The 114,567-nt window shown below is 40.8% G+C and overlaps 1 protein-coding gene across 4 annotated transcripts; it reads left to right on the forward strand.

Annotated features, from left to right (window-relative positions):
• Positions 1 to 3,379: 3,379 nt before the first annotated feature.
• Positions 3,380 to 64,572, forward strand: LOC136878893 (phospholipase A2 inhibitor beta). 4 transcript variants are annotated; one of them, XM_067152480.2, is made up of 4 exons: positions 44,141 to 44,264; positions 51,001 to 51,144; positions 52,542 to 52,640; positions 63,152 to 64,572. In XM_067152480.2, the coding sequence occupies exon 4, from the start codon at positions 63,153 to 63,155 to the stop codon at positions 64,524 to 64,526; it is 1,374 nt and encodes a 457-aa protein (XP_067008581.2). In that variant the 5' UTR covers positions 44,141 to 44,264; positions 51,001 to 51,144; positions 52,542 to 52,640; position 63,152; the 3' UTR covers positions 64,527 to 64,572. The 4 variants fall into 4 exon arrangements, with proteins under 4 accessions (XP_068084953.1, XP_067008581.2, XP_067008582.2 ...); XM_068228852.1 differs by lacking the exons at positions 44,141 to 44,264; positions 51,001 to 51,144 and adding an exon at positions 3,380 to 3,437; XM_067152481.2 differs by lacking the exon at positions 51,001 to 51,144.
• Positions 64,573 to 114,567: the final 49,995 nt, after the last annotated feature.

The raw sequence follows: 114,567 nt of genomic DNA on the forward strand, positions 1-114,567 counted from the left end.
TCTGCAAGCCTCTGTGAATTTACTAAATATCTCCACAATCCTCTATTTGTAACTAGTGCTGTTGCCTCATTTAGTTCTATACCTCTTATCTTTAAATCGTTAGAAACTGAGCCTCATATGACCCTCCCCCCCACCACCGAAGCCGGTTTATGCGTAGAGCTTCATCCATCGAGTTCATTCCTAACTTAGCCTTTATCTCTTCATTCCGATTACCCTCCTGCCATTGTTCCCACCTGTTTGTACCACCAAACATTCTCGCTATATCCATGTCTGTTACTTCTAACTTATGAATAAGATATCCTGAGTCCACCCAGCTTTCGCTCTCGTAAAGCAAAGTTGGTCTGACATCAGACCGATGTAAAGATAGTTTCGTCCGGGAGCTGACTTCCTTCTTACAGAATACTGTTGATCGCAACTGCGAGCTCACTGCATTAGCTTTACTGCACCTTGATTCAATCTCACTTACTTCTCTAAATTCTCTAAATTAAAACGACAAAAAACTTTTCTTCGTGTTATGTAAAGCAGGATGGTGCAATCAGATTGGCGTAGAACATTTTCCCTTTCGAGAAAGTGAGGCTACTCTGTTACTTCCGGACGCGCGATTCAAATCGACAAACTCGCAGTATTTGCTGTGCATTCGCGTGGAGCATTGTCACTCCACTTCCCCTCCCTTCCCTAAAGCACAGCAGTGGGGAGCGGTACGCGCTCTGGCATACCAAATACGGTGAATTCGTCAATTTGAATCGCGCGCCCAGAAGTAACAAACACGAAGAGCATCCCGGATTATTTTGTAGATGTTAGAATAATTCAGAACAGCACACACTTCTCACACTCCAGGCTGGTGATCGATCTCCTAAATCCTATCTTTTTTTTTTCTATTTTGCTTTATGTCGCACTGACACATATAGGTCTTATGGCGACGATGGGATAGGAAAGGCCTAGGAATGGGAAGGAAGCGGCCGTGGCCTCAATTAAGGTACAGCCTCAGCATTTTCCTGGTGTGAAAATGGGAAACCATGGAAAACCATCTTCAGGGCTGCCGACAGTGGGGTTCGAACCCACTATTTCCCGGGTTCAAGCTCACAGCTGCGCGCTCCTAACTGCACGGCCAACTCGCCCGGTGGAATCCTATCTTAATGTGCAAGAGCTGTTGAATGGTGGTGTGAGTGTGGATTATTGTTCCTTTAAGGAGCTTTGCACGGTGAAGAAAGAAGACGTGTGCTACAGTTATTTATGTGAAATGTCTCTTGTGTACTGCAATTAGACATAATAAATATACTGAAATTTTCACATCGTTTTATTTATTCATTTAAAGGTATATTTGCAAAATTTTGTAATAACTGTCAACTTTTTTATTGAACAATGTTGAATAATAATAATGGCCTATGGCCTCCGGAGAGGCCTGGTGAGGGTCTTTTCCTTGTAGACGGCCTATTAGGCGACCTGCATGTCTGTGAAGATAAGGGCCCTACCTAGGATGATTTCTAATGCTGAATACACTACACACACCCAGCTCCCGAGTCATTGGAATTAAGCAATTAAGGTTAAAATCCACGACCCGGACGGGAATCGAAACGGGGACCCTCTGAAGCGGAGGCCAGTACGCTGACCATTCAGCCAACGAGTCGGACACAATGTTGAACGGTGTGAGAAATAAGAGATGTATGATTTTCAAAGTCATTTGTTTTTACTGCAAGCTCAAGTTTGTGACGTCCTATAGTTATCTCTTCCGTTTCACAGATGTAGCTGTTGTCTTATTCGATCTATTATTGAGTCTAGTTTCCTCCCGCAAACATTTTCTATAAGCTTTTACCAGTTATTATACAGATGTTTGGACATTTGTTGTAAAATATGCCAAAACTCATCAATTTTGAAAAAAACGTCAATGTTCTTTTAAATTTCCTGTCACATTTTAATTTTCTGTTTTTTCTGATTAATTTTGTCAAGATAAATCAAAATACGCCTAAATCGTCTCTGCATGATATCTACATGCCAAGCTATACCGCGCGGTAACTGACTTCCGACCGCCGAAACTTGGCGGCCACATGTGATGACACCTTATGCCTTACGGCAGCTACCCTGGTCATGTCTTGTGTAATAATCATTCTTCTTTAAAATAGTATATAAAATTCCTGTACATGTAATAGTTTTTGAGCTATAATAATTGTATATGTTACATAAAAGGCTACACATCGATTACTTTTGCCGGAGACTCCCGATCCTAATAGAGTGACATTTCACATCAAAATATCTTCACTTTTTGCTTCCTTAGGTTCATATGATAGACTACAACTTACTTCGTCTCTGTAGCCATTTTCACACAAAAATTCCCAGTAATTTGTTTTAGATATTTGCATTTTAGTGAAGAGGTGTATGCTCCAGACAGGATAGTGACGTAGCATGTAAGCGCACAACACTGTTCTGTACGCTACACGACATCTGTTGTTGATTTGCATTATTTACTCTATCAGTCAAAGAATAAACAAAGAATCAAGGTACTCCTTTACCTCATATTACACAACATAATTGGATGATTCACTTGTAATTTTTCAAAAATCATCTTATGAAGTTTCCTCGAGGATGAACCGAAATGGTCTCACTTAAATAAAGATTGAATGGCTTAAAGACGAAGAATCACAAAAAAATGCTATAATTTAAAAATTAATTTTTTTTAATCTCAGACGTAAATCTCTACTTTCAAGAGGAATGAAGAAAAACCATTTCGGATTAACTTCCAAGGACACTGCGCTCTATTTTAAAACATATACGAACACCTAAGCAGTCACATCACAATTTATTTTACATCGTACAAAACTATTAATAACAATTAATAGATATCACTCAAGAATCACCTACATGAAGCAACGTACCCATGTAACTGTTTCTCAACCATTTAAAAATGTCCCTGATGGTATGCTTTTATATTGGTGGAAGCTGAACGCCGTAAGTAATTACAGTATCCTGAAGTGTCATTTTCAGGAACGTAAACGAATGGAATCTGGCGTAGTGTGAAATACAATCTAGTTATATTTCAACTAAAATAATTCATTTCGCCACTACTAGATATAAGCATTTTTCTTTCTCCTCAAACGTGCATAAAATTGACTTATTTGTTGTCCCAATTCTTAATTTTGATATCTGGTCTCCTGTTAAGGACCAAACTAAAAACACACATCATTCATGGCCGGGAAGATAGTAGGTCGTTGGACTGAAGTGTTTTTAATAGGGTGTTATAAAAAAAGTTGCTAAGAAGGGTTGTGCTTTCTGCAGATTACTGCGTGTATATCTAAATGGAAGAAACAAGTATTATCAATGAGAACTTGTTGATCTATCACGTTGAGCAATGTTCATCCAGCGACGTCATGGACAGCCACGAGGCGGTCCGTTCAGTCAGTTTCTAGCCGCAGACTTGGACTGGTCACACGTTCAGCATCACGGTAAGTCTGTCATTAAACACCAATTTTGAATGTAATCCTAACGAAAGACTACTTATCCTTCCAGAACTCCGAGGGTAAATTTTTTAAACAAAAATATGAACTGTATATTTTTACAGAAATTACAGAAAAGAATATCGAAAAACAAACTTGAATACACAAGTATTTCGGAACCGTACTTGTTGGGCCGATGAGCGGTACAGAAACATGAACGCTGTAATATCGAAATAATTTCTAGGCAACATGAGTGACGACAGTGTTCAATATCTTATTGTAAAGAGGAAGGATCATCATATCGGTATTACGTCATCAAGAAGATTTCATTTTCATTTTTATTTACTGTTATTTTATTTATAGATTTCGCCCAGGTGGGATTTCATATCAAGTGTTTGCCTAGTATTCTCTTTAAAAATTGAAACGACTTGGAAATGTATCGATCTTTTTACAGCTTGCTGTACTTCGCACCAACTCAGATATGTCTTGTGGCGATGATAGTATGGGAAAGAGCTAGGAGTGGGAAGGAAGTAGCCATGGCGTTAATTAAGGCACAGACCAGCATTTGCGTGGTGTGGAAATGGGAAACCACCGAAAACCATCTTCAGGGCTGCCGACAGTGGGATTTGAACCCACTATCTCCCGATTGCAAGCTCACAGTTCCGCGCCCCTAACCGGACGGCCACTTGCTCGGTGGAAATTTATCGAATATCTCTGTTGATAAATTATTGAAAATCCTCAGCCTGTTTCCACTCATTAGACGGGTCAGGAATGAAATAAATGAAGTCCTCATCTAGAGGCGAGGATAGGAATTGTGCCCACTGACGAAACCTGTCGCATTCCTCCGGGGCAATGATAACTGACAAATGAAATGAAATTATATTGGAGAATGTTACTGGAATGGAAGATGACAGGGAAAACCGGAGTAACCTGAGAAAAACCTACCCCGCCTCCGCTTTGTCCAGCACGAATCTCCCATGGAGTCATCGGGATTTGAATTCCGGTACCCAGCGGTTCGAGGCCACTGCGCTGCCGCCTGAGCTACGGAGGCTCCTCGTAAATTATTCCAATCCCTAATACCTTTCCCTATGAATGAATACTTGCCTTAATTAGTCCTCTTGAATTCCAAATTTGTCTTCCTATTATAATTATTCCTACTTTTAAAAACTCCACTCAAGTTTATTCGTCAACTAATGTTATTCCACACCATCTCTCCACTGACAGTCCCGAATATTCCACTTAGACGAACGGCTGATCTTATGCTCAAATCTTCCCAGCCCAAACATTGTAAACATTTTCATAGCACTACTCGTTTGTCTGAAATTACCTAGAACAAATCTTGCTGCCTTCCTTTGAACCTTTTCCAGTCTCGAATCAAGTAATCCTGGTCTGGGTCTCATACACTGGAGCCATACTCTAATTGGGGTCGTACTGGTAACTTGTACACCCTCTCCATAACACCCTTACTACAACTAAATGCCCTCAAAACCATATGAAGAGATATGTAACCTTTATTTAAAACCTCATGAATTTGATACCTCAGTGAAGAACTTTCCTTATTAACACCTAGGTACTTACAGCAGTCTCCATGAGATACTTTCACACCATCAACACAGGAACTTTTCCTCTTGTTGAAATTTACAACCTGAATTTTCACTCCGTTTATCAGAATACCATTGTCTTCCGTCCATCTTACAACTTCGTCGAGGTCTTTTCGGACTTTCTCACAATCCTGTGACTTATTTACTACTCTATACAGTATGACATCATCCGCAAAAACCTTACCTGTGATTGCAGGTGGTGCAATAGAGCCGTCATATTGAGGTGCAATAAAAAAGGTTTACAATATAGCTGGACTCTGGCTTTATTTTCTACACGTACGGTGAAAATTAATCAAATAATGAACATGCGAGAAAAATGTGGTGCGAAGAAGGGAGAGAAATGTATTTCTTTCGCAAGATGTTGCTGTGACGCATGGGACAATACATGGCTTTAAAATGATCGAAAACGCATTCAAGAGGGCAGAGAGGATCGTGAGAATGTAAAAAAAAATCCAAAACTACAAACACCAAAAGTCGTATCGGGACCGTCTAGTAGTTACGGCGTCCCAGCGTCGTGATGCGAGTTCCACTCTACTGAAGACAAAGTCGAGCGTATATACTGTCCCAACGGTGGAAGATGATATGAAACTCGTGGATGTGAAAACTGATGACCCTGATGATGATAATGATGAGATATGCAATTTTAACATTTCAAACCCATAACAGCTTTATTTTACAGCATTTTACTGTACTTTATCACCCGGTACATGTTCTAAGTTATATCAAAATTTGCGGCAGTTGTTTCGTACAAGGGATTTGTAATCACACAACAGCACGTACAACTCCAGTCGCCCTTAAGTAGAGAGAACTGTTTCGGTTCTTCGATACGTTGTGTGGATATGGCTGCTGTATAATATCATGGACTAATCTATATTCTGTATTATTGCAATATTCTACTTGTTAAATTTGGTCTATGTTTTTAAAAAAACCTGTCGTATCCGTTGTTGCATATACATGTACATAAATATATATTTGCCGACATCTGAACCTTCTATCCACTCTTTAGTAAGGACACCGCGTACTCTTGCATGATGAAAAAAATAGATTTTTTATTTTGCACCATAAAATTCTTCATTATTTTCTGAATCTAAATATATACAGTTCGTTGGGGGTTTAGATGTCTACAAGTACTTTAAATTCGTTTTTTAAAATGAGTGTCCCATGTGTCACGCCCACTTTAAATGTCATCAGTGTACTGTTGGTTATCATTAGGCATAACACAGAAGGTCCCTTGTTTATCTGAAGTATCTGAAGCCTCAATGAAACAAGCAATTGAGGAAGCAGTGATTTTGAATTAATCATCCAGAGATATTCCTGTGGCCATTGATGGGACATGACAGCGTAGAGGTCATCGTTCGCTCACTCGTTCGTTGTCACTGCCAACTCTGTAGATAATGGTAAAGTAATAGACGTGGAATGTTTATCTAAGTATTGTCATATTTGTCATTGTAATAAAGAAACAAATAGTAATCATAAGTGTGCTAAAAACTGTGATGGGTACAGTGGGGGAATGGAAACTGAGGGTGCTTTGAGAATTTTTCAAAGGTCAGTGGCACGAGGCAATGTTAGATATGTCAAATATCTAAGTGATGGGGACTCCAAAGTCTTCAACAAGGTAAATGAGGCTAAAGTGTATGGTGACACTGCTGACACTAAGCTAGAGTGCTGTGGTCTTGTTCAGAAGAGGATGGGTACGAAGCTCAGGAAGCTGCGGAACGACATGAAAGGGAAAGAACTTTCAAATGAGAAGCCATTGTCAGACGAGGTAGATTAACTGATGGAGAAATACTCGTAGATCAACTTCAATTTATTATGGTCTAGCTATCAGGAGAACTGCATCATCGAATGATGTACAGGTAATGAGAAGGACAGTGTGGGCCACATTCTTTTATAAGTGCTCCACAGATGATCCACCAATTCACGAGCTCTGTCCAAAGGGTGGTGATTATTGGTGTGGTTATCATAGAGCACTGGTATCTGGTGAGCCCTACACTCATAAAAATTCTCTTCCTGCAGCGGTAATGGCTGCCATTAAACCAATTTACAGAGATCAGAGTGACACAGAACTCCTCGCCAAGTGCTTACATGGTGGCACTCAGAAACCTAATAAAAGTTTGAATCATTGTATTTGGGAAAGAGTACCAAAATATTTTCTCGTTGCGCATAATACAGTACTCTCAATATGAGTGTTTTAGATACAGTAATCTGTTTCAATGGAGGTGTAATAGCTAGAATGAATGTCTTAAAGAACTTGGGTATAAAATGTGGACATAACATGAAAAATAGTCTCTTCACTGTTGACAAGGTGAGAGTACGGGATGCCGAAAACTATGCTGAAGAGATGATCAAAGAGGCCAGGATGAGAAATAGGAATATATAGAGGAAGAGGGAAGAATCAGAACTGGAGAAAGATGATGATTATGCATTTAGGATGTTCTAAAATACAGGTAACTCTCTGAAAAATATACTTTTAACTTTGCCAGCTGTTTCCCGTTAATACTCATTTTTCATGTTTAGGTACCAATAACTAAGAAACCATTTAAGATAGAGGGCTAATTTTTTGTACATCAACTTGACTAATGGAGTATTTGAATGTTAACCTATTTTCATTTCCAAAATATAGTAAGCCTAGATTGGGAAGAGAAAAATTGATACATATTTTTGAAAAATTTTAAAAGAAAGAGTTCGGATTTTTTTCTTGCATTCTGTCCTAGTAATAATGAAACAAACTGGTTATTCATCTGCCATGATCCATTCCCAGTATGTGAACAAAATTTGAGAGTATTTCATTGAAAAACAACTGAGAAATGTGTACCTGAAATAACTTCTACAACATTTTTTTGAAAATGTATCTGTCCAAATTTGTATTCATTTCACACATCCTATAAAAGCAAAGTGGTACTACATGGTCATAAACAGCTCAGAATATACTGCTTTTTATATTTATATTAGCTGTAACTTTAGCATAAACCCAGAAAATGGCACAGACCCTTTTTATTAATTCTTTCAAGGATCTATACATTTTTGTGGGTATATTTAGTTAAAATAAATTTACTCACTTCGAACAATTTTTCGGCGAGGTGTTTATGTTGTCATCGCCAAAAGGAAATATAATATAGAGCGGCACAATAAAAATAAAAATTCTGCTACGGATGATTTAATCGAAGGAGAGGATCGTGCAAAACTGGTTGAGGACATGGAAAACATTAATAAGAATTTAATCTATAACGATATGTGATACCTATTATACGTGATACAAATTTGGATATGGGTAGATCGAATCACGAGATACTTAGTCGAATTGGTGAGAGGAGAACGATTTGGCGAAATTTGACCAGAAAAAGAGATAGAATGATAGGGCGTAATTATCTTAAGACATCCAGGTCTTGTTCAGTTGGTTTCTTGAGGGAAGTGTAGTGGTAAAAACGGCACGGGTAGACCAAGTTATGAATATGACAAACATATTAGAGTAGATGTAGGATGTAGTAGTTAGGTAGAAATGAACAAGTTAGCACAGGATAGGGTGGTATGGTGGGCTGCAACAAACCAGTCTATGGACTGATGAACCAGTGGTGGTGGTGGTGGTGGTGGTGGTGGTGGTTATTGTTTTAAGAGGAAGTACAACTAGGCAACCATACTCTATATAACACTAATCAGAGAGAGAAAACAATAGAAGAAATCCGACACTTCGGTAAATGAAGGTATCGGCCAAAAACAAGACTAGAGCCACGAAGGGCGTGAAAATGAAAGTCCCCAGGCCTCGAATGTTCTAATACCACCGAGGTCGGAAAAGAACAATAGTTGACCAAGGGAGGTCGGATAGGATAGATGAAAGTGAGGAGCCTCGCACAAGTCACTGGAAGAAATGTCAGGACTCGGCTAAAGGCCCCGTGATCACCAAACCACGCTCCCAAGTTGAGAGCCCCTGGCCAATGTTAGTCGTCTCTTACGGCAGGGAGAGTATACCGAGGGTTTTATTCTACCACTCCCACCCACAGAAGGTGCCTGATGACCCAAACAACAACAACAACAACAGCAACAACAACAAAGAAAACCATAAGAAAACAACATTTAGTTAAAAGCAAGACTTTTTTTTATTTATGTAATACTGTACCTTCATAATAAGAAAGCGGAAGCGGGACAGGTTTTCTCCGGGTAGGTACTCCGGTTTTCCCTGTCATCTTTCATTCCAGCGACACTCTCCAATATCATTTCATCAGTCATTCATTAATCATTGCCCCAGAGGAGTGCGACAGGCTTCGGCAGCCGGTACAATTCTTATCCTCGCCGCTAGATAGGTCTTCATTCATTTCATTCCTGACCCTGTCGAATGACTGGAAACAGGCTTTAGATTTTCAGTAATAAGTGATATTCAATGAATCCGTGACTAGATCCATCCACGTTGCACTTTGTACCATACCCTATCTTCGCGTCCATGCCCTTAGCCAAGCTGCGGAGCAACTCCCGGTGACAACTGACCCTTACAGCCACATTTCATACAATTTATCACTATGGGGACTGGATGCTTAAGGAATGTTATTATTAGAATTGTTCATACCACGGTTGCTTTTATACTGTCAAAGCCAAAAATCAGATCGGGACAGACATACAAAAGTAACAAAGTTGTTCTGACCCAAATCAGAAGACAGGGCACAGTGGCTTTATATTATGTAACCAGAGATGCATCTTGCGCCTGCTGCTACTTCTTCTTCGGTGAAGTATTTTAGCATCTATCTTTTGTCCTAGGCCGGAGTGAAGTGTAGCTTCCACCGAGCTTTCGTTCCATTTATGGCTATGGCAGTTTTGAAGCTGGTGAGGTACGGGTGGTGCTGCGTATTTATATTCGCAACATGATCAGTACGTCCGGATGTTATGAACGGTGCTAGTCGTAGGGTTAGTCTTAGAATAGAATATTCCCATCCACTAGTTTCGGATCGCCTGGAACTGAGGATAGAGTAATAATTTATTGCAATTCATATTATTCTGATACATGAATGCTTTTCTTATTACATTTAAGTTTATCTACTACTACCTTACCAAAATTACACTTGCGTCTAATTACTATTTACAGATAATCTCTAAATTGTAGTTTTAAAATATATTTGTTTTTGTCGTAGACATTAACAGTGTTTTATAGTCTAGGACAACATGTATCTTATCGTTATTAATTAGTGCGAGTATTTGTTTTGCGCGAGTTCATACAGATTTTTCCTTAGCTTACAATAGACATTGTGAATTAACAGAGTGACTGTACGAATGAATGAATGAATGAATGAATGAATGAATGAATGAATGAATGAATGAATGAATGAGCTACGCATGCATGCATGAATGGATGGACACTTCTCTTCCCCAGTCGCGAATAGCCCCCAACTGGAGAGAGAGCATTTATAATTAAATGAGTAATTGGGTGAATTGAATGTTCTCAGCCTGTATCTACGGAGCCCCAGCTGATAAGGTTAGAACGCTCCAGTGTGGATGGATGAATGACTGAATAAATGATTGAGCTGAATTTAAAACTCTCTCTCCCAGACACGGGTAACCACCAACTGAAGAGAGAGTCCTTATTATGGGATGAATGAATGGGTCAATGGATAGATGAATGAATGAATGAATGAATGGATGCATCAGTGAATGCCATAGGGCTACAGAGATGAGTTATTTATAAGGTTCAACCTATGCAATACTAATTACGTGTTGTATAGATGTTATTAACAACATTTATTCAACATGGGACCGGTTTCGACATTTAAATGTCATCATCAGCCATAAAACAAATCACAAACAAAGGAGCAAGGACGTATTAATTAAAACTGGTGTAGTGACACATTGAAATATAAATATAAATAACTCATCTCTGTGATCTCAGTTCAATGCGGAAACAAGAATGGAACTCATATCCTTGAATGCCATAGGGCTAGTCATGCTGCAATAGCAATTTCTGACCCATTGAGGAAAGCAATGGCAAACTACTGCACTCGTCTTATTATGGCTCTGTCATCGGTTTCTCGTTAACCGCATATGGTGCTGCCAGAGAATCCAGCCTGCCTCCGGGATGATGACTTAACAGTGGATCCGGGCTGAGTAAAGAGCAACATAACCCTCTATTAAGACTGAGGGTGACATGATATGATATTTCCCTGTGGGTGGAGGCGGTACAATTACGTCCACGACACCCTCTGCCTGTCTTAAGAAATAGTTAAAAGAACTCAGAGGCAACTTGGATTGATGATCACGACAGATGAATCTGGATTGATTCAATTTACTTGTGCCAGTCTCCTCACTTGAATCTTTCTTATACGACCTCCCTTGATCGATACTCCGGAGGTATTATGTTTGCGAGGCCTAGGAATTTTTCTTTTTCAACGCCCTTCGTGGCCCTCCCCATTCTTTTCCTAATATCTCCATTTTTCGAAGGATTGGAACTCTTCCTCTGACCCCTCTGATTAATGTTAAGAGAGGACGGTTGTTCAGTTGCATTTCCTCTTAGAACTATAATCACCATTACCACACATCGATACGACAGCCTTCAAATCCATTCAAGAAGTCAAGGTTGTAATTATTTATTTCTTCAGAAAATGAATACGTAAGATCTAATTAGGTCGAGTCTTAGCATTATAATCACTGACACGTTTAAAAAATCAGCTGATTCTTCGAAAGCAAGTTATTCTTCCGTCTGCCATGTGATAAGAGAGCACAAGGCCACTATCTCATATCTAAGGCGCATAAGGAGGAATAACTTCGTTGGCAAATTTTCTGCATTGATTGCGGAGGAAATGCGAAAACATGACGTTATTTAGAGCCAGAGGAATTAAACTATATCTAGTTAAAATCTCCCGCCCAGATAAGTTAATCGTACGGCCTCAGCTACCGTGTGGAGGTATTCTGATATAACACCATTCGAAGTGCCTGTTTTCCAATTTCTCTATTATGTTTTACTCAATCAGATGCACAGAAACGGATTTCTCTTGGGCGAACTATGGCCAAGTTTTAATTTAAATTTGTCGGGTTAACATCATATGTATCATTAAAGATCTTCAGCGAGCCGACTTCCGCCCTTCAAAAATCCGACTACCTATATCCGGTTTGAACCCATGATCTACCACTGATTAGTGTTAAGAGAGGACGGTTGTTCAGCTGCACTTCCTCTTAGAACAATAATCACCATTACCACACATCGATACGACAGCCTTCAAACCTTCATGTCTTTTACAGACACCATAAAATAGCATGTCTTGCAGTGTACCAGTTCCAACACTTCTTCTTCTATCGCTTTTAAAACCTGGTGGGATCGTGGGTGCGAACTGTGTTGCAATGTAGAGTTGGCCCTGTTTCATTGTCAGATGCCCTTCCTGACGCCAAGCCCATGTCGAGGGTTGTATTAATTATTTCGTATTTCTATGCTGGTATCAATTTATTTATTTATTTATTTAGTATATCATTGTTGCACCTGCGAAAACCGCTATGTGAAATATTTCAGCTTAAAAGTTTCCCCGGTAAGGTTCTGTCACTTAAGAGCACATGCCTGTGAAGACCATAGTAAAGTAGTAGAAAATCACTACTTTTGTCATCATTATTTGGACAGAAATACTTATTCCAGGTGGACAAAAGTTGTCATGTGCAATGAGTGAACATTATAAATTGTTATTAGTTTATTAGTTACTAGTTATACTTCGTGGTTAATTTTTTATGATAGTTTTTCCTTGCAATGTTTTTAAGGCTTCAAGTTCACACCAAGCTGTCGGAAGGGTAAACTCGGAAACTACTCATGTGATATGATTATATTTCTACAGCTACTACCAAAAGCATATAGGGACAAAGTAGGCTTTCATCTCTGTGGCTAAGTGAATATTTTTCATTGTATTTGTCAAGAAAAGTCCAAATATTGTTATTCAACTTTTTATAAATGTTATCGGAAAAGTTATTGCCTTATTTTCATAAATGAAGAGGTACACTCATGATTACAGTCCATTTTTAACACAATTGCCACTAAAACAGTATATCGAATTTCATTTGTATGTGATTAATGGTTACAGAGGGTGTAAAATTAATATTCTAAAAGATTCGCTTTTACAGGAGAGCAATACAAAGTAAACCCATTATCTTAACTGTTAATGATAGACCAATGTAATTTGTCACACTGTTTTAGTGTGCAATTGTATTAATTGTGAACTACAATCATGAATGTAGCTCTTTATTTATGAAATGTAGGCCATAAAATATTCGAAAATATTTGAGAAAATTTGAATAACAATATCTGAACGTTTCCTCCAAAAATCTATTTTACCAAATATCATGATTGTGGTCTTCTTGTACCTACATGCTGTGGGTAATAGCTGTAAAAATATCATTCATGTCACATGAGTAGTTACCGAGTTTACCATTCCGACAGCTTGGAGTGATTTTGCAGCTTTATAAAACATCACAAGGAATAAAAAATAAGCATGAAGTATGACCAGGAACTAATAAGCTAATAACAATTTACATTGTTCATTAATTGCAAATGATAATGTTTCTCTACCTGGAATAAGCATTTCTGCCCAAATTATGATGAAGAAAAATAGTGATTATCTACTACTTTACTATGGTCATCAAAGACTTGTGCCCTCAAGGTTCAGCGAGTAATTTCAAAGAATTCTTGCTCTTGATGAGTTATGTGCTGCGGGTCAGTATTTGTCCCACAATATTATCACACAGTAGTTTTCGTAAGAGCCTCCGTGGCTCAGGCGGCAGCGCGCCGGCCTCTCACGGCTGGGTTCCGTGGTTCAAATCCCAGTCACTCCATGTGAGATTTGTGCTGGACAAAGCGGAGGCGGGACGGGTTTTCCCCTGTCATATTTCATTCCAGCAACACTCTCCAATATCATTTCATTCCATCTGTCTTTCATTAATCATCGCCCCAGAGGAGTGCGACAGGCCTCAGCAGCCGGCACAATTCCAATCCTCGCCGCTAGATAGAGGCTTCATTCATTCCATTCCTGACCCGGCTGTGGATTTTCAGTAGTTTTCGCAGGCGCAACGACGATACGACTTTTGGTGCATGTCTGGGTATGAGATGGTGGGAGGGTTGGTAGTATGGTGTGCTGTGTGAATATGAAGAGGAGTGTTTTGGGACAAAGACAAACACCCAGTCCTCGAGTCAAATGAATTAACTGGACGCAATTAAAATCCCCGATCCAACACGGTCCGTTAAAATGATCTAACGCCTAAAATATTAAATCGTTGACCACATGACCGTTTTCTTAATGCAAGGAGATTAATTAAGTAATTCGATTGAAAGTAATACATTACAAACACTAAAGTATGACATAAATGAAACTTGGCCTTGTTGAACATCAGAGATTTTGATAACTTCGGCCGGGTCAAGTTATATGACTTGGCAATGTTTCATATCTACTAGCTGAACTTTCCTTGTAGACCCATCACCGAGATATTTAAAACTATTAGCTGATTAACTTCGAAGTGAAGTGAAGTGACGTGAAGTGAAGTGTTTGTGTGTGCGCTCTGCTCTAAAATACATTACTGTAATCCAAGGTCTTTAACTTCAAGTTACGGGTGGTGTACCTCGAGCAACTTCAGCAAGCGCTGAGCTAGTGTTTAGAGGTCTGGTATAAGTAACAGGGACAATACGTCACGATAATGTACAGTATGTAGTTGAACAGTTCGCCTCTGTGGTGTAACTGTTAGTGTGATTGTAACCCCCGGAGGCCCGGTTTCGATTCCCGGCTCTGCAACGAAATTTAAAAAGTGGTACAAGAGCTGGAATGGGGTTCACTCAGCATCAAGGGGTCAGCTGAATAGAGGGGGGGGGGGACTTCGATTCCCACCTCAGCCATCCTCGAAGCGGTTTTCCGTGGTTTTCCACTTCTCCTCCAAGCAAATGCCGGGATGCTACTAAAGGCCACGGCCGCTTCCTTCCCTCTTCCTTGTATATCCCTTCCGATCTTCCCATCTCCCATAAGGTCCCTGTTCAGCAAAGTAGGTGAGGCAATCTGAGCGAGGTACTGGTCCTCCCTGCCAGTTGTATCCCTCGACCCAAAGTCTGACATTCCAGGACACTGCCCTTGAGGTGGTAGAGGTGAGATCCCTCGCTGAATCCGAGGAAAAATCCAACCCTGGAGGGTAAACATGTTTACAACAAGTTTTAATACAATTTAAATTCCTCCATTGTTTTGCACGCGTTCCACTTCAAATACTTTGATAAAAAGGGTCAGTTTTTAGTATCCATTTAGTTCGAGTTGCTCGTGTTAATCTATTTGAAGGTACGATTTTTATAATTGTGCATTTAATTGCCCCAAAAATACATGCAGTTTATCAACAAAGTAAACTCCCGGTTATTCGGGCTAATGAATGGGAGAACACTCACGAAAAACCGAAATACACGGATAATCCGATTCAATGAATATTCGTGAAATGACTTGACTTTCTCTGTAAACATTGTAACTGTGATGAAGACTTCTTTCTCCCCACCCCTTTCCTTTTTTTTTTGGGACCATACTTGTAGTAGTGCGATATTTATTTCTTAATATGTAAGCTTTCTTAAACTTTTACGTTTTGAAGGTCCACCACTATCATTATTCCGTACAAAATCCTCCAAAAATTCGCGGGAAGTTTTTGCAGTACCTACTCCTATCCCATAACTTGCCTTCAACTTAGCAGGCGTCTCTCCCTCCTCTAATTTATAATTTTTGTTTGCTTTATTGTTGAAACGGTATTCTAAAGTTTTTCAGCCATGATAAGACAAAACGGAAGGCCATGCAGGCTAAAGAACAACAGAAATTCTCAGGGATTCTCGACCGACAGCAAGGGATATGGTTCTCTGTTGTCATCTGGTCCGAAATTTATTGCTGTCACAGAAGGTAGATTTCTTAACCACTTAACTTCGAGAAAGCCTGGTTCAAACGCAGAAAAATTAACGTACACTACCGTATATTTATTTATGTGTTTTTTATTTTTAATACATATTTTACAATGCACTGAAAACCCGAAAACCGGATAATCAACAGACGAATAATCGGAAGTTCAGTGCGCTACTGTATATTTATGAATTCGTGGCTATTCATGGTAATCAACGTAGGATTCCTTTTGACGACGTTATATACGTAATATTCACATGATATAAGTACGGAGGATTATTTATACAAGGGACGATCAAAAAGTTACCGTTCGACGGCCGTACCGTCCTGAATCGGAATGCCGATCAGGTAAAATCGCCGTGAGCACTGAGGCACTCATCCCACCGACGCAACAGGTTGAAGAGGCCCGTGTGGTAAAACACTGTGTCCTGCTGCGTGAAGAAGTGCGTAACCGCCTGCTGCACAACCCCGTCCGTCAGGAAGCGTCGACCCTTCAAGATATTTTTGAGGGGATCGAAGGCGTGATAATTGCATTGAGGAGAGATCAGGACTATAGGGCGGGTGCCCGAGTGTCTCCCACTTTAGTTGGCTGGTCTCCAAGATCGACTGGCGTCTTGTGTCGAAACACGACCCGCACGGAACTTGGTGCACTATTCCACAACGGTGGTTTCCGACAGACATGCTTCCCCATACACAGTCTTCATTCTCCGATGGATTCCACCGGAGTTTGTCCTTTGCCAGCCTGTTTGGATGCATTTGGTAATAACGACGCCATAGTTCACGTGGCCGCATTTAACGCACTCACTTCGGCACGACACGACTGCCACACATGTCCGTACTTATGTAGCCGCATCGGAGTCGCACTACGTTGTATCTCCGCTGTAGTACCGCCCTCAAACGGAAACTTTTTGATCACAACTTTTAATAGGATTCCTTTGAGAATCCGTGAATTTTGTTCAAGTCTAAAGGGCTCTGCATTCAAAAAAGGTTTGGGAACCACTGCCCTGCCATATTAAGATACAATATCCTATTCCTAGTAGATGTCACCAACCCTCTTCGGAGGGTCTGTTTTACAAGGGCAGCACAAGGCTAGCAATAGTCACAGAAAATTCTCTCACCATCTTCTTCCTGGCATTGTTCTCGTCGATATGCGGGGTTCATCTTTCAACATATCGCCTTCCACTTTGTCCCGGTCTGGGGACATGGTAGCCGATTGTCATTGTGACTGTCTTCTCACCAAAGAGGCTACCGTTCGAAATCCAATCAGTGCATGTGGGATTTTTGAAATGAAAAGTCAAGTTACTGAGGTTCAAATTCTACGTAAAACTGGAGGTCTCACGGCTATGATCATTGTATCAGATGCCACGTAAAACTACAAGCTGGCTTTACTTTGGCCGGCCAGCATCATCAACACAACACTAGCACATAGCTCGCATTTCTCTCTTTTCCCTTGGGCTCTTGCATTTGAGTTGACCACGAGTGCCCGTGTCAACAGTTTATTCTTCTGTTCTGACCGCCTGACCATACCGCCGCAGCCTCGTTTCCTTCATCTTGTCTCACACGGATGCAGGTCCGAAGTGCTCTGTGTGGTTTCATTTCTGATATGATAAACCTGTTTGACTTCCATGGACAATCTGAGCATCCACTTCCCCACTGCGCGAAGCATCTGCTTTTGTATCTTAGTCGTTGGCTAATGTTTGGTCCCACAGAATGCAGTGGCATATTCTGGTCACGGAGGATATCCGTTACTTCGTGTCATTTCATACAGGCAGCATTCAAACGAGGTCGAGCATTTAGGAGAGTATTGCCATGAGCTGTTAAGGAGGAGCCTAAGTGATGGACGTCAAACACGGTACCATTTGCAAGAATCTGTCTGAATATCTATTGTGAAACCAAACCATTCGCATAAATTCCGCAATGGTCTGCACGGACAAATACGTGTTTAGATCGCTTCAATTATTTCTATAGCATTTTTTGTGCCACATTTATGAAGGCGTTGCCCACAACGTTCAAGTATTTCTTTGAACCGTAGCCCTGTTTGTGGATAACTTACTTTATGATCATCCAAACGGAGGAGTCTTGATGTGTTGAGGTCTGGGCTTCATGGTGACCATGGCAAGGTGAAAGAATGTCATGGGCCAATCCATTTCTTTGTTAAGTTTGGATTAAGACGCAGTTCCACATTTGTGGCAAAAAGTGTTCAAAACACAGTGCATCATCTATGACTTCCATCTGGCTTGTTTAAAATACAACTATGACTTCCATTTTGCGTTCAGAAAGCAATCATTAATTTATCACACGAATATATGTATTGATATCGCGAGCCATCGAAAAGTAATTTGAATGGGGTTGTGGCGGCTCACGTAGCTGCCAGCTTGCATTCGGGAGATAGCGAGTTCGAACCCCACTGTCGACAGCCCTGAATATAGTTTTCCGTGCTTTCTCATTTTCATACCAGACAAATTCTGGGGCTGAATCTTAATCAATGTCACGGTCGCTTCCTTCCCACTCCTAGACCCTTTCTACCCCTCGTTGTCGTTAGACCTAGCTGTGTCGGGGCGACGTATTGCACAGTATATGTCACTGCATAAGTGTTAAGCTACTCGAGTCATTTTCGGGAGAAAATTTCAAATATGTTTCGCTCAAAGGAACGAAAGTATCTTTTCACTTCACTGCCAGCTGTATTCATAGCTTCAGTAAACTCAGCGGTGACTTCGGATGTTCAACTGGAAAAAATCCAGAGAAGAGTAGCTCGATTTGTACTGGGTGATTTCAGACAAAAGAGTAGCGTTACAAAAATGTTGCAAAGTTTGGGCTGGGAAGACTTGGGAGAAAGGAAAAGAGCTGCTCGAATAAGTGGTATGTTCCGAGCTGTCAGAGGAGAGATGGCGTGGAATGTCATCAGTAGACGAATAAGTTTGAGTGGTGTCTTTAAAAGTAGGAAAGATCACAATGTGAAGATAAAGCTAGAATTCAAGAGGACAAATTGGGGCAAATATTCGTTTATGGGAAGGGGAATTTGGGATTGGAATAACTTACCAAGGGAAATGTTCAATAAATTTCCAATTTCTGTGCAATCCGGCTCCGTGGCTAAATGGTTAGAGTGCTGGCCTTTGGCTACAGGGGACCCGGGTTCGATTCCCGGTAGGGTCGGGAATTTTAACCATCATTGGTTAATTTCGCTGCCAGGAGGGCTGGGTGTATGTATCGTCTTCATCATCATTTCATCTTCATCACGACGCGCAGGTCACCTACGGGTGTCAAATCAAAAGACCTGCACCTGGCGAGCCGAACATGTCCTCGGACACTCCCGGCACTAAAAGCCATACACCATTTCATTTTTTTCCTGTGCAATCATTTAAGAAAAGGCTAGGAAAACAGATAGGGAATCTACCACATGGGCAGCTGCCCTAAATGCAGATCAGTAGTAATTGATTGATGGACAAAACGTTCTACAATATTCAAGATGGTTAACGTTTCCTGGCGGCTAGGTAGAATTACATCGTCCTCCCGATCACTACCGGTACCTCAATCACAACTGCGTTCTTTCTTTATACATTTAATGTGCGCATCATTGAAATGTGTTTGCAGGGTAAGAATACAAACTGATTGTTGACTCAGTACGGTTCACGATTGTCGATCTAATTGCACCAAGAGACGTCAATGTTAACCCACTTACTCGTAGCTTGTCTTCCAAATCAACTATGATTTGACAGTGTTTTACTTTCAATTACGCGCGTTTATTGCATTCCTAGCAACTTAAACTATAATCGCGAGTTTCAAGCATGGTGCGATTATCCACAAAAAAAGAAGAGGCATTGAAATGTTTCCTCACGTTTCGTCGGCTAAGTGATGGGTAATACAAATGTCGTTTTAACTAGTTCTGAATGGAGAGAGATACTGAAGATAACAGCAATGGTACCACTAGTGGGCACTCTACCGGGATGCTCCACCAGCCAGGCCACTGCGGACAATGCAGTGAGTACGAAAAATTACATGTGTTGGAAAGTTGTCCTTAGGGTGAACTACTTCGAATCGAGTGACATAATACAATCAGAGCAGTGATTTCTAACGCCCTTCTTATAATTAATCTAGGGGTATACGAAGAGGTGCACTGTGTTGCCGACGAATGTAGCAATTCAAGAATCGATATAATTACTACTGCACAAACAGGCAGAAGAACGCAGCTGAAATTATTGATCCTTCCATCGGATACGAATATTTCGGTATCTCAAGCAGCAGACGTTGAACCGGAGAAGACAACGATGTAGGAGCCAATCGTCCCTTTTTATCCTTTCTTTTCCTGTAGTATAGAACTCAAACACATTATTGTGACCAATCTCTCATTGGGCGCAAAGGGGAACCATTCTTAGGTCGTGCCCGTTCCCTCCGGACCCCACGATAGCGGGTTCAAACTCTGTAGAGGTATTTGAACTTTTGAAGGGTGGTAAAATTCCATTCAACACTCTATGCCGTGCGATGTCGGCGTGTGAAAGATCCCTGTTGACACATCTGGCATTCACTGGACATAATTAATTAAAATTGAGCCATAGATCGCCCAATGGAAATTCGTTTCTCTGTCATCTGGTAGAAGGAAACGGAAAGTCGAAATGTACACACGGGTATCCTAGATGGTGTGAAATCAAAAGGCTTGCACTCGGTGTCGAAGATTGACCGACTTCTCCATTTATTTATTCCCGACCTCTCCTACGTTACGGTGATGCTGTTACTCTCGTTCATCGCTAGATAATCGTCATGGCGTTTCTTCCGTGAATATGGAAAATATACTTTTTATGAATTCCCGGCAATCGACATGACATTGACAAAGCTGAACGATTCTTGATTTCAGTCGTGACGTGTGTTCACCCCCCCTTCCCCCCTTCCGCGTTTCAGCATTAGGATGTTGTGCTTAGCTTTTTTTTATTTCTTTTTTTTTTTTTGCTAGTTGCTTTACGTCGCACCGACACAGATAGGTCTTATGGCGACGATGGGACAGGGAAGGGCTAGGAGTGGGAAGGAAACGGCCGTGGCCTTAATTAAGGTACAGCCCCAGCATTTGCCTGGTGTGAAAGTGGGAAACCACGGAAAACCATCTTCAGGGCTGCCGACAGTGGGGTTCGAACCTGCTATTTCCGGAATAATGGATACTGGTCGCACTTAAGCGACTGCAGCTATCGAGCTCGGTGTGTTGTGCTTTGAGGATGGAATGTAAATAAAACTCACACACCACCGGCAGTCGTCTTAATCCCCACTTTTTTCGTGTGTTCAAGGAGCTACATCAGAGTGAAGAGTGGCGAAAGTAAGTTCACGGAAAAAGACAATTTGGAAAGGTCGGAAGCTAACACTTGGAGACTTCGGTCGGTCCTCTACACATGGTAGCTGAGGTCAGATGGTGGTTGTGGTGGTGATTATTGTTTTATGAGGAAGTATAACTGGGCAACCATTCCCTGTCAACGCTAATCAGAGGAAAAACTCGAAGGGATTCGACACTTTGAAAAATGAAGGTATCGACTAAAGAAAGTGCCACGACGGGTGTGAAAATAAAAAAATCCCCAGACATCGGAAACCTAATACCGTTGGGGTCGGAAAAGAACGCTGAGGCCAGATGATGATGATGATGATGATGATGATGACGATGATGATGATGATGATGATGATGATGATGATGATGATGATGATGATGATGATAGCTGCCCTTTCAAGACAATGTAGACGATACCTCACCACCCTTTTGATTCCAGCTATTCAATGTTCTCTTAGTTGAACTGTAAGTACTGTATTTATCACATACATAAACATTTATTGCCAGCTTGACGCTGATAAGTATTGGGTCTTAGGTCAAAGTTTGTGTCATGGACTCTTAAATGATAAAACTGTTTTATATTAAATTAACCAGGCATTTGACAGAAATCACTACCACATTACATTCTACTCTCACAGCTTTCTGCACCTTGCATAACGATCCTCATATGAGCACAATTCTGCCTGAAGAATGGAATTCCATTGGCACTAATAATCAAGATGCAAAAGAAATTCTCACTGTGGGTTGATACATCTATATACAAGAAAATTGCCTCTACACTTCAAATTTTTGTCTCATGCTTCGTTTGTATCTCGCGTTAGGTGTACAAAGAGGAATGTGTTTTCTATTTTTATTATTTACTTTCCATCTCACCCACACAGATAGGTATTATGGCGACGATGGGAAAGGAAAGGGCTAGGAGTTGGAAGAATGCGGCCGCAGCCTTAATTAAGGTACAGCCCCAGCATTTGCGTGGTGCGAAAATAGGAAACCACGGAAAACCATCTTCAGGGCTGCTGACAGAGGGGTTCAAACTCACTATCTCCCGAATGCAAGCTCACAGCTGCGCGCCCATAGCAGCAAGGCCATCCCGCTCCATGCTCTCAGTTTTATGGCAGCTGGATTGCTGATATTTTGCCGTGTAAAGTAGTTTTAGCGTGTCACTAACGCTTCTTTCTAGTTCTCTAGAACTCCCAGTGGACTATATCGATTTCTGAACCCCTTGCCGTGAACGTAGAAAGCAAGTACCTACTAGCTTCAGTACGCAGCCTGTTGGCAATCAAAACAATGCCGCTGAATCTATTTTCACTTTACTATGTCTGATATCTATTTCTTGGTTAAAACCTGAACCGCTCCATGAAAAGTTTAGAGAATAATTTTTGTGCAATAATTTATCTGTCTGGAAAAGTAACTTGTGGAGTTCTTCAAGGTTCTGTGCTGGGCCCATCGATAATTTTGATTTTCATCATTGATGCTGGCCCCGTGGTGTAGGGGTTGCGTGCCTGCCTCTTGCCCGGAGGCGTCGGGTTCGATTCCCGGCCAGGTCAGGGATTTTTATCTGGACCTGAGAGCTGGTTCGAGGTCCACTCAGCCTACGTGATTAGAATTGAGGAGCTATCTGACGGTGAGATAGCGGCCCCGGTCTAGAAAGCCAAGAATAACGGCCGAGAGGATTCGTCATGCTGACCACACGACACCTCGTAATCTGCAGGCCTTCGGGCTGAGCAGCGGTCGCTTGGTATGCCAAGGCCCTTCAAGGGCTGTCGTGCCATGGGGTTTGGTTTGGTTTATCATTGATATTTCTAAGTCTTTAACAATATCTATTTACCACATTTGTGCTGATGATCTTCAGGTTTTTAAACTCTATGAAATATATCGGAACCATTCTTCTTCTTCTTATTCTTAGTCGCATAACTCATGTCTGATGATCGTGATCTACTGAATTGGGGACTATTATAGCTTTGTAATTGGGCTAAACAAAATTGACTTAAAAATCAACCGTAAAATGAAGATCATCTCGTAATGATATAGTTCATACAATTGCCTCACAGTTGGGCGTTAATTATTCTTTACTAATTCTAGCTGAAATAATAATAATAATAATTGTTCCGGGAATACCGTGGCTCACAGAGGGATAAGACGCGCGCGGATTGAATATCTGGACAAGGAAATAACTAGAGCAGAACTTAATACAACAAATTCTGAAATTTTATTTCTTTCCCGCTTTTTCTTTACTTTAAAATTGATAGATAAAGAATTTGAAATAATAACAAGCCAATAGAAAATATTAGTGAGCTCGTCCGCTCTAACAATAACATGGACTTAGAAGTCCGAAAATCAGGTACCGTACATAACTTTTGATAATTTACAGTTTGGATGGTTTACATAGAAAAGAGCGTTATTGCTCTTGACTGGTACAGAATTTACAAGAGCACTATTTGCTCCGATCATTACACTACATGGGAGTCTGTGCTCCAAAAGTACCATAGTCCAGCCTCGCAGAGGCATCAATTTCTTATGGTGCACCTAAGTTCCACCTGACAACCTATCGGTTGTCCTTAGTTAGAGTATTTACACATAGTTCCCCCGATGTGAGCTTATCTATTGCTCAACAGTTATAGGGTTCGTTCCCAAAGAGAACTAACACCAGAAAAACTTTACGCACAGAAATAAGTGTACAGGGGTATAATTGCTCATACTAAGCGGCCTTAGTTTAAAAATAAATGTTTGCACATGATCGGCCATAAAAAGGCTAGGAGGCGAATCACTTGCCCTCCTTATAGAAATAGTTAAAACCCTAAGTGGGCTTATTCCCAAAGGTATAGAGGCTAAACAAATACTACACCGGGATGACTAAATGAGAAACATTAATGCCAAACAAATGTAAGAAATTTAGAGGTTTTCAAAACTTAGCTACCCCATGTAAGGTTGATTGGTAACCAACAGAGGGTCATCACTGTCTGTTCCCTTACATGGCCTATTTTCTAGTAGGGAACAGAACAGAGTCCTCAGACTTGCCGAAATTCTGCACTTAAACCACCAAATTTAGACATTTATTACATTAAATAAAAGAGGTTGAAATCTTCCCCTCAAGCTATCCGCAGGAGCTATCACATGTCTAAGAAAATTCTGCCATTACCTTGAGTCTCTGGAGCTTCCTAACGCAGGTCGCGCCCCTGCCTCGCTTCGGACACGCCGCACTCACAATCACTGGAGCTATTCAGACCATACGGCCCTAAAGCGCCCTACTTGGATTCCAATACACACCCCCTGTTTTAATTGGCGAGAGAAAATATTTCCAATTTTTTGATAAGTTGATTACAATCGAGGAGGAACCAGCTGTAGTGTTGACAACTTCGGAACATTAAAAAAACAAGCCTCAGAACAAGGTTTATGAACATCGAAAATAAATATTTCTTTATGAAATAATTCGAGATTAGCCCGTTAGAGGGAGCAAATAAACTGATGGTACAGACATCTAACAGTTGAAGACCAAAGTTTTTTGTAGTTCACAAGTTCAAGTTTGTTTACATAGACAGCCTTAGAAAAGACGCGCAGTTTAACTGGCCGGGGAAAGTGTACCCCTGGTACAATAATAATAAAGTCCGTTAATGGGCGCCGGAATTTACCAAAGTAGATTCCTGCAATTTAAATAAGTGATTGGTCATGATGAATTTCTCTTCTCTCAGGACATGTGCATGATGCTGTGTTTTGGTACATATGATGTGGACCTTACCTAACCCTCTGAAAAGGACTAAAAGGGTAAGTACTGCACTTAGGTTAACTACCTTTAAATACTTCTCCACACTGACTATAAAACTAGCTGTGTACTGTAATAAATCACGCAGTCGCGTTTCATCTATACGCGCATAAACTGAACCCTAATATAAAACAAACTTGGACGGTTCTCTTTATTATTAATACAAGAAATATAACCTGAAATAAATACACGAGAAAATATACACAAGTTGATACATGGTTTTGTTTCACTGTACACATCTTATAAATTATTCACTGATTTGAACCCTTGTTGAAAATATACCGTTCAGTTTTTCAAACACATACTATAATTTTGACGAGTTTATCTGTTCCTTTGAACCAGATCACAGACGAATAGCAAATGCTGTCAACTGTTAACAGCTAGTATGCAAGAGCTTCGGCTTTACTGTGAAATCAGGTCACAGACAAATAATGAATGTTGTCAACTATTAACAACTAGTATACAAGAGTATCACAGCCAGCCAGATGTCGCACTCTCAGATACGCCGTCACACAGACAACTGTCGCGAGAAAAAATATGCTCTAGCCAGTCTGAGCTCCACTTACATACAGCCATTTTTTCCCCACAGGTGGAGTTTGACAGTCGAGTGGCAAAGCACTGAACTACAGAAAATAAACGAACACCACCAAAGAACGTTGCCAAGAATAAGCGGTGCCACGCCCCTCTCATGGAGTCGCGTAGTTTTGAAAGTCGTGATTCATTCTCTAAAGATGTATTAGTTTTATAATACTAAAGTACACACAATAACACGAAAAGAAAAACACCTTTAGGTTTAAGGCGAGAAAATATCCAGTTATAAGTTCAAATATATTTCGTTACGTAGAAAATGCAAATCACAAAATCACGACGAGAATATTTGACGCGGAACTCAATAACAATTACTATAAATGAACAGTGTCCCTAAATGAAAGAAACACAACAGTTACTTTCCCATCTGGCCGCTGATGCTATCAGTGGGGAGGGGTTCGATTCCTTCCTAGTCCACGTTACTACCTCTCCCCTCCTTACTGGAATTGGAGTTTGTGGAGTCACCAGGCGATATTATTAGATAACATACCGTAGTCTCTGTGATCCTCTCTAGTACTCGCGCTTGAGTGATTGTTGGGTATGACCTACCACTTTTCCCCAACCGTTCTATATATATCTTAAAGAGTCATGATGTTCGCCTCTGTGGTGTAGTGGTTAATGTGATTAGCTGCCACTCCCGGAGGCCCGGGTTCGATTCCCGGCTCTGTCACGAAATTTGAAAAGTGGTACGAGGGCTGGAACGGGGTCCACTCAGCCTCGGGAGGTCAACTGAGTAGAGGTGGGTTCGATTCCTACCTCAGCTATCCTGGAAGTGGTTTTCCGTGGTTTCCCACTTCTCCTCCAGGAAAATGCCGGGATGGTACCTAACTTAAGCCCACGGTCGCTTCCTTCCCTCTTCCTTCTCTGTCTCTTCTAATCTTCCCTCCCCGACCAAGGCCCCTGTTCAGCATAGCAGGCGAGGCCGCCTGGGCGAGGCACTGGTCATCCTCCCCAGTTGTATCCCCCGACCCAGAGTCTCAAGCTCCAGGACATTGCCCTTGAGGCGGTAGAGGTGGGATCCCTCGCTGAGTCCGAGGGAAAAACCGACCCTGGAGGGTAAACAGATTACGATACGATACGAAAGAGTCATGATTCACGTCTCACGGAGTGAGATAGATGTACTATCACAATCATAACAGCCGATATAAATAATAAATATAATCACGAAATGAGCGGTTTGCTCTGATTGAAGCTCAGACAATCTTGAAGCAACCCCTGCGGATGGGTGGGTAAAATACACCCACCATATCCCTTGCCTGCTCTAAGAGGTGACTAAAACAGGCCGCAGGGGCTTACAACGTCGGAACGTGGTTGGCAACAACGGGTGCCTAGCTGAGTCTGGCATTGTTTCCAGTTGTGCCAGTTTCCTCACTTTAAGCTTTCCTATCCGACCTCTCTTGGTCAACTCTTGTTCTCTTCCAACCTTGACAGTATTAGGTTCGCGAGCTCTAGGGAGTCTTTCATCTTCATGACCTTCGTGGCCATTACCTTTCTTCATTTTTCGAAGGATTGGGCCTCTTTCTATATCCTCTCTGATTAGTATTAATAGAAGATGGTTGCCCAGCTTTATTTCCTCTTAAAACAATCACCACCATCACCAGTCTTGGAGCAGTATAAAAGGATGAAATGGGAAGATAATCCTCAAGCATTATGTGACGCGCTTTCCCCAAAAGACATTTACTGGGCGAGTTGGCCTTGCGGTTAGGGGCGCGCAGCTGTGTGCTCGCATCCGGAAGATAGTGGGCTCGAATCCCACTGTCGGCAGCCTTGAAGATGGTTTTTCGTGGTTTCCCATTTTCACACCAGGCAAATGCTGGGACTATACCTCAATTAAGGCCACGGCCGTTTCCTTCCCACTCCTATCCCTTTCCTATCCCATCGTCGCCATAAGGCCTATCTTTGTCGGTGCGACGTAAAGCCAATAGCAGGAAAAAAAAAAATCCATAATGTTTCCCTCAATAAGAAGTGAAAAATAAGTAAATGGGCTTATAGATAAGATTTTTCTTTTATTTATACACACGCAATAGGAAACCTTAAGAAACTATGGTTTAATAAGTAGATCTCGCAAAAATGAATTAAAAAACCGAAAGTTAAATGAACTTTTCCTTTGCATATATTGTAATCGTATTCATTTTTGGTTTCGAATGTTTTGACTGCAATTGATTTAAAAATATTTGGTTGTATTTTGATTTAAACGCAGACATCATAATATGCGTCCTTCTTGCCCCACCTTTCGCTGCGTTGTGCTGAGTACTGGAGAACTGTCAATCAAACCAGCTACGGCAGAACAGTCTGGCCAGGTCTGTGGCCATTGCCATCTACAACATGCATTGCAAACAGAGCCATAGAGAGTATAAGAAGTAATAATGTACTTATATTATTCTTGCCAGTTCGATTTCGAACGTTGTGACCCTTCACGCAATCCTGTGAACATTACTCCTCCATATAGCGCCGTCTTCTCTTGTGTGTATTGTACTGTACTTTCAAGCAGATTCGTCAAACGCTTGATCCGGTCAAAGTATCAGTTCGAGACACGTCCTCTCAGCTGTTTCCATCAAATTTACCCTGGAGGACGTGCTTCTCAATGCCATCTCGCCTCATCACATAAAAAGCAAAGTCACCTCCGTACAGGCCATGAAGGCCCTTGGAGGAGTGGAAGGTAAAGGCTTCCACCATTGTTAACCTCGGCACGTAATGGGGTAGAGTGGTTAGCTCTACGCCCGGCCGTCTTTGCCCCCCGAAATTAACCTGGTACTCATTTTTGGTGTAGGCTGAGTAAACCTCAGGCCCATATGCACCTCCGGAAGTGGAAATCTCGTTTCTTAAATTTTACGACTTCCTTCCGGGCGAACCGAGCACGCCTTTACCGCCTCGGCCAGGCAGCCCCTCGCCTCATCACATGGCCGAATATTTTCAATATTCGCCTTGGCGATCGTTTAATTCACAGTTACACAGTGTTGCACTCATGTACATAATCGACTGTGTTTAGAGTGGTTCAGGCTGTGTGTCTGTTAGTTCGAATTCGGAAGCCTGTGGATTTGAACCTTACCGTCGGCAACTCTTAAATGGTTTTCCGTCCTTTCCCATTTTGCTACCAGGAAAATGCTGGGGCCGTACATTAATTAAGGCCACTTTTCTTACAATTGGCTTTACGTCGCACCGACACAAATAGGTCTGAAGGTGACGATGGGATAGGAAAGGGCTAGGAGTGGGAAGGAAGCGGTCGTGGCCTTAATTGAGGTACAGTCCGAGCATTTGTCTGGTGTGATAATGGGAAACCACGGAAAACCATCTTCAGGGCTGCCGACAGTGGGTTTCGAACCCATTATCTCCCGAATACTAGATACTAGCCGCACTTAAGCGACTGCAGCTATCGAACTCGATAACGCCACGGCAGCTTCCTTCCCAGTCCTACTAGACCTACTAGTAGTCCTGTTGCTAGTGGCTTTACGTCGCACCGATACAGATAGGTCTTATGGCGACGATGGGATAGGAAAGGTCTAGGAGTTGGAAGGAAGTGGCCGTGACCTTAATTAAGGTACAGCCCCAGCATTTGCCTGGTGTGAAAATGGGAAACCACGGAAAACCATCTTCAGGGCTGCCGACAGTGGGATTCGAACCCACTATCTCCCGGATGCAAGCTCACAGCCGCGCGCTCCTAACCGCACGGCCTGCTCGCCCGGTCTACTAGTAGTCCTGGATGCTCAAATAATACACGGTATCTTAAGTTCCCGATATATGTTTTCGCCGGAATAATTGCAGACGTGCTATTATGAACCCAACAAAATTTAGACCACATGTTTCCTGATCTTTGAAGTGGTCGACAAGAACTGTAACTCGAATTCGGAAGACTGTGGATTTGAAATTCACCGTCGACAACTCTGAAATGGTTTTCCATCGTTTCCCATTTCACTACGAGTAAAATGCTGGTACCGTACATTAATTAAGACTATGGTTGCTTCCTTCTTGGTCCTACTAGTTCTACCAGTAGTCCTGTCCCACCCCATCGTCGCAATAAGACCTGTCTGAGTCGGTGCGAAGTAAAACCAATAGAAAATAAGACTGTGTTTAACCGCTCTCTCTTACAGACAAATGTACAGACTTCTTCTTCTTCCTCCTCCTTTTCTTAATCTTCTTCGCCGCCTTTTCCCAATATTAGGGATCGGTTGCCTTGAAGAGCTTCCTTCACCTCTCTCCTCTTTCAGTCCTTTTCTTCAATCAGGCCCTTCTCAACTCTATCTCTCCACCTTAGCCCCTGCGTTCCTCTAGATCTATTCTCTGTATCCTCCTGTGGGCGGGGGAGGTAGAATAACACCCACGGTATCCCCTGCCTGTCGTAAGAGGCCACTAAAAGGGGCCCCATGGGCTCTGAACTTCGGAGCGTGGGTTAGCGACCACGGGGCCCTCAGCTGAGTCCTGGCATTGCTTCCACTTACTTGTGTCAGGTTCCTTACTTTCATCTATCCTATCCAACCTCTCTTGGTCAACTCTTGTTCTTTTCCGACCCCGACGCTATTAGGTTTGCGAGGGCTAGGGAGTCTTTCATTTTCACGCCCTTCGTGACCCTGTCTTCCTTTGGCCGATATCTTCATTTTTCGAAGTGTCCAATCCCTTCCATTTTCCGTCTGATTAGTGTTATATAGAGGATGGTTGCCTAGTTGTACTTCCTCTTAAAACAATAATCATCACCACCACCACCACCACTATTCTCTGTAACGGGAAACATATTTGCAATTTTAATAAATCATTTCTTGCGTCTTCGCATCACATGACCGTACCATCCTAATCTTGCTTCCCTTACAATTTCACCAACCAAAACTTGCATACATAGTTTTAATTAACATTTACCGAGCTCGATAGCTGCAGTCGCTTAAGTGCGGCCAGTATCCAGTATTCGGGAGATAGTAGGTTCGAACCCCACTGTCGGCAGCCCTGAAAATGGTTTTCCGTGGTTTCCCATTTTCACACCAGGCAAATGCTGGGGCTGTACCTTAATTAAGGCCACGGCCGCTTCCTTCCCACTCCTAGCCCTCCCCTGTCCCATCGTCGCCATAAGACCTATCTGTGTCGGTGCGACGTAAAGCAACTAGCAAAAAAAAAAAAAAAAAAAAAATTAACATTTCAGTGTCACATTCTAGCGTGCCTGAACGTGACCCCAGTTCTTGTTACGTCAATTTGAGTGATTCATTTAGTTTTAATCTAAAGCATAATTCTAGTGTTGGTCCACTAAATGCCTCTAAGTGCCAAAGCCCACTGAGTTATGAACGGAGAAATTGTTCGTCTGGAGTTTCGAGGTTAGAATCTCTGTGTTTACAGCGGCTGTCCTTATTATCCCTCAGTTTTCCCCTCACTACTCCTATGTAAATGTTCAGGTAGACTTTCAGACATCAGTCATCGTATCTGCTCACCTAAAGGCTCATTTGAAACCGTAATGGAAGTCTGCCTCGATGTGGGCTATATCTTTCATGCTGCCCTGAGCTGCCCGGACGTCATCGTTAAGCAAGGTTGCCAATTGACATAGCATTGAACCACAGCTTCAAAGCTCAAAATGTTGGCAACCGTTGTTCGTACCGGGCTGAAAATGGTCTCGTTTTCTCTTTCTCTTCGTCTCGTCGAGATATTGCGGAATAGCAACGATTTAATGCAATGACAGAGTCGGTTCGAGAGCCGATTAAAAAATGGTGCCGCTGCGCCGGTGCTCAGTCAAGATGTCGCAATAAATGGCCTAAAAGTAAAATTGTAACTGGCTGAAACAGAAACAGTTAGCAAGAACAGAGAATAAGTAAAACAGGAATGTACCCGTCTGCAACCGAACACAGCATGGTAAGCGAAAGAAAGACGTCCCGCTGAAAGCGACCACCAGAGTTTGCGAAGTCGCCATATCGCGACATTGGTCCAAATAAGGGCTCGTATTCCACACAAACAGTGGATATTTTTATTATTTTCTCACCTTCATTCTCAGACTTAGTGTGTCCACGCATAAGAACATCTTAGCTAAAGTATGCCGTGTGTAGTAGCTAGTGTTGAATATGTTTTTGTTTAAGTCTCGTATGTCTTCGCAGGAGGCCTTCGATGGGTTTGCTATGTTACTGATAACCTCTAAATATGTCAATGTCTTCCTCCTATCGGCCACCATAAATCCCGCAGCCTACAGTGGTCATCACTACCATGATGTTTCTGTTCCAATAGCCTTATCATATTTTATCTCCATTATTATGATCTAACTGTAAGTAATTATCCGGTTATTTTCCTAAAGCTCTACGATAAGCTTGATTCATTTTCTGGAAGTGTTACTGAGTATGCATCTAGAGAAGCTGAGTAATCAGTGTAGTGACCTTGACGTTGGCAGAACAGCTGAGTATACGCTAGGCCAGGAGAGACCAACCCAAGGCAAAGTGCTAACGTACACAATACTATTTTAAAATACTACTTATCGAAACGTTCTGTTTAATATATAACACCACTATTGGGCTTCTTTTTCTACTGGAAGATCATTTATAACGAAACATTTCCAAATATCACTTCATTATTAATCAGGAAACACTTTGCGCCAAGGATATGAAACTGAATTCAGTGTCGTGTTCCCTGTCAGTTTCCAGCGCTGCAAGAGATGGCTCTACTGCTGTAATTTTGGGTCGACATACATATGTGATAAACTTCTATTATGAGCACATTGAACGGCAAGTATCGATCAACATTCACTGATCGACATCTTAAAAATCTACTGCTTCTACAGTTCATTCCAAGTTAAGAAAACAGTATTACTCTTATGGACCTGCAAGGAGTGAACACACTCCCTCCTAGACACCCGTAATTCCTCGTGATTAAGGGATATTATACTGTACTTTGTAATGTATTATGAAAGATAGATGAAAAGTATCATTTTTGCCCGTGAGTTATTAAATAACTACATAACATTTTATTTTTCATTATATTGGTAGGGAGGAAGCACAATAGAGGGAACAGCCATTGCTTCGTTGCCTTCCTTCATTTTCCTTCTTCTGTGTTGCTCTGGTACAAGCTCGTGTAGTCCCTCACTCTGTGAACCACCGGCAGCTCACGTCTGCAGTGATGTTATCTACAGTATTTATTTGTTGCGTGTGTGTTTTTAGGCTTTAAATCAGTGCGTAATTGTCTTGCGTTGAGTGAGACTTATGCGATAAGACTACGTGTGTGATTTCTTTCTTTAACATTAATACTGTGATCTCTTGTAGAGTCATCTACAGTATGTATCTGTTGCGTCAGTTTTCTAGCATTTATTGTATGTATGTATGTATGTATGTATGTATGTATGTATGTATGTATGTATGTATGTATGTATGTATGTATGTATGTATGTATGTTCAGTCCGTCAGCGGTGCCGCTGGTGGGATCCTCAACAGCTCTGCCATCAGTTGTCATAGATGGCCTAGGCATCACTGAAGAGGCGTACTAGAGAAATGAGGAGTGAGGTAGTTTCCCGTTGCTTTCCTCACCGAGCCAGAGCTATTACATATCAGTCTGCCAAGCCCACTGAAATGCATACACCAACCGACCCTATGAGCAACATTTTTCACACCATTCATAGCAGGGACTGGCTGCATAAGGATTGGCATTACTAGCATCGTTCATACCTCAGTCACTTTCATATTGTCAAAGCCAAGGATAAGACAGAGACAGATCTATGAAAGTAACAAAATTGTTCTAGCCTATACCAGAAGACATAGTGCACTGTAAACACTAGGTCCTGCCAGCAAAGGCGGTAGCATTTATTGCCTGGAGAAATTTATTAAATGCAATTAAATACATCCCTCATCCCTCGAGCCCATAAATATTATTGTCTACTAGCAAATGTACCCGTGCTTCGCTACGGTATTCAACATTGTATTCGAATATCGAAGTAAATAGTGTACATGCAGTAAATAAGATTGTTTTAAAATTGCATGTCTCTTAGCGTTATCCGAGAAAGAGCATGGGGATGTCCCCATACGTTGTTTCCAATGTAAAGTGTTTGTTACGGATTTGTGATATGACGGCAGGCTCACTTGCCTACTACTATTTACAATCGAGTTGGGAAGTTTACATTATAATTGGAGGCCCCATTGCCTACTGCGCGCTCACAATCGATTTGGGAGTGTTCGTTACAATGGCAGGCCCCATTTCCTACTTCCAAACAGATTACAGTCGAGGAGATTTTATTATAATGGCAGGCAACTTCTCCACCACCAGTCAAAATTGAGTTGTGCCGTTATCATTATAATGTCAGGCCCATTTTCCTACTGCCAGCCATCTTACTGCCAGTCACACCAAGTTGGTGAGTTTCCATCAAAATAGCAGGCCACTATGCCTAATGCCAGTCACATTTTAGATGAGGACATTTCTTTATAATGGCGGGCACCCTTGCCTACTGCCAAACACAATCGGGTAGGGGAGTTTTAAACATAACTGCATGCTCACTTGCCTTCTGCAAGTCAAATCGAGAAGGGAACTATTCATTACAATTGTAGGCCTTCCTTACTAATGACAGTTACACAGGAGTTGGAGAAGGAACCCTTTCCTACTGCCAGTCAAAGTCGGTGTGGGGAGTACTGATTACAATAGCAGACCCACCCTTTCTCGATCGCTAAAAATCGACATCAGTGAATATATATAGATCGACATACGAAAGTATATGCGTGTTTACAATATTGAAGACCTTCATTTACAGATTAACTACTACTAAACGTACGTCATATCGACAAAGGATTATACCATAAGACACGCCGGATTTAGTGGCCTAAATGGCTGGTCCTATGATATGTCATCTATTTTTACATTACTTTTCGGATAATTATGTAACAGCTACATACATAGCATTTGGCTCACATATGGCTACTGGGTGGGCCAATTTTCGTGAAGAGTTTGATGATTCTGTATTTCATATAAGTAATTGAAAGTATGAATTATGCATGTGAAAATTCCAAATTGACTTAACATCGATTAGTAGAGAAAAATCAAACGTAAAAGGGATACAGATATGGCAAAAAGTCATAAGACCAAGGTTGTAGATCATTCCAAATTGAACGGAGATTGTGCAATCCGTTATGTGATAGGAATTTCCGAAGGTCTGCACCATCATTAAAATTGCCTGCATATTTCGATATTCTTCGGGGATAAAAAGTGAAAAATTTAATGATCTAGGATGTTTTCCGTTCGTTACAGGCTAAAACGTATAATTTTGTCAAATTTTAATTATCTTCCTTTTCTTCCGGCAGATTATGCCGCAATGTGGATTTTGGGCGAGGCGGGTAAAAATTAGGACTTTCAGGAAACTAAACCAAAAATTATGGAGATGGTCATTATTACCCCTTAAACGGAAAGCTGTACGAAAATTTCACCAAAATAGTCAGTGTAGAGGCACACAGTCGTAACGATTTGATTTATATAGATAAGGAATCTGTTCCATGTAAAACACCTTTTGGGCTATGTCCGCTGGACTTAACCTGCAAAAGTGACCATTCATGATATCTCCCTTATTAATCCTCCTGACGAAAAAATGCACATGAAAAAAAAAGGTTTAGAGGTGGAATTCCATCACGTTTAGTCGATTTCCAGTCAGGTTGGTCTTGTTCTGTATATATTGTGGAAGAGTAAAATCACCATTTGTGTTCCCTATAAACCGCCAGTCCATTCCGGAACATGAAATGTTATTTACGTTGAAAACCTACCTTTGGACAGGTGGATGCTAAATATAAATTTTGGTTCGAATGTCTTCAGTAGTTTTCAAGTTGTAAGGAATACGCTTTACACGCACCCGCTCGTGAGTCAAGTCCGATGCGACTTGTACAGAAAAATGGTCCGTTAATTATATCTCCCTTATTAATCCTCGTATCGAAATGATGCACATGAGAAAAAAGGTTTAGAAATTAATTTCTACCAAGGTAGGTAAATTTCCATTAAGTTTGGTTGTGTATATTTTGCGGAAGTGCAAAATCACTGTTTCGGTTTCGCATAAACCCCCAGTCAGTTCAGGGATTTAGAAACAATATTTGCCCTAAAACCTATCAAGGACAGGTGTATTCTAAATATGAGTCTTGGTGGAAATACATCCAGTAGTTTGTAGCACTCGCGTACATACCGCGTAATTAAGGAAGAAATAATACAGTTAAGAAAGTTGAAAGTAATAGAAAATGGATTATAACTGAGGACAGCCGGATAACGACAAATATGTAAATGCCAAGTGAATGTTTTGGAAAATCAAATGCCCCTCAATAAATTATGCTAGTGTGAGTTATGGATATAATAAAGCGGTAACAGAGGAGAAATTTAGGTCCAGTGATTCTTAGGTAAACAAATAATAAGAAGATGACTAATGGTGTTATTACTTAATCATTCGAGGGCGGTTATAACATCCAACGATATTCCGCCAATATCCCGCAGATAGGCCGATTGACGCCTCTCTTGCCTTCTACCCAAGGAACAACCACGAATTTAAAAGCATGATGAGGAAAATGGCAATACGTTACTTCCCTGCTGGCATGCAGTCAGAGACGTTGCCATGGTAACCTGTAGGTTCGTTGTCGGTCTGTCGGTAACTCAATGCAGAGCATGATACCAGCGGAAAATTGTAAATTTCTCCGTCATGTGAAGAGTAAGGTAAATTATGAACATAAGGAAAGTTGTTTATAATGAAGAAACGTTTCACGTACGGTAAACGAAGTTTACAGAAAATCAATAGTATAAGAGAAAATGGAGGAAAACCATTCTGGTTTTCCTATAAACCCCCCGTCTATTCAAAGATTTTAAAATGATATGCATATTGAAACCTATCCCGGGATGAGTATACTCTAAGTATGAAGTTTAGTTGAGATCTATCCAGCCGTTTCGAAGTGATGGTGGAAAAACCATTCTGGTTTTCGTATAAACCCCCGGTCTATTCAAAGATTTTAAAATAATATGCATATTGAAACCCTCCCTGGGATGAGTATACTCTAAATATGAAGTTTGGTTGAGATCTATCCAGCCGTTTCGACGTGATGGTAGTAAACCATTCTGGTTTTCCTATAAACCCCCCGAATATTCAAAGATTTTAAAATGATATGCATATCGAAACCTATCCCGGGATGAGTATACTCTAAGTATGAAGTTTAGTTGAGATCTATCCAGCCGTTTCGAAGTGATGGTGGAAAAACCATTCTGGTTTTCGTATAAACCCCCCGTCTATTCAAAGATTTTAAAATAATATGCATATTGAAACCCTCCCTGGGATGAGTATACTCTAAATATGAAGTTTGGTTGAGATCTATCCAGCCGTTTCGACGTGATGGTAGTAAACCATTCTGGTTTTCCTATAAATCCCCCGAATATTCAAAGATTTTAAAATGATATGCATATCGAAACCTTCCCCGGGATGAGTATACTCTAAATATGAAGTTTGGTTGAGATCTATCCAGCCGTTTCGACGTGATGGTAGTAAACCATTCTGGTTTTCCTATAAACCCCCCGAATATTCAAAGATTTTAAAATGATATGCATATCGAAACCTATCCCGGGATGAGTATACTCTAAGTATGAAGTTTAGTTGAGATCTATCCAGCCGTTTCGAAGTGATGGTGGAAAAACCATTCTGGTTTTGGTATAAACCCCCGGTCTATTCAAAGATTTTAAAATAATATGCATATTGAAACCCTCCCTGGGATGAGTATACTCTAAATATGAAGTTTGGTTGAGATCTATCCAGCCGTTTCGACGTGATGGTAGTAAACCATTCTGGTTTTCCTATAAATCCCCCGAATATTCAAAGATTTTAAAATGATATGCATATCGAAACCTTCCCCGGGATGAGTATACTCTAAATATGAAGTTTGGTTGAGATCTATCCAGCCGTTTCGACGTGATGGTAGTAAACCATTCTGGTTTTCCTATAAACCCCCCGAATATTCAAAGATTTTAAAATGATATGCATATCGAAACCTATCCCGGGATGAGTATACTCTAAGTATGAAGTTTAGTTGAGATCTATCCAGCCGTTTCGAAGTGATGGTGGAAAAACCATTCTGGTTTTGGTATAAACCCCCGGTCTATTCAAAGATTTTAAAATAATATGCATATTGAAACCCTCCCTGGGATGAGTATACTCTAAATATGAAGTTTGGTTGAGATCTATCCAGCCGTTTCGACGTGATGGTAGTAAACCATTCTGGTTTTCCTATAAATCCCCCGAATATTCAAAGATTTTAAAATGATATGCATATCGAAACCTTCCCCGGGATGAGTATACTCTAAATATGAAGTTTGGTTGAGATCTATCCAGCCGTTTCGACGTGATGGTAGTAAACCATTCTGGTTTTCCTATAAACCCCCCGAATATTCAAAGATTTTAAAATGATATGCATATCGAAACCTATCCCGGGATGAGTATACTCTAAGTATGAAGTTTAGTTGAGATCTATCCAGCCGTTTCGAAGTGATGGTGGAAAAACCATTCTGGTTTTCGTATAAACCCCCGGTCTATTCAAAGATTTTAAAATAATATGCATATTGAAACCCTCCCTGGGATGAGTATACTCTAAATATGAAGTTTGGTTGAGATCTATCCAGCCGTTTCGACGTGATGGTAGTAAACCATTCTGGTTTTCCTATAAATCCCCCGAATATTCAAAGATTTTAAAATGATATGCATATCGAAACCTTCCCCGGGATGAGTATACTCTAAATATGAAGTTTGGTTGAGATCTATCCAGTCGTTTCGACGTGATGGTGGAACAGACAAACAGACAGACAAACAGACAAACAAACAGACACGACACGTAAAAACCACCGATTCGGTCTTGAGTTGACCTAAAACGGATAAATATCTGAAAAATTGGCAAAACAAAAGAAATTACAGACAGCGGACCCCCTACAATTTTATTTATATAGATTTTCTCCCCCAATTTGTATTACACTTTAATGCTGAGATTTTTTATGTGCCGTAGTTTACCTTTGATTCTGTACAAACCAAAAATAGCCCTTGTCAACCCCGTCCCCTTCAGAATAATAATAATAATAATAATAATAATAATAATAATAATAATAATAATAATAATAATAATAATAATAATAATAATAATAATAATAATAATCTTAAATATACAGAATTTGACAAATTTATGTGCCACCTTCGTTTTCCCGTGATGGTGTTGAGCAGAGCTGTTCGATATGGCAACCCTGTTGTCATAAGAGCAATACTGTTTTCTGAACATGGAATGAACTATAGGCAACATCATCTACGGACCCCAACAATGAAGAGCTGTTGAACAAAAAATACATCCAAAAGTCTCACTAGGAAATAACTTTGTTTTGTTTCATGTCACTGCTAACAGCGTGGAACATGCTAGGTCGGCGGATGCAGAGTGGGCTTCGGCCTACTGATAGCCACGACCTGTCCATGGTCCGACAGCTCTGCATTCTGACCGACCAACTGAGCAGTGCAGGGGTGGCCACGGCTCTGCCGTGGCTCTACGCCTATGTATTCGAGAGACGGAGAGGGGATGGTCCCCACCGTCGGCTGTCCTAAGAATGGTTTTCTGTGGTTTTCCATTCTCCTGCACTAAAGCGAATGCCGGGACAGTTCCTAGTAAAGGCTACGGCCGCCAATCCCCTCACATTCTCCGTGCTTCTCCTTCACTGTAACACACCTCCCGGCCTGAGAGACGGCGTTATCGTCTAAGAGGCCCGCCTCCCCCTTCAGGGCAGGAATGAAAATATTTTAGTACTAGTGGTGGGTATTCTCCTTCTTCTCCTTGAACTTCATTTACGTGCCTGTTAATCCGCCGACACGAGGCTGGCGTATTTGGATACATTCAAATAAGCTGCGATCGAACCCGCTAACTTGGACTTAGAAGGCTAGTACTTCTGCTGTCAGAGCCACTCAGCTCTACATTGATAAATAATCCCGAAATATGTTCGAAACTTCAGAACCTGTACACAGGGATAAGGAGGTTGGATTGACCTTGAAACAATCACGTGAAGCGACAGTCATGTACTGTAGCTCGCGTAGTACCTCTCTGTATTTTGTTATGTGCTCCAGCACCAGCAACACGCACACTCTTCGTTAAATATCGCCCGGATCCTTTTCACGTCGTATTATGAAACGACCATGCGCCATGTTGCAAGTTGACTTGTACGTTCCAACGTTAAGGAAGAGTATGTTGTTGACGTTAAAACACACAGCGAAATACAGACAAGTACTCCGCATGTTACGTGACGGTCGCTTCACGTAATAGTTTCAAGTTCCTGAATCCAATCTGCTCATCCCGACACGATCCGGTCGAACCCGCACGAAGGGAGTAGAGGTATAATGGTTGTCCAAATGAAATTCGGACGTTATTGGTTTCTGTAATGGTTTGTTGTAAGAACACGTGAACATACAGTAAGTATAAGTGATGTATGGGTAATATATCTGCCTAAATATAGTCTCCTTCTTGGTTTAAGCAAGTGCCCCAGCGGTCCGCTCTACGATGGATACCTCTAGCGAACAACGTCCGCGGTTGAATTGGAACCATTTTTCAAAGGCGTTACGGACTTATCATTGTTCGCGAACCGCCATCCCGTGATTGATTGATTTTCTCATTTTCTCACCAGGCTGCAAACAGTGCCTAGCCTGGTTTTGGCACATCCTTAGGCTGATTCTCCACGAGCAGGTAAAACGCCGCTGTTCGCCCGCTACAAATCCGCTTGCGGAACAGAACCATGGGATCTTAGAAGTGAAGCTTCCACAGTGTGAAGAATTATTTAATTTAATTTCCGGGTTGAACCGTGTTGTACTTGTACGCACATCACGTACAGTTTGCTGACGTTTCGAATACATTGCAGTATTCTTTGTCAAGGCGACTGAAATACCCCTACTCGATCCGAGGTAATCAGTCTCCCAGACAGAAATTACACTACTAGAGTGGCCTTGATCTTGGCCTTTTATATCCTAGCCTTTCTGGCTGACGTAAGCCCTGGCTGTCTCGTGAGAATTCTGGAAAGTATGTGTCACAGCCAGGTAGTGGGGACTTGCCCGCGCTGTTATGTAATGGCTTGCGGCCCGTGTGTTTATGTTGTGGTCTGTATGTCTTAAACTATGAACGATAGGCATCCAAGAATTACTGATTTTATATCCTTCTTCTAAATTTATATTGTTCGGATGTTTCTTGATTTCGATAGCCTCGCGGATTTTCCTTTCCAGATTCCAAGGGATAGCTGCTAGGATCTTGGTCTTATCAAATGATATCCCGTGCCTAGTTTCGTAGGAATGCTTGGCTACTGCTGAAATATCTGTGTTTTGGTTCTTGGTGTGACGGATATGTTCTTTTAGGCGGCTGGAGTCACCACTACCTGGCTGTGACACATACTTTCCAGAATTCTCACGAGACAGCCAGGGCTTACGTCAGCCAGAAAGGCTAGGATATAAAAGACCAAGATCAAGGCCACTCTAGTAGTGTAATTTCTGCCTGGGAAACTGATTACCTCGGATAGAGTAGGGGTATTTCAGTCGCCTTGACAATGAATACTGCAATGTATTCGAAACGTCGGCAAACTGTACGTGATGTGCGTACAAGTACAACACGGTTCAACCCGGAAATTAAATTAAATATAACCATGGGATATTTGTAGAGTTGTCTACACGGGCGGTTTGCACCCCGCGGGTGAACGCGTCCATGAGCGGGCAGGCGTGGATCTACAGATAAATTTGATGTTTCATTCCTTCGGCGTCGAGAACAAGTGCTCATTACTAGAATACGTATAGGCCATAGCAAACTGATTCATGCTCGTATCTTCTCTAAGAAACCTCCACCAATATGTGACACCTGTCAAAAAAGAAAGACTGTTGACCACATTTTACTAGAATGTCATCTATACGATCAACAAAGACAGTTGTGTAATTTAAACCAGAATAATAGAGTATGTGACATCTTCAACAAAGATACTCAGTCTAAAAACCTCATTAAGTTTTTTAGACAAACAAATCTATTCAATGACATATAATCACTATCTGATCAATACGTACTGTTGTTATTTTCACAATTGTAACTCTATGTAATCAATGTAACAATCCTGTATGAATAATTATGAATGTCGCGATATGACTTTCTAAGTTAAAGCGACAATAAATAAATTTAAAAAACAGATTTTTAAAACACTTAACAGTAGACCTAAAGTTTCCGACAAATGGTTCAGGGAGGTAAGAAATGATCTTGAGCAGTCTGAATTAAAGACATCCTAAACCGAACAAAGTATAGATCAGTGATCGACAGCTTCAGAGGCTTCCATGACGAACAGGAAACGAATAGGGGATGGACAGAGGAAAGAAGGCAGGCTGCCAGAGCAAGAACACAAAGATTTTGGGCTCCAAAGAAGGCTTCCAGTGATGTGTGATTGTTGCTTAACGTGGGCTCAAATGACTGTAAACGAATGTAATAATTGGCTTTACGCCGCTACGACACAGATAGGTCTTATGGCGACGATGGGATAGGAAAGGTCTAGGAGCGGGAAGGAAGAGGCCGTGGCCTTAATTAAGGTACAGCCCGAACATTTGCCTGGTGTGAAAATGGGAAACGATGGAAAACATCCTCAGAACGGCCGGCCGTGGGGTTTGAACCCACTATCTCCCGAATGCAAGGTCACAGCTGAGCGCTTCTAACTGCACGACCAGCTCTCTCGATCTATAATTGATAAAATGATTTGATATTCTAGCGATTAATTCTGATTCGAACGCTTTAGAACATGTCGTAAAAATACAAAGGGTCTAGACGAAATGTTTAAAAAACAACCGTGAAGGACGGAGAACATGAAGAAAAAAGTCCACGAACATTGCTAATGAAGATATCATGACTAGGATCTATTGACCAAATGTATGGTCATTAATATTCAATGAGTTATTAATTATTCTTTTTTACTTGTATTTGGAGTGCAATTGGGATAGGTTGTTTTTAATAACAACTGAGCACACTTTCCTTTTTTAATCTTTGCTTTACGTAGCAGCGACACAAACACGTCTATTGCTAGGAGTTGGATGGAAGCGTACGTGGCCTTACTTAAGGTACATTTGCGTTATATAAAACTAGGAAAACATGGAAAACCATCACCAGAACTGCCGATAGTGCGATTGGAATCCATTAACGTCCAACTGCAAGCTGACATCTCCATTACACAAAAAAGCGTAGCCACTTACTCGGTTGAGTACAAGTATTTTGCACTTGACTTGAGGTGCAATTTGAAGTTGAGAGTGCTAATGTCACATGTCTGCCCGCTGTGGTTATTGAGTGGTAGTTTTTGTATATTTCATCTCAATTCATTCGACTTTTAATCAGAAACAACTTGCTACCAATCATATTCTTTACTAGATTAGATAAGATGTATTTTCCAGTTATCCATATAAATAAAGTTGTAGGGGGGGGGGGGTGCAGTCTGTAATTTTGTTTGCTTTCCCAATTTTTCAGATATTTATCCGTTCTAGGTCAACTCAAGACCGTACCAGTGGTTTTTAGCTTTCGTGTCTGTCTGCTTTTCCGTCTGTTCCACCATCACGGCGAAACTGTTGGATAGACCTCGGCCAAACTTCATATTTAGAGTATAATCATCCATGAGTAGGTTTAGATAAGAATATGATTTAAAAGTTACTGAATAGGCTGGGGTTTATAGGAAAACAAGAACAGGTTTCTACAATTTTACCTTATACTATATGTGAAACGTCTCTTCATTTTACAAACACCATTTGTTATGTACATAATTTCGCTTACTCTTCAAATGACAGAGAAAATTACTAATGCCGTGCGGTTAGGGGCGCGCGGCTGTGATCTTGCATCCGGGAGATAGTGAGTTCGAATCCCACTGTCGGCAGCCTTGAAGATGGGAAGATGGTTTTCCGTGGTTTCCCATTTTCACATCAGACAAATGCTGAGGCTGTACTTTAATTAAGGCCACGGCCGCTTCCTTCCAACCCCTAGGCCTTTCCTATCCTATCGTCACCATAAGACCTATCTGTGTCGGTGCGACGTAAAGCAAATACCCCAAAAAAAAAAAAAAACTCCCCAAAACCTAATTTTGCGGGTTTTATGCTATGCATTGAGTGACCGACAGGCCCACAACAACGTACCGGTTACCATGGCAACGTCTCTGGCTGCTTGTCAGCAGTGAAGTAACGCAATACCTTTTTCGTTATTATTCCTGTAAACTCGTGGTTGTTCGTAAGGTAGAAGGCGAGTGAGACGTCTAGCTGCCATTCTGCGGCATATTTGCGGAATACCGTTGAAGGTTACAATCGTCTTCGAATAGCACTAAGGGCGCCTGTTAATATTTCAACAGTACCGTGAAGTGCTTCTCGGATAGCGCTAAGAGACATGCGATTTAATATAATCTTACTCACTGTGTGTATGGTTATTTACGTAGAAATCCGTATACAAGGTACAATATCGTAGCGAAGCACGGGTACACTTACTAGTTACTAATAATAATGTTATTGGTTCTTTTTCGCACAACTCCTTTTAAGGTTTTCGGAAGTACCTTTCCTGTTACCAGTCCTTTATTGATAAGAACAACAACTAAATACATAAATAAGCAATTAATTGCAGTATTAATAATCTAATCTATGCATCTCTACCTCTTAGTTCCGCTTCCAGGTATGGGGTCGTGGATGACGTAAAGTGATATTTTGCCGCATGTTTTACGGCTGATGCTCTTCCTGACGCAAACCTCAGTTGAGAAACTACTGAAGATGAAATGAATGGTGATGAATTACATTGGGTAAGAATGTGGAAGCCTATGAATAGGAATTGTCCCGGCATTTGCCTGGAAGTGAAAATGGCAAACCACAGAAAACCATAATCAGAACAGCCGACGGTGGGCTTCGAACCCAATTCATATTGTCTCTTATTCTTCGTTTATATCTCGGCTTACTCTACAAAAGTTGGAAGTACAAAGTATCTATTCCCCATTCTTGTATACCTTAGACGACGTTACCCTGCGAGTGATAATAATGGAGATATTCACCTATTTATATTTTTGTTGTTACTGTAAGTTCACCGAGCGAGTCGGCCGTGCGTTAGGATCGTGCAACTGTGAGCTTGCATTCGGGAGGTAGTGGGTTCGAGACCCACCGTCGGCAACCATGAAGATGGTTTTCCGTGGTTTCCTATTTTCACACCAGACAGATACTGGGGCTGTAACTTAATTAAGGACACGGCAGCTACCTTACCACTCTTAGCCCTTTCCTATCCTGTCATCGCCATAAGATCTATCTGTGTCGGTGCGACGTAAATCAAATTGTAAAATAAATAAATAAATAAATAAATAAATAAATAAATAAATAAATAAATAAATAAATAAATAAATAAATAAATAAATAAATAAATAAATAAATAAATAAATAAAGACAAGTCCATCAACGGTGAACATCTCTGACGTGGAAATATTATTCAGTCGTCGTGGTAACGAACTAACTGGTAATAATAACAATAATAATTTCCTGTGGCTATTTCTAGCCGGGTGCAGCCTTTGTAAGGCAGACCCTCCTATGAGGGTGGGTGGCATCTGCCATGTGTAGGTGACTCCGTGTTATTGTGGTGGAGGATAGTGTAATGTGTGGTGTGTGAGTTGCAGGGATGTTGGGGACAGCACAAACACCCAGCCCCCAAGCCACTGGAATTAACCAATGAAGGTTAAAATCCCCCACCGGCCGTGAATCGAACCTGGGACCCTCTGAACAGAAATCCAGTACGCTGACCATTCAGCCAACGAGTCGGACAACTAACTGGTGATGGTGGTGATTGTTATGATTGCTTATATAAGCTACAACACGCCATGGTCATTAGCCTCTATTGATCAGGGAGATCAAGGTGATGACTTTTGAAATGAGAATAAAAATGCGAAGGATCTATCACTCAAAGTGTAAAGAAGATGGTGGGGAGGGGATTGCAAACTTAGGCCTCGAATACCGTAAAATTGGCGAGCCGGAAGGAAACTATTGTGATGACCTTCAAAGTCACAAGCGCTTAAAACTTATCAACAATCACTGACTACTGGTATTGTTAACTGAATTGTGCTTATTACCTTCTATTGCCACTCCTCTCCACTAGACTACATTTTTTTCTGCAATAACGAAAATTAACGGTCAACGAGGTTAATAGACACGGAGCAATAAATGCAGTCTTATTTTCTGTGATTTTCATTCATATATTTGCCAGCATTCGATAACGTTGGTAATTTCAATCTTTGATCTAGGAAGCGAAAAGCACTTCGCAAACGGTTTTGAAGGTTTCAAGATTATTATTATTATTATTATTATTATTATTATTATTATTATTATTATTATTATTATTATTTACAACTTGATTTACGTCGCACTGACACAGATTGGTCTCATAGTGACGATGGATTCAAGATTATCAAACCGTGTTTCTCAGAAAAGGATCATCCCTCATAGACTGGGAGAAACCGTTGTCAGAAAATACTGCTTTCTGCTGGACGAAGTGGCAACACAATTCCGTCTAAATTTTGGATTGTTCATTGGCCTTAACACATATTACATCACCAGTTTTTATTGAATTTTACTGAAAATTTATCATTGTCTCGCCGTACCCAGGATTTGAACTCTCCTACATTCAATCACTCATCACAGACCGAACAGAAATGTTTACTTTTCTGTTTTTCACACGTACGCGGACCATAATAATTTTTACTATTTATTGTTATTTCCCCAAGCTAAGTAACCTCACCCTTGTATGGGAGAACTTCGATTTATTTAAAGAGGAATAAAACAGAAGTTGAAACTTGACGCAACAATGGAAAACGAGTTAACACATGTGGCTTTCTTTAACGAATATTATGCACTCACTCATAGTTGACAATGATCACGCTCCATTGATCACAAGGAAATTTACTAAAACGTTTAAAAATCTCGTTTGTTACAATTTAATTTAAAAGAACTTACTGTTACCGTGTTTTTGCGGTAGGTAGAGGTGAAAGAAGGTGCGGGCTTGAACGGGTCTCAAACTACGGAATCAAAGTTAATGTAAAATTTAACAAGGTTATATTTTCTTTTCAAAATTAAGAAATAACAAGTACGGCAGGTACAGAGTAGCAAGGCAACAAAAGGTGCAATTACAGTATTTTCAGTATTTGGGCTTCGAGCCCCGAATTCACACTTCTAGGGCAATTAGCCCAACTTTACTCCAAAATAAGTTTTACCAGAGGGGCAGAAAACCCTATTCATGTTCAGAAGCACTTGCTCCAAATTACACAGAAAAGCCTCCTCGAGGCATACAACACTCAATTTTCAAGAAAGAGCCACACGCTCTCAAACTCTAAGCCTCTCAAAGGCCACACCAAACTCCACCTTCAAGTTGTCCTCTCAGGACATAGACACAGGGGTAACATACCCAACCTACTGAGGTCTATTAAGTGAAAAAGGTTAATTACATGACCTCTAAAATAACAATTTGAGAGGAGGCGATCTGCACTCCTAATGTATTTGTTTCAAAACCTAATTTGGCTCTAGGCCACTGATGCAAGGGCTAATCCCATACTACAGAGGTGACTTTAGAAAAGAACAATTTACATTACATTAAGGAAGAATCGGTTGTGAGAAATAAGTTCACCTCAAAGCAATATGAGTGGGAGCTCGAGAGGGTTAAGCACTCTCTATCCCAATATGTAGCTTTAAAAGAGAATAGACGCTAAGAGTAGTTACATTTTAGGAAAAGGTTACATGGTGGAAACTCTTCGGACCCGCCCCGAGAGTTAAACTGCTGAGCTAGCAAGAAAAGAAGATATTAAAAGGCCATTACCTGGTTATTGAGCTGCTGCCCGAAGAAAGAGGCGCTTCCCGCCCCCTGCTATGTACTTTACACACTAAAAGATGGAACAGAAGTGGCGCAGAGACCCAAAAATCAGCAGTTTATATACTCTCGCGGAAAGTTCGAGGCGTTTTAGGGAAGAAAACACCCGCCCACAATCACTTTATTGGTTAGGGATAAGCAGCATATTCAAGTTGGGGGAAGATACATCAGATTGGTCAGAAATTAATTAAAGAAATTCGGGATTGGCTAAATACAAAACAAGGGGAAAGAGAGGGGTATACAGCCAACTTAAACAATAACAGAAAGAAATTTAACAAGAAACAAACTTTTGAAATAAAAATTTCTCCAAAAAACAGTTCTTTCACATCGCACTAGGGTGCACCATTGTAGTTTTTCAGTAGTGTCCTCTAGAAGAGAAAGTTCACACTTCTTACTACCGGTAAAACAAGAATACATCAAAAGTGGCACAGTTCAAAAACTCCAAACTTTCCAAGTAGTGACATCTTCTGAGAAACTTGAAAATTAATACCCTCGATAAAGTTCAGACTTCCTCCAGCAGAGGAGTTTCAACTGGCGCACATTTTCAGGCTAAGTTTTCTATGACAGGAGTGAAAGCTGAGTGAACATAAAAACAAAACAAACCAAACCCCATGGCACTACAGCCGTTGAAGGGCCTTGGCCTACCAAGCGACCGCTGCTCAGCCCGGAGGCCTGCAGATTACGAGGTGTCGTGTGGTCAGTACGAAGATTCCTCTCGGCCGTTATTCTTGGCTTTCTAGACCGGGGCCGCTATCTCACCGTCAGATAGCTCCTCAATTCTAATCACGTAGGCTGAGTGGACCTCGAACCAGCCCTCAGGTCCAGGTAAAAATCCCCGACCTGGCCGGGAATCTAACCCGGGGCCTCCGGGTAAGAGGCAGGCACGCTACCCCTACACCACGGGGCCGGCTGAGTGAACGTAGTGTATCTTATTCGTTATATACACGAACAGCTGTATGTATGGAAAAAAGAAAACCGCACTTGAACAGTGAATATCGTCGCTGCCTGGGACAAAACCTCCTATGTGAAATATTTTAGCTTAGAACTTTGACCGGTAAGGTTCTGTCATCTAAGGTGCAATATTTTGTGAATATCGTCAAGGCATTCTCGCTCTTCATAATGTATGTGCTGCGGGTCAGCATATCTCCAAAAATATTATCACATAGGAGTGACGATATATTCTAAGTTCCACGTCGGTTCGCGGTGCTGTTACACGATGCATGTACTTGCAGATGCGCAATAGAAACACCATTAACTATGCTGAATTTTGGTGTTTAAGAAGATGTCATTCGAAATCTGCTTCTCGTGAAACAGCGGCAAAGCGCTCGCTGAATGATTTGGAAGGTTGCGAGGTTGGGTCTTGTTCAAGGTATCATTTTGGATGTGTTGCCGTTCTTCAGTAATATAAATAAATACAAAAGTTAGTTTTTCAATAATACAAGTTTATAATATTAGTGTTAGTTTTCTTCTTCTTCTTCTTTGTTATAACAGGTCGGCAAAATAAAACTGCCCCGGAAAATATTTACAATGGGACGTCAGTGGTGGCCACTTCCAGCATCTTAGTTTACAATCCCGCAAATATGTTCTGTTGATAATGTTATTCACTTTTTCGTCTTACAGAGGCTTGGGATTGAGTATCGAGGTTCGTCTGGACGCTTTAACGAATGCACCATAATAAATGTGTAAGGATACATATGCATGTCCTTGTTGATAATGTTTAGACACTACGATCTCTTGATTCTCACTTGCACAGATAAACGGCGTTGAGATTTCCTGGGACTTCGTTCCAGGCTTTCTTTCACTCGAGCAATGTCTTCTAGTGTTCGAGCTCTTTTCGGATAATTTTTATTCGCTACAGAGCCCACTTCGCACCATTTTGTCACTAAGTTTTTCATTACAGACTTTGCTGGAGGTTTTGCCAAAAATTCCCGTCTTAAACAGTTTCGCACAGGTTTTCCACGAATCGTGCTTTCCATAACACTCAACAATGAACACGCACCGTTTTATCGTGAGCATCATTTCGTGTTGCATTCAACTCGTCGCTAAACACGTCTCACTCACACGTAACGACACAGCACCAACTCGGGACAGAGCATGCGGCAAATGCGCACGCGCAGACATCAATCAATCAATCAATCAATCAATCAATCAATCAATCAATCAATCAATCAATCAATCAATCAATCAATCAATCAATCAATCAATCAATCAATCAATCAATCAATCAATCAATCAATCAATCAATCAATCAATCAATCAATCAATCAATCAATCAATCAATCAATCAATCAATCAGTCACTACTGATCTGCATTTAGGGCAGTCGCCCAGGTGGCAGATTCCCTATCAGTTGTTTTCTTAGCCTTTCCTTAAATGATTGCAAAGAAATTGGAAATTTATTGAACATCTCCCTTGGTAAGTTATTCCAATCCCCTCCTATAAACGAATATTTGCCCCAGTTTGACCTCTTGAATTCCAGCTTTATCTTCATATTGTGATCTTTCCTACGTTTATAAATGCCATTCAAACTTATTCGTCTACTAATGTCATTCCACGCCATCTCTCCGCTGACAGCTCGGAACATACCACTTAGTCGAGCAGCTCTTCTTCTTTCTCTCAATTCTTCCCAACCCAAACGTTGCAACATTTTTGAAACGCTACTCTTTTGTTGGAAATCGCCCAGAACAAATCGAGCTGCTTTTCTTTGGATTTTTTTTTTCCAGTTCTTGAAGCAAGTAATCCTTGTGAGAGTCCCATACACTGGAACCATACTCTAGTTGGGGTCTTATCAGAGACTTATATGCCCTCTCCTTTACATCCTTACTACAAACCCTAAATACTCTCATAACCATGTGCAGAGATCTGTGCCCTTTATTTACAATCAGCTTTATGTGATTACCCCAATGAAGATCTCTCTTTATATTAATACCTAGGTATTTACAATGATCCCCAAAGGGAATTTTCACCCCATCAACGCAGTAATTAAAACTGAGAGGACTTTTCCTATTTGTGAAACTCACAAGCTGACTTTCGCGGTTTATCATCATACCATTGTCTACTGTCCATCTCACAACATTATCGAGGTCATTTTGCAGTTGCTCACAATCTTGTAACTTATTTATTACTCTGTACAGAATAACATCATCTGAAAAAAGCCTTATCTCTGATTCCACTTCTTTACACATGTCATATACATATATAAGAGAAAACATAAAGGTCCAATAATACTACCTTACAGGGACAGATAAAGCTTCGCGTACTCTAATTCTCTGAGTTCTTTTTTCTAGAAACAGAGCCACCCATTCAGTCACTCTTTTGTCTAGTCCAATTGCACTCATTTTTTTTCCAGTAGTCTCCCATGATCTACCCTATCAAATGCCTTAGACAGGTTAATCACGATACAGTTCAATTGACCTCCTGAATCCAGGATATCTGCTATATCTTGCTGGAATCCTACAAGTTCAGCTTTAGTGGAATAAACTTTCCTAAACCCAAACTGCTTTCTATCAAGCCAGTTATTAATTTCGCAAACATTTCATATATAATCAGAAAGAATGCTTTCCTAAAGCTTACATGCAATGCATGTCAAATTGACTGGTCTGTAATTTTCAGCTTTATATCTATCACCCTTTCCTTTATACACAGGGGCTACGATGACAACTCTCCATTCTTTTGGTGTAGCTTCTTCATGCAAACAATAATCAACATGTGATAGCAACCGTTTGGTGCATCGAAATCACGGTTTCCAGCATTTCCTGTGATGGGCAGTTCTCCTGTTCATTAACAAAGGTCAATTCTGCGTCACTCTTATAAATATTTTCCGGGACAATTTTATTTTGTCCACTCTGTATTATTACAACCGCACTAGACTAGCAACCACGACAGAAACACGGAAAAGTGAATACATCCACCGATACTATCAGGAAGGCATCCGGTCGTAAAACTGTGCTTAATCCACGCATAGTTCCTACCCCCAAGTAATTTGTATAAGACAGGAAGATTATTATTATTATTATTATTATTATTATTATTATTATTATTATTATTATTATTATTATTATTATGATTGTACAAGAACCTCATTTATCCGGATTAAGTGGGACCGGAACTGATCGAAAATCTGGATAATCCGGAAAAACTAAAAATCAAATACAGTACATGTTATATGATATATTAACATTAGTTGTACAGAAATTCCTTTTTCAATTGTACAAAATATATAAGAAGACTTCTTTTACGTTTACGACTCTGTTTCATGCACTAAAATAATGTGTGAGCTTTTTCTGTTTTACATTTGTATAGCGTTTGCGCGCAGCATGATCACGAAGACGTTTTACTAACATCAGTTCTGCCGGTGTGATTTCAGTCTGTGATTCTAAATAGGCCATCAGTTTGTCCACCTGCATTGTGGCATCTCCATGAGTCATTGTTTCTTGTGATGGAGCGCCGGTTTCATTTTTGAAATTCACCATCACTTTCGTCATTACTTGCCAAGGAACAAGAGGCAATATAATAATGTATTCATCTGTCATTATACCGTAGCCTGAATTACAGTCATTTATTTACGTCATTCACATCTACGTCCGAGCCTCCAGGAATGCGTGCAAATGCGTCAAGGAACTCAAAAGAGTCCACAGTTTCCCATTCTCAATTCCGGGCGAATGCCGGGACGGTACCTTTGATAGACCAAGGCCAACTTACTTCCAGTTCCTGGCCTTAACTATCTTGGCGGAAAAGACATTTGAAAAGAATCGACCCCGCAAAAGAAATACTGTACAAGTAAAAATATTTTTATTACTTTCGATCCGGATTAATGAGGACCGGATAAACGAGGTTCTCGTGCATTATTATTATTATTATTATTATTATTATTATTATTATTATTATTATTATTATTAGACCTACGTTTCACCATCTGATGACATATAGACCTTATTTCTAGTAACGTTAGTGTTAGGCAAATATCTCTCACGATTCATTACATCAGTAAGATCAGTAAGTACTGAGTGCTGATTGAATTCGTGTCATTCTATGGCAATACCAAGATGAGTGCTTTGAAGCCGCTTTATCTTGCCTGCTGTCAAGGCAGGTCAATAGATCATGCAGTATCAAAACAATTTTCTTATTTAATTTAGCTCCGTTTATGGGTTTACGAGAGATAATCACTTATATATGATATGTTCCAGGAAAGACTGACTTAAGACTGTTGTTCGGCACAGAGCTGACAACTGAGGGGCTGGCTGGACTGCGGACAGGAACTGGCTGCTGAGACATTCTGGATGAAGGTAAGGCATTTATATAAATGTATGTAAATGGAAAATCTAATTGGAACATTCACTTATTGCCAGTATCAACTACCCACGCAATTTACCTCGGACATTATCGTTTTTTTTGTTTGTTTTGTTTCCGAATTCGGGCAACTATGGATCGCATAGAACTTAAGGCTTCTTGGCCTTTTTTTTCCTCTTCTCTTCTCTTCTCTTCTCTTCTCTTCTCTTCTCTTCTCTTCTCTTCTCTTCTCTTCTCATCTTTCTCTCCTCTTCGGAAATGATCCGTTCCGGCCTCCGTGTTAGTGGTTTCCCTTCAAATAATGTTTTACCGGGCGAGTTGGCTGTGCAGTTAGGGGCGCGCAGCTGTGAGCTTTCATCCGGTAGATAGTGCGTTCGAGCCCCACTGTCGGCAGCCCTGAATTGGTTTTCAGTGGTTTCCCGTTTTCACATCAGGGGCTGTACCTTAATTAAGGCCACGACCGATTTCTTCCAATTCCTAGCCCATTTCTCTCCCACTGTCGTCATAGGACCTTTCTGTGTCGGTGCGACGTAAACCAATTTGTTAAAAATAAAATAAAATTAGACTGTCGACTCTTCTTCTGAACTGACTTCTATTGTGGATCATCTGCAGTGTAATTCCAACTTCTTCCGCGTCCCTCTTGACGTCTTCTACCAATGATGTATTTTAAGATCTTTATTGGTCAGTCGTTTGTCATCCATTCTTACAGGTGTCCATAGAATTTCAGCCTTCGTTTACGCATTGTGTCCGTGATCATTTCACTGTGCTTGTAGAGCTCCTCATTCCTCCTTTTCCCGTCAGTAGACGTCTGTCGTCCCAAAATTTTCCTCAGAATCTTCATATCCTTCTTTTCGAGTTCTTGCAGATCACCTTTTTAATGTTTAAAATAGGGCACTCTGAAGCTACATATTCTTCTTATTCTTTCTTTCTTCGTTATTCCCATTCATTGAGCGCGTTTGAACCTGTTCGTTGGTCGGATGGTTTTCGCCTTCTTATCCTCCCAAAATCTCTTCATGAATGCACTGTGTTGCATCTTGCGTTCAGTGGACCACTTCCTACCAGTTTTCTTTTTAGATTTCTCCACGAATTTGTGTTTGGCTACTATTGTGCTAAAAGCTCCACAATCTTCTCTGATGTCGCCCGTGATGTTCATTTCTTGAAGATCCGCCTTAGTTTCTTCCAGCCAGTTTATTTTGACCTCCTTTGAGTTGATTACTTTAGAGAATCTTTTGGTGAGTCTGTTGCTGTCCATTCTATAAATATGGCCATAGAATTTCAGGCGTCTCAAGCGTACGGTATCAGTGAACCTGTCAGTTAATGAATAGAGGTCTGCTGTTCTCCTCTTAATCCCATTCCATTTCCTCTCGTGGGACCATAAATTTCCCGGAGAATTTTCTTTTCTTGTTTTTCAATTTCTATAATTTTAGAGTGACCTCCAAGAGATATGGTTTCTGAGGCGTATAAAGCTTCCGGCAAAACAACTGTCTTGTAATGTCGCAATTTTGCATTACGCGGTATGACTCTCTTGTTGTAGTAATTCCACGTTAGTCTGTACGCCTCATGGAGTTTAGTGGCTCTTCCTATGTTTGCTCTACTGTCTAGTCCCAATGGTAGTATGATTTCTCCAAGGTATTTGAAGGAGTACACCTGTGAAATTGCGCCGTTTTCTATCTCTAGCGGAGTGTTTTTGCTATGTTGATGTAGATTTTCCATGAACGGGTTTTTTTCGTACGATATCTGGAAGGTTGCCTTTGATGCTATAATCTCTGAACGGCGTGTCTGCTTTCATATGTAGTCTTAGTAATGATTGCTATGTCATCAGAAAAGGCTAAACATTCCCAAGTTTCCGATGCTTACACCTTTGACGTCCCTTTCCGATTCTCTAATCACTTTGTCTAGAACTAAGTTAAATAGAATAGGGGAGATGTAGTCACCTTGACGAACGCCCGTACATATTTCATAAGGCTCAGAAATTTCCCCAAGGAATTTCACTCTAGAAGTCGTATTCGTGCGAGTTTGCCGGATTAGTTCTCCGGTCTTACTGTCCACTCTAAGTTCTTCCAGAGTATCAAAATCGGACTGTCTGTCCACAGAATCATATGCCTTCTTAAAGTCCACAAAAGTGACGATCGTGCTGGTGGCTTGACGGATCCTTAATATCGTCTTCAAATTCCTTATTTGTTCAGCACATGATAAACCTTTCCTGAAACCCGCTTGGTACTCGCCGATCAGGTGATCTGTAAACGGCTTAAGTGTACTTTATAAAGAATTTTGTATGTGATCAGTAGTAGGGAGATGCCCCTGTAGTTGTTTGGCTCCACCTTGTCGCCTTTTTTGCGGAGTGGGTGTATTAATGCGCACTTCCAATCCTGCGGGATCGTTTCAGCTTCCCAGATTTCTACTAGGGTTGCATGAATTCTGCTTACGAGGTCATCTACTTTACAAATCTCCGCGGTGATGCCATCCTCTCCAAGGGTTTTATTATTTTTTAGCGATCGGATGATCTCTGCTGCTTCTTGTATTGTCGGCGGTTGTGAATTAGGGTTCGGCATGGGCATTTCGAAGAACAGTTTTTTTCTTGTTTTGGAGGATCAGAGTTGAGGTGGTCTCGGAAGTAGTCAGTTGGAATCGAGTAGTTCTCTTTGCAGCAGTCACTGGATGGACTGAGTAGTTCAGTGGTTGTTGTTGCCGGTCCCAAGCCCGGGTAAAGGATGAGGGATGGTTTTGACTATATATTTGTCAATCGTAAAAGATAATTTAGCCAGAAGACACCAATAGGCACCTATCGATCTCAACAATCGAGTTGTAATCTTGTGATCATACCATTATGATCACCCCTGCATTATCTTCAACTTGAAACATTGGCGTGATGGATAGCACCTTATACAGCAACTACCTCAGGCTTCGGTTTCTCTCGATCATCGGATTCTGGGAGATCGGGATCATCATGCAGAAAAGAGTCGGAGCTTCTCACGATCTCTTCGTCCCAAGAAAAGAACTTTCTTAGGTACAATTAATGTGAACATCCTGCTGAAAACAGGAGAGCTTAAATAGCTCACGGATACCTTGGACATATTATTATTATTATTATTATTATTATTATTATTATTATTATTATTATTATTATTATTATTATTATTATTATTATTATTATTATTATTATTACATAACTATGTACAATGTGTTTATAATTATGACTGATATTATAGCACTATTTTATTATAATAAGCTATTATTCGTCCTAGTGGGGTTTTAAACGCACAAATAGATATGCAAAGTATGTGGTAACATATCACGGTGTCTCACCCGTCCGACTCCTTGGCTGAATGGTCAGCGTACTGCCCTTCTTCTCAGAGGGTCCAGGGCTCGATTCTTGGCCGGGTAGGGGATTTTAATTGCTTCTGATTAATTCTTCTGGCTGTTTCTTCTGGATGTTTGTGTCTATCCCAACGCCTTCCTCTTCATATTCAGACACCAAACTACACTACCAACCACCACAGAAACACGCAATAGTGAATACATCCCTGCATATAGGGTTGGCGCCAGGAATGGCTTCCGACCTTAAAACAGGAACAAATCCGGCGGTGGCGGGGGCGGCGGCGGTGGTGGTGGTGGAGGTAATAGAAGAAGAGACAGCATGTTTCACTTAACAGTCGTCAGGCGCCTTTCCTCTAGTGCTTCTAAAGATATTTTCAATTATGTTTTTGAAATGTATAAGTAAAGCCAGTCCAAACAATGAATGCCCATCAAGTATGTCATGCGACATCCAGTGTCAACGGGAAACGTCGGTTTATTTCTCACTCGAAACAAAATGTTGTTGAATGTGTAATTTGATGAGCCCAATCCATAGAATGGTCTCAGATTAGTCTAGTGCATCATTTCGTTTGTGTAGTTGTTTAGTCAACAGTCCATAGACTGGTTTATGCAGCTTCCATGCCACCCTGTTCTGTGATACGTAACTACTACATCTTACATCTGCTCTAATCTACTTGTCATATTCTTACCTTGGTCTACCTCTACAGTTCTTACCGCCTACACTTCCCTCATAAACCAACTGAACAAGTCCTGGCTGTCTTAAGATGTGTCCGATCATTCTATCTCTTCTCGTCAAATTCGGCCAAATCGATCTCCTCTCACTAGTTCGATTCAGTATGTATTCATTCGTGAATCGATCTATCCATCTCACCATCAGCATTCTTCTGTAACACCACATTTCTGAGCTAGTTATCGTCCATGTTTCACTTCCATATAATGCCACGCTCCATACAAAAGACTTCAAAAACGTCTTTCTAATTCCTATATCAATGTTCGAAGTGAGCAAATTTCATTTCTTAAGAAAGGCCTTCCTTACTTGCACAAGCCTGCATTTAGTTATTTTATTACCCAAGTAACAATATTAATCTATTTCCTCTAAGACTTCATTTCCTAATCTAATATTTCCTAAATCATCTGACTTCCTTCAAATGCATTTCATTACTTTTGTTTTAGACCTATTTATTTTCATCTTATACTCCTTCCCCAAAACTCAGTCCATACTATTCAACAATTTCTCCAGATCTTCTGCAGTCTCAGATAAAATAATATCATCGACAATTTTCAGGGTTTCGAATTCCTCGCTTTGGATTGAGATTCCCTTTCCAAATTCCTCTTTGATTTCCTTTACCACCTGTTCTATATAAACATTGAAAAGGTGAGGGGACAAACTACAGTCTTGCTTCACCCCTTTCTGGATTGTTGCTTCTCTCTCAAAGACCTCGATTCATTCCGTTTAAAGATAATTATTGACGGTGACAATTAGTATTTCCAGCAGCGTTCTATCGACTGGGCACATAAAATTACACTTTAAACAGCATTCCGTTTGCAATGAGAACCTAAATTACGTTTTCCGTTGACACTGGACGTCGTATGACTTATTTGATGAGCATTTCTTCTTTGGACTGTCTCTACCTTTGCCTTTCAAAAACGAAATTGAAAATATCTTGCGAAACACCAAAGAAAAGGCTCTTAACGACATTCAGGTGAGACGCCCTAGACTTATATTTCACACTCTGAACTTATATAGGGTGACGCATAAATCAGTTAACGAAAAATTCATAGTGAAATGCAGCATTAATGGTGTATACATAAACAGTTGTTATCCCATATAAATAGTTCAAAGAGGCTTCAATTGTTATCTAAACATATAAGGCACAATTCAAACATTGATTTAAATATCTTGTCATACAAGTCCCCCATTATTATCCAACATATTTCTAAATTCTTATTCAATCAAATCCCTTGGATGCAGTAGGTTTTGTGGCCTCGTAGTGAAGACTTTGTCCTTCAATATCCTTCACGTTGAAAAATCATCACATGGTGTAAGGTCCAGTGATCTCGACGGCCAATCTATTTTACCCCCGCCTTCCAGTCCACTTTACAAAATGGTAATTCAAAAATTCACGGACTTTTAATCCGTCCATAGTGCGGCGGAGCATCTTCTTGCTACCAAATAAGGTTGTTTCGTGCTGCTTCAAACATAGGGCTATAACCTATAACTTCTCTTAACATTCGAGGGTAACTGTTCGTAGTCACGGCCTCTATCAAGAAAAGGGATTATCATTCCTTCGCTGCGTATGCCTGTTCAAATCATAACTCGAGGAACTCCAGGAACATTCATCCTCAAGCAAACACCGTGAATTTCCTACACGCAGTTACGTTTGTTAGCCATTTTTCCTTCCTTTCTTAATCCGTTTACAGTTCAGGGTTGGTTTTACCTTCGGACTCAGTGAGTGAACCCACTTCTACCACCTCAAGGGCATTGTCCTGCAGCGTGAGACTTTGGTTCGGGGATAAAACTGGGTAGGAGGACCAATACCTCGCCCAGGTGGCCTCAGCTGCTGTGCTGAACAGGGGCCTTGTAGGGGGGATGGAGAAGATTGGAAAGGATAGACAAGGAAGAAGGAACACGGTGGAATCCCGGCATTTACCTAGAGGAGAAGTGGGAAACCACGGAAAACCACTTCGAGGATGGCTGAGGTGGGAATCGAACCCCCTATACTCAGTTGACTTCGTGGGGCTGAGTGGACCCCGTTCCAGTCCGCGTATCACTTTTCAAATTTCGTGCCAGAGGCGGGAATCGAACCCGGGCCTCCGGGGGTGGCAGCTAATCACTACACCACAGAGGCCAACTGTCAGCTATTTTATTAAACTTAAAACATGGTTCATAAGATCTCACAATTGCTTTGTAAAAGTTAGGATCACTTTCAATTCGGATCACATAAGACAAGAAAGCTGACTTTTCTCGAAAGCCGTTAGCATTACGAAGAAAATGCAAATCACGTTTCTTGTAGAAGATTGGATATCACGGCCACACGGTGCACTTCATTTTTCGATAGGGTCAACCGTTTACTCGTTATTTTAGTTGATGTCCAGCTCCTTGGCTGAATGTTCATTGTAGTCGCCTTCGGTTCAGAGAGCCCCAGGTTCTGTTCCCGGCCGGATCGGAGATTTTAACCTTAAACGGTTATTTCCACTGACTCGGGAACTGGGTGTTTGTACTGTTCCCAACATTCCTGCAACTCACACACTACATACACAACTATCCTCCATTACAAAATCACGCAGTTGCTACACATGGCAGATGCCGCCCACCCTCGTTGGAGAGTCTGCCTTACAAAGGCTGCACCGGCTAGAAAGAGCCACACGAAATTATTAATATTAGTTGATGTAGGGTAAAAATTATCCTAATTTGGGACTTCTTCTTCTTCTTCTTCTTCTTCTTCTTCTTCTTCTTCTTCTTCTTCTTCTTCTTCTTCTTCTTCTTCTTCTTTGAATCTGTCTTGTGGCAAGTATCAGCTGGACGTCCTCCATGATATTCTGTCCTGAGTATCTTTTGTCTCAGCTGTTCATAGCTTCTACCTTGCTTAACATTCCAAACCTTCTTCCTCTTCCGTTTCTTACATCTATTTTTCCGTCCATCATCCCCTGTTGAATACAATTTCTACGTAGTGTATGACCGAATAAGGATACTTTCCTCTCCCTTATCATTTTCATCATCAGGTGTCTGTTCTCTCCTACTCTTCTTACCACTTCTTAATTTCTCACTTTATCTGTCCACTTCCCTTTTTCTTTTCTGCTCCACATCCATATTTCAAAACTTTCAAAATACTTTGTATCTTTCTTTCTTGATGTCCATGGTTTATCTCCGTATGGCACCACACTCCACACAAAACACTTTGCGAACCTATTACCACAATTAATAGGGATTGCTTTGGACGTCAAAAGCCCTTTCACCTTTCCGAAAGATTCTTTACCCATAGATATTCTGCTTCTTACAACTTCTGTACAGCTTCCATTCCATGTCAATAGACTACCCAAATATCTGAATGACTTTACTTATTCCAATTTCTTTCCCACTAGTGTTATATTGATAACAGTTTCCTCCTTTACTACTCTCATCCCCTTAGTCTTGCCAATGTTGACCTTCATTCCGAACTCTTTGCCCACTCTTTCAATATTTTCCAACATGACTTGTATATTATCTTTCTCTGATTTTGCTAATGCCGCCACATAATCTGTGTATTTTATGGTGTTTATTGTTATTTTGGGACATACACTTGTAAAATCCCCCACTAGTTCGAAACGGTGAAATATATCACAATCAAAAGTATCCACTGCGTGACTCGGCATGTCAAGCTAGCTATACCTTTACCAAATTTCGGCTCAGTCGGGGACACTCCGGAGATAAAAATGTATTTTTACCAAATGCATGGATTTTCACGAAACTTTGTGGGAATGTCACCAACATAAAAGTAGAGATATCACGAACATTTCTTTCATATACAATTAATAGTTTTCACAAAATATTTCTTTTTGAAATTTTAATTCCATTTTTTCATGAAATTTAATTAACATGTTAATGTAAATTCGTAATTACGTCGATAATACTTCTTTTAAAAGTACTGCGTGTAGATTTTTCTGTACATAATTTGTATCTTTCTTTCTTTCTTTCTTTCTTTCTTTCTTTCTTTCTTTCTTTCTTTCTTTCTTTCTTTATTTCTTTCTTAATTTGCCTACCCTCCAGAGTTGGTTTTCCCTCGGACTCAGCGAAGGATCCCACCTCTACCACCTCAAGCAGTGTCCTGGAGTGTGAGACATTGGGTCGGGGGATACAACTGGGGAGGATGACCAGTACCTCGCCCAGGCGGCCTCACCAGCTATGCTGAACAGGGGCCTTGTGGGGGATGGGAAGATTGGAAGGGATAGACAAGGAGGAGGGTAGGGTGCGGCCGTGGCATTTGCCTGGAGGAGAAGTGGGAAACCACGGAAAACCACTTCCAGGATGGCTGAGGTAGGAATCGAACCCACCTCTACTCAGTTGACCTCCCGAGGCTGAGTGGACCCCGTTCCAGCCCTCGTACCACTTTTCAAATTTCGTGGCAGAGCCGAGAATCGAACCCGGGCCTCCGGGGATGGCAGCTAATCACGCTAACCACCACACCACAGAGGCAAACTAGTGATTTACTGAGAAAAGAGTACCGACAGCCAATATGTTCCGAAGTATTAAACGATGCTTGTGTTCAACTGGGGAAATTGGAAGGAAACCTACTTCAGATATTTCTGTGCGTGTCATAATAAAGAGGTTCTTTTAAGTGCTGTCCGGAATGTCCCTCATATTGTTTCATATTCATTTTTACAAAAGACCAAAATCAGCCGATCATCTGTGAGTATTATTATACTAGCGGGAAAAGAAATCCAAACACCATGAAATAAGGATTGTAGAATACCCAAATGTAGGCAATATATTTGTCGAGGTAACATATTTAATTGATTAAAGGTACAAGACTACAGCTTAATATCCGCGCGAGAAAAGCCATCGCAAATGTGCCATGCAGGTTCTTTAATAACCGGTGTAATCGCCTGACTGTTGAATGCAGCATGCAAACGTGCATGCATTGTGTCGTACAGATGCCGGATGTCAGCTTGTGGGATGGAGTTGTATACCTGTTGCAGATGATTGGTCAATATAGGGACGGTTAATGCCGGTTGTGGATGTCGCTGGAGTTGTCCTCCAATGATGTCCCATACGTGCTCTATTGGGGACAGATCGGGGGATCGAGCAGGCCAAGGCAACATGTCGACGACCGGGCGAGTTGGCCGTGCGTGTAGAGGCGCGCGGCTGTGAGCTTGCATCCGGGAGATCGTGGGTTCGAGCCCCACTGTCGGCAGCCCTGAAGATGGTTTTTCGTGGTTTCCCATTTTCACACCAGGCAAATGCTGGGGCTGTACCTTAATTAAGGCCACGGCCGCTTCCTTCCAACTCCTAGGCCTTTCCTATCCCATCGTCGCCATAAGACCTATCTGTGTCGGTGCGACGTAAAGCAATTAGCAACATGTCGACGCTCTGTAGAGCACGTTGGGTTACAACAGCGGCATGGGGGCGTGTGTTGTCCTGTTGGAAAACACCCCAAGGAATGTTCTTCATGAATGGCAGCACAACAGGTTGAATCACCAGACGGACGTACACATCTGCAGTCAGGGTGCTCCTGCTGTCATAGGAAATTGCTCCCCAGACCAGAACTCCCAGTGTAGGTCAAGTGTGTCGACGCCGCAGACAGGTGGAATGCAGGCGACCACCTCGCCTCCTTCCAACCAACACACGGCCATCACTAGCACCAAGGCAGAACCGACTTTAATCAGAAAGCGCAACGGACCTCCACTCAATCCTCGAATGAGCGCTCGCTTGACACCACTGATATCGCAGACGGTGGTGGTTTGAGGTAAGTGGAATGCACGCCACAGGGCGTCTGGCTCGGAGCTGTCCTGCAAGTAACAGATTTCGAACAGTTAGTTGCGTCACTGTGGTGCCAACTGCCGCTCGAATTGCTGCTGTAGGCGCTGTCCGCTGCGTCACAACCATACGCCGAATACGGCGGTCCTCTCTCTCGGTGGTGCCACGGGGACGTCCGGAGTCCGGTCTTCTTGCGAGCGTACCTTCTCGTGACCACTGCTGCCAGCACGCACGCACAGTGGAGACATTCCTGCGAAGTCGTTCTGCAATAGCGCGGAAGGAAAATCCACCTTCACGTAGCCGTATTATACGGCCTCGTTCAATCACAGTGAGCTGTTGAGAATGGCCTCTTGGTCGTCGTAAAGGCATTCTTGACCCACTCACAGTCACTCCATTCAATCTCACAGGTAACTAACACTCTCGCACAGCACAGCCCGTATTTAAAGCAAACCTGATGTGCAACGTCATGGGGCCGCCACTAGCGCCACGCTAATGCGATCTGCGGGAAATTTGAATCAACTTCTTCTTTCATATGTATAAACAAGCCTACCAACGTTCGTTAATCTAACACAATCCCTTCATGGTATTTGGATATTATTATTATTATTATTATTATTATTATTATTATTATTATTATTATTATTATTATTATTATTATTATTATTATTATTATTATTATTATTATTATTATATCACCTTGCAAATAATGAGAATAATGCTCTGATTGTGTTATTTCAGGATGGGGACGAGAGACTGGTCCTGGATACTCGTCACCACACTGGTGGCCCTCATGCTGAAGGAGGTCCTCACTAGCTCCTGCCCTACAGTGTGCCACTGTCAACCCGTGGATCGCGTGTCTCGCGATAAGACCAGGATGTTTAACGACTGCTCCAACAGATCTCTGGAAAGTCTTCCGGAACACTACAGCCACCACGCGTTAAAACTTAACATATCATTCAATCGATTTTCAAAACTAGCAGCGGACTTTTTCGGAAAAGGAAGCCACGATTTACGTTCTGTCTTCTTGAATAACAACAGTATCACAGCCATTGCGGAGTCAACCTTTCGGGTTCTACCTTCACTTTGGATGTTGGATCTCAGTGGTAATAAACTGGAGACTTTAGAAAAGTATACCTTCAAGAACAATACTTCACTATGGTCACTTATACTTCGAGGAAACAACATCAAACTTCCTGCGAACACAATCTTTTTAGAAGCGCCATTTCTGGTGAGGTTAGATTTGAGCTACAATAACCTTGAAACCTTAGACGATAATACATTCTTAAGCATGAATAAACTGAAATCTCTCAGGTTGCATAATAATAGGCTAAATAGTTTGTCTAAGTCTTGGTTTCGAGGTCTAAAGAATCTTCATCACTTGTTTCTGGAAGATAACAACTTGCATTATCTTAATCCTGACACTTTTGTGTATACTGAAAGCCTGATCGAGTTGAGTCTGAGCAGGAATAACCTCATGATTTCGTCTGGACAGCCGTTCCTAAGGATTCATACCTTGGAGAGGTTGTATCTAAATGGATGCAATTTAACATTTCTGCCAGGGATGATGTTCGAAATGATGACGAGACTACGATACTTATTTGTGAGCAATAATCGTTTAAGGACTCTAGACTACGGTATGCTGGTTTATTTTGAAGACCTGGTGTACCTTAATGCGTGTGACAATTTACTTTCCTGTGATTGTGATCTTAAAGACACGTGGCAATGGTGTAAATATCGGAATATCAAGGCAGATGTCAACTGTGGTGTGAGTGGACAAATACTGGAAATGTGTGCTGGCAGCTGGAATGTCGTGGGAGACCTGGTGTGCAATGCTACTACCACCACCATTACCCCCATTACCACCACTTCCACCACAAAAACATCAACAGAATCACCACCGTTATCATCACCAGAAGCTGTTTCATCCGAGTCCAGTAACGTGGGACTATTTGCAGGGATTGGTATCGCACTGTTGTTGGTAGTACTGATCGCACTGGGAATCGGGTACTGGCACTACTCCACAAGGCGGTCGTCCCACCCCAGGCAAGACCCACACATGACCACTAGACTGGTGGACATGTTACCCTTTCACAACGAGCAAGATGAATATTAATGTATTACTATTAATTTAATTTAAATAAAAAACGTTAATAACACAACATAGGCTTACAGAGTGTCTGGTGAAGAACTTCTACAAAACTCAAACATCTTGATATGATGTTAAAAAAAAACTGCTATATGTATTCAAACCTTACTGTAAAGAAATCAGGTATTCACATTTGGGATTATAACTCCGAACTAAAGAGGCACCGTTTGGTTAAAAAGGTGGGACATGAAAGAAGACATAACTCTCGGTGGACCTTAGTTAAACACGTGAACAATGTTGTGAGGTGGACAGAGGACAATGGTATGATGGTAAACGGCATAAAACGTGAGCTTATAAGATTTTTTTAACGATTTGCTTTACGTCGCACCGAAACTGATAGGTCTTATAGCAACGATGGAGTAGGAAAGGCCTCGGAGTGGAAATGAAGCAGCCGTGGCCTTAAGTAAAGTAGAGCCCCAGCATTTGCCTGGTGTAAAATGGGAAATCGCAGAAAACCAACTTCAGGGCTGCAGATAGTGGGGTTCGAACCCATTATCTCTCGAATACAAGCTCACAGCTGCGCACCCCTAACCGCACGGCTAACTCGCCCTGTAGTTTGTAAGTTTCCCCAATCGGAAAAGTCCCCTCAGTTTTAATTACTGCGTTGAAGGGGCGAGAGTAAGTACTAGGGATTACTACAAGTACCTAGGTGTTAATACAGGGTGTCCTTAAAACAGGTCCCAATATTTACAGAGAAGGCAGCACGCAACAAACGAAGGAAAAAAAGTCCTGTAAACATTAGTCGCAAACCTAGTATCTTCGGAGTTATGGTACCATAAATGATCACAATGTCTTTGATTTTCTCTTCACATGTACTCGATGTGACCGCCATCTATGGCACTGCAGCCTTTCACCCTACGTCGCATGGAATCACACATTCGTTGGAACACCCCTGGCTGTTGCCGTATTGCATCACAGGCATTCAACACGCGTTTTCATAGTGTTTCCGCATAATTTATGGGGATCGCTTGCACCATGGTCTTCACATGTCCCCAAAGCCAAAAATGTTAATGTCAGGCGAACGGGTAGGCCAAGATACTGGATTTTCCCGATCAATCCATCGCTCACGGAAGACCCGTGCTAGGTGTCGCCTAACCGTACGATAAAAATGGGTCGGTGTCCCATCATAACACAACACGCTAGTAGGTTTACTACCAATGTTTAGGTAGGAACTTATTCCCGTCTTTTTATTGCATATGACCCTCCGTAAATTATTGGAGCATCGTGATAATTGATTGTAGTGGTAGCGGACCATAACTCCCAAGATACTGAGTTAGCGATCGATGTTTATTGGGCCTTATTTCCTCCGTTTGTTACGTGTTGCCTCCGCTGTAAAGGACAACCTGTATAAGGACTGAGCTTATTTATTTATTTATTTATTTATCTATTTATTTATTTATTTATTTATTTATTTATTTATTAGTGCCTTTTTACAGTGGCGAAGTCATGGCTCGAGGCCCTCTCTTACACTTAACCACATACTAATCAAAATCTTACATAAAATACTGGGATATTTAATATAGTTAAAACTACATAAATTAATAGAATTGAAAACTAAATTTAATTAAATTACTAACTAAATTAATATAAAAACTAATTAATATTAAAAATTCTTAAAAATGACGAATCCTCAGGCACGTACACATTTATATATCAAGCATTCAGTCAGCTGTCCTCAGCAGGAAGTCTCGGCAGGTGACGTTGAATCTTGATTAAGGGCTAGTTTATCTGACCTGAGCTGGCAGGGAATTCCATAATCTGGCGCCGGTCTCCACAAATAATTTATTAATTTTATTTGTGCGGTGCACAAGAATAGAAAAAAAGGATCTAGAACGTGTATTTGAGCTGTGAAATGATGATAAAAAGGTGAATTTAGAAGAAATATACAGTGGCTGACTTTCAGCTAACACTCTAAATATCGTCGTTAAAATGTGTAGCTGTCGACGTTTATCAGGTTTCAGCCACGAAAGAGCTTGTTAGTATGGGATGATATGAACATCGTACCCGATATATATATATATATATATATATATATATATATATATATATATATATATATAAAATAAGAGTTTTGTCTGTACATTGCTCAGAATGTGAAAAGAATGGTATTTCTGTATCGGTCATGTCCACAGTAACAAGGAAATGCACTTTTCACTTTTCCGTAATTTCTGTCTGTCTGTCTGTCTGTATGTATGTATGTATGTATGTATGTATGTATGTATGTATGTATGTATGTATGTATGTATGTATGTATGTATGTATGTATGTACACGCATCACTAGAAAACGGCTAAAGAATTTAATGAAAATCGGTAGGCATGGTCGGGAAATCAGTTGCTACAATTTAAGCCATAAATAATTTTATTCACGCTGATGGAAATGGTAGTTTAGGGGAAGACCTAAAATTTTATTCTCAAATATTTATGTTATTAATGGTCCTATCTTAATGAAAATCAGTATGCAAAGTTAAAAAATAAGTCGCTACAATCTAGGTTATAAATACTCTTATTGATGCCGAAAGAAATGGTAGTTTAGGGGAAGGACTAAAGTTAAATTCTGGAATGTTTATGTTATTAGTGGCCCTATCTTAGTGAAAATCGGTATGCAAAGTAGGGAAATAAGTCGCTACAATCTAGGTCATAAATATTTTTATTCACGCTCACTGCAATGGTAGTTTAGGGGAAGGCTTAAAATTTAATTCTCAAATATTTGTGTTATTAGTGGTCCTATCGACAAATACTACATTACTAAAGTTATATAGTATTAAATTTCCGATCATTTATGTCTTATACATTTTTACCGTACCGGCTATGATAACAGAGATATTCATGAATGTGGATTTTTGTTGCTAAGTCCGTATCAGCGCCAAGTCACGAGAAAATGGGTAAACAGAATTTAATGAAAATCGTTATGTGAAGTCGCAGAATAAGGAACTACAGTCTACACTATAAGTAATTTCGTAAGATGCCCTAATATTACAGAGTCTAAAGAAAACTAAATGTAAAGGCCTACAATACAGAATGCTCATAACACTGAACGACAATAACATTACATTGTTGCCAGTCATGTCCGACAGATGGGATTACCGCTGTATACCGAGTATATTTTTAATTTGCTTTACGTCGCACCGACACAGATAAGTATTATGGCGACAATGGGATAGGAAAAGGCTAGGAGTGGAAAAGAAGTGGCCCTGGCGTTAATTACCTGTACAGTACAGCCCCAGCATTTGCCTGGTGTGAAAATGGGAGACCATGGAAAATTATCTTCAGGGCTGTCGACAGTGGTTTTCGAACCCACTACCTCCCGGATGCAAACTCACAGCTGCGCGCCCCTAACCGCACGGTTAACTCACCCGGTCGTACCAAGTATAACAGTCTGCCTGAATATTGGCGGGAAGTAGCTGAAGAGTTAGATAACCTTCTTCTTAAGTATACCATTCCTCTGGTTCATAAATTTTCTGATACTACAGGTACGTAACAAAATGGTTCATCATAGCAGTCAATCCCTACCCTGAGGCACTGATTGGAATGCGTAGTGTGTATATTTAACGGAACAATGGCAAAGGAGTGTTCATGGCTGTCTGCGGCCTGGACATTCCAGCACTGGAACTTTGGACTGTTAGATCGGCATCGTAGTACTGTTCGTTAAAAGTGAGAACATGTCCGGTTTTTCATTTGATCGAGTATTTTATATGATAACATTGCTTTTAAATGCTACATTGATACTGATGTTTTTGTAATGGCCTAAGTTAACTGTAGTTAGGAAAACCACAAAGACAGTCTTTCTGAGAATCCCGTAGCGAAGCACGGGTACATCAGCTAGTTGTAAATAAATCGCAGGCAGGAATTCAGTGATTGTTGAAGTTCTCTCGTCATGTCAACTAAAACAACGTCACAATAATCAAGAGTAGGGAGAACCACTGTCGGTATTAGTTTGGCCTTTAGCTCAAAAGGAAATATATCCCTCTGCCGTTTAAGAGGGTAAAGCACACCAGAAATCTTTTTACGGATTTCGTCCGTATGATTAGACCAATCAAGTGTTTCATTCATAATTACGCCGAGATTTTAAACCGTTTTACTGTAGGAAATAATGCTACCATTCAGTAGGAGAGGCGGGATTGCGACATTGTTTGAGCAGCTCAGTAATTTTCGTGATCCAATTATTATTGCCTGAGATTTTGTGGAGTTTAGTATAAGAGAATTTCGTTGTGCATGTATACTGAGTCGTCGGAGGTCACTGTTAATATGTTGTTTGTTTCACCTAAGTCTGAAGTCTTGCAGTGACGATAAATTTGAAGGTCGTCAGCATAGAAGTGGTGTGTGTTATTTCCTGTCATAGATGGTATGTCATTGATATAAATACAGAAAAGTGGTAATCATATTGACGAGGTTGTTAACAAAGGCTATAGATATCTTCACATGATTGTGATGGTATGGAGGGTTTGTAGTAAGGATGTAAAGGTGAGAGCGTGTAAGTCTCTGGTAAGACCCCAATTAGGGTATGGTTCCAGTGTATGCGACCCAAACCAGGACTACTTGATATGAGAACTGAAAAAAGATCCAAAGGAAATCAGCACGGTTTCTTCTGGGTGATTTCCGACAAAGGAGTATTGTTACGAAAATGTTGCAAACATTGGGCTAGGAAGACTTAGGAGTAAAGAGACGAGGTGTTCGACTGTGCGGTGTGTATCGAGCTGTCAGTTGACAGATGGCGAAGAATGACATTAGTAGACGGATAAGCTAGAATGGAACGTTTACAAGTAGTAAATACCTTCTTCTTAATCTGTTTACTCTCCAGGGTCGGTTTTTCCCTTGGACTCAGCGAGGGATCCAACCTCTACCGCCTCAAGGGCAGTGTCCTGGAGCTTCAGATTTTGGGGTTGGGGATACAACTGGGGAGAATGACCAGTACCTCGCCCAGGCGGCCTCACCTGTTATGCTGAACAGGGACCTTGTGGAGGGATGGGAAGATTGGAAGGGACAGGCAAGGAAGAGGGAAGGAAGCGGCCGTGGCCTTAAGTTAGGTACCATCCCGGCATTTGCCTGGAGGAGAAGTGGGAAACCACGGAAAACCACTTCGAGGATGGCTGAAGTGAAAATCAAACCCACCTCTACTCAGTTGACCTCCCGAGGCTTAGTAGACCTCGTTCCAGCCCTCGTACCACTTTTCAAATTTCGTGGCAGAGCCGAGAATCGAACCCGGGCCTCCGGGGTGGCAACTAATCACGCTAACCACTACACTACAGAGGCGGAATTTAAGAGGACAAATTGGGGCAAATATTCATTTATAGGACAAAGAATAAGGGATTGGAATAATTTATCAAGGGAAATGTTTTATAAATTGCCAAGTTCTTTGAAAACGTTTAAGAAAAGTCTAGTAAACCATTGACAGGAAATCTGCCACCTGGGTCGGAGTCCTAAATACAGATCATTGACTGATTGATTGATACCGGGCGAGTTGGCCGTGCGGTGGCGCGCAGCTGTGAGCTTGCATCCGGGCGATAGTGGGTTCGAACCCCACTGTCGGCAGCCCTGAATATGGTTTTCCGTGGTTTCCCATTTTCACACACTGTACCTAAATTAAGGCCACGGACGGTTCCTTCCCACTCCTAGGCATTTGCTATCCTATCGTCGCCATAAGACCTATCTGTGTCGGTGTGACGTACAGTAAATTACATTTAAAAAAGATTGATTGATTGATTGATTGATTGATTGATTGATTGATTGATTGATTGATTGATTGATTGATTGATTGATTGATTGATTGATTGACTGATTGATAGATAGATAGATAGATAGATAGATAGATAGACATGATTTATGTTAACTGGCAAAGTTAGGGACACGTGTCCCTGTCTTACACTTAACCAATGAAATACATAATTAACATAAAAATATATAACATACTGAATAAATGAAAAAAGAGACTGAAACAAATTACTACGGCACTATGCTATCCTGCTGTACATAAAAATAACTATTATAATACACAATATAAATTAACATTTTACCTCCTGCGAAGAAATTAACATACAACAAAGAACGAATTACAATTTCAATAATAATAATAATAATAATAATAATAATAATAATAATAATAATAATAATAATAATATAATATAGATAAACCTACTAATATTTACAATTAATTTGTCCAATTCCAGAAGTATATCACATTGTTGAATGTTCAGTTTTCATGTGTTTACTGTGGGTGAAAAAACATTACATAATGGGGATAGGGATAAGGATAACTATGCAGGAAAACCACAGCTGAGTACTTTCTAACACTACTGAATAATAATAATAATAATAATAATAATAATAATAATAATAATAATAATAATAATAATAGGAATAGGAATAAGAAGAAGGATCATGGGGAGAAGAAGAAGAAGAATGACCATTAGAAGAAGAAGAAGAAGAAGAAGACTGTCGCACTACGAGCTCGTTTCATAGAGATATTTTGAACACATACTTTTAAATCTTCCGTGGTTTGATATCCCTCTGACCTCCTGCGGAAGGAAGTTCCATTCACGGCTGGCCACAACAGTGAAATAATTGTTGTAGGTTGAGGATTTATGCTTAGGAATAGCGAGCAGTGTCGAGCTCAGCGCTCTGGTGTTTTTATCATGGTGTTCAGAAAGGCTATGAAATCGTTCATACAGGTAAGACTGAAGATGGTTTTCCGTGGTTTCCCATTTTCACACCAGGCAAATGCTGGGGCTGTACCTTAATTAAGGCCACGGCCGCTTCCTTCCAACTCCTAGGCCTTTCCCATCCCATCGTCGCCATAAGACCTATCTGTGTCGGTGCGACGTAAAGCAAATAGCAAAAAAAAATACAGGTAAGATGGGGATTGTAAGGTAAGGATTCGGTGCAATGAAGTCAGGGTATGCAGCTTGCGTCAGTCTTCAAGGCGTAGCCATCCGAGGTCGACGTAAGACTGGGTAACATGATCTGAAAATTTCAGATTACATATAAATCTTACACAGGCATTCTGGGCACGTTGTAGTTTATCTCGAAGCTCGGTTTTCACATCTTTGTAAACTACGTCACAATAATCGAATATTGGAAGAACGAGGGTTTCAACTAGTTTCTTCTTTAAACTGAACGGAAAAGTAAATTTGAAATTGTTTAATGTGTGCAACGTAGCAAAAACTCGTCTACTCACAGATATTATCTGATCCGTCCACGAGAGGTGCTGGTCAATGGTTACTCCGAGATTTTTTACGCTCTTGCAAAAGGGCAAAACTTGATTTTGAAGTCGTACGTCGGGGATGGACATGCGGGAATTGTCGGAAATAAGTCTTGGGTGGGCAATTACTATAGTTTGGGACTTTTTTGGGTTCAAAATAAGTCCATGCTGGTAAGACCATTTACTTATGGCCTCTAGATCCATGTTAATTTTCTCGATTGCTGTCAAAAAGTCTGTTGGTTTTGCGTGGATGTACAATTGTACGTCGTCAGCATAGATGTGACGTTTACAATGTGTCAGCTGTTTAGCTAGGTCGTTGATATAGACAGAAAATAGCAAAGGAGCAAGGGTTGACCCTTGTGGGACACCTCTTTTTACATATTGCCACGAAGAAAATGCACCTTGATTGGTGACACGTTGTTGACGTTCGTGTAAATAAGCTCCCAACCATCTCAGAGTACGGTAGGAGAACCCTAGGTGATAAAGTTTGGATAGGAGCAACTCATGGTCTACAGAGTCAAATGCTTTGCTGAAGTCCAAGAATACTAGGATAGTCAGTTTTTGCTCGTCAATAGCCTGTCTTATATCGTCAGTCACGCTTAGTAAGGCAGTACATGTACTGTGATTGTGTCGGAAACCTGACTGGTGTGGGTCTAATATGTCGTGGTCGTTGAGATAGTTGGTGATTTGATTATGCACTATGTGTTCGAGTCCCTTGGCTACTATTGACAGTATATTTATAGGTCTGTAGTCACTGTTTAGTCTACTAGATTTTATCTTTGGTAAAGGATGCACCAGGGCCATTTTCCAGACAGTTGGAAATACACTATTTTGAAGGGAGAAATTGTATATGAATGTCAATACTGGAATAATAGCGTCGATAATTTTCTTTAGCATTATAATACATATATTGTCCACCCCTGTGGATTTAGTTTTGATTCGCATGATAGCCGCTTTCACTTGAAGGGGTGAGACATAACTAAAATAAAATTTGTCTCTGCCTACGGGTGGTGTGTTGTAATTTGCACACAAAAGATTTTCTTTTGCTTCTTCGTTTAATTGTACATGGGAGGATACGAAGTGATTATTCAATTCATCAAGAGAAACTTCCAAATCGTCTACCTTGTCTGGTTTATTTAGTCCAAAATGGCGGATTGACTTCCATAAAGTAGCGGGTCTTACGTCAGGTTTTATAAGGTCATGGGCGTACCGTAGTCGAGCGTTTCTTACTGTCTGAGTCGTTTTATTACGTAGTCGTTTGTAATAGATAAAGTTTTCCTCTGTCGGGTAATGTTTATATTTCCTATGAGCTGCATCCCGCTTAGCCATCATTGCTCTGATATCATCATTTAGCCACGGGGAGAGTCTTTTACAGACGCGTGCTGTTCGTATAGGGGCATGTTTGTCAAAAATTTGTAGTATCATGTTATTGAAAGTGGTGACCATGTCGTCAATATTAGTTTTATGAGTTATCTCCTGCCACGGCATCGAAAAAGCGTCTTCCAATAATTTTTCGTTGTTAATACGGCTATAGTCTCGGTAAGTCACGTACTTAGGTTTATGTTTAGGGCATTGCAGTGCGTAAGACATAAAGATGATGTCATGGGCTGACAGTCCGGGAGCAGATGTCTGGCCGTGATGTAATACACTGTCAGGGTTGTTCGTTACTATTAGGTCCAGTAGTGTGTGTGAAGTTTTAGTGTGGTGAGTGGGAGAAAGTGGGAGGACCGCCATGCTGCATGCCTGAAACGTATTCAATAGATGGTTGGCGTCGGAAGAATCTGGATCTAGAAGATTTGTATTAAAATCTCCCATCATTATAAAATGTTCGTACGTAGGTAACAGTCTGTTAATATCAGTCTCTAAGTCATTCAGACGGCGAGCTTTAGGCGGTTTGTATACTACACCTACCAAGCATTTAACAGTAGCGACCTGTATCTCTATGAACATGTACTCAGGTTTACGCTCGTACTGTTGAGGCGACTGGCAGATAATTTGAGGTTTCAAGCACGAAGAGACAAAAGCACAGACCCCACCTCCCCCTTTGCCAAGTCTGTCATTCCTCAGAAGGCAGTAGCCAGGTAATTCAAGATTCTTAGCTTGATGTTTGACTTTCAACCAACTTTCACTGCATAAGATGATATCAAAGGACAGTGGAATGAAAATCGCTTTTAGTTCAATCTATACGAGTTTGAGAAACTAAACTCTGGGCATTAAGGTTGATTGATTGATTGATTGATTGATTGATTGATTGATTGATTGATTGATTGATTGATTGATTGATTGATTGATTGATTGATTGATTGATTGATTGATTGTGAAGTCGGGGGTGGGTGGTTGCTTTAAAATGGACAATTTTTAGGTACATGGTTTGGTTTGCGATTAATAACTCTGAAAGCTAAAGACATACCGAAGTCGTTAAGATGTTTACGGAGAGCATTTGACACTTTACTTTTGCGGACGAAAATGGTCCGGATCTCACGAAAAAACACGACAACGGAGGCCCCGAAATCTGACGGATTTTACTTTTAAAAATCGGCCATTTTAACGTCAAAATATAAATTTCTATCACTCATATTTGGTACCGATAGAACGCTCTCTGTGAGTCTGAGATAATGGTGCAACGACGGGTGCCCTATAACCCTTAGTGATAGAGTTATGTGGAGGTTGAAACGTGAGAATTTCTTAATTTTCTACATATCGGCTTCAGAACGTAAATTCCCACCCATGGTGTGTAAATCATTAAATGGAGGTCACGTCCAGTAGAAAGACCTGCATCAGGCGAACCGAACATATCCTCGGACACTCCCGGCACTAAAAACCAAACTGTAAATAAATAAATAAATAAATAAATAAATACATAAATAAATAAAACTATTGCCCATCCTGTAAAGAAACCGTGGCACATACCACTTACTTTTGGCCTTGAGTTGCCAAAGCGACTGCTGCTCAGCAGATATTGGAGTGCCATGTGGTACACCATATCATCCTTTTCTTTCCAGACACAATTCATTCGCTGAGCGAATCGGCTATGCGTTAAGTTTGCAGATGGCCATCTTCAGTAGATGTAGTTGTAAAATGATCTTCCGTAGTTTCCCTTTCAATCACCAGGCAAATAGCAACATCATACCCTAATTAAGACCACGTTCACTGTATTCGCATATATATCTGTCTTGACTGGAATTATTATTATTATTATTATTATTATTATTATTATTATTATTATTATTATTATTATTATTATTAGTAGTAGTAGTAGTAGTAGTAGTAGTAGTAGTATTCATGCCGTATCAGTCAACTTTGTATCACGTCATTTCAATTGGATACTTCTGGCTTTGCTGTCTGCCCAGTACTTTCGCATGCGTTCTCGGTGTCGTTCTTTCCTCTGCAGCGTCTATGCCTTTCCTGTTTTTAATTTTGGCTTGTCTCGGAAATCCGGAAACGTTTGAATTTTCTTCTTAAGTTGAACACGCTCCTGGATGTCATTACGTGTGATTTGCATTTCTTCAAGGTCTCTATCCACCTCAATGAACCAAGACCCTTCGGGTTTCTTCAACTGGTAGAGGTAATGATGTGGTTGGTTAGTCTTGTTTCGTGCATTCGTGTCACATTCCCATTTTTTTTTTTTTTTTTTTTTTTTTTTTTTTTTTTTTTTTTTTTTTTTTGCGGATGGTGTCGGTAATCTTCTCTACGAAGGTGCATAGTTCGTCGTTATGCCGTCTTTTGTATTCCCCATTGTCTTTGACGCGACCTAAGATATTTCTCAAAATCTTCCTTTGTTTGGCCTCCAGTTTCTCGATCAGGTCTTTTTTGTTCATTGCAAGACATTCTGAAGCGTACAAGACTTCTGGACGGATGACACTGCAGTAATGCCTCAGTGTTGTAGACGTCCTTGGTTAAATGGTACGCCATTTCCATTTTGTTCATCCGTAATGTAATTAATTTTGAACATCTCCTTGATGCGTGTCGCCAGGTTATTATTATTATTATTATTATTATTATTATTATTATTATTATTATTATTATTATTATTATTGTTGTTATTATTATTATTATTATTATTATTATTATTATTATTATTATTATTACTAATATTATTACTATTATTACCTTCGCTCATAGTGGCGAAAAGTCAGAACTTGTGGTTCTCTCTTCCACTTAACCATACTTCTTTAACAGTGTACATATTAGAAAAAATACTCTTAATTTTACGTATCTTAGAAACAACAGTTACAAACTAGAAGTAACATGACACAACACAACACAAGCACAGTAAACGTACACTCATGCACATATTAACTCCTCCAGATTCATTCATCCTGGCGACACGCATCAAGGAGATGTTCAAAATTAATGTTGTTGCTCTAATGTTACGGCGGAGAGAGTTCTAGCTCCATTTACAATAAAGGAACGAGTATACGCTGCTGACCTACTGAGAGGGGTAGCAAGGATGCTACGGGGTGTGTGTTATGTTGGTGGAAAGAGAATAGGAAGTTCAGTTGTGAAGATAAGTAGTAGGGAATATTCTAGTTTAAAATTCGAAAGATTAATGCTGCCACGCTGAGCTTTGTTTAAAATTGTGAAGGGAAAGTTGACGATAATAAGGGGTTACATAAACATAAACATCGTTGTGTAAGGAGAAGGTAAGTCTAATATAACAGTTCATAGGATGTTGTAATCTCTCGTTGTTCTCATAATTCTTGCGTTCAGTGGAAGCATATTTTGATAATATTTTTGTAGGTGGAGGGAGGTGTAAACTTTCTACAGGAATAGTTTGAAAGGTCAATACAGGAGTTGACTCCCCCAGTAAACAATATTTCCTTTCCAGTTTTTATCACACTACTGCAGTAATCGTGTTTTAAAATGTTAAACTTTATCAACATTAATTCCTCAGTTTTAAGGCAAAATGAATATATTACACATTAAAGTAAACTAAAATCTAAAATGATGTAGTCAGTGGGTGGTATACATTCAAAACAGGCGCGCTGCAAGGATTTATACCTTGTTATACTGCATTATTTTAACCTCTCAATTCACCTCCGCCCATATTCATCTTTTGTAAATAGTTGTCTTTAGGCCTGGTTTTGTATTTGACCCTTAATTTGATAAAAGTGTGGAACTGAATTTCCTTGAGGATATTGGAATATATTGGGGAGTATAACATAAAACTGTATATTAAATTTTCTGCGAAAAGATTTAGAACAATTAATTATTAGTAGTACGTTCTGACGAACTTTGAAAATTCCGCCCAAATTGCAAGTGGATATTGGCTGTCTGCAACTACATAAGTTTGAACCTTACATCTATGGATTTGATAACCAGTAGGACCTCGACAATACATTAATCAATTTCTTCTGATGGTAGGAGAGAAAGTCCAAATAAGGGTTTTAATAAATGTCCGATTTCTGATCCTTCATATAAGAATTCAGTAGTTATCCCAGGAGGCTGAATTTCTCTCCACCTTGATTGTCCAAGATGGGATCTGCGGCATTTAATGTTAACCTGACTCACACACTCCTTGATGAATAGCCTCTTCTAAGTCCACATAGACGTCTGAATTACTGTAGTGTACTAATGCGAGTCAGTCATTTTGTTTGGCAAAAAGAAAAATAGCAGAGGAATATGACTTCCTTTCACTCCATGCACTACAAAAGTCTGAAGAAATAATTTAGGGCATATATTAAATGTGGCCATCAACGAGTAAAGTTTAAACCTGTATGCCCTTCATAATTTCTAAGTTTGAGTCACAAGAAAACCCACCAATCTTCTAAACTGGAACAATACAGTACGTAATTTAGAAATATCACTTCTATCTAATATGATATAACTTTCGGGATCCAACTGGACCTTTGGAAGTTCGGCTTTCACCGAAAACCGTAAAAGTAGTTAGTGAGACGTAAAGCAAATAACATTATTATTATTATTATTATTATTATTATTATTATTATTATTATTATTATTATTATTATTATTATTATTATTATTATTATTATTGGAAGTTCGGCTTCGGAACCAACTCGAGAACTCCACACTTTCCTGTCTTAACGTCTTCGAAAATCTGTATGTGTTAGAGTGACGTAAAATCTCTATATGAAAAAGATAAAATTAAACTTAATCGAACAGATATCTTTAAGAGGAATTCCAGACATGTGAATTCTCACGCAAAATGCGTGAGACACACGAATTCAAACCTCAACTTGCTTTCTCACGCAAGGAACCTGAAAAATCCCGCATTGTGGGAAAAGGAGGCAACAATCGTCCGCAGATGACATGCGCAGGCGTGCAGCAGAGAATAGGAATAAGAACCTTCAAGTGAGCTTTTGAAGACTGACAAAGAGAACTGTCAAGTTGTACAATGATGAACATAATTGAAAAGTAGTAGCCAGTAAAACTAATCGTTTTGTTTGTGTTTTAGTTTATTCAATTATTTATTGAAATGTTGATGTACAGCATATGTTTTCGTTCCTTGTTCAATATGTACCAAGGATTTTTTATTTTTTATTTTTACTTTAATTTATTTTATAATACTTGGTTACATCAACAAATTAATTTAAAAAACCACCCAATCAATACTTAATTTTTTTGCCTTGGGCAAAATTAAAAATACATTAGCACACACAGAACATGTTTCGACCACTTAGTGGCCATCTTCAGCTGTATAAAGATAGCTTAGATGAAAGCATTTGGACAGTAAGCACATTAAACCTTAAAACTATGTCTCATGGGATCCTAAAATCTATTGCTCTAGGTGCTCTAAAAGAATTTTTTTTTTTTTTGCTAGGGGCTTTACGTCGCACCGACACAGATAGGTCTTATGGCGACGATGGAATAGGAAAGGCTTAGGAGTTGGAAGGAAGCGGCCGTGGCCTTAATTAAGGTACAGACCCAGCATTTGCCTGGTGTGAAAATGGGAAACCACGGAAAACCATTTTCAGGGCTGCCGATAGTGGGATTCGAACCTACTATCTCCCGGATGCAAGCTCACAGCCGCGCGCCTCTACGCGCACGGCCAACTCGCCCGATGCTCTAAAAGAAATGAGGGGGTGGGGTGAGTTTGGGGGGGTAAGGTATTATGTGTGAATAATACTTAAATTACAATTCGCGTCTACAATTGTGTTTAAAAAACTTATTAACTAATATACATATTTAAAATATTTAAAAGCGTCAATGGTGATACACTTTTCGTAATAACACTAGGTGTTTGTTGATTGTACTCATCGATGCGGTCATGAAGTGGACGGCTTGCAATACTTGGTTACCTCAAAAATTGAACTATTTTAGTCTTATTACGTTACCAATCAACATGTAAAAGAATTGTTGAACTGATCATCATTTTCTTAAACTTTATAAATAAAGTTTAGATTTTTCTGATTTACTCTGAAAACTGAAATTACTTACTATTGTACGCATCTTTGTTTCAATAATCATATATGCTGTAACTCTTTGGCAAGTTTTTCGTTTCTCACGCAATATTTTCCACATTTTCCCCTTTCCAGGTTGGCAAACCTCTCGCATTCGCACTTCTCTAGCGTTTGCTTAAGTAGTGTAATACAATAGAATTGGTAGTTGATTGCGCGATTCAGTAATTCATACTCCGTGTATAACTCCTCCGTTCGATCATTCCTCAGACCAGGAATAAACGTGTCGAAATAAAAATGCAGCCAGTTAAGCAGTAAAAATGGAAAGTTGAATGTAATACGTACAAATTTCAGATGCGGCCGTAAGGTGAACGTAGGAGGAGAATATGACACAAGAGGGCTGTGCGTCAGCAAACGGGTGAATACGCCAAAAATCCACATTTTAAACATTTCTGAGTGAGAATCTAAACGGTTCAATCATAAATAATCTTTACTAAAAGCTGGAAAAGAAATGAGATTTTATAAATGTATATTATAGTTTAATACCATTGAGATAAGTGCAAATACGATTTTTATTGATATGAATCTATTGTACATTTCCCATTCTGACAAAATACGGTCAGTATAGTGACGAGCAATTTTATAGTTCTAAGTAATTCATGGAGATCTCAGTCGCTACTGTTTACACCATTACGCAACTACAGGGAGAAAGGGCGTGGACAGAAATACCAGTTCAGAACAAGTCGCTGGAGCCATCTTGTCTCTTTCAATCCTGATAATAGGTGAACACTTATTTACGTTACAATGGCTAAAAGTGAGGTTTTACATAAGAGTTGAGGATGGCGAGGCCGTAATTTCGAAACGAATACGTGAAATATTTTCGTCCATGTAACGTACAATATTTCAATTCATACCATGTTGAATGTATTTATTTTTATTTAAATAATATTAAGATGGACATATAATGCTCAGTTTAGAGCTGACGATTCAAACAATCGACGTCATCCACTAAAGAATCAACATAAATCAAGAATAAGTCGATATTTGTATTGACTCGCCCACATGACACAATGCAGTCATCTGGTATCTAAATAATTGTCTTACATGAATTGAAGATGATTTCTGATGGCATGATTTTATGCAATGTAGGCAAAACCTGAGAGTGATAAGTAACTATCACTCTCTAGCGTTTGCTTAAGTAGTGTAATACAATAGAATTGGTAGTTGATTGCGCGATTCAGTGTTGTGAAAACATCTTATGCTTTGGAATTTTCTATCTATGCTGGTATGTTGGAAAATATAGCTTATTTCTCTTAGAAGTACGTACCAACGATATAAAAGAGATACCTATGCAGATTTTGCTTTATTATTGTTGAAAGTAGGCCTATGACTTTTGAAAATAATATTTCGTATATGTTCGTTAAGTGGTACTTCTACAAGTTTTATAATGTGTTTCAGTTGTAATAGAGAAATATGCTTTACGCAAATTGCCATTTAAAATTATCGTAAATTCCTACTTTACACATTATTTTGAAGAACGTAAACATCTTATTTGATATGGTAGGAAATAACATACGAATTTGTCATTCAGTGTGTCGGAATGAATGTGCCCCTAAATAATTGAATGTCGAGTGGATTGACAAATATGTTCCTGGATTGGCGTATTGCAGTGACCATGGCAATGATAAGTTCTTCCTCGACCGACGGTATCAATTCAAGTGCAGCATGAAGAGGTCACTGTAGTGAACTCATTATCTCTGATCAAAGGTTATGAGCCCACCAACGGCCACGTGACAACTACAGAGCCCTAATCAGGTGTCTTAACCCTGGAATGGATACATGGGGCCATACAGTGCCTCAGAGAAATTTCTTTTCGGTGACATTTCCTGTTGATACCATCTATAAACACCATATAAAGTGAATTTTCTTCGGAGGGAGTCAGAATTCGAATATAACGATTTGTTAGTGTGCAGAGCTTTGCTTCCGGCTCTGTGGTAGCTTTGGGGCTTGCAGTATCCAACGTTTCAGTTTACGTTAGTTTGTTGCTCTTCCAAGTATGTTATTGTTTGTAGAACTGCCATTGGTAATTGTTTTTTTTTTTTTTCGGCAAGAAACATAGCTAATGGATTTGTTTTCTATGGCTCCTTCAATATTTACAGGTTAATAATATAACCCAAAAAGATTTTTATTGCCGGGAAAGATGGTGAGTGGATTCGAGACGAACTGATGAAGTCATACCAAGGGAAGAGTGTAGATGGAACATCACCCACTTCCAATCACTAAGAGGATAACACTATGATTCAGGGCTACGAGAAAGTTGTTTGCTCCAATGTCATGTTAAATGGAAAGAAATAAAAAAGGTCATCGATGGTCATCAAAACCTCATATGAAAGCTGGAAGAACACCAAGGCGTTGTGTTCATTAGACCCGATCGTAAAAGCCATGATATGGTTGTGAAAACATCTTATGCTTTGGAATTTTCTATCTATGCTGGTATGTTGGAAAATATAGCTTATTTCTCTTAGAAGTACGTACCAACGATATAAAAGAGATACCTATGCAGATTTTGCTTTATTATTGTTGAAAGTAGGCCTATGACTTTTGAAAATAATATTTCGTATATGTTCGTTAAGTGGTACTTCTACAAGTTTTATAATGTGTTTCAGTTGTAATAGAGAAATATGCTTTACGCAAATTGCCATTTAAAATAGGGATAATCAGTGCCCCATGTTTCAGTTTATGACCTAAAAACCGTACGTTTCCAATCCCGAGTTGGTCTTCCTACGGTGGAGTATCACAATTACTTGTTCAGCATCAAAGAGTTGATTCTACAATTTCTAATGAGTTCTTTGATTAACAATCCCGTTCCGTGTGTAGGATATTCATATTCAAGTCACGTGGCCAATCATCTTCCTTCCCCTTTCTCTTAAGGGGACTGGATATTGTGCATAAATGCATACTACACATAGCTAATGTCTAGTACCCACACAATTTTGATGTATAAACTATAATATTTTCTTAGTAACATTTAAGGAATCCAGATATGCAATGGAATCGACTGTTTCAATTATTATTATTATTATTATTATTATTATTATTATTATTATTATTATTATTATTATTATTATTATTATTATTATCGGACCCTTGCTGCACCGCAGCATTCTTTGTAAATAAGTCAGGTCGCTCGTCTTGATGTTCCTGTCTCAATTTTACTGTTTTCCCTGCCATTTTCAATAGTATTATGAGCACATAATACAGGTTCGTAATAACTGACTCATTCAAAATTTAGTTTCTAACACTTCTTTCTACACAATATTCTCTGTGCTTCGACCACCCGGAAACATTTTCAAACGCTCTTGCCCGAGACAGTGCAACATACAATTGGCCATGGCTGAATACTGGTTCAGGCAAGTAGACTACCCTCTTCTTCAAGAGTTTGTCCCTGCGCTTTATTATGATCATACAGAACGTTAGTTGACTTGTTACGTCTGTACGTACGCAGGCTGATTTGACCAAATACAGTAGAGACAATACGCGACACTTCCGGATTTAGCCTGGTTAAAATGGGAGACAATTCGCAAGTGGCGCTCCTAGTGGCGTGACCGGAAATTCACGCTAAATTCAAATATCATTGGAAATGTATATACGGAAATGGATAAATAAATTACATATAGAAAGAAAGTGTTGCTATAATATTAACTTCAAAGTTGCTAAAGCAATTCTGGTTACATGAATGAAGAATTATTAACAGATTATTATTTCAAGACTGAAATTAGACATATAATCAAGATGTGAAGTGGACTGCTGAAAAAGGGCTTGATCTTTCATTTATGCATTAATGTTTTAGCTTTAGTATACCTGCCTGTTCTTTCACGGCTAGATTTGTCTTTTATTTCTCATTTAAATGCATTGTACATCACATTAGGACACTTGTCAATAAAAATATCGGCACATTCCTTACACACATGATTCAATGAATTTACATTTAAGAGCTGGACAATCTTCCTTTTAACTTCAACCCTACTAACAGGAAGAAAATTTAGAAATTTAGCCGCAAAAACATTCAAAATAACCCTATAAGCAATACTTGCCATTTCATTAGGGTAAAGCAAATTTGCATCATCATCATCATCACATTTCTTAAATCACCCATATTTTCTTCAGTGCTTGACAATGCATTACGGCATTCCAAATGGGGTAACTTGGAACTCAAGCAGCCACACACATATGAATATGCATTTTCCTGAATTAAATCAAAACCCACAGATCACACCTACAACAACACATCGGTATTGAAGGTTAACTGCTGCACTAATACAATAAAATAAGCTTATTATATTTTAAGCCAGTTAAAAATATGAGTCGCGCAGGTCAGAAATTTAGGAAGTATGCCTTTTATAAAAATATCTTTGTACATGGAAGAATATATATGCAAACGCAGTATTTACTTACATTTTCTTGTCACGGGGGAAATGGAAGAAAGACCGCGAATCCTTCTGCACTTCATAGTTATTGCAGCAAAATGCAGCACATATCTTTCCACACATATTGACAGGAGACATAAAGGAATGACACATGCTACTATTTACTTATGTCAACTTAATGCAAATGCATAAATAACCCCAAAAGCTTCACAAACAAATACAGGTGCTCTTATGACAGAATCAGTAACTCTCAGGTCACTTCGCTAGATAGAGCTCTAATCGCTGTCCCTCGATATCTCGCCGAGTGTCGCGTACTGTCTTTACTGTATTTGATTTGACTTAGCAGCATGTAAGGTATTAGGAACGTTGTGCCATCTGTTGAGTTATTCAGAACCAGGAGAAGGTTAGAGAATCAAAGAGTATTAGCAGAGAATAGTATTTTTCCATCATCTGGCTTGACGGGTAGTAATCATACATGGCTGCATATAATGACATTACTAACGATGAAAATACTAATGAAAAAGTGTTAGTCGCTTAGTGACTGAATGGGTTGCTATATTTCTAGAAAATAGATCTCAGAGAATTAGAGTGGGCGAAGCTTTATCTGACCCTGTAATAATTAAGAGGGGAATTCCTCAAGGCAGTATTATTGGACCTTTATGTTTTCTTATATATAAATGATATGAGTGAAGAAGTGGAATCAGAGATATGGCTTTCTGCGGATGTACAGAGTAATAAATAAGTTACAAGATTGTGAGCAACTGCAAAATAACCTCGATAATGATGTGAGAGGGACAGCAGGCAATGGTATGTTGATAAACGGTGTTAAAAGTCAGGCTGTGAGTTTCACAAATAGGAAAAGTCATCTAAGTTTTAATTACTGCGTTGATCGGGGGGGGGGGGAGTTTCTTACGGGGATCATTGTAAGTACCTAGGTGTTAATATAAGGAAGGATCTTCATTGGGGTAATCACATCAATGGGATTGTAAATTAAGAGTACAGATCTCTTCACATGGTTATGACGGCTTTTAGGGGTTGTAGTAAGGATGTAAAGGAGAGGGCGTACAAGTCTCTGGTAAGACCCGAAATAGAGTATGGTTGCAGTGTATGAGACCCTCACCAGAATTACTTGATCAAAAAACTGGAAAATATCCAAAGAACAGCAGCTCGATTTGTTCTGGGTGATTTCCGACAAAAGAGTAGCGTTACAAAAATGTTGCAAAGTCTGGGCTGGGAGGACTTAGGACGAGTTACTCTTCTGAGTGATATGTTCCGAGCTGGCAGTGGAGATATGGCGTGGAATGACATTAGTAGACGAATACGTTTGGGTGATATCTTTAAAAGTAGGAAAGATCACAATATGAAGATAAAGCTGGAATTCAAGAGGACAAATTGGGGCACGTATTCGTTTATGGGAAGGGGCGTTAGGGATTGGAATAACTTACCAAGTGAGATGTTCAATAAATTTGCAATTTCTTTGAAATCATTCAAGAAAAGGCTAGGAAAATAACATAAGTAATCTGCCACGTGGGCGACTGCCCTAAATGCAGATCAGTAGTGACTGATTGATTGAACCTCCTAAGTACAGAATGTATTGCGGTTTAGGTTAAGACGTCGCCTATTATTGGAGTGATCATTTAATGATTTGATTTTATGATTACTCAAAATTGCCAGAACTTAGAGACCTGTTAAAGTCTCATTATTCACAGGCAGGTAATTCCGGAGAGAGTAAAGCAGAAATGAAGCAAATCGGTCCAGGAGAGCGGAAGGATGGATTTGCCTAATCTTTTTTTAGTAAACTCTTTCAATGTGTAGATTATTTAAATTGCTTGCTCCACAGATAAGGTAGCATAGTTAATACGCTGAATTGGCAAAAGTCATGGGATACGGGTCTAGTATTATGTAGGCTGTCCTTTAGCTCAGCCAAGTGCAATAGCTCGTTGTAGCATTGATTCCGCGAGTGGAAAAATCACCTGTGGAAAGATTCTGAGAGATGCAGTTTGGATAGCTACCCTGAGCTTCCTGTAATTTTTAGGTGCAGGATCTTGGGTGTTAATGGACCTCACCACCACGCCCATAAATGCTCGGTAAGGTTCATATCAGGCGAACGAGTTGGCTACATCAATCGTTGAAATTTCCAGAAAGCTCCTCGAACCGATTCTGGACAACTTGGGCCCGATTATACTGTTCATTAACGTACTGGAATATCGTGAAGTCCATGAAGGTCTGTTGTTTTTTTTTGCTAGTTGCTTTACGTCGCACCGACACAGATAAGTTTTATGGCGACGATGGGACAGAAAAGGTCTAGGAGTGGGAAGGAAGCGGCCGTGGTCTTAATTAAGGGACAGCCCCAGCATTTGCCTGGTGTGAAAATGGGAAACCATGGAAAACCATCTTCAGGGCTGCCGACAGTGGGGTTCGAACCTACTATCTCCCGAATACTGGATACTGGCCGCACTTAAGCGACTGCAGCTATCGAGCTCGGTCATGAAGGTCTGCAAGTGGTCAATAAACTAGAAGAAAACCTTTCTTTAGGTGAAAGAATTACTGACATCTGTTGAGTGTTTCTACAAGAGAACAAACTTCCTCTCTTTATATAATATTAGTACAGATTAAAGTCTGATATAGCCTGTATGAATGAATGAAGGAATGAAGAGAATATTCTTCTCTCCCAATCACTAATGACCACCAAATAGGGAGAGAGTATTCGTTTATTGTAATAACAATTCCATGCAGCTAGTTTTTATTGGTTCTTTATTACAAAATACCAAATATGTTCCAAATAACAAACTGTTGCAAGAAATAATTACAATATAATTATCGTTCTCAATGCGATTTTTTATGTACTAAATATCACACGAGATACGTTCACTTCCTTGCATAAAGCCACTTTATTGTCACCGAATCTATTCCTTACAACACACAATTCCCACTCAGTTCGCTTAATGACTACACAATGATACACAATTATACACAACACTCCAATACTAGTTAGGGAAACACACTGAAGCAATTTACTGCCGATTCTGACAAGTGCAGATATCAACAGTCCACACACTGATTATTCACTTTACCATCACAAGGCAAGACTGACTACCCTCTAAATCACTCAAGTCGATTCTGACAAGTACAGATACCAACCAAATCCTCAACTCATTGTAACACTCACTCTAAGCCACACTCTCTCACCTCTCAGTCTGTCAGCTCGATATACACTGCCTGACGGAAAAGAAGCACCCAGAAGTAGTGCCTGAAAGTGAATTAAACTACATATGCTGAACGTGATGCGACGCCAGTCGTCCTCTGTCCATGCCTCCCGGGCAAGGCATCACTCCATACGCAGGCGTTGGTGTTCTGGTGTCAATGGCAACCGACACATGGGGCCGTAGGACTCCAATCCGGCGGATGCGAGTCGTCGAGACACTGTGCGGGAACTCACAGAATGTTGTAGAGTTTCCAGTACATGTTCGCGGATGGCGGGTGCCGAATTTATGCGATGCCGCAGTGCTTGGCGCACCATACGACGGTCCTCCCTCGGGGTGGTGTTTCTTGGTCGACCCGAACCTGAACGACGTGATTGGATGCCCTCATGTACACATCCAGTCCAACATCGGGCCGCTGTGACATCTGAATTGCCCACATGGCAATTGCACGATACGGCCAACCAGTCTCATGCAGTCCCACAATGCGGCCTCTGTCAATTGGTGGATAGGCTGTCTAACGCATCTGCGAGGCATCGCGGGTGTTTCGTACTGTACGTAGTGCTCTCTGTACGTCTCTAACTCACAGCAGTTGACTGGTAACAACTTATCAACAACAGGACGGGGCCATCACGAATGCACTCTGGTGGGCGTTCTACGCATCACAGATCCTTGTAAATCTAATCATTTACTCACACATCAATGGTGTGCATGTATACCGAAATGGTATAATACTGGACCACTCCTTCTGGGAGCTTAACTTTTTTGTCAGGCAGTGTATATACCGTTCGACAAACAGTCTAGAAATACCGACTTTTTGAGATGTTCTTACAACACTCTAAATGGAATACACACGAACATACAAGGAACAATCGATCGACCTGCCTCCTGATCGGATAGATCCAACTCGAATATTCGATTACAGTTTACAAACACACGTCGAGAAATCTATAACATTTATAATGCTTTGACACGTTTCTGGATAATAAAACATTACAGTAAGTTTCCAGAAATCTCCATATGTATCAGAATGATAGTGGATTGTATCAAATATACGAAAATTACAGAGAATTCTACAGTTTTCGGCTACACAGATTTTGAGGTTAGGCGTATTCACAATACGTATTTAAGGTTATACAAAATTACAATACACTTAACATTTAATAAACTATATTAAACACAGCAATTGAAAGTTTTACAAGAGTTAGGTTATGTCAAATACAGTAGAGACAATACGCGACAGTCTGCGAGATATCGAAGGACAGCGATTAGAGCTCTGTCTAGCGGAGTGACCTGGAGTTACTGATTCTGTCATAAGAGCACGTGTATTTGTTTGTGAGGGTTTTGACGTTATTTATACGTTTGCAGTAAGTTGACATAAGTAAATATTAGCGTGTATCATTCCTTCTGTTTCCCTCGTGACAAGAAAATGTAAGTAAATATTGTGTTTGCATATTTATTCCTCCAGTGACAAAGATACTTTTTTACTATTTGCTAAACTTCTGAACTGCGCGACCCATATTTTAACCGGCTTAAAATATCATAAGCTTATTGTATTGTACTGTATTGTATTGTGTTGTATTGTACAGCAGTTAAACTTCATTACCGATGAGTTGTTGTTAGTGTGATCTGTGGGTTTTGATTTCATTCAGAAAAATGGATATGCATATGCGTGTGGCTGTTTGTGTTCCAAGTTACCCCATTTGGAATGCCGTAATGCGTTGTCAAGCACTGAAGAAAACATGGATGACTTAAGAAATGTACATATTTTGTTGAAACAATATCGCTTTACCCTAATGTAACGGCAAGTATTGCTTATAGGGACATTTTGAATGTTTTGTGGCTAAATTTATAGATTTTCTTTCTGTTAGTAGGCTTCAAGTTAAGAGGAAAATTGTCCAGCTGTTAAATGTTAATTCATTGAATCATGTGTGTAAGAAATGTGACGATATTTTTATTGACAAGTGTCTTAATGTGATGATACAATATTTTTTAAATGAGAAAAAGGAGAAATCTAGCCGTGAAAGTTCGGGCAGGAATGTTAAAGCTAAGAAAAAAATGCATAAATGAAAGATCAAGCCCTTTCACAGCAGTCCATTTCATATCTTGATTATATGTCAAATTTCAGTCTTGAAATAATAGCCTATGTTAAATAATTCTTCATTCATTTATCCAGAATTGCTTTAGCAACTTTGAAGTTAATATCTTAATAACACTTTCTTTCTGGACATTATTTATTTATCCATTTCAGTATATGCATTTTCATTGATATTTGAATTTAGCGCGAATTTCCAGGTCACGCCACTAGGAGCGCCACTTACGAATTGTCTCCCATTTTAACAAGGCTAAATCCGGAAGTGTCGTGTATTGTCTCTACTGTATTTGGTTATGTGCAGGATGGCGTACATACGACATAATTTACTAATACATATCCCAAAATATTACTTGGATGTATCTCTAAAAGCGGTCGCTGACCTAAATGTTTGGCCCATTGAAACAACAATCATTATCATCAATATCTTTGGAAGTTGGGCAGCGTTAGCTTTCTGAGGTACGGTATGCGGCAAAATATACAGTAGACTACTGGATTTCGCACAGCTCTCACGCGCATGTCCGTTGGTCGGCGTATCATTGCATCACCATTATTTGTCCCTAGTAACGCGAACAACGTTGTGCTGTGAGGTTGGTGTTGAAAATGAGTGTCACGATGGAGGAAAACGTCTTCATAGTGGAGTTGTATTTTCGCTCGTACGGAAATGGCTATCACGGTCGGCCTTGTTTGAAGTTAGTGGCGTAACAATATCGCGAACAATTTAATAAGACGGCACCAAGCAAAACATTTATATTGTCTATTGTTACGAAATTTCGTCGTACTGGTAGTGGTGGTGGTGGTGGTGGTGGTGGTGGTGATTGTTTTAAGAGGAAGTACAACCGTTGGGTTCGGAGAAGAACAAGAATTGATCAAGGGAGGTCGGATAGGATAGATGAAAGCGAGTAGCCTGGCACAAGTAAGTGGAAGGACACAGCTCAGGGCCCGTAGTCGCCAACCCACGCTCCCATGTTGAGAGCCCCTGGGGCACCCTTTAGTCGCCTTTTAAGACAGGTAGGGGTATACCGTGGGTGTTATTCTACCAGCCCCATCCACAGGGGGGTGGTAGTGGTGGAGGTAGTGGTGGTAATTATTGTTTTTAGAGGAAGTACAAGTAGGCAACCATTCTCTATCAGCACTAAGCATAAGGAAGAGATGAAATGGGTTCGACACTTCGAAGAATAAAGGTATTGGCCAAAGAAAGACAAGGGACACGAAGGCCGTAAAAATGGAAGATTTCCTAGGTCTCGTGGCCCAATATGGCACAAGTAAATAGAAGCATTGCCAGGACTCAGCTAAGGCCCACGAGGTCGCCAACGTACGCGGTCAAGTTAAGAGCCCCTGGGGGTGGCGCCCTTTAGTCACCTTTTACGACAGGCAATGGATACTGTGGGTGTTATTCTATCACTCCCACCCACAGGGGGACGTACTGGTAGTATATAGTGTCAACAGTAGAGAAAGACTGGTAGGACAGTAACTGTATCCGCAAATGAGAATTATGGACGTGTCCTCAATCAGATGTTGGAGTCACGAAAACGAAATTTTCGACAAACGTTCTTGAACGTGAACATAGTCTTTTCTTAAATGATTGCAAAGAAATTGGAAATTTATTGAACATCTCCCTTGGTAAATCATTTCAATCCCTAACTCCTCTTCCTATAAACGAATATGTGCCCCAATTTGTCCTCTTGAATTCCAACTTTATCTTCATATTGTAATATTTCCTAATTTTAAATCACCACTCAAACTACTAATGTCATTCCACGCCATCTCTCCACTGACACATTGGAACATACCACGCCATCTCTCCACTGACAGATCGGAACACACCACTTAGTCGAGCAGCTTGTCTCCTTTCTCTTAAGTCTTCCCAGCCCAAACTTTGCAACATTTTCATACGCTACTCTTTTGTTGGAAATGGCCGAGAACAAATCGAGCTGCTTTTCTTTGGATTTTTCCATTTCTCGAATCAAGTAATCATTGTTCTTCATCCAGCTTTTCTGCACTATGATCGAAACGTGTATTAGGCGAGCGAACCGGCGGGGTCGAGCCCAAGCGCGGGACTCGAGGGAGCAGAACGCAGAGGCATGTCATTGCAACAATTAACGAAACCCTGCATCCTTTCATTATCAAATGCTTTTAGAAGAAATTGTTAAAGCCAGCAACTTGTATTGTGCGGTGGTGAGAGGAATAGATTTTCAGCAACTCTGATGAAGTCAGAAATTGAAGAGTCTCACTTAATTTTGATCATAGTTGTCAGAAATTTCATGATTTGATAAAGGGTGATTCAACATTTTTTTAAAGGCTAAAATTGAAGAAAAATACGGATTTTAAACGTTTATGCAGAAAATGAAACAGCAAAATACTGCAGTGAAGTTTGTGCCTAAAGTGTAATTATAGCAAATACAGTAGAGACAATACGCGACACTTACGGATTTAGCCTTGTTAAAGTGGGAGACAATTCGACGGTGGCGCTCCTAGTGACTTGACCTGAAAAGTCGCGCTAAATTCAAATATAAATGGAAATGCATGTACGAAAATGGATAAATAAATGAGTCTAGAAAGAAAGTATTATTGAGATATTAACTTCGAAGTTGCTACAGCAATTCTGGATAAATGAATGAAGAATAATTTAAAAAGTTATTATTTAAAGACTTAAATTAGACATAAACAAGATGTGAAATGGACTGCTGTGAAATGGCTTGATTTTTCATTTATGCATTACTGTTTTTTGCTTTAGCATTCCTGCCTGAACTTTTACGGTTAGATTTGTCTTTTTTCTCATTTAAAAAACATTGTATCATCACATTAAGACACTTGTCGATAAAAATATCGGCACATCCCTTACACACATGATGGAATGAATTAACATTTAAAATCTGGACAAATTTCCTCTTAACATGAAGCCTACTAACAGAAAGAACATCTATAAAATCCCGGCTTTAATCTGAGAAGAGAGATAAAAGAAAGAAAAGTCTGAAAATGTTGTCGATAGGGATGCTTTGAGGAATATTTATGTACAATTAAAGTAAAAATGTAACATACCCTTGGCTGTGTAGTCGAGGATTTCTAAAGTCGCTGGCCTGGAAATGATCTGAACAGATCTTATAATTCTTATACAAGCGTAACGTCCCTTCTTTCTTGTACACCTTATCCAAATCACTTCTGTGACATTTCAAAACCCACAGATCACACCTACAACAACACATCGGTATTGAAGGTTAACTGCTGCACTATACAATGCGTATTATATTTTAAGCCAGTTAAAATATGGGTCGAGCAGGTCAGAACATGAAGTACTATAAAAATCTCTTTGTCACTGGAAGAATATATCGACGGCTTACTTCTAAAACCTCGTATCTCGCAATGCTCTTTCTACCCATTATATTCCTTAAGACTGCTCACGCCTCCCAGCCACATATTGATATGCAGCCCATCAGAACAAATTTCGTTGTGTTCATTTTCCTATGCTACTTTGTAAAGGAAATTGAACCTTAAATGCATTATACTCTAGGAGTGCGTAAATACGTGTTTCAAACAACATCCCTACTATACGATATGGTAAGGTCCATTTTCCTTTACACATCAGCATAGGAAATTGAACACAATGAAAATTGTTCTGATGGGCTGCATATCCATATGTGGCCGGGAGGCGTGGCCAGCCTTAAGGAAAATAATGCGTAGGAAGAACATCGGGACATACGAGGTTTTAGAAGTAAGCCGTCGATATATACAAACACAATATTACTTACATTCTCTTGTCACGAGGGAAGCGAGAGAAAGATCGCGCATTCTTCTCTACTTCATAGTTACTGCAGCCAAACATAGCACATACCTTTTCCCTCACGTTGAGATTAGATATCAAGGAATGACACACGCTACTATTTAATTATGTCAACTCACTGAAAACGCATAAATAACCCCAAAAACTTCACACACAAATACACGTGCTCTTATGACAGAATCAGTAGTTCTCAGGTCTACCCGCTAGAGAGAGCTCTAATAGCTGTCCCTCGATATCTCGCTGAGTGTCGCGTAGTGTCTCTACTGTATTTGATTGTAGTGCAACATCAAGATGGCAGCGCTCCAAGTGATCCGGTTTCCAGACGAAGATGCCATTGAGTCAGAAGCTTATAGGATCTACAGTGGCAAACCAGGTGAAAGAGTGCTGACTACAGTCCCACACCTGGGCACAGGTTTTGCAGTACATCGCAGCATGGTCAATCACATTTTAGATTTCACTTCACCTATTGGAAGAACGTCCTCATTGTCATTCCGATTTCGTAACAGAGCATACACCATAGTGACCTTCTACGAACCCACAAATGACACCAACCGGAAAGATCTGGAAATAGTTGAACACTTCTGAGACTCCCTAGAAAAAATACTAGACATCATTCCACCATACTCATGAGTGACTATAATGCGCAAGTTGGAAAGGAACGAAGATACCGAAGGATAGTAGGCCTTTACCCAGCGCACAAGAGAACAAACAGGAATGGTGAGCGTCTCATAGAACTCTGTGATAAGTACAACTTGGTTTTAAAATGAACTTACTTCAAACGCCTCCCTAGGAAGGCCAAGACCTGGAAGAGCCCAAATCATATGCTAGGCGAATTTCAGATTGAGCATGTGGCTATAGACAGACAATATAATAGGGAGATACTAAATGACAAGGTATTGCGAGGAGCAGACATAGATTCTGATCATTACCTTTCACTTGTCAAGGCTAAATTTTAACACTTGAGAAGAACAAGAAAACCCCCAGAGAGCTACGTCCAACAAATACAAGCATCCGTGGTGGACAACAGAGTGCGACCAGGCCATAGAAGAAAGGCGTAGAGCCTGGATCAGATGGAACCAGCACAAGAATGAAGCCAACAATGAGGCCTTCATCACTCATAGAAAGGCAACAGAAAACACCGTACGCACAGTCAAGAGAAATTACCTACGAACCCTGCTACAACGGGCAGAAAAAGACTTCCAGAGAAATAACTCTATAGACCTGTACAAGGGACTCAAGAAACAGGCGACCTAGTATACTGCCCGTACCTTACTTCTTTGTGGGCTGGACGGGAATATTTAACTGAACAACAGGGACTGCACCAATATTCTTGCAGATTATTTCCAGAAGCTCCTAAACACGGAAGAACCCAGTGAAAGACTAATCTTCCACGAGCCTTCAACCAGGAACGCTGATTCTCAACCACTCCACAGGAAAGAAATAGAAGATACAATCAAGAACCTAAAGAATAACATGGCCTCAGGTGAAGATGATATAGTGGCAGAGATGAGGAAATACGCAGACAAACAGTCCCTGTAGAGCACCCACGAGATCTTAAAAGATATTTGGAAAACAGATACACCCACTCCACAAGAAGGAAAGCAAGACGGGGCTCAATAATTACAGATGTACCTGCAAGATTCTTTCTGCAGCCCTGTTAGCTAGAGTCACCAGCCAACTAGACTCTCAATTAGGTGAATATCAGGCCGGCTTCCGAGCTAATAGGTCTTATCCAGAGCAGATACAAAATCTCAAGACCATCCTCACCTGTAATGGCCGAAGAGGACATCCCTGGATAGTTGTCTCAGTAGATTTCTAGAAAGCATACGACTCGGTGGACAGAAAGACCCTTTTGTTCACCCTGCGGAAACTTGGCCTAGATGAGAAGGCCTTAAAATTGGTCCAGACTACCTTGAAGGACACTACTTCTAAGGTCAAGTTCAGAGATGAACTATCTGAGAGCTTCTTCATCAGGACAGGAGTGAGGCAAGGAGATGGACTCCCTTGCATTCTCTTCAACTGCATCCTGGAGAAGATCATAAGGGAATGTACAGCAATATTACCACCAGGAGCAGGACTGAAGCTAGGATACCAGAAAGACAACCATAACGTCTCATGCCTAGCCTTTGCCGACGACCTCACTATACTAACTAACAGTACAGAGGAAGCTACCCACAACCTGCAGAGCCTTTATATTATAGCGGCTAGGGCTGACTTGAATATCAACATCAGGAAGACTGAATTCATGACCAATATCAAGGAAGCCCCTTCCACAATACCACAAGAAGATACCACCATCAGAAAGGTGCCGGCGGTCAAGTACCTAGGAGAGTGGATCTCTGCAAACCAGAGTGAGAACCTAGCCATAGATACCAGGTGTACCAAGTTTGAGAGAGCCTATCACTCCTGCAGAAGCATCTACGCATCAAAGTACCTCTCCAAGAACCTCAAACTCAGGCACTATAATGTGGTAGTAAAACCGTCTGTTCTCTACGTTTCTGAGTGTGTCGTAATGACCAGGAAAGGCCCTCTCAGAAAACTAGAACTCAAAGAAAGGAAGATCCTGAGGAAAATACTGGGATCCGTGAGAGAAGAGGGAGGCATCTACAGAATTCGGCACAACGATAAGCTATACAAACATTATCAGAAAGACATCGTTACTTTTATAAGGAAAAGGCTCCTTGTCTTCTGTGGGCACCTACCTGCATGAACCCCAACAGGATCTTCGCTGTGGCAAGTAGAGGGAAGGCATCTAGGAACAAGTGTATCTCTTCGGTCAAGTCGGATCTGGAACAACTGGGGATCCTGCCTGAGTCCATACATGATCGCCCACAGTTTCGGTAAGCCATCAAGCGGGGAACTTTTCCAACGTCACTTACGAGTAGGAAGAACACAGGAACCAGCCGACCTATGTGGACGGAGGAAAGAAAACTGGCTCACAGCCAGACAATGAAGGAATACTGAAATAGGAGAACACAGAAATCCTAAGTGACGAGAAGATACGAGCCCCATGGTCTTCAGTAGGCCCAAACGACAAAGAAGAAGAAGAAGTACAGTAAATATCCGCGTACCGAGTATGACAGCCTGCCTGAATACTGGTGGGAAATGGCTGGGGAGTTAGATAACTTTCTTCTTTAGCATGCCGTTCTTCCGGTTCACATTTTCTGATACTGCTGCTACGTAATGCACTGTTCATCATAGTAATCCAGCTATTCGATCCCTACTCTTAGGCGCTGTCTGGAATGAGGAGTGTGTACACTTATCGCAATGATGGCAAAGGAGGGCTCACGGCTGTTTGTGGCCTGGTCATTTCAACTCTGGAACGTTGGACTGTTAGATCGGCAGCGTAGTACTGCTCGTTAAAAGAGAGAAAATGTGTGGTTTTTCATTTGATCGAGTATTTCATATCATAGCATTGCTCTTAATCGTGACATTACTACTGACGTAATTGTAATGACCTATGTTGATTTCAGTTGGGAAAAAGACTAAGACAGTCTTTCTGAGGAGTTAAAAAAGGGAGGTGGAGAGTGAGAGACTGCAATTATAATGAAAACTCCCCAACTTGATTGTAACTGATGGTAGACAAAAGGGCGTACCATTACAGTGGAAACTCCCTAACCAAGTCTTCTCATGAGATAAGATGTTTGGTGACTTCCCCGTCGCGTTTCTGGGGTAACGTTAAGAGCTATGAAATTTAATACAATCATGCTCACAACGTGTACACTACCTAACCTAGAATTCTGTATACAATGTGGAATTCCGTAGCGAAGCTAGTTAATTATATGTCCGCCTCTGTAGTGAAGTGATTAGTGTGATTAGCTGCCACCCCCGAAAGCCCGGGTTCGATTCCCGGCTCTGCTACGAAATTTGAAAAGTGGTACGAGGGCTGGAACGGGGTCCACTCAGCCTCAGAATGTCTAATGAGTAGAAGGGGGTTCGATTTCCACCTCAGCCATCCTCGAAGTGGTTTTCCGTGGTTTCCCACTTCTCCTCCAGGCGAATGCCAGGATGGTACCAAACATAAGGCCATGGCCGCTTCCTTCCCTCTTCCTTGCCTATCCCTTCAGAACATCCCAATCCCCCACAAGGCCACTGTTCAGCATAGCAGTTGAGGTCATCTGGGCTTGGTATTGGTCCTCCTCCCCAGTTGTATTCCCCTGACCAAAGTCTCATGCTCGAGGACACTGCCCTTGAGGCGGAAAAAGCGGGATCCCTCGCTGAGTCCGAGGGAAAAACCAAACCTGGAGTAAACGGATTAAGAAAGAAAAAATAGTTATATATCAGTGTTTTCTTGAGCAAATGCCATTATGTCGTGTCGACATGACCTGTCCCGTATTGGCATTTCAGAAAGCTGGCAACCCTAGTTGTTTCCTGTGATTAATGGTGGTGTTGGCAGTCTGTATTGAAATGTTTAGGGCGAAATAATATACCGTTTATATTTCACGATTTTAATTGTTAATAAAATACGGGAGAAATAAAAGGTCTACACGACAGTTTTGGGGCAGTACTAGAGAGATGATAATCCTATCATTCTGGCTTATTTCTTTATGTACTAAAAACGGCCAACATCAGTTTACTTGTTTTAATCACCAATCAATCACAACTGATCTGCATTTAGGGCAGTCGCCCAGGTGGCAGTTTCCCTATCTCTTGTTTTCCTACCCTTTTCTTAAATGATTTCAAAGAAATTGGAAATTTATCTCCCTTGGTAAGTTATTCCAATCCCTAACTCACCCTCCTATAAACGAATATTTGCCCCAATTTGTCCTCTTGAATTTCAACTTTATCTTCATATTGTGATCTTTCCTATTTTTAAAGACACCACTCAAACTTAATCGTCTACTAATGTCATTCCACGCCATCTCTCCACTGACAGCTCAGAACATACCACTTAGTCGAGCAGCTCGTCTCCTTTCCCCCAAGTCTTCCCAGCCCAAACTTTGCAACATTTTTGTAACGCTACTCTTTTGTTGGAAATCGCCCAGAACAAATCGAGCTGTTTTTCTTTGGATTTTTTTTTCCAGTTCTTGAAACAAGTAGTCTAATCCTGGTGAGAGTCCCATACACTGGAACCATACTCTAGTTGGGGTCTCACCAGAGACTTATATGCCCTTTCCTTTACATCCTTACTACAAACACTAAATACCCTCATAACCATGTGCAGAGATCTGTACCCTTTATTTACAATCATATTCATGTGATTACCCCAATGAAAAGCTTTCCTTATATTAATACCTAGGTATGTACAATGATCCCCAAAGGGAACTTTCACCCCATCAACGCAGTAATTAAAACTGAGAGGACTTTTCCTACTTGTGAAACTCACAACCTGACTTTTAACGCGGTTTATCACCATACCATTGCCTGCTGTCCATCTCACAACATTATCGAGGTCATTTTGCAGTTGCTCACAATCTTGTAACTTATTTATTATTCTGTACAGAATAACATCATCTGAAAAAAGCCTTATCTCTGATTCCACTTCTTTACACATGTCATATATATAAGAGAAAACATAAAGGTCCAATAATACTACCTTGAGGAATTCCCCTCTTAATTATTGCAGGGTCAGATAAAGCTTCGCCTACTCTAATTCTCTGAGATCTATTTTCTAGAAATATAGCAACCCATTCAGTCACTCTTTTGTCTAGTCCAATTGCAATCATTTTTTTTTCAGTAGTCTCCCATGATCCACCCTATCAAATGCTTTAGACAGGTCAACAGCAATACAGTCCATTTGACCTCCTGAATCCAAGATATCTGCTATATCTTGCTGGAATCCTACAAGTTGAGCTTCAGTGGAATAACCTTTCCTAAAATCGAACTGCCTTCTATCGAACCAGTTATTAATTTCACAAACATGTCTAATATAATCAGAAAGAATGCCTTCCCAAAACTTATATGCAACGCATGTCACATTTACTGGCCTGTAATTTTCAGCTTATGTCTATCACCCTTTCCTTTATACACAGGAGCTACTATAGCAACTCGCCATTCATTTAGTATAGCTCCTTCAAGCAAACAATAATCAAATAAGTACTTCAGATATGGTACTATATCCCAACCCATTTTCTTTAGTATATCCCCAGAAATCTTATCAATTCCAGTCGCTTTTCTAGTTTTCAACCTTTGTATCTTATTGTAAATGTTATTGTTATCATATGTAAATTTTAATACTTCTTTAGCATTAGTCTCCTCCTCTATCTGGACGTTATCCTTGTAACCAACAATCTTTTCATACTGCTGACTGAATACTTCTGCCACCGGGCGAGTTGGCCGTGCGCGTAGCGGCGCGCGGCTGTGAGCTTGCATCCGGGAGATAGTAGGTTCGAATCCCACTATCGGCAGCCCTGAAGGTGGTTTTCCGTGGTTTCCCATTTTCACACCAGGCAAATGCTGGGGCTGTACCTTAATTAAGGCCACGGCCGCTTCCTTCCAACTCCTAGGTCTTTCCTATCCCATCGTCGCCATAAGACCTATCTGTGTCGGTGCGACGTAAAGCCGCTAGCAAAAAAAAAAAAAACTTCTGCCTTTTGAAGATCCTCACATACACACTTCCCTTGTTCATTAATTATTCCTGGAATGTACTTCTTGGAATCTTTTTCTGGTTTAAAATACCTACAGTATACATACCCTTCCATTTATCACTAAAATTTGTATGACTGCCAATTCTTTACGTTGGTAAGCAATAAAAGTCGAGATTACCGGAAAATTTTTAGGATATTGGATCATAGACTTTACATGTTTACAGTTATTCTTTATTTTTATTTTTACAATCTGCTTTACCAACACAGATTTGCGACGATGTGACAGGAAAGGTCTAGAAGTGGGAAGTGACCTTGGCCTCCATTAAGGTACATCCCCAGCATTTACCTGATGTGAAAATGGGAAAACACAGAAAACTATCCTCAGGGCTGCCGACAGTGGGGCTACTGCTATTTTATCTATAAAATATAGTATATTTATAAACATATACTGTTACGTTGTTATAATATACGAGCAAAGCTAAAATATGTAAACATTAAAGAATTTATTTACATTTTCCGCTGGACTGAACAATCATCACCGCCGCTTAAATATTCAGTACAGTGATCTGTTTGCTATTGGAATACAAAGAAAACAGTTTCGACGCAAAAATTACAGAAACTCAAGATCTGCCAATATGTTATCAAATAAATATTAGTATTCCTCGCTTGAAAGTGAAAGCATCGAGAAGAGAGGATAACGATAGGGTAATAAATAAATAAATAAATAAATAAATAAATAAATAAATAAATAAATAAATAAACAATGATCTCCAATTAGGGCTATCTCCCAGGTAGCAATTTCCTTATCACTTGTTTACCTAGTGTTTTCTTAAACATTTCAAAATACTTGGAAATTTATTGAACATTTCTCTTGATAAATTATTCCAAACTCCTCTTCCTATAAAATAATATTTGCTCACATTTTTCCTGTTTAATTCCAATGTTACTGTACCGGGAGGTAGACCTCAACTCCGCTCATTCAAAATAAGTGCCTTAATGAACTCCTCTATCGACCAAAATGTGAAATTGCTACTACATAAAGTTGAGACTTTAATCAGAAGATGTCACTACCAAAGTATTAAGTAATTGTGTTATTCTGAAGTTGCGTAAACTGACTGGTTTTATTTGCTGTGTGTTTGTTTACATCAAGAAGTTTGGACGTTTTTCCACAGATGTCACTACCAAAAAACTATAGTTATGCACTCTGGTGCAAGGTAAAGGAAGTGTTATTGTAAGAAATTTTGTGTTTATAGGTTTTCTTAACTTTCATTTGTTTTTTAATGTAATTCTAGGTTTGCAACACTTCTGTCTCATTCCGCCAGTTTTGAATCTGGCCAATGAAAATTTTCTGTAATTAATTTTCAGCCTATCACAGGCTTCGTGTTCAGTTTTGAGTGTAACTTTTGTGTTCAGCCCATAAAATGAGAGGAAGTGTCCGGATTAGCCCAGAATCTTCTCGAACCTTCCCTGAGGGTATATAAGTTGCGGCTTTTCGAGTTTCCTTGCCTACTGATCGTCGTCTTTCTGAGTGTGTGTGTTAAGGCAGGAGGCGGGGCGCCTCTTTCTTCGGCCGGCAAAACATCTACCAGGTAATGGCCACGTAAATTCAATCTTTCCTGCTGTTTCCGCATACTTATCCGAGGGGAAGGTCCGAATTTCTAACTATGTAACCGTTTTAATGTAAACTTCTTCCTTTTCATGTAAATTTCATATCTTTAACTGTAAATCGGGGATAGAGAATGAGTTACCCTCTCGAGCTTCCCCTTCATCTTGGTTTGAGGTGACTTCGATTTCGCAACTGTTTTCTCTTCTGTAAATATATTAAAGTTATTTCCATGCGAGCCACCTCAGCAGCTTGGGACTAGCCCCAGTTTCATCGGCCGAGAGCCCTGTAGGTTTTTAATATTTCATTACCTGGGAGCGCAGTCTACGCCTCCATTCAGGTTGTGTTCGGGCCATTTATTTAACCTGTTCTTTTTCCGCAAAAGCCCAGTAGGTTGGGTACTAGATACCCCTGTGTAAAACTATTTCCATTTGTAATTCGTGCGTTATGAGGCCAGAGTGTGTAAGATTGTGATGTGATGTTGCCTTGAGTAAGCTATAAGAAATCGAGAGCATGTAAGCTCTTTTCAAAGTTTTGTAATAGTGAAGGGTGCCTCTGGAAGGCTAGATATTGTAATTTTGGGAGCAAGTGCTCTTGAATTAGGGGATTTCTGCCCTTGCCTAATTTATCCCTCACTTGTGAATTTCGTAAACTTGAGCTCGTAGCTCAGAAATTGTAAATTGAGGGCTTGAAGCCTGAAATTGTTAAATTCCCTATTCTGGGGTGTTCCACCCTTCTTTGGCATTGCACCTGAGATATCATTGTTATTGTCACCTAGTGAAAATTTGTTAAGTTTGTTGTTTTGAAGAAATACAACTTTCAGTTCAAGTTTTAAATTAATTTTGATATTGTAGATAGACGCATTTACCCCAGCACCTTCTTTCACCTCTCTGTGATCCACCAAACCACGGGAACAGTTACCATCGTATTATGATCCTTCCTACCTTTAAAAGCTAGGTTCAAGCTGTTAATAATTTACTTTACATTGCACTGACACGTGTAGCCTTGTAGTAACGATGGGATAGAAAAGGGCTCAGGAGTGCGAAGGATGCGACTGTGGCTTCAATTAAGGTACAACCTCAGTATTTGCCTGATGTGAAAGTGGGAAACCACAGAAAGCCATCGGCAGGGCTGCCACCAGTGGGATTCGAACCCATTATCTCTAGAATGCCAGCTGACAGATACGTGATCCAAACCGCGTAGCCAATCGTTTACTAATGTCATTCCACGCCATCTCTCCACTGACAACTCGGAGCATACCACTTAGTGAAGCAGCTCGTCTCCTTACTCTAAAGTCTTCCCAGTCCAAAGAATGTAACATGCTCGTAACACTATCCTTTTGTAGAAAATCATCCAGAACAAATCGTGCTGTTTTCCTTAGGATCTTTTTCAGTTCTCATATTAAACAATACTGGTGAGGGAACCCTATTCTAATTGGGGTATTACCAGAGACTTATACGCCCTCTCCTTTACATTGTTACTATAGTCCCTAATATCCGTCTTAACCATTTGAGGAAGTCTGCAACCTTTATTTACAACCTCCTCAATGTGATTGCCCCAGTGAAGATATTTCCTTATACTAACACCTAGGTGAGCCTCCCTGGGTCAGGCGGCAGCACGCCGGCCTCTCACCGCTGGATTCCGTGGTTCAAATCCCGGTCACTTATTGTGAGATTTGTGCTGAACAAAGCGGAGGCGGGACAGGTTTTTCTCTGGGTATTCCGGTTTCCCCTGTCATCTTTCATTCCAGCAACACTCTCCAATATAACTTCATTTCATCTGTTGGTCATTAATCAATGCCCCAGAGAAGTGCGACAGGCTTCGGCAGCCGACACAATACTTGTCCTCGCCACTAGATGGGGGCTTCATTCATTCCATTCCTGACCTGGTCGAATGTCTGGAAACAGGTTGTGGATTTTCATTTAAAACCTAGGTACTTATAGTAATTCAGGTCAGGTGTTTTATCACCCCATCAATAGAGTAATTAAAAATGAGGGGACTTGGTGAAACTTACAACCAGATTTTTCATCCGGTTTCCTGACAATATTTAATCGCGCGATGAGAAATATCTCCGGGAATATCGGTTCTATCTGAAAAGTGTCCATCAAATAAATTACAGAAAGTCCAATTCCCACCCATCTCTGAATTTAAGCCCCCTCCTCCCGCCGGGAGAAGGAGTTTGGTTAGTTTGTGCTAGTACCGGTGCATTATTACGCTCCTCACCTAGCTGTTTAGGGGGAATAATTTATAAGGTAAAATAATCCAATCGTTGAATTTAGTATAGTAATGATTGTTTTAGTGAAAATTGAAGTAATTAGAGAAGTATTTTGGAGTGAATGAACTTGCCGTCATTGGTCACCCATTCAGGGGTTGACCATGCCGTATGTTGCTAAACTGTCACTAATGAATATTCTACAATAGAGTTTTAATGGTGGTTGAGAAGTCCCAGAGCTATAAAAATGGGGATAATCTATTCACAATTTATATTTATAGACGAGAGAAAGAGAGACAAAGAGAATGGGTAGCCTTGTGATCGATTCCCAGGAGTCGTAAATCGTGTCTGGTAGATAAATCAAGTGTAAACATCTCGCACATTGTCCTCATATGAAAGTCTTCGAATACAAGTTGGCTCATAAACACATCATTACTGTTATTAAAATAAGCGACTTGACTGCTATCTCTTAGCGCCCACGATAAATTATTCGTTGCATGAAGTGCTGCGTGCTCTCTGGGAGGCAAAAAGAGAACTTACACAGAAGATACAGTAGGTACCAAAAGTTACCCGCATGAGTGCCATGTCAAACGAGAGATGAAAGGGAGATTTGCCGGTTTTTATTAGTTACTAGGATGTGGTCGACTTGGTTTCGCATTATCTCAAAGCTGTGCTGCTTCCTGATGACGATCTACCTTTGGAAGGGACATTTTGATCCGTCTTGGTGCACTGTAGTGCCTTTTTCGTGAGCAGAGGCGTAACGGATATGGGCATGCCTATAGGAAACAAAATTGAGCCCTTCAAGGAAATTGTATAAAACCTATCCATAAAAAATTAACCGCAGCGTGTACAGGGATAACTTTAATGCAAACTACAACCATTTAATACTTGAAAAGGACTTTCTTTCTTTCTTTCTTAATCTGCTTACCCTCCAGGGTTGGTTTTTCCCTCGGACTCAACAAGGGATCCAACCTGTACCGCCTCAAGGGCAGTGCCCAGAAGGGTGAGACTTTGGGTCGGGGATACAACTGGGGAGGATGACCAGTACCTCGCCCAGGCGGCCTCCTCTACTATGCTGAACAGGGGCCTTGTTGGTGGGCTAGGAAGATTGGAAGGGATAGACAAGGAAGAGGGAAGGAAGCGGCCGTGGCCTTAAGTTAGGTACCAACCGGGCATTTGCCTGGAGGAGAAGTAGGAAACCACGGAAAACCACTTCGAGGATGGCTGAGGTGGGAATCGAACCCCCCTCTACTCAGTTGACCTCCCGAGGCTGAGTGGATCCCGTTCCAGCCCTCGTCCCACTTTTCAAATTTTGTGGCAGAGCCGGGAATCGAACTCGGGTCTCCGGGGCTGGCAGCTAATCACAATAACCACTACACCACAGAAAAGGACCATTACAAAACTAAATAATTTATTAACAGATTTTTTAATCACATTTGCTTGTTGTTCAAAGGAGTCAATATCTAGGTCATCGGCCCAAAAAATATGTAATGAGAAATACAATATACAGAAAATAAATACTTATGTTTCTGTCTTTTGTTTTAAAATGTTTGATACTCTACTACAGCGGTATTCACTTCAGAGTCTAAGGAAACTGGACCACGCGGTGTACTTTCCGGCAGGTAAAATCATTGACAGTTACTATGACATCAGTGTATGTCACATTTGACGCTGAGGAGGCTGATTTGCTGAGTCCGTCTTGGATCATACCATTCATTATAAGTCTTCGGAAGTTACTAGTTCTAGAATATTATATGTTGGTACCAATTTCAATGTTTTTTTCTTATAATAACTTGGCGCAGGTATTTTTGAGAAAGTGAGGCGCTCGTGTTACGATATACTTAACACAATAACTGCAGTCAGATGCAACCACCTTGCAATTACTCTACCTTTCTTCCTTTCTTAATCTGCTTACCCTCCAGGTTTGGTTTTCCCCTCGAACTCAGCGAGGGATCCCACCTCTACCGCCTCAAGGGCAGTGTCCTGGAGCGTGAGACATTGGGTCGGTTGATACAACTGGGGATAATGACCAGTAATTCGCCCAGGCGGCCTCACCTGCTATGCTGAACAGGGGCCTTGCTGGGGGATGGGAAGATTGGAAGGGATAAGCAAGGAAGAGGGAAGGAAGTGGCCTTGGCCTTAAGTTAGGCACCATCCCGGCATTTGCCTGGAAGAGAAGTGGGAAATCACGGAAAACCACTTCCAGAATGGCTGAGGTGGGAATCGAACCCACCTCTACTCAGTTGACCTCCCGAGGCTGAGTGGACTCCGTTCCAGCCCTCGTACCACTTTTCAAATTTCGTGGCAGAGCCGGGAAACGAACCCGGACCTCCAGGGGTGGCAGCTAATCACACTAAGCACTACACCACAGAGGCGGACAATTACTCTACATAAGGACTGTAAAAGCAATCCTTTTCGGCCCGTTCTACAACATCAGGATGTGACCTTCCCGTGCAGAACGGCGTTCGAGTAAAATATATATTTTTTTCTTTTTGTGGGAGTTTGTGAGCCCCTTAAGCCCGGGGCCCTCCTGCATTGTAGGCGCTAACCTTACGCCACTCTTCATGAGAAAGAAAATGATAAGTATCTATCTAACTGGTCTTGAAGGTCATTCATCCTTAAAACTGTCTTAAACTTTAGGCGGGAAGAGTCTGTCTCCTTGCCAAACTTACAATACTGTACTGTAATAAGGTACACTGTTGCAACTACGATTATATTACTGTCACTACCGCCTTCCGCGCACAAGTATGGAGCAACGATATTTCTGCCGGTAGCGCCTATGTCAAGGTGGCAACTCTTGACGACCAGTTCCCCGCCGAGGGGCTGGGCAGGGCCAGACCGACCTTGCACCACGAACCTGGTTCCCGCGCTCCTGTTGACGTCATTAGACCTTGGGGGATCCCCTGGTGAGTGCGGGGAATCCCCAGTAGACTAGCCTAGACGAAACACCGGGCGCACGTGTACCAGATTAGGAGTTAGTAGTTACATAAAGAGACGGATCTGGAGAATCACAGGCCAAGCTGCATTCCATTGTTTTTTAGGTGCCGATCAGTGCATAGCATTGAGATCGTAGGTCATTTCACTCGTTTGGCATGACTGGTTACAAGGTGGATAAATACAGTTGCTGACTGTTTGTTGTGCCTTTTTATAAGAGGCTTGGAACATCTTCGTCATCAACCCCGTGTACTTGATATGAGTGTGAAGTCTTCTGGGATAAACCGTGTCTATGTGAAACGTGTGTGCATTGCTAATCATATTGTTGTTGTTCGAGTCTTCTGTCCATAGACTGGTTTGATGCAGCTGTCCATGCCACCCTATTATGTGCTAACATTTTTCATTTCTATGTAACTGCTGCATCCTACATCTGCTGTAATCTGCTTGTCATATTTATACCTTGGTCTTCCCCTATAGTTCTTACCCCCTTCACTTCCCTCAAAAACCATCTGAACAAGTCCCGGGTGTCTTAAGATTTACCGGTATCCTATCATTCTATACCTTCTTCCGGTCAAATTTAGCCAAGTCGATCTCCTCTCACCAGTTCGATTCAGTATCTGGTGAGTGCGGGGAATCCCCAGTAGACTAGCCTAGACGAAACACCGGGCGCACGTTTACCAGATTAGGAGTTAGTAGTTACATAAAGAGACGGATCTGGAGAATCACAGGCCAAGCTGCGTTCCATTGTTTTTTAGGTGCCGAGGATTCGATCTATTCATCTCACCTTCCACATTCTTCTAATCATATGGGATCGGAAAGAGAACGGCTACAGCTTACAGGTACAATACTAGCATTGGTCTGAAGAGAAATATCTGTGAACCATTTCCATGAAGGCTGAGAATGAGGCTTGAATCTTCTTCTCTATTTATTTATGTTATTTGAGATTGAATCCAGTTCATCTCCGAGTCTCTTTAAGATCGTCTTTGAAATCCTGTCAGAATTTAAAAAAAAAAATCGAACCCAAGCTGGTCAGTCGGGGAGCTACTTTGCTAACCCCTAGAATTCAAAGGTGAACCTGGATAAACAGTCCTGATCTAGTTAATAAATAATAGCAGTTGAATTGAACAGAAACTTACTTCATTAACGTTCACTACTAATAGTAATAATACTTGACGTCAACTGCTGGAATGCAAGATTTCTGAATTCCGTTCTCATGGTGACTATTATTTTAAGAGGAAGTACAACTGGGTAACCATACTCTATTGACACTAATCAGAGGGAAACAATTGAAAGGCAATTTTTTGCAAGTTGCTTTACGTCGCACCGACACAGATACAGTACCGGTCAAAAGTTTAGGACCACGTAAAGAAATCAAGAAATGTCAGCTAGAACCTAAAATTGTGCCACTAGAGCTCTGTAATTTCCCTTCTGAGTTCTCACGTCTAATAGGATATATGTCGCCTGATTTCATTGAGTTAGTCCACATACTGTAGAAGTTATGAGTTTTTAACTCTTGGAAGGTCACACAAAAAATAAAAAATTTTGGTTATAATGTAGTGAATACTCTGATTGGTTGCAAGTATCACCAACAAGATTTTTTTTGTAGACTTATGAATAGGTGGGGGCCGTTTTAGTATAAATATAAACATTCCGAAAAAATGCGGCACTGGTTTTTTGCGTGTTTTATTTTTATTGAACGAGGGCCAAAATTGTTGATTTTTCTTTGCCTTGTCATGTATGGCCCAAGGTGTCAGGACGAGCTATCGGCGTCAAACTTATCTGCCCTGATAGTTTGATTTGCACTCTGCGTATGGCATCAAAGAACACGTTTCTGATGCCGATAGCTCACACTGAGACCTATGACAAGAACAAGGAAAATTGACTATTTTTAGTGCTGGTTTGAAAAAAATAAACGTACAAAAATCGGCGCCGCATTTTTTCGGAATTTTTATATTTATACCAAAATGACCCCCAACTATTGCTAAGTCTATAAAAGAATCTTGGTGGTGATACTTGAAACCAATTAGAGGATACAGTACATAATATTTACAAAAATGTTGACTTTCTGATGTGACCTTCCAACAGTTAAAAATGTATAACTTATACAAAACTTAGCGTAAATCACTAAAATCAGGCGACGTGTATCATATTAGATGCAAGAGCTCAGGGAAAAATATATAGAGGTCTAGTAGCACAATTGTAGGTTCTAGATGGAACTTAGTGATTTTTTAATATGGTCCTAAACTTTTGACCGGTACTGTAAGTCTTATGGCGACGATGGGACGGGAAGCGGCTAGGAGTGAGAAGGAAGCGGCCGTGGCCTTAATTAAGGTACAGCCCCAGCATTTGCCTGGTGTGAAAATGGGAAACCACGGAAAACCATCTTCAGGGTTGCCGACAGTGGGGTTCGAACCCACTATCTCTCGAATAATGGACATTGGCCGCACTTAAGCGACTGCAGCTATCGAGCTCGGTACAATTGAAAGGTTCCTACACTTAAAAAAAATGAAGGCACCGGGCGAGTTGGCCGTGCGGTTAGGAGCGCGCAGCTGTGAGCTCGCATCCGGGAGATAGTGGGTTCAAACCCCACTGTCGGCAGCCCTGAAGATGTTTTTCCGTGGTTTCCCATTTTTACACCAGGAAAATACCGGGGCTGTACCTTAATTAAGGCCACGGCCGCTTCCTTCCCATTCCCAGGCCTTTCCTGTCCCATCGTCGCCTATCTGTGTCGGTGCGACGTAAAGCAACTAGGAAAAAATGAAGTCATATGCTAAAGAAAGACAAGGACCACGGAGGGCGTGAAAATGAAAGACTCCTTAGGCTTTGGATATTCTAATACGGCCGGGGTCGGAAAAGAATAACAGTTGACCAAGGGAAGTCGGGTAGGATAGATGAAAGTGAGGAGCCTGACACAATTAAGTGGAAATAATTCCAGAGCTCATCTAAGGGCCCCGTGGTCATCAATCCACTCTCTGAAGTTTAGAGCCCCTGTAAGTCACCTGTTATTCTACCGCCCCTATCCACAGAGGAATTAACGACGATAGACCGAGCAAAGAAATATGACAGCGATGTGTCTGGCCCAAGTAAGTAGAAAGCTATGTCGGATTCATGTAGGGGCATATCAGTCACCAAACCACGCTCCCAGTCTGAGAGGTAGTCATGATTACTGTTCTGAGGGGAAGTTAATCTAAGTAACCAACCCCAAAGCAAGCAAAGCAAAGTCACCTCCGTACAGGCCTTGAAGGCCCTTGGAGGAGTGGAAGATAAAGGCTTCCACCATTGTTAACCTCGGCACGTGATGGGGGTAGCGTGGTTAGCTCTACGCCCGGCTGCCTTTGCACCCAGGAATTAACCTGGTACTCATTTTTGGTGGAGGCTGAGTTAACCTCAGGGCCATATGCACCTCCGGAAGTTGAAATCTCGTTTCTTAAATTTTACGACTTCCTGGCGGGGATTCGAACGCACGCCCTTTCGGGCGAACCGAGCACGCCTGAGTAACCAACTCTTCTTACCTCTAATCACATGGAAAAATAGAAGAGTTCCGACCCTTCGAAGAATGTAGGTATCAGAAAGAGAAAGGGAAGGGCTTGAAAATGAATGACTCCCTAGGTCTCGGGGTCGGAAGAGAACAGAAGTTGATCAAGGGAGGTCCGATAGGAAAGTTGAAAATACGGAGCCTGTCACAAATAAGTGAAAACAATGCTGGACTTAGCTAGGTGACCTGTGGTCGCCAACTCATTCTTCCAAGTTGAAGACTCTAGTAGAGTGACTTCTTTTAATACGACGTATGCCCCCACCTACAGGGGAAAGGCCTAACACGTTACAAGCGTGTAATTTATTCTGTGAAATAACTTCCTTGGATTCAAGAAAAATTCCTTCCTTTCTAGGGTCCAGTCTCACTGCTAACGTGGTAGCCACTAACAGCCGTGACGCGGTGATAGCTGCTGCGGCGGCCGGAGAGTTCATCGCGTCCAACCTTGGACTAACTGGTTCACACATCATGGACTGGTGAGAGGGCAAGGCCGATTCGCCAGGGTTCGAGCTCCAGGCACATTCTGAGTAATAGGCATTAGGAATTAAAATAGATCAAGTTTCTGCAACAACAGCGGTGCTTTTCTACAAGACGAGACACGATGTGTTACCGCCAAATAGGGAGTTCATTTCTGAAGACAGATTGAGCAAACAGTCTGTAACCTTACTAACACACAAACCTGAATGATTGTCTATTTGTTTTTCTGTCTTTTTTTTTCATGACTTGACCGATCGAGCTCAAATTTGACAAGGTTATAGCTAGTACCTTCGATTAACATTCTTCTTCTTCTTCTTCTTCTTCAGTCGCCGTCTCCATACGGAGGTTGGCGATCCACGTAGCCAGCTCTGATCTTGAAAATGAAACATGAAAAGCTTCTTTTGATGCACATCTGGGACGGCCCCGTGGTGTAGGGGTAGCGTGCCTGCCTCTTACCCGAAGGCCCCGGATTCGATTCCCGGTCAGGTGAGGGATTCTTACCTGGACCTGAGGGCTGGTTTGAGGTCCACTCAGCCTAGGTGATTAGAATTGAGGAGCTATCTAGTGGTGAGATAGCGGCCCCGGTCTAGAAAGCCAAGAATAACGGCCGAGGAGATTCGTCGTGCTGACCACACGACACCTTGTCGCTTGTTAGGCCAAGACCCTTTGTTTTGTTTTGTTTTGTTTTGTTTTGTTTTGTTTTGTTTTGTTTTGTTTTGTTTTGTTTTGTTTTGTTTTGTTTTGTTTTGTTTTGTTTTGTTTTGTTTTGTTTTGTTTTGTTTTGTTTCGTTTCGTTTCGTTTCGTTTCGTTTCGTTTCGTTTCGTTTCGTTTCGTTTCGTTTCGTTTCGTTTCGTTTCGTTTCGTTTCGTTTTGTTTTGTTTTGTTTTGTTTTGTTTTGTTTTGTTTTGTTTTGTTTTGTTTTGTTTTGTTTTGTTTTGTTTTGTTTTGTTTTGTTTTGTTTTGTTTTGTTTTGTTTTGTTTTGTTTTGTTTTGTTTTGTTTTGTTTTGTTTTGTTTTGTTTTGTTTTGTTTTGTTTGATGTACATCTGAGCCATCTTCGAATGTCTTTTAGCCATGAATTTCTCCGTCTCCCAACGGACCGTTACCCTTGTATCTTTCATTCAATAATTAGCTGTAATAATTGATAACATAACATGCCTTAAGGTTTGTGTTTTCCTTTGTTTTAAAAATGTAACAGTTCTTTTTGCTTTTTCATCTGACCTCGATATTTGAATTTTTTAAATATCCAAGCTATGAGCCAGAGATGGCGGTACAGATACATTTCAAAGGAATCTGCAATTATGTTTTCCAGTGCTTGGATCCAAGGTCCAGCTTTCACATCCATATAGGACAATAGGGAAAACGTAACTGCAGACTGAGATCTGACCGTACAAAGAATTTCTTCATGGTAATATATTGTTTCCTGTCCTGCTCAATTTCTCGTACGGAATCATATTGGTCGTTCAGCATGGTGTCCAGGTATTTGAAACAGGACTCTTGCTCTACTATATGACCTTTCATTGTGAGATTTGTTCGTATGGTCTGTTTAGAAAGCACCATAATTTTGATTTGGAAGGGTTAACATACAGGCCAAACTCTTCACTACCGGGCGAGCGGGCCGTGCGATTAGGGGCGCGGAGCTGTGGGCTTGCATCCGAGAGATAGTGGGTTCTAATCCCACTGTCAGCAGCCCTGCAGATGGTTTTCCGTGGTTTCCCATTTTCACACCAGGCAAATGTGCAAACATTACTTAAGGCCACGACCGCATCCTTCCAACTCGTAGCCTTTTCCTATCCCATCGTCGCCATAAGACCTATCTGTGTCGGTGCGACGTAAAGCCACTAGCAAAAAAAAAGTAAATAAAATATCTCTTCACTATGCTGAACTAAATGATTTATCATGCACTGGAGAGTGGGTAAAGTATCTGCTATGACAACAGTGTCATCCGCATACCTGATGATGTTAATTACTTCCCCATTTACCAGGTGTATGTATAAGTCGTTTTCGGTTTCACTAAGAGATGGCGCCAACGAACAGTACGCAGCGTATGAATTTAACACATACATCAGTTTGTTCGTCTGACATTAACCTACCAAGACACACAAGTTGGGTCCGCCAAACACTAGCATTTGTATCCTTCAGTGATCATATCTACGTTTGTGCCTGAAGAAGAACATTTGCGGCACGCATTGCTTTCCTTATTTAATCAAAAGAAAAAGGGCTGTGAAAAGTCATCGTCTGCTGGTAGAAACATATGGTGAATATGCTCCATCGATTAGAACATGTGAGCAGTGTTGCCAACTTATATTTTCAAGATCCGCTAAATACTACCAAAAATCCGCTAAAATTCCGCCAAGAAATCCGATCTCAAATAATGAACAATAAAATGAGCAATAATAATAATAATAAAAGTAAATGTCTGCACTCACCTGATCTGTGAGTTTCACTGGGATTAACTCCCTGCCTGCGAGCCGGCGAGCTAAAACTTGTAGGCGTTTTAGTGCCGGGTGCAAACTAGGTGAATCTCCTATCTCAAGGGCCACACACAAAACTGGCCAGTTCCTTAAACGGTCTTCCTTAATAGCATAAATATAAATGCTACTCTCTCACACTTTCATTATCTGTCGTCATTAAAGTCAACTAAGAGATAAGTGCCCTTTCCCCACTCATTACAAATTTATGATACCATGATCTCAAAACATCAAATCCAAATAACACGTTTTCCTCATGTGATTACTAGCTCCTGATAAGAAATACGGAATAGCTCGGAGACAGACTGGAGTACAAATAAAAAAAACCATAAAATTGATTAAACACTAAATTCCGCTAAAATAAATCTAGAATTCCGCCAAAAAATCCGCTGTCCGCTAAATGATATTTTTCTCCGCCGACAGTCTTTTAATTCCGCCAAATTTAGCGGGAAATCCGCTAAGTTGGCAACACTGCATGTGAGACATGTTTTCGACAATTTAAACGTGGTGATTTCAATGTGAAAGACAGTGCACGCTCTGGATGATGACCCAACTCAAACTAAACAGCAACTGGCACAAGCATTAAATGTGTCGCAAGAAACAATCTACAGACGTTTACAAGCAATGGGGAAAATGAATAAACTAGGTAAATGGGTCCCACACGATTTGAATGAACGGCAAATGGAAAATCGCAAAGTCACTTGTGAAATGCTGCTTCAACGCCATGGAAGAAAATCATTTCTGTACCGAATAGTGACGGGTGACAAAAAATGGATTTATTTTGAAAACTCGAAACGGAGAAAATCGTGGCGGTCACCTGGCGAAGCCGGTCCTTCAACATTAAGCCCAAATTACTTCGGCAAGAAGACCATGTTTTGTGTTTGGTGCACAACGCTATCGCCAACAAATGATTAATTTAAATCACGCGTTAATCGAAAGACAACCGGAATGGACGAGAAGACAAGGCAAATTGATTTTGTTACACGACAATGCGCTGTCTCACACAGCAAAACCAGTGAAAGACCTCTTGAAATCTCTTGGATGGGACATCCTTCCGCACCTGCCGTACTGCCCCGACCTGGCGCCATCTATCACCTCTTCGCATCAATGGGGCACGCGCTCGCAGAGCAGCACTTCAGCAGTCTCGAGGAAGTGAAGTTGGAAAATGGCTCGACGAATGGTTTGTCGCAAAAGACAAACAGTTTTTCTGGAACGGTGATCATTACTTACCTCAAAGATAGGCGAAGTGTGTAGAAGCCGTTAGCCAATATTTTGAATAAACAAAAAATGAATTTCCCTTGTAAATTACGTGGTTTTTTTACCACAAGAACCGGCAAAAACGTATGCATACACCTGGTATCTTGATCCCGCCGTATTCTGTCTGCGTTTCCTTAAAAATTACCTCAGTACAAATGTTAAAGAAAAGAGGTGACAATAGGAATACACATCTCCGACAGACACCTTTTCTGATAGAAGCTGTTTCTGAAGTTCCTCGTCGGTTTCGACATCTGCAGTCTGATTCCAGTAGAGGTTACTGATTATGTGTAGGTCGTTAGGGACGACCAAACTCACATACCTCACACGTAGAAGAAGATATGTTATATGAACATGGGTCCGGAAACGCTTTATTTCCATGTTAACTAGTTTGCTGCAACTCCACATAGTACATGAATCACACTAGAACAGAACGTACCAGCATATCTCATGAAACTCTTTCTTACATAAAATGTTCAAAATGCCCTCCGTTAGCACGGTTACGTACATCAACCTGCCGTCGGACTGGATCCCGGGTGCGTTTCTCTACGGGGTCGGATATGAAGTGAAATGAATCTTCCTAGTGGGTTTTTATGACCGGATGCCCTTCCTGACGTCAGCCTCAACAGAGGAGTTAATGTGATAAGTGGAACGACGTGATAGATGATAGTAGGAAGGGAGAGGGTGAGTGAGATCCGGTGTCGGCATTAATCAACATCAACAGTGTCATAATGCCCTCACTCCATATGAACACTTCCGAGAGGTTTGGAATTTAATTTAGGCTTTAGGAACGCAATCTAGTGATTAGAAATTGTATATCAGCACTTCTCCTACCCTGCCGGCTACCATTCTGATGCTGAAACATTTTCTCGACCAACGGGACTCGAACCGGCTAACCACAGTGTCAGACCACAGAGACTCGACGCCTTAATGACCATGGCCAC

Source organism: Anabrus simplex, chromosome 8 (assembly GCF_040414725.1).
Source record: "Anabrus simplex isolate iqAnaSimp1 chromosome 8, ASM4041472v1, whole genome shotgun sequence".
NCBI lineage: Eukaryota > Metazoa > Arthropoda > Insecta > Orthoptera > Tettigoniidae > Anabrus > Anabrus simplex.

Coding starts and splice junctions, on each gene's coding strand:
- LOC136878893 (XM_068228852.1), top strand. CDS start 63,153: ATGGGGACGAGAGACTGGTCCTGGATACTCGTCACCACACTGGTGGCC.